The 144,179-nt window shown below is 40.6% G+C and overlaps 1 protein-coding gene across 1 annotated transcript; it reads right to left on the bottom strand.

Annotated features, from left to right (window-relative positions):
• Positions 1 to 50,466: 50,466 nt before the first annotated feature.
• On the bottom strand, positions 50,467 to 136,403 carry LOC124775032 (CTP synthase). Its single transcript, XM_047249803.1, has 14 exons — positions 136,166 to 136,403; positions 135,107 to 135,277; positions 126,346 to 126,431; positions 120,712 to 120,843; positions 120,419 to 120,583; positions 103,795 to 103,949; positions 93,064 to 93,196; positions 91,121 to 91,209; positions 82,968 to 83,105; positions 74,373 to 74,533; positions 68,322 to 68,429; positions 60,265 to 60,474; positions 57,560 to 57,634; positions 50,467 to 50,519 (listed from the first exon to the last, which is right to left on the bottom strand). Exons 1-14 carry the CDS (start codon positions 136,329 to 136,331, stop codon positions 50,482 to 50,484), a joined length of 1,827 nt encoding a protein of 608 aa, XP_047105759.1. The 5' UTR covers positions 136,332 to 136,403; the 3' UTR covers positions 50,467 to 50,481.
• Positions 136,404 to 144,179: the final 7,776 nt, after the last annotated feature.

Raw genomic sequence — 144,179 nt, 5'->3', positions numbered from 1 at the left:
AAAATATCTTTGAGTGTACGGCTGTTGGTAAAGTTTATTGACATTGAAAAATTCCGATGCTTGGTGTGGGTGACCACTTAAATACCCGGTTACTAATTTTGACCTGCCTTTGATACTTGTCTTCACCCAAATTACACAGCATTTGATCGGTATTGAGGGTTTTTATGCGGCAGTTAATACTAATGTTGCTACTAATGCTGCTACTGGTGTCCAATATTAATTGTACTTAGAATTTAAGATTTCGATGCCGCTTATTTTTAGTTTAAGCCAGTTTGTTATCCAAGATGTATTTTTGCATAATAACAAAGAGTAAATTTCAGTATAGTTCTACAGTTAACAAGTATTGGTTTTACATCTTGCTTTGCCGATCTCCATAACAAACACAGGTGGCCCGTACAGAATTTTGTTGTGTGTACCCATATGCTCGTAGAATCCAAGTGAGGTTTCTCGTAACTAAAAAAAGGAAAGAAAGAAAAAAGAGAGAAGGAAGGTACCCATCACGTACATTGCTACCCATTGCTGCTCCTTGGGTGCAGTGAGACCTATTCAGCAAAAAAATGTGCCAACGATACGGGTTAATACTCAGAAGCAATAACCACAAACTACAACGCCCACAAAATGGCTGGAGCAAAATTCGAAAAAGCGAAATCGGTCGGGATGTTTTTTTGCCGTTTCTGTGAGCACGTAAATCCAGCGTTGACGCAAGCAGCCGTAACTATGTTTGTAAACATCCCCGCCCCATTGGCCCTTTCGTTCAAGAGCCAACAAAATATTTACGACAAGTATTTGGAGAAAGGCTGAAATCTATTGAATTCCGGGAAACCCAGCGGACGAGACCGCTGCGGCTGCGTGTGCTGATCGAACCCGAAATAGCCCAGACTAACGTATGCTCCTTTCTCTACCGTGCAGCCTGCGGCACCCTGGCAACATTGCACCTCTCTGAAACTGTTGCTGTGGAGTAGGTAAGTCACCAGAATTTCTACGATGCCAGAGTTACACTATCCTGTGAGGTAGATGTCACCGCTCCTTGTTTCATGGAATGCGCACGATGAACTATTATATTTGGTAGTAAAAATTGTAAACGATACAGGGACGGCCTCATTTGTCTAAGCGATTTAGTGGAACCATGTTAAATCCAAATTTGGGAGGCCGGTCGGAGATCTGAAGAACCGTACTCGCGAATGTAATTATAGTCTGTTGCCCACTGCGCCACCTCACTCAGTTAGTACAGCTCAGGGTCCGGGTTTGAGTCCTAACTTAGGACTGGTTGTGATGTTTCTTCATCTGTGTTGCGTAGGTATGGGAAACAAAATGAAAATATGGGCCGCGCGGGATTAGACCAGCGGTCTGAGGCGCTGCAGTGATGGGCTGTGCGGCTGGTCCCGGCGGAGGTTCGAGTCCTCCCTCGGGCATGGGTGTGTGTGTTTCTCCTCAGGATAATTTAGGTTAAGTAGCGTGTAAGCTTAGGGACTGATGACCTTAGCAGTTAAGTCCCATAAGATTTCACACACATTTGAACGTTTTTGAAAATATGGAAAAAACAATCGTATATACAAAAGTAATGGATGAGTGGATGGCAACACTGTGCTGATGCCTGCTGAATATGGAGAAATGTAGCCAATAAACGTGCTAAAAAAATTAGTGGGAGTTCCTCAGCGCTCATCATTTTAGCGCCAAATGACCTGACCAGCCTTTCTTTCTGTATTCTAATGTTTCTGGGCTCCCGACATGTTTGTCTCGGCTTCTTTCTCTACAGTGACACGTTGCATTAATAAGATATCTCTAAAACTCCCAGTTCCAGTGAAATTCGTCAAATCAAGCCTCTAGGAGCCCTATCGTGGCCCAAATAGTGGAATTCTCGCCAAACTTCTTCAGTTTCGTTGACGCAACTGAATTTTGGTCTCATTCTGCATTATGCTACCTAGCACTGAACGATGCAACATGCTTAACACAGTTATACATAAGTACTTACGAAGGTTTAGTAACTTAGAGACATCGGTCTGAAATTGAACTGCACGTTAAGTAACGACGATCAGCATTAACTGAATCACTTGGTATCCATATTTTATACACAGGTAATATGGAGAAAGCGTACACAAAGTCAGACGGCTGTAGAAAAGAGCTAATGTTACAACAAGATGGGCTACTACATTTCATCCCTTGGTCATTTCTGTCACGTATAGAATTACCAAAACATTCGCAATGAGCGAGTTATTCCATCTCAAAAATCCATTTCGAGATAATAAGATTCGATTACCATTTTTTCTGAAACATTTCTCCGCTTTCGACGGACACTCAATTAAATATTTCAAAGTTCGCCCTATCGTCATTTTCAGTCTCTGCTTATAGTAAGCAAACATCGCTCTTGGGATACGGTATGGCGCCTCCTTCATAATTCTCTTCCCGTGACAGGTAAAACCTAAAGCAGTCATCAATCCCAAGATTGTTTCGAACATCACGGTTCTGTACTAGGCATGGTCTTGTTGGAGGCGGTAAGCCGTTGCCTTCCTCCGACCTTTAAATTGACTTATCCATCCAGTTACGGGGGAACTAATAGTTAAGCCTAGATTCCAAATCACGGTGCAACTCGCCATTTTTCACATCAATAAACATTGATGTCAGTAAAATCAAGTGGAAAGAAGACAAGGATTTCTGGTCAGTGGAGTGTAGGGTAATATCAACAGCAGCAGAAAATGGTATAACAGGCGTAGAATTCGTTATGAATAGGAAGGTAGGGCAGAGAGTATGTTTATTTATTTATTTATTTATTTATTTATCTTACAGCTCGAAACATGTATTTAACATGCATGGGCAATGTTATAATAATTACATTCAGATTATTGATACACAATATAAATAGATTACATGCTACTAAGTAAAATATCATTGAATTATATTTAATATAGCATTCCTGAGGTCAAATCATGTCAGCACCATACTGTATGGGCACTTCAATACAAGCCATTTTTTTAACTCGTTTTTAAAAATTCTACCAGAAAGCTGTTTCAGGTTGTTTGGCAGAGAATTATAAAATATTGCTCCCTTAATGAATGGGGTATTTGTTGTTAGATTCAATCGTCTGCTCACCATATGAAAGTCTGATTTTTGTCTTGTATTGTAATCATGGATTTCCATATTCCTGTTTGTCACTTTTTTGTCTTTTTTCACTAGTAATATTGATTGAAACATATATACTGCATAGATAGTCATAATATTAAACTTAATAAACAGGTTTTTACATGAAGTTCTGGGTCTTACTTTTGCCATAGTTCTTATTACTCTTTTCTGCAATACAAATACCCTTTTTATATTGTATTGGCTACACCCACCCCACAATACAATTCCATAAGATAGATGGGGATACACCAACCCAAAATACGCTATTTTTATTGCTTCTATATCTAAATATTGAACTAATCTCCTTAGTAAATACAGACTAGATGTTATTTTACCACAGACATGATCTATTTGCTGATTCCATGAAAGCCTGTCATCTATATATATCCCCAGAAATTTACATTCTGAACAGGTATTTTCCTTAATGTCCTCATTTAGAAAAGTATTTTTATTTGAACTACTTGTCTTAAAATAAATTAAATTAGTTTTGTTAATATTGACCCTCAGGTTTTCTCTTTCAAAATGTGTTTGGGCTTTTTCAACAAAATTCTGTACCACTGAATTTAGGTCATCATTACTACGTGCCCAGCAAACCCCAGAGGTGTCATCAGCATACATAGTAATACGATGACTGGTGTCTAATACTTTTGGGAAATCATTCACGTAGCAAATAAACAAGAAGGGGCCCAAGATAGAGCCTTGTGGCACACCAAAATTTATGTTCCTTATCTTTGATCTTCTTTTTGCAATTACCTCTCCATTATCATACACAACTTCTGTGCATTGTTGTCTATCTTTAAGGTAAGATTCTATTAAGAGCAACAGTTTCCCACTGACACCATTATAAGCAAGTTTACTTAAAAGAGCGCCATGATGGACTCTGTCAAACGCTTTGGAAAGATCTAAAAACACTCCTGCTGTTTCGTATCCCTCATTTATTTTCTCCATCAGACAGTGTACAAACTGTACTGCTGCAGATATGGTGCTCCGACCACTTCTAAAGCCGTGTTGGAAATCTCCTATTAAGTTATTCATATTATAGTGCTCAATTAAGATTTCTAGCATTATTTTTTCAATTAATTTACCAAACACTGACGTTAAGGCAACTGGTCTGTAGTTCTGTGGTTGTTTTCTTTCCCCTTTTTTATATAAAGGTTTAACTAAAGCAAGTTTCAGTTTCTTCGGAAACACACCTTCTTCAAGTACACAATTTATTAGATGGACTAACGGTCTGGCTAACTCACCCTTGCATTTTTTCAGTAGAAAAGGAGAGAATTCATCCCATCCAGCTGATCTTTTATTTTTTAAGTTGTCAATTAGCTCTGTTACGTCCTTGATGGTTACTGTAGGTAGCATACAAGAGTCCCTTTCCTTTTCCTTATCATATTTAAACGGCCTCTCCTGTTTCATGCAAGTATCATTTTCAATAGCATCTATAAAGTAATCATTAAATATATTGCTAACTATATAAGGATCAGAAAAATTATCATTATGTATACTTAACTCTATATTATTAATTTTAGTTTTTGAATCAGTGTTCCTCATATCATTAACTACTGCCCAGCACGACTTTGAGACACAGTCAGAATTTCGGATCTGTTTACTAATATGTTCTACTTTCCTTCTCCTTACTTCCTTGCGATACTCATATTTATATTTTTTATAATCCTCTTTATATGAATCAAGACTGGTTTCTCTGTGTAGCTTATACATATACTCCATTCCTTCTTTGAGTCTTTTCGTTTTTTCATCAAGTTTTACATGTTTGACTATTGGAGGTTTATTTTTATTTACATTCATCTTCTTTGCCGGGATAGTAATATCAATATGTCTAGTTAAAATTTTTAAAAATACTTCCCATTTGCTGTCAACTCCCCTTTCTCTATAAACTGATTCCCAAGATTCTTGACCCAAAGTATTCTTTAGCAAGGTGATGTTGTATTCAGAAAATAATCTTCTATTCTCAAATTTTTTGTTTTGTTTAAGTTTATTAAGACAACCAATCACTAATAATTGTCCTAGATGATCAGATATGTGCCCGTTTACAGTCTGTGCCGAAACAACATTTTCATAATTGGTCATCACATGATCTATGGAACTGCTGCTTGACTCAGTTATTCTAGTGGGCACATGACCAAGTAGATCTTTAATATCATAGGATCTTATGCAGTCTTGTAAACCTTTGCATTCCTGGCTGTTGCTTAGTGTGTTTATATTAAAGTCTCCTAACATTACAATATTTACTGTATTGCCACCCTTGCTTAGCTTCCCCAATACACTATCCAGTGCTTCCAGGAAAACCTCGAGATTACCAGAAGGGGCTCGATATATACCTAGCACAATAAGTGGGACGGATACAATCATTAACTTAATTATCACTGCTTCAAAGTCTTTCTCGATACAATAATCCTTAACCCATGATACGTTTTCTACAGAACTTATTAGGTTACATTTCCTTACGTAAGTAGCAACACCCCCTCCTTTATGTTCTGTTCTACAAAAAAACGATGTAAGATTATACTCCTGTAACTTATAATACTGAATATTATGGTTAGCTTTTTGATGCTCTGTAACCATGATTACATGTGGAGCTAGATCTGTAACTAAGGCCTCAAATACATCGATTTTGTTACCTAAGCCCTCAACATTATAATGTAAAAATGATACATTGGTACAATCATGAGAGGATATATCCTTCTCAAGGTTAACATTATCACACAAATTGATAGTTTCTAAATTGGGAACACTGAGGGACTTTTTTATCCTAAAAAATCAACAGTCTTGACACTGCAGTGAGGAATTATTTCGGTTTGCTTGCTCTGCAGGCATATATAATTATCACTTCCGTCTTTCGTGTGTATGACATCTGAGGTACAAGGTATCACATTTGAATTATCGCATTTTGTTTCCTCAATAGCTCTGTTGATGTCAGTTGCTAGAGTATTCTTGCCCAGACGATTAAGATGTAGTCCATGTACAGAGAAGCTGCTTCTTTGATAACTGTTAAGGTCCAGCAGTCTCACATTTTTTAACTTGGAGCAGAAATGTTTTAATTTTTTATTTGTAGATCGGATTTCTCGGTTCACACACGACCAGTCAGGCAGATCAAATCTCGCCGGAATATTTGACAAGATCACATTTGTATGGGACAACATCATTAACATAACAATCAACTTTTTAATAAATGAACTGGCCTCGTTGCAATAAACGTCATTTGAACCTGCTATAATAACAACGACATCACTTTCTGTAAAATCGGTGCAGTCGTTGTTTACAGAGCTTGTTACATCAACAAACTTCGCCCCTGGTTTAATAACGGATGAAATGTGCACGTTTTCTGTGGTCGAGTTAGACATACAATCTGAAATATTGCGTGCATGACTATCTCCGTAAATTTTAACATTCTTTTTAGACTGAAATTGAGCTTGTTTAACCTTAGGACCACTTTTTGTAGTTTTGGTGACACTACTTGCATTTGCAGTTGCACTTTCACACGTGGTTTTCAATTCTTGTTGTTGTTTTGTTTTATGTATTTCACCCACATCGGACTGTTTTTCAACTATTAATCTAGAATTTTCTTCCTTTAAACATAGTATTTCAGTTTTTAATGCCTGAATGTCCTTTTGAAGTAATTTTATAATTTCATTTTTGGAGTCCACTATAGTTGCAAGATCGGCCGTTTCGTTACGTAAACAAGCGTTACACGTCCACGGAAAATCTTCACTGATGTATTTTAAGTTTATTTTCGCGCACCTTTCGTGTAACCAATAGTTGCACTTGACACACCAAATACCTTTCATAACTCGCTTTTCACATTCTTTACACGAACTGCTTATTTTTTGCCTTTTGGACGAGAGCACAGTGCCACTACACTTTTCTATCGGCGCCATCTTGTTACATTCTGTGTTACTGTGAGTAGTTCAGTGACAGGGTTGTTCTTATCAGAATCGATAGCAAACCAACACCGACAACGATAGTTCAGGTGTACATATCGACGTCACAAGCTGAAGATGAAGAGACAGAGAAAGTGTATGAGGATATCGAAAGGTTAATACAGTATGTAGAGGGGGATGAAAATCTATTAGTCACGTGGGACTGGAATGCAGTTGTTGAGAAAGGAGCAGAAGAAAAGGTTACAGGCGAATATGGGCTTGGGACGAGGAATAAGAGAGGAGAAAGACTACTTGAGTTCTGTAACAAGTTTCAGCTAGTAATAGTGAATACTCTGTTCAAGAATCACAAGAGGAGGAAGTATACTTGGAAAGGCCGAGTGATACGGGAAGGTTTCAGTTAGATTACATCATGGTCAGACAGAGATTCGGAAATCGGATACTGGATTGTAAAGCATACCCAGAAGCAGATATAGACTCAGATCACAATGTAGTAGTGATGAAGAGTAGGCTGGTTTAGGACATTGGTCAGGAAGAATCAATACACAAAGAAGTGGGATACGGAAGTACTAAGGAATGACGAGATACGGTTGGAGTTCTCTAAGGCTATAGACACAGCAATAAGAGATAGTTCAGCAGGCAGAACAGTTGAAGAGGAGTGGACATCTCTAAAAAGGGCCATCACAAAAGTTGGGAAAGGAAACATAGGTACAAAGAGGGTAGCTGCGAAGAAACCATGGGTAACCGAAGAAATACTTCAACTGCTCGATGAAAGGAAAAAGTACAAAATGTTCCGGGAAACTCAGGAATACATAAATACAAGTCGCTGAGGAATGAAATAAATAGGAACTGCAGGTAAGCTAAGACGAAATGGCTCAGAAAAAATGTGAAGACATCGAAAAAGAAATGATTGTCGGAAGGGCAGACTCAGATACAGGAAAGTCAAAACAACCTCCGATGACATTAAAAGCAAGGGTGATAACATTAAGAGTGCAACGGGTATTCCACTGCTAAATGCAGAGGAGAGAGCTGATAGGTGGAAAGAATACATTGAAAGCATCTATGAGGAGAAAGATTTGTCTGATGAGATAGAAGAAGAAACAGGAGTCCATTTAGAAGAGATTGGGGATCCAGTATTAGAAACAGAATTTAAAAGAGCTTTGAAGGACTTAAGATTAAATAAGGCAAAAGGGGTACACAACATTCCTTCAGAATTTCTACAATGACATTAAAAGCAAGGGTGATAACATTAAGAGTGCAACGGGTATTCCACTGCTAAATGCAGAGGAGAGAGCGGATAGGTGGAAAGAATACATTGAAAGCCTCTATGAGGAGAAAGATTTGTCTGATGAGATAGAAGAAGAAACAGGAGTCCATTTAGAAGAGATTGGGGATCCAGTATTAGAAACAGAATTTAAAAGAGCTTTGAAGGACTTAAGATCAAATAAGGCAAAATGGGTACACAACATTCCTTCAGAACTTCTAAATTCGTTGGGAGAAGTGGCAATAAAAGGACTATTCACGTTGGTGTGTAGAATGCATGAGTCTGGCGACATGCGATCTGATTTTCGGAAAACCATCATCCGCACAGTTCTGAAGACGGCAGAGCTGACAAGTGCGAGAGAATTATCGCACAATCAGCTTAACAGCTCATTCATCCAAGTTGCTTACAAGAACAATATACAGAAGAATGGAAAAGAAAATTGAGGATGCGGTAGATGATGATCGGTTTGGCTTTAGGAAAGGTAAAGAACGAGAGAGGCAATTCTGACGTTGCGGTTAATAATGGAAGCAAGACAAAAGAAAAATCAAGGCACGTTCATAGGATTTGTCGACCTGGAAGAAGCGTTTGACAATGTAAAATGGTGCAAGATGTCCGAAATTCTGAGAAAAGTAGGGGTAAGCTGTAGGGAGAGACGGGTCATATACAATATGTACAACAGCCAAGAGGGAATAATAAGAGTGGATGTCCAAGAACGAAGTGCTCATATTAAAAAGGGTGTAAGACAAGGCTGTAACCTTTCGCCCCTACTATTCAATCAGTACATCGGGGAAGTAATTATGGAAATAAAAGAAAGGTTCAGGGGTGGAATTAAAATTCAAGGTGAAAGGATATCAATGATACGATTCGTTATGACATTGTGAATGCGTGAAAGTGAAGAAGAATTACATGATCTGCTGAACGGAATGAACAGTCTAATGAGTAGAGAGTATGGACTGAGAGTAAATCGAAGAAAGACGAAGGTAATGAGAAGTAGTAGAGATGAGAACAGCGAGAAACTTAACATCAGGATTGATGGTCAAGAAGTAGATGAAGTTAAGGAATTCTGCTACCTAGACAGTAAAATAACCAATGACGGTCGGAGCAAGGAGGACATCAAAAGCAGACTACCATCTTGGCCAAGAGAAGTTTACTAATATCAAATATTGGCCTTAATTTGAGGAAGAAATTTCTGAGAATGTACGTCTGGAGTACAGCATTGTATGGTCGTGAAACATGGACTGTGGGAAAACCGGAACAGCAGAGAATAGAAGCTTTTGAGATGTGGAGCTACAGACGAATGTTGAAAATTAGATGGATTGATAACGTAAGGAATGAGGAGGTTCTGTGCAGAATCGGAGAGGAAAGGAATATGTGGAAAATACTGATAAGGAGAAGGGACAGGATGATAGAACATCTGTTAAGACATGAGTGAATAACTTTCACGTTAGTAGAGGGAGCTGTAGAGGGGAAGACAGAGATTGGAATACGTCCAGCGAATAACTGAGGACGTAGGTTGCAAGTGCTACTCTAAGATGAAAAGGTTAGCTCAGGAGAGGAATTCGTGGCGGGCCGCATCAAACTAGTCAGAAGACTGATCACCAAAAAAACGACAAGGATGAAAGAAGTGATGACTGACAGATAAAAATCGTAGGACTGACCGGGGATTTGTAGTCTTGCACTTTACCACTGGGCCACCGAGCTCATAACTGCAAAATTTCATATCATATAAAGAAACTGTATCAAACAGTCAAGTAAAGCACAGCAGGATGTCAGACTCAATGAGGTATGTATGAAGTTAGATGTACATTAATGTCCATAACTTTAAGTGACATAAAGCCGGATTATGGCGTCAGTGAGCGAACTGAACTACGTCTGGACAACATAGAACTACAACTATTGAACGAAATTTCTTACTGTGCCTGGAACTGACGACGTCAGTGGATGTTTTAGGGATGCCGGTCATTGCAGCGTTTTGCGTGAATTTAGCTCACAATATGCGTGGCGTAAGGAAGAATGACACTAGGAAACATTTGGCTGACATAACGTGTGGCCGGACGTTTAGCAAATTAGAGGCCGGGCTCAGTCAGTGTGAAATGGACCGCGATTCAATTAGCACCCGTATTGGCACTTTTAAACTGTGGAGGGGGTATCAGGGGAAAGAAGAATAATCAACGGAAAAAGTTCTCCCGTGTATTACAGCTTAGTTCTAGGATAATTATCTTGGCTGAAGTACCCGAAGACCAACACCGCACAGCACGTTGGTCAGTGACCTCGAGGCCTCTGTGTCAGCCCCTTCCCTTCAAACTGTGTACAGTCGGCTTCGAGAAGTAGCTACGGATGCTCCTCAATCTGCCAAATTATTTATTTATTTTGGCTTTCAGCAACTTAACTATTCAGTCACATCTGGGAAAAATTAGAAAATTTGTGGTAAGTTCTTATGGGACTAAATTGCCGAGGTCATCGGTCGCTAAGTTTACACACTAGTTAATCTAACTTAAACTAACATACGCTATGGACGACACACACACCCATGCCCGAGGGAGGACTCGAACCTCTGACGAGGGCAGCCGCGCGGACCCTGACATGACCGCCAAAACCGCGCGGCTACCCCGCGAGGCGTCATTTTTGGTATTACATTGAACAGATGACCAATTTTTATTCAAAAGCGAGGTTAAAATTATTTATACACAAACTAGAAACATCATCTGTAGTAACTACCGTTAATGAGCATTAAAAAAGGCGATCAATCCGAAAGTTGATCTGAATTCTACAGTACTTTAGTAGGCATGCTTCCATTATGGTGTACTATTGCCTTCCCCAGAGAGAAAGAAGCGATAAATGGTTGAAACTAATTTAGGATTAGCAACGGATCTGATATTTAATTCAGTCGCAATGCGTGCTAGCGCTAGCCACTCGTTACCACATTTTGAAACACTTGCATATTAAGAACCATTGAATATACCTTTTTTTTAACCGCTGCTTGCAGTGGAAGCACTATCATATTCAAAAGTCACCTTAGAGCAGGGCTTCCCAACGTGTGGTCCGCGGACCCCTTAGGGGTCCGCCGGCTCTTTCTAGGGGGCCCGCGGCCACATTTCACCAAATCGTGTAAAATAATGACTAAAATTATTGAATAAAAATGTTGCAATATCCTGTGGAAGTGGAATAACCAAGAAGCGTAAGTACAACGAAAGCTATTTAGAAAAGAGCTTTATGGAGACAAAGAAGGATAAAGCTTAGTGTGTAATTTGTGCGCGAATCCTTCCGAACAGTTCAATGGTTCCAGTTAAATTGCACCGTCATTTTGAAGGTACTCACCAGGAATTCCAGGCTAAAACATCGATTTTTTTCAAAAGGAAGAGTGCTGAACTAGCTGCTTCTCAGCATTGCATGAAAACTCATGCAAAAACAATTAATAAAAATTCATTAAAAGCTTCTTTCTTGGTTAGTAATCGAGTGGCAAAAACAGGCAAAGCTCATATCATTGCAGAAAATCTCATAAAGCCGTGTGTTCATGATATTGTTTCTTGCATGCTAGACGAATTGGGAACGTGGCACGTGCATTAAGAAGTTTTCAGTTCCCATGGGTTTCGCTCTGAAATTTAAAGTTACTGTGCTCTTGACTGACGAGGGGTCCGCCATGGATTTTCGACTGAAGAAGGGGTCCGCCAGCTGAAAAGATTGGGAAGCCCTGCCTTAGAGTATTCCTGATTATAGTTTATAAATGAAAGTCGCCTAACCATGGGAGAAGAATTGTGTTGACAAATACTCTTACACAAAAAATTTCTAACATTTATCAGAGAGACAACCTTCTGATGCTCGCTGCAAGACTATCACCAATCTCACGGCGAAGAAACTGTGGGGGCAGCTGCATTGGTGCACTTTTCGATTTTAGGGAGCTTTGATGGAAAGGTGAAGAGGGGAGAAAAAGGAATTTTTGATTCAGACTCTGGTCTGGAGAGGAAATTCATGTCTTGACTCTTGTTGTGAGTGGGTTGTTCTTGAGACACTCATCCTGAGCGCGACTTCGCACTGGCACTGGTCTTGACTGGAGAGCCTGTGGTGAAATTTTAGCTAAACAAACAGTCTGGACATGAATCATCTCGGACAACACGCTGTGCCGAGGACAACCTTGTTCGTATCACCGGCGAAGAGAGTTTCACATGCTGGAATGTGCCAAGGTTTCAGGGATCTATCAGAGAGTAATTGCCATCCATCTGACAGATCAGGCGACTTTGCATTTTTTGTGCCCACAATAACGAATTACAGGCACCACACATCGCTACTCTGCCAACGCTTCTGCCACGACTGTCACCTGAGACAACCCTACGCATCGAGAAAGGGGCATAGTATTGCTGCATCGGCTTGTTAGGGCAAACAAAATCAGTCTCGCCACTTGTACTAAGCTGCATGGACGTAGCTTCTGTGTAGAATAAACCCATGAAAGTTGATTCAGCATTAGATAGTTTCAGATTCCGTTATCCATCATTTCAGCTACGGTAAATATATCACACAGATAAACCTTAGTCTTTGCCAACCAAACGCCACCCACTGAAGTGCCGATTATTTGTTGCCTCTATTTGTGTTACCAACAGTTCATGATTTGTCATCTCGCTTAACTTGCGTTGTTTGTCTTATTTTCTGATTAATGAGCTCTTTCCATTGTTATAAAAGATTAAGCAAGTGTTGGTATACGTTAACCACCCATCATTACTTGAGCACAATTTTTCTCAGCATTCAGTTTTTATTTAAGATTCTGATAAAAGTAATAACCTGTAATGCAGACTATCAATAGAAACCACTGTCAGAGGGCAGAGTTAATTTAGCAGTTGCGTGGCCAGATAGACAAATGGAAGGGTTATAAGTTATAGCGACTGCTGTCAGGATGTGAACTTGCAGTCGCCTGTAGTCTTTCAAATCAAACCGCAAGACGAGCCCTGGAAGACAAATGAGCTTTCACTCCTCCACAGACTCAGACATCTCATTGAAAGCCTTCCCAGTAGAATTTAAGCTGTCACAAAGGCAAAGACTGAACACAAATCACGTTAACGTTTATTAATAGGTGTCCGAATACTTTTGATCAGATAGTGTACTTACCATTACTGATACCTACTTATTTTGCAGCTTTCACCCACAATTTTTGTTGAATATTACGAGAACGATCTCTACTGTCTTTCGTGTTTCACTAAGCTGGTTTTGCGCAAATTACGCAAATCAGTTTTTTTTACGATCTACACTCCTGGAAATGGAAAAAAGAACACATTGACACCGGTGTGTCAGACCCACCATACTTGCTCCGGACACTGCGAGAGGGCTGTTCAAGCAATGATCACACGCACGGCACACCGGACACACCAGGAACCGCGGTGTTGGCCGTCGAATGGCGCTAGCTGCGCAGCATTTGTGCACCGCCGCCGTCAGTGTCAGCCAGTTTGCCGTGGCATACGGAGCTCCATCGCAGTCTTTAACACTGGTAGCATGCCGCGACAGCGTGGACGTGAACCGTATGTGCAGTTGACGGACTTTGAGCGAGGGCGTATAGTGGGCATGCGGGAGGCCGGGTGGACGTACCGCCGTATTGCTCAACACGTGGGGCGTGAGGTCTCCACAGTACATCGATGTTGTCGCCAGTGGTCGGCGGAAGGTACACGTGCCCGTCGACCTGCGACCGGACCGCAGCGACGCACGGATGCACGCCAAGACCGTAGGATCCTACGCAGTGCCGTAGGGGACCGCACCGCCACTTCCCAGCAAATTAGGGACACTGTTGCTCCTGGGGTATCGGCGAGGACCATTCGCAACCGTCTCCATGAAGCTGGGCTACGGTCCCGCACACCGTCAGGCCGTCTTCCGCTCACGCCCCAACATCGTGCAGCCCGCCTCCAGTGGTGTCGCGACAGGCGTGAATGGAGGGACGAATGGAGACGTGTCGTCTTCAGCGATGAGAGTCGCTTCTGCCTTGGTGCCAATGATGGTCGTATGCGTGTTTGGCACCGTGCAGGTGAGCGCCACAATCAGGACTGCATACGACCGAGGCACACAGGGCCAACACCCGGCATCATGGTGTGGGGAGCGATCTCCTACACTGGCCATACACCACTGGTGATCGTCGAGGGGACACTGAATAGTGCACGGTACATCCAAACCGTCATCGAACCCATCGTTCCACCATTCCTAGACCGGCAAGGGAACTTGCTGTTCCAACAGGACAATGCACGTCCGCATTTATCCCGTGCCACCCAACGTGCTCTAGAAGGTGTAAGTCAACTACCCTGGCCAGCAAGATCTCCGGATCTGTCCCCCATTGAGCATGTTTGGGACTGGATGAAGCGTCGTCTCACGCGGTCTGCACGTCCAGCACGAACGCTGGTCCAACTGAGGCGCCAGGTGGAAATGGCATGGCAAGCCGTTTCACAGGACTACATCCAGCATCTCTGCGATCGTCTCCATGGGAGAATAGCAGCCTGCATTGCTGCGAAAGGTGGATATACACTGTACTAGTGCCGACATTGTGCATGCTCTGTTGCCTGTGTCTATGTGCCTGTGGTTCTGTCAGTGTGATCATGTGATGTATCTGACCCCAGGAATGTGTCAATAAAGTTTCCCCTTCCTGGGACAATGAATTCACGGTGTTCTTATTTCAATTTCCAGGAGTGTATATCCATATCAACTGCGATTGTGACAGCGTGTGTATTAGCAAAGAATGACTACAAGCAACTGATCCTGTTCCAGGGTGATGGGTTGTCAGTCGCCCAATGCTGCCCATAGTCGCGTCGAATAGTCCATTGTAACGGACGCTCTTCCACAATACTGCTAATAGTGGGATCGGCCTCACAACTACACTCGCAGTCACAAGTTCTTGCAGTTACGTGTAGTCGTTTGCAGTGGACAACCAGTTTCTGTGTCCTCGTCTGGGGCAGCACTACATTAGGAGCATTTTCTATTTACCAGTGGTACTCCGAGGTGGTGTCTATAAGAAATACATTCTGCAACAATCGATGCGATCTATCCGTGATGCATATGGACAGGAGTTTAATTTGTGGATCTCCACAGGCTAACATGATGAGCTAATGCCTGCAAAATAAGGAGGTCATGCGCTTAGAGTGGCCAGATCTTTCTCTGGTTTTAAGTCCAATTGAAAGGATGGAAGATTAAACATAGGACGAGAACAATCGTAACATCACCACTGACATTTGCTGATCTCTAAGGGCAGCTTTCCATCAGTCGGATGCATTATGGCAAATCCTGCTTTATAGCCTGATCTACAGTTTGCATCTTGTATTGCCATGCGAGAGTCTCACACATCAGGATGACATTCTGTATGGTAGCAGGGAAGTTAAGTGCCATCCACACTCCGGTATTAGCTTGCACCCATGTTATTACGTCAGGTGTCTCAATGTTGGCACAGTACCTTACGGTGCACACGACATCGCCGTGCCTCATGTTCTTGTTTCGTGGATCTCTCTGAACTTACCGGACACGACTCTGTTACAAAACAGTACTTCCACTATCGTTCTGTTTATTTCTGGAATCCAGTTTTCTCTCATATTTTGAGAAAATGAGAGAATAGTGCGGTCGAGTAGATAAAAACATTTACGTTGTTATGATCCCCTTCTGTTACTCTGGAAATGAAAATCATGGGAACTCAAGTCATCACTAATTTGCCTGCCTGGTTAGCTGTGCGGTCTAACGCACAGTTTTCCGGATTGGGAAGGAGCGCCTGGTCCCCAACACGAATCCGCCCAGTGGACTTGTGTCGAGGTCTGGTGAGCCAGCGCGTCTGTGGATGGATTTTATGCGGTTTTCCATATACCTCGGTGAACGCGGGTGGTTCCCCTTATTCCGCCTCAGCTACACTGTGTTGGCAATTGCTGCGCAAACAAGTTCTCCACATATACGTACACCACCATCACTCTACCACACAAACGTAGGGGTTACACTCATCTGGTGTGAGATGTTCCCTGGCGGGGGAGGGGGGGGGGGCGGGTGCCCACTGGGGGCAAAACCGCACAATAACCCTGAAAGAGTGGTTGGGTCTAGGGCGGCGGAGGGTTGAAGTGGACTGTGGTAATCATCATGGGTTGTGGACCACTGCGGCTGCAGCGGGGATGGAGTCGCTCCGTCGTTTCTAGGCCCCCGGTTAACATACATACATATATACATCACTACATTTAAACTATTTACATAGTTCCATAACGAGAGCAAATTAATGAACCTCCTTTGGGCACACTGAATGAATTTTCCTAATAGAAGTACAAAGTTTAAGCATCATCGTAATGAAAATACATTAATAAAATATGTTCCTGGAGGAAAATTATTTTCTATGGCTCAGGATTCCAATACTTAATCAGGAAGTTTAGATGTTTGAAAGCGCTGTGAGAGTGTGATGGATGCAAGAGGCAACTGTTGTTGCGCTGAGAGCTGTCAGTTCATACGAAACGGGCTAGCGGAGACTCCCCCGAACCCTACCCTCCAGTCAGCTAATACGGTATACTAAAATGCATTCTCTGTAATGTTCTTCAGAGAGGAGTAATCTAAATGATGGTGATTCTAATAACTGTTCGGTAATAGCACATAATCGAAGGCACTCTTTGGAGTTATCTGACTTACCATTGTCCGAAGGCCCGAGCTGAATTACCCGTACCAATCGTAGTTTACTTCCCTTCACATTCGATACGTGGGCCTGATGTTTTAGTCGATGCATTGTAATAGTCCTGCAAGCGCTAGGCACTCTAAGAAAGAACAATATAATTATTTTTTGTAAAAGTTTTCTATGCGGAAATATAATTGTGCTAATATGTAGTGCTTACTCGAGTTTATGATGGAAATGCAGTTTTGCTATCGAGGGACTGGTTGTTAAAGTCCCCCATATTGGAAGACTGATGAATTTGTAAAAAAGTCCGTACTGTGGACGTATCCTTCATGATTTCCAAGAGCGAAACTGGGGATTTGTGTTCGTATTATATAGAAATATAGATCAAATTCATTTGAGGTATGTGTTGTACATCATTTATGAATTATAACAATGATCATGAATCGTAGACTTACTTCAGGTTAGCAAGGATCAGAAACTGATGGATATGTGGTAGGAACTGTAGCCTCTAAATAGCACTGTTTGGGGAAAACTTCATTTATTCGATATTTTCGTTTTAATTACAACACAATTACAACAACAGCTACCATTCATCCTTCACTAAGAATACTACATAGGCGCCATATACCTTCCTTGCCAACAGCGAATGCTATGAAAGTGCTTTACAAAATTCGCAAACTCGCAATTAATAACTTATGTTGAAGCCTTTGTAGCAGCCTAACCGACAAAATCAGCCGATACAAGTAGGAACAGTTGAATATCCCAGAAAGCCATCATTTATCATTCAGAAGAAGCATCTTTCATTACGGTTCTTACTAGCCACAATTAAGAACAGAGTTTGGTGGACATTTAATTTCAAGTGCAGTGTAGGCTCCCTTAATAAAAACTCCTACACAATAGCTGTCACGACTGTTACTAAAGACAATTTGAATATTATGTTGAAATTATAGTAGTTTAGTGCAGAAGGAGTACAGACGTAGAATACTGCTAAAGATTTTAGTATTTCCATAATTGGCTCACTCTTTTTCTTTAAAGTATGGTTAAGTCTTAATTATTGGAGATCATCATTATGTATATTGTACTTACGAACGCTAGTGTTTTCAAATTATGATAGGTTCTTTATGACAGATTACATAAGGAAGTAAACACATTACCAGTGTTATCAGTTTCCCTAGTTAAATGGTTCAAATGGCTCTGAGCATTATGGAACTTGACATCTGAGGTCATCAGTCCCTTAGGCTTTAGAACTACTTAAACCTAACTAACCTAAGGACATCTCACACATCCATGCCTGAGGCAGGACTGGAACCTGCGACAGTAGCAGCAACGCGGTTCTGGACTGAAGCGGCCGGCTTCCCTAGTTACATAAACAATTACACTATGTGATAAGAGTATCCGAAAACATATTAGTGAACATTAATACCCTTTACGACGGCGTGAACTCTGTTAAGGACGCTTTCAGTGTGGTGTCTCAATGCCTGTAGAGGAATGACAACCCATTCTTTCTCAACAGTCGAAACCAGAGAATGTAGTTGGACGTTGAGGTCTGGAGCGAAGTCGACGTCCTAACTAATCTCAAAGGTGTTCCACTGCGTTCATGTTGGGACTCTGGGTAGGTCAGTCTATTTCAGAAAAGTTGTCCACAAACCTGGCCTCACAAATGCATCTTTATAACGGGGTACAGTGTCTTGCTAATACAAACAGCCATCGTCTGCGAATAGTTTGTCTATTGCAAGCAAAACACATTGCTGCAAAAGTATTCATATCCTTCTACATTTAACGTTTTTTGAAGCGCAATAAGGGGACCACATCCTAATCATGGAAAACAACCCTCATAACGCAACATCACCTCCATCACACATCACTGTTGGCACCACACATGATGGCCGGTACAATTCTCCAGGCATTCGCCAAACCCAAATCCTTCCATCGGACTGTCAAAGGATACAGCGTGACTTGTTGCTCCAACTCACTCGTTTCCAGTCATCCACTATCCAGTGGCGCCGCGCTTTAAACCACTTCAAGCGTTCTTAATACTGACTACAGAATGTGTGGCCTGTGAGGTACTGCTCGACATTTGGACCTCTTTCTTTTTTACTCCTGACGCACAGTCATTGTACTGCCGGTAACACTTTGGAAATCAAAAGCGATTCCTTTCGCTCATTTCGTGCGATTTCTCACAGCCACTCTCAACAATGCATAATAGTCCCCGTCCGTCAGTACATGAGGTTGCCTGGTCTTGGTTTAGATGTAGTCGTTCCTTCGCGTTTCCACCAACAGTTGACTTGGACAACGTCATAAGAGTTGAAATATTACTACTCAGGTGACATCCAGTGACGTTCGAAGTCACTAACCTCTGCTGACCGACTGCTTCTCTGCTGACAATCCAACACCCACCGCCCCCTTTTATACTGGCAACTCTGCTTCTCGTGACATCTGTTGGTCAATTCTGCATAACACAGAGGTGTCTGGACACTTTTGATCAGGTAGTGTATCTTAAAGTCTCTAGGCATTGTGCTTCAGATACATTATCTAACTTTTTTGGCATATGAATACTTAGTTTGTCAGAACAAAATTTCCCCGAAAGTTGTTCCATTGGATATTACTTAATCAAAACACGAAAAGAAGCGGCTCAAGTTACACAACGTGAATTCACTGCAGAACCCTGCCTGGTAAATGAAATACAATACAGCAATCCTTTCAAAGCCCCATTTGTGCACTACATATGAAACTGAGGCATCAAAGAAAACGTCAGTGTAGAGGCTGTGAGACATGAACACGGCCAAGTTACCAGCTGTTAATACTACGTGATTCTTTCCTGAAGCCATTTTGGTTGCTGGGTAGGAGGAAGGTGTGTCTCAGCCACTGTTTCAATCACGTTTTAACAATTCATTCCGGAGCAATGGTGATACAGGAACGTATGCTTCTAGATAAGCTCAAGTACTGTGGTATGAATGGGACAGTGCTCAAATGGTTTAAATCATACCTAACTGGAAGAGTGAAGAAAGTTGAAATAAGCAGTTCACACAATATGCAAAAGACTGGTGATTTCTCAAACTGGGGAACAATCAAGAATGGGATGCCGCAAGGTTCGGTCTTGGATCCTCTGCTGTTCTTAATATATGTTAATGACTTGCCATTCTATATTTACGAAGATGCAAAGCTGGTACTTTTTGCCGATGGTACAAGTATAGCAATCACACCCAACAGACAAGAATTAACTGGTGAAATTGTAAACGATGTTTTTCAGAAAATCATTAAGTGGTTTTCTGCAAATGGGCTCTCATTAAACTTTGACAAAACACAGTATATACAGTTCCACACAGTAAATGAAATGACACCATTAATAAATATATATTTCGATCAGAAATCGGTAGCTAAGGTAGAATATTCAAAATTTCTAGGTGTATGCATTGATGAGGGGTTGAACTGGAAAAAAACATACTGAGGATCTGCTGAAACGTTTGAGTTCAGCTACTTATGCTATTAAGGTCATTGCAAATTTTGGCTTTATACAAAGGATGATCTTCACTACTCAATGTTAAATCCAAATTTAGATCAGAAGGGGTAAATTATGCTGCCACAAAAGTCTTTGGTCACTTACCTAATAGCATCAAAAGTCTGACAGATAACCATATAGCATTTAAAAGGAAATTAAAAGAATTTCATAATGGCAACTCCTTCTACTCATTAGATGAATTTTTAGATATAGTAAGTGGGTAATTTCCTCAACCCCCACAAAAAAATTAAAAATATTAAGTGTCATGTAATATTTTGTGTAATGTAATATCTTGTATAGACACCTTTTATTAACCTGACACGTACCACATCATTACGAAGTGTCGTATTCATGATCTATGGAACAGGTACTAATCTAATCTAATCTATGCATTTGGCTATAGGAGCCAACTATACGGGGCTGCTTTCCCTAGCCACAATGGTTGTGAGATTCATGTCGTTGCAAGAATTTTCTTGGGCCACATTTTCTTGTGGGTGCATAGCATGGAATGCTTCCTATGACAAAAAGGCAATCGTAGAATAACAGACGTGTATCTCAGGGCCTTTCGATACATTTTTCTGCTGCGGCTGAGACTGAGACTGGCTTTTGTGGTTGCTTTGTGTCAGTATACTGTCTGTCTTCTTCTTGAGTAAACATAAATATAAAATTTTTAACTAATTATTGAATATAATAGTACAAACCAACGTATTTTGAGACTCGCCGTTTATTTCAGTAAATCTGTTACAAAAACTTGAGCGCGCCTCTCTTTGCGTCCACTAGACTTCACAACTCCAGGAGGAAACCAATAACATCTGCCTCTCACTCTTTTCCTTTATTTCAAGACGACTCAAATGAGACGGCAGAAGATATAAAATTTGCTCAGATGAGCGCTAATACATAATAAAGGATACTAGACGTGAAAAGCAAAAACGAAAAAGTTACATAAAACCACACGTCTAAACGAATAAAGTTAGGTCCAGGCGAGATGGGTCACATTACGCAGTGAAACCAAGGCAACCACGCGTGCTCTTGTGTTGGTGCAGTTGCCTATGCGGCAGGTGCCAAAGAACTACTTGGAGGCCCTAGTCAGTTTGTTCTCGAAGGAAAGTTTGTCAAAATGGTTAAATATGCATGGTGAGGAAAGTACTGGAAGATGTAATTATTCATACATATGAAACTTTCATTATTAATTAATCAAAAAAACTTGTTTTTCTACCAAATGAATACACAGTATTACATTATACAAAAACTAATGTATGCAGCCTGCCCAGCTAGCCTTGCGGTCTAATACGCTGCTTCCCGAACGGAGCCCTACGGATTAACGTCGAGGTCCAGTATGTCGGCCAGCCTGTGGATGGTTTTTAAGGAGGTTTTCCATCTACCTCGGCGAATGCGGACTGGTTTCCCTTATTCCCCCTCAGTTGCACTGTGTCGGCGATTGCTGCGGAAACATTGTCTCCAGGTAAGCGTACACAATAATTACTCTACCACACAGACGCATGGGTTTACACTCGTCTGGTCGTTCGGTATGATGAGGGGGGGAGGGGAGGGGGGGGGGGGGGAATTAGTAGTACATTGGGGGCTGTAACACACTTTATATATCAAATGGATAAGCAATTTAATTAAATTGATCAATTAATCCCCCCACCGTCGCCCACACCGCCCGCGACCACGTCCACCCCCGCCCCGGGATGTCAAGTGTTTTCCCAGCTGCACATGTGTCCCAGCCCCCTCATACCACCATCATCCCCTCCCCCCCCCCGCCCCCCCACCCGCCAACAACCTACCCTATTGGCGGATTTTTTTAATTTTGGCGGGATTTTCGAATTTTGGCAGTAATTCCTTTGTCCCAGGGCTGTGCTAAAACGTCACCCCACCCCACCCCCACACCCCCGCCTGGGAATTGGCGGGAAAAAGACTCAGCCTGTCCTGGATAAGTTTTGTTTGTATGTCTTTATTTAAACAGTATTTCAACAATTTGAGGCAGTGCGTCCATACGATGTGTTCACCATGGGGTCTGGAGTCCAACTGACCTAGTACACAGCATAGCCACCAGAGGGCGCCGTAATCCAAGATGATGGTCTGGAGGGGAAACTGGTGGGAAAAGGACTCAGCCTGTTCTGGGCTGCTGGAGAGAGGAAGGAGTGTACTTTATTTATTTTTGGAACATTTTATTTAGGGATGGATTTCACATAGTTTATTTATTATGCTAACACAAAATATTCACCCTGACGTGCTTGAGGTCGAAGTAAATATTCTACAGACCTGTAAACTACTCGTAAATAAAGTAGCACACTGATGTGCAGAAACGCAAACAACACGTAAATTACAAAAAAAAAAATAATGCAGTACTCACCATACAGACGTGAAAACTACTCGTAGATCACCGAAATAACGCATGTGTAACGCTATGCAAACATGTTCACAACACTTAAATACCCAAAATAATGCAGTGCAAAAACACTCAGTGCCCGTAAAAAACACAACGTATCAGCGACTCGGACCCTGATTCTACTAGGCAGAAAGCCCAAGTATACCCACCTAACGCAATTAAATCATCAGAGACACTTGGAATTGACGGGAAATTAAAAATGGCGGTGCCCTTCCCGGGACTCTAAACCTGAGTCTACTGGATGGAAAGCCCAAGTGCACTCCCTAACACATGGAAACCGTCAACTATATTTATTTTTGTCGGGAAAGTGATGCAAATGTCGATCCTAATTACGTAATCAATCACAAAGATCAGTCCTAATTACACAACAATATGCATAGCGCTGCACAAGGACGGCATAAAATCTCAATACAGCACAAAGACGACGATACCATACAACTGGTGTTATCCTGATGGGAAAAAATTCCGCAATACCACTCGAAACTGATGCTAATATCGATCGTAATTACATAATTAATCACAAATATCTGTCCTAATTACACAACTATATGCATAGCGCTACACAAGGATCGCAAAAAAGTGCAATACGCCGAGAAAACTGACGATACCATACAACTGATGTTATCCTGCTGGCAAAAAATTTGACAATACCACTCGAAGCTAGCGACAGAAACACTGAAACTCTACCCCACACTTACAAACTGGCGGGAAAAAGGCTGCAGGAAGGATGTATGTCATACGCTGGAAATATATTTCTTACATTGGAATCGGAAGTTACAGCGATCTTCCATCACAGCTGATGGAAAAAATGCGTCACAACTCTAATTACACTTCGAGATTATCGTGAAAAAACCAGCACTCGTATTGAATGGATCATAATGCAGCACATGTACTGGGGAAAATCGTCATCCTAAAAGACTGCAGAGGAGGCGGTAGTTGAACGTGCAGTCTTTTTTCCATTGAGGCAACATTCTACTGTATGTCTATTAAGATAATAGTGATACACGCGACTACTGTATTTGACGCTTTTAGGAAAACAGAGAACCATCTGCCTCTAAACTTACATGCATCTGTGTTAAAAGATACTAGAGAGTGGACGGGTGATGGATTGCGATGGATCTGTAATGAGGTACGATTTAATGGCAGACTGATGATGCATTCTAGAGAGGGAGGGAGATGTTGGCGCAGATCACTTGAGCATTTTTTTCCGCTGTTCTGTCAGGAGGCATCAGTCAGGTGACATAGCCTGCATTGGGCTCGTATACAACCACGTGTTCTGTAATTGACTTAGAGCACTGTATACTTGCGATCGTTAACAGCAAACCCCTCTGTCATCAGAGGACTTCTGTCTCATGTGTGATGAAACGTGACCATCCTGTTTCGACACATTCCACTAAACGAACGAAGATTTATGCGATGAGCTCTATTCCCTTGTCGTATCTTGGGTATAAAATCGATTCTTCAGTTTCATAACTAAGATGATCCAGAGTTAATGACAGATGTTTGTGAGACGCTGCAATCCCCATGTATACATCTGCTTGACAGATGTCCTGTTTACAGAGTTAGTGGCGGCATGACTTGTAATTTCACATGTCAGACGCCGGTGCTATGCGTTTACATGTTTCATTGTAACAGGTATTCTCCGTGAATAACGATCATTTTATATAGGACTGATGCGAGCATAGTATAATTTGTGAACCGTGATTGGATGTGAACAGTGGACGCTATACATCTCTGCAAAGCTACATTGTGCACATATCACACAGAATCGATAATTTAAGGAAGTGGACTTTTCATTTTACAGTTTCTTACCATAGTTTATCGCAGAGAGACCTGCAGGAAGGATGTATGTCATACGCTGGAAATATATTTCTTACATTGGAATCGGAAGTTACAGCGATCTAACATTGTAGCTTGCTTTAAGTGCGGAACCATGTAGCCTTAGGAGTGCGTGTGTTTATGTTCCCTCTTACCAATACCCTGCCTGTACTGATCCCAGAACTATAACAATACTTTCAAATTGATAACGTAGTTGATTTACGTAAAATGCTTTGAACTCCATTCGTTTGGAGCTCCATCATGCATAAAAACCATCCATTTCGTGTTCTTCTTAACTGTCTGCTATTAAATCACAGCACTTTCAAAACTACTACTATACACCGATAAGGGATGCTAACCTTCTCAACATGGGCGCATCTGGGGAAATCTTGTGCACTTGGATAGGCGAGGATTCGGCAAGCTCCATTCATTCACGAGAGACGGAATGTAGCGGTCTACTCCTGGTCAGCTGCATATTAAATCGGTAACGGTACTGCCAGCTTGCAGGGTGGGTTGATCAAAGAAAGTGCGAGAGGGACTTTCAGTCTCTAATTTTATCCTAAGATTGTGACATTGCTCTTTGACTCCCATCCGTATAGAGATAGATCGTAAATTAAGCACTATGCTCGAGGTGCCAGAAATATGTCGGGAGCGCTGTCTGCTATAGTTTGATGATGTATATGTTCGAGAATTAATAATGAATGGACGTACTGCACAGTCATCTAACTACATCTGCAATGATACACGCAAAATAGAGAAGGGAAGGTTTAGCGATTATATGGAAATTGGGTAACATGCTGTCCCATCACTGGTCTGTGTTGAAGTTACTGTAAAATTGCTAAAATTGTTCGCGCTATAACTGGGATTCTTATTATTATAGTACATCGATGGCGTCTTTTCCACCACATCCGTCCACTGGTATGCTGTTGGTTACCACATAGTGACTGACATCGCTTGTCTGAGATGGAGAAAGAGTTTTGATGGAGGAGAAACATCTTCTGGGGATGGCATGCACCGAAACACTGATCGTGTACATGATTGCAATGTGAGGAATTAGTCGAAACGGAATGCAGAGCCATCAGTTATTCTGTCACTGTCACAGATGAGTTTAAATGTGGAGGTCGTCAATCACCTTCTCCTCAACGCCGCCAAACTCTTCCAGTTTCCTTATGTTGTAACTGTATTTTATTTAAAGTCATCCAGTGTGTGTGTGGTGTGTTATGGTAGCAGCAGTAGCAACATAATTTATACTGATTGACGTCTAGTTTTCTGCGAGAAGGAATGGATCAGAATGTGTTAATGTCAGTTTAGACGCTGACAAAGACCTCGAAGTCATGGCAGATGAAACAAAATGTATGGCAGTGTACAAAGCTTGTTACAGCAGAAAAATCAATGTTTCAAACAACGACACGAGGTCACAGGGAGCGTCTATTGCCACTTATTGTATATTTCGTGGGATACGGTCATCCTCCTACAGTACAGGCGATGCAACTTTACACTGGTCTGTGCAATGGATCAATACCAGTATATTTAATAGGATCGTTACATGTGCTTGATGCCGGCACACAGATAGTTCCTAATTTCTCTCTGTTGGATGGTACAGAATAACGATGATAGAATGTTAGGGTAATAGACATGAATGGATCTTGGGGGATGCGGATCTGCTTCGATGTTGAGTCTTCCTAATTTTCCCAGCAAGAAACACCACCATAACTGTTCATACTGTCGTCCTGTTGCAGGAACAGGCTTCATTTGACGCTGACCTTACACATCGTACATGGGTGGTGGAGCTATGAGAACATGTTCCCACTTCCACCGAGTGGTCAAAACACGCTCCTATAGCATTAACCCAGCTCACTCTGTTTCTAAACAGGTTGCAGAATGTGGTGGACACTGCTATCTCCGACTTCTGGGTAAAATTACTAAAATTGATCTCGCTATCAATTGCAGTGTGTATTACAGTACATCGCTCCATATCAATGGCGTCTTTCCAATCCCGACGATCCACTGGGTACGTTGTTGATTGCCACATAATGATTGACTGACACCACTCCGTTGAGATGGAGGGAACCATGATGGAACACTGGATATCTACTGCTTGTCGCTGTGGAACATGGGATTAAATGTAGAGGTCATCACCTTAATACAGTTGTTTGGAAGCGTTCCTCGTTGCTACAGACTCGTCCGATTTACATATGCTGCGATACCCTACACATGTTATTATTTTTATTTTTTTTTCACCAATAAGATGATAGTACCTCTTTTTATTTGTGCTACCTCACGCTTGTTGTGAACAGCACCTTCCAGTGATGGTAAAACACAAGACCGGGGCTGGAGTTTCTGTCATATGGGATCCTTAGCAGACAAGTTCGAAAAGGTGACTCATTTCGAGACATGAAAGTGCCACGAATATTATTCACCAGTGACTGTAATCATTAAAAGATGTCTCTACAGGATCCAACGCAAGTAAGTGGTTGAATGGATAGACTTGATTCAAAATCGCTGACAGCACTTCTACCAGAAAGCGGTACACTATCAGTGGCTCGTGTGTGTACCTGTAGACTCAAGACTGCTTTTTATGCAGGGTAACGGTAACGTGGTCGCGACGTTTGTGTTTATAATAGCATGGTCCTTAGGCAGAATGTGTGTTGTGGGCTGTAGAATCTCTCTGTGGTCAGCTTCACATGTCATTTCTCAATTGTGTTCCTCGAAAAGAACATTGTGTTCCCTATACAGATTCCCATTTGACCTACCTGATGAGTGTAATCCGACTACAGAAAAAGAAACCACCATGCAAAGTGACTCTCATGATCAATTTAGTTTCGAAATAACGAGGACATTATGCGTGATCGGTAGTTTTCGCATCAGAATAGTAGGATGGTTTTTTTCCTGATTTTACGCAGGGTGGGTTTGTCTCTGCTCATCATTTGTGATCGGTGGCGGTACACTTTGCTGGACGTCACAAAATAATGATGTGTGAGAGCTGTCGAACGCAAGAAATTATACCGATTTTGCTCATAAACTAAATGAAAATGGACTTTGTCTATTTTCATGCAAAGAGGAGATTTATTATCATCGTGAATGTGATTTGTTTGCTTTTTTTAATAGTTGCTTTACTATGGGAGTCGAGTTGATGTTACATAGTCCAGTGCAGAACAACAGGTGACTTCCCTACGAGACCGTGGCTCTCCTCCAGTCCCTGCTGGAGTGTCCTCATGACATAAAACAAAAATGTTTTGCATTCCAGAACGAGGGCCCTACTGGAGGCGTAGATGACCTGTCTAGCCTGTGACAGCTCGTCGCCGCAGGTGCGCCTCTTAACCATTAGGGCGGCTGTGTCACTAAACTTTAGACGACCAAGATGCATTCCGGACTGCTGTTCTTTTATCTCCTATTGTTTAATTAACTATACCTGCTTTTGTGTTCGTGTAGGACCATCGTCTCGAGGTGGCAGTGGCCAACATATGTTGCGAGGCAGCTGGCGGAGTAACTCCCTCCCTCCGTCCATCCACCCTGTAGGTGGTTGGAGGGAGGGTGGGGAGAGGGCCTCTATTTTAGGCAGTTTGTAATTATACATCAAGGAGAATGTACGTTCAACTACCACCTCCTCTGTAGTCTTTTAGGATGACGATTTTCCCCAGTACATGTGCTGCATTATGATCTGTTCAATACGAGTGCTGGGTTTTTCATGACAATTTCGAAGTGTAATTAGAACTGTGACGCGTTGTTTCCATCAGCTGTGATAGCGTGTATTGGCTTTGGTTAGCTGGGCTGTAGGGTGATTTTTAATAGGTGTCTGTAGCGAACTCTGACGTCAGACAACGATAGATACTGTATGCTTGCAGGTAATACACTTTTTAAACTCCTCTCTGTCCAACACCAGCATGTAGTCAGTTGAACGTATTTCCCTCCCCCCCCCCTCCCCAGCCTTTTTCCCGCCAGCTTGTAGGTGTAGGGTAGAGTCTGAGAGTTTCTCTTGCTGGTTTCGAGTTGTATTACGAATCGTTTGCCAGCAGGATAACACCAGTTGAATGATATCGTCAGTTTATGCGCGGTATTGCAATTTTATGGCGTCCTTGTGCAGCACTATGCATATATTTGTGTAATTAGGCCCAATCTTTGTGATTAATTACATAGTTAGGATCGATATGTGCGTCAGTTTTGCCGGCTTGGGTGGCCAAGCGGTTCTAGGCGCTACAGTCTGGAGCTGAGCGACCGCTACGGTCGCAGGTTCGAATCCTGCCTAGGGCATGGATGTGTGTGATGTCCTTAGGTTAGTTAGGTTTAATTAGTTCTAAGTTCTAAGGGACTGATGACCTCAGAAGTTAAGTCCCATAGTGTTCAGAGCCATTTGAACCATTTTTTGCGTCAGTTTCGAGTGGTATTGAGAAACATTGTCCCAGCTGGATAACATCAGTTGTATGGTATCGTCAGTCTTTACGCTGTATTGCCATTTTATGCCATATTTGTACAGCGCTATGCATATAGTTGTGTAATTAGGACCAATCTTTGTGATTAATTACGCAATTAAGATCGATATTTGCGTCAGTTTTCCGACCAAAAAAAAATAAAGAACTCTAATCTAACCATCCTCTCCCGCATCTGGACAGTTTCCATGTGTTATGGGGTGCACTTGGATTTCCATCCAGAAAAATCAGGGTTCGAGTCCCGGAAAGGGCACCGCCATTTTTTATTTCCCGTCAGTTCCAAGTGCCTCTGGTGATTTAATTGCATTAGGTGGGTCACTTGGGCTTTCAGCCCATCAGATAGAATCAGGCTTCGAGTCGCTGATACGTTGCGTTTTTTACGTGCACTGAGTGTTTGTGTACTCCATTATTTTCGGGTGTTTAAGCGTTGTGAGCGAGTTTGCATAGCTTTACACATGCATTATTTCGTTGATATAAGAGTATTTTGCACGTCTGTATGGTGAGTACTGCATTATTTCGGTAATTTACGTGTTGTTTGCGTTTCTGCACATCAGTGTACTACTTTATTTACGAGTATTTTGCAGGTCTGTAGACTATTTACTGCGACCTCAAGCACGTCAGGGTGAGCGTTTTGTGTCAGCGTAATAAATAAACTATGTGAAATCCATCCCTAAATAAATTGTTCCAAAAATAAATAATGTACACTCCTTCCTTTCTCCAGCAGCCCAGAACAGGCTGAGTCCTTTTCCCGCCATTTTCACCTCCAGACCATCATCTTGGATTACGTCACGGGAGGGACGACAGTGCCCTCTGGTGGCTGTGCTGTGTACTAGGTCAGCTGGACTCCAGACCCCATGGTGAACAAACCGTATGGAGGCACTGCCTCAAATTGTTTAAATAAAGACTGTTTAAATAAAGACATACATCCATCCTATCCAGGACAGGCTGAGTCTTTTTCCCGCCAATTACCAGGCGGGGGTGTGGAGGTGGCGTGTGGTGGGACGTCAGCACAGCCCTAGGACAAAGAAATTTCCGCCAAAATTCGCAATTCCCGCCAAAATTCAAAATATCTGCCAATAGGGTAGGTTGTGGGCAGGGAGGCGTGGGCGAGGGAGGGAGGAGGGGGCAGGGCACATATGCTGCTGGGAAAATACGTTACGTCATCTGGTGGCCAGGGGTGGGCTTGGTCGGGGGTGGGGGTGGGGAGTTTAATTGATCAGTTTAATTAATTTGCGTATCAATTTGATATCAAAAATGTGCTGCAAACCCCACCTTACTTCTACTGTGGGGAGGGGGGGGGGGGGGGGAGGACTTCCGCTGGGGCCAAACCGCACAATAACCCTGGGTTCGGTAAGGGTCGGCGGTGGGGTCTGTGGACTGCTGTGGCCTGTTGTGGGGTTGTGAACAACCGAGGGCTAAGGCGGGACGAAGCCTCTCTGTCGTTTCTACGTCACTAGTTTAATACACACAATACAAAATACGCAATGTATGTAAGTAGCCTGTATCTTCTGTTACACATTCAGTCCACAGAATATGCTCAGAGTGTGTTTCTCATAGTTCATCTGTTGCGGAAAATGTATGCCATACCTTGCAATTGACTTTCATGCCTTAAATTTAGTCAGGCATTTTTCACTTGACTCTTACGTGTACTGTCGATGGTTTCTTCAACTGAAATATTACAAAACAATTTCAGACATTCTGTGTTAATAAGAAGTTTGTTTGAAATTGTACTGCACTTAATATTACGAAATGTGTAGTATGAAGTGGTTGGCACAAGTAATTTGCCAATAAAATACGCCTAGTCAGTTTCCTCCTCTTGATCATGTGATGTCACAAGAATAACATAAATGTATAAACTTCTAACGCTACGCCAGGAAAAATCACTTTTATGAGGCAACTGACTGATATGTCAATACTCTCAAATTTGGGGGTTTTGTTGCGAAAGTTTAATATATTTATTTACTTCTACTGCCGCTTCGGAATCTCCTTCTATCACCTTTTCTTAAACGTGGTCATTTCTATTTCTCTTATCGCGCAGATGTGGTTCTGTTACAGGTACTCGTCATGCAACTACCCGTTTCCATCTTTTCTTTACATGGCAGTGTTCTCAAAGTTGGAAGAGTGTACTGCACGATGTAGTACTTCACAACACTATCCATTTTTATTCTTCTTTTTCTCTTCCTGTTAATGCTTGTTATTGTCCCCAACATTTCCTTAGTCTTCCAACGATTCGTTTCCTTTTTGGTTTTTGTTTCTTTTTTGCCCCTGATCGTAAAGCCTATGGTCTCCAAAATTAGGTACAGAGAAAGGTAACGAAAATATTTTATGATACCTTTAAGATACTGATAATCTATCATCTTTTTGATGAATACTGTTAAAGGTCTCCTAAAATAATGATCAACTCATTTTCGTAGACTTATTAAGCGCCAAGATAAATGCATACATTTTATTTAAGCCCTATCTCTGATTCCAGAACATAAGTTCTCAATGAAATATGTTTAGTGTTTAAATATTTTATAAGTCTGAGAAGAAATTAAGGCTGTCACAGGACGAAAGATGGAATAAACGTTTGCGGGAGAGCCACCTGTTGTTCCACGTACAGTCTGCATGTACACTATCTGATCAAAATATCTAGACATAAGTATGTAATGTATAATTGACCAACATATATCACAAGAGACGGAGCAGCCAGTATAAAGGGAAGTGAGGAGAACTTTTTCAGTAGAGAAGCAGTAACAACACAGTAGGAACGTCAGCAGAGCTCAGTGACCTCAATGGATGTCACTTGAGTAACAAATCTATCAGCGACTGCCCAAGTCGCTGATGTGATTGTGAAGTAGTAACGCGGAGGAACTGTGTGATCAGAAGTATCCGGACACCTCCAGAAACATATTAGGTGCATTGTGCTGCCACCTACTGGCACCTACTCCATATCAGCGATCTCAGTAGTCATTAGAGATCGTGAGAGAGCAGAATGGGGCGCTCCGCATAACTCACGGACTTCGAACGTGGTCAGGTGATTGTCACTCGCGTCATTCGTCTGTGCACAAGATTTCCACACTCCTAAACATCCTTAAGTCCATTGTTTCCGATGTGATAGTGAAGTGGAAACGTGAAGGGACACGTACAGCACAAAAGCGCACAGGCCGACTTCGTCTGTTGACTGACAGAGACCGCCGACAGTTGAAGAGGGTCGTAATGTGTAATAGGCAGACATCTATCCAGACCATCACACAGGAATTCCAAACTACATCAGGATCCACTGCAAGAGCTATGACAGTAAGGTGAGAGGTGAGAAAACTTGAATTTCATGGTCGAGTGACTGCTCATAAGCCACATGTCACGCCAGTAAATGCCAAACGACGCCTCGCTTGGTGTAAGGAGCATATAACATTGGATGATTGAACAGTGGAAAAACGTCGTTTGGAGTGACGAATCACGGTACACAACGTGGCGATCCGATGACAGGGCGAGGGTATGGCGAATACCCGGTGATCGTCGTCTGCCAGCGTGTGTAGTGCCAACGGTAAAATTCGGAGGTGGTGGTGTAATGATGTGGTCTTGTTTTTCATGGAGAGGGCTTGCACCTTGTTGTTTTGCGTGGCACTATCACAGCACAGGCTTACATTGATGTTTTAAAAACCTTCTTGCTTCCCACTGTTGAAGAGCAATTCGGGGATAGCGATTGCAGCTTTAAACACGATCGAGAATCAGTTCATAGTGCACGGCCTGAGGTAGAGTGGTTACGCGACAATAACATCCCTGTAATGGACTGGCCTGCACAGAGTCCTAACCTGAGTCCTATAGAACACCTTTGGGATGCTTCGGAACGCTGACTTCGTGCCAGGCCTCACTGACCGACATCGGTACCTCTCCTCAGTGCAGCACTCCGTGAAGAATGGGCTGCCATTCCCCAAGAAACCTTCCAGCGCCTGATTGAACGTATGCCTGCGAGAGTGGAAGGTGTCATCAAGGATAAGGGCAGGCCAACACCGTGTTGAATTCCAGCATTACCGACAGAGGGCGCCACGAACTTGTAAGTCATTTTCAGCCAGGTGTGGCTCTGAGCACTATGGGACTCAATGTGGCTCTGAGCACTATGGGACTCAACTGCTGAGGTCATTAGTCCCCTAGAACTTAGAACTAGTTAAACCTAACTAACCTAAGGACATCACACACATCCATGCCCGAGGCAGGATTCGAACCTGCGACCGTAGCGGTCTCGCGATTCCAGACTGCAGCGCCAGAACCGCGCGGCCACTTCGACCGGCCAGCCAGGTGTCCGGATACTTTTGATCACATAGTGTTTACCTACACCTGGCAGATTTCATGCACTAACGAACAGGGACCTTAGAGATTTGCGAAGGGTGGTTCTAAAACGTCGCATGAAATCTGCGGATGGAATTACTCGTGACTTCCAAAGTGCTACCGGCAGTCCAGCTACCACCATTACAATGCCTAGAGAGTTGAAAAGAATGGATTCAATTGTCTAGCAGCTCCTCATAAATCAGACATTTCTCTAGTTAATGCTAAGCAATGAGGTTGATTGAGGTTGATTTTGGTGGAAGAGACCAAGCAGCGAGGTCGTCCATCTCATCGGATTCAGGAATAATGTGGAAGGAAGTCGGGCGCGCCCCTTCAAATGAACCATCCCAGAATTTGTCTGAAGCGATTTAGGGAAATCACGGAAAACCTAAATCAGGATGACCGGACACGAGATTGAACCGTCGTCCTCCCGAATGCGAGTCCAGTGTGCTAACCACTGCGTCACCTCGCTCGGTAATACTTAGCAATGTTTGAGGTGGTGTAAAGAGCAACGCCACTGACGATGGCTGGAAACGAGTGATTTGGGGTACTGAATCACGTTATACCCTGTAGAAATACGATGGAAGGGTTTGGATTTGGCATATGCCTAGAGAATGGTACCTTTCATCATGTGTAATATCAACATTGAAGTACGGTGGAGGTGGTTTCCTTTTGCGGTTATAGTGTGATCCAACTATTGGGCTTAAGAAAATGCTAAATTTAAAGGGATATCTACATCTAAGTGATAACTTCGCTATTCACAACAAAGTGCCTGGCAGAGGGTTCAATGAACCACCTTCAAGCTGTCTCTCTACCGTTCCATTCTCGAGCGGCGCGCTGGAAAAACGAGCACTTAAATTTTTCTGTGCGAGCCCAGAATTCTCTTATTTTATCGTGATGATAATTTCTCCCTATGTAGGTGGGTGCCAACAGAATGTTTTCGCAATCGGAGGAGAAAACTGGTGATTGAAATTTCATGCAAGATCCTGTCGCAACGAAAAACGCCATTGTTTTAATGAGTGTCACTACAATTCACTTATCATGTCTGTGGCACTGTCTCCCCTATTTAGCGATAATACAAAACGAACTGCCCTTCTTTTTACTTTCTCGACGACAGATGTCAGTCCCACCTGATGCGGATCCCACATCACACAGCAATACGCCAGAATAGGGCGGACAAACGTGGCGTAAGCAGTCTCTTTAGTAGACCTATTGCACCTTCTAAGTGTTCCTCCAATGAATCGCAGTCTTTGGTTTGCTCTACCCTCAATATTATCTATGTAATCGTTCCAGTTTAGTTTATTTGTAATTGTAATCCCTAAGTATTTAGTTGAATTTACAGCCTTCAGATTTGTGTGACTTATCGCATAATCTAAATTTAGCGGATTTCTTTTAGTACTCATATGAATAACTTCACACTTTTCCTCATTGAGGGTCAAGTGCCACTTTTCGCACCATATACACTACTGGCCATTAAAATTGCTACGCCACGAAGATGACGTACTACAGACGCGAAATTTAACCGACAGGAAGAAGATGCAAATGATTAGCTTCTCAGAGCATTCACCCAAGGTTGGCGCCGGTGGCGACACCTACAACGTGCTGACATGAGCAAAGTTTCCAACCGATTTCTCCTACACAAACAGCAGTTGACCGGCGTTGCCTGGTGAAACGTTGTTGTGATGCCTCGTGTAAGGTGGAGAAATGCGTACCATCACGTTTCCGACTTTGATAAAGGTCGTATTGTAGCCTATCGCGATTGCGGTTTATCGTATCGCGTCATTGCTGCTCGCTTTGGTCGAGGTCCAATGACTGTTAGCAGAATATGGAATCGGTGAGTTCAGGAGGGTAATATGGAATGCCGTGCTGGATCCCAACGGCCTCGTATCACTAGCAGTCGAGATGACAGGCATCTTATCCGCATGGCTGTAACGGATCGTGCAGCCACGTCTCGATCCCTCAGTCAACAGATGGGGACGTTTACAAGACAACAACCATCTGCACGAACAGTTCGACGACGTTTGCAGCAGCATGGACTATCAGCTCGGAGACCATGGCTGCGGTTACCCTTGACGCTGCATCACAGACAGGAGCGCCTGCGATGGTGTACTCAACGACGAACCTGGGTGCACGAAAAGGCAAAACGTCATTTTTTCGGATGAATCCAGGTTCTGGTTACAGCATCATGATGGTCGCATCCGTGTTTGGCGACATCGCGGCGAACGCACATTGGAAGCGTTATTCGTCATCGCCATATTGGCGTATCACCCGGCGTGATGGTATGGGGTGCCATTGGTTACACGTCTCGGTCACCTCTTGTTCGCATGACGGCACTTTGAACAGTGGACGCTACATTTCAGATGTGTTACGACCCGTGGCTCTACCCTTCATTCGATCCCTGCGAAACCCTACATTTCAGCAGGATAATGCACGACCGCATGTTGCAGGTCCTGTACTGGTCTTCCTGGATACAGAAAATGTTCGACTGCTGCCCTGGCCAGCACGCTCTCCAGATCTCTCGCCAACTGAAAACGTCTGGTCAATGGTGGCCGAGCAACTGGCTCGTCACAATACGCCAGTCACTACTCTTGATGAACTGTGGTATCGTGTTGAATTTGCGTGGGCAGCTGTACCTGTACACGCCATCCAAGCTCTGTCTGACTCAATGCCCAGGCGTATCAAGGCCATTATTACGGCCAGAGGTGGTTATTCTGGGTACTGATTACTCAGGATCTATGCACCCGAATTGAATAAAAATGTTATCACATCAGTTCTAGTATAATATATTTGTCGAATGAATACCCGTTTATTATCTGCATTTCTTCTTGGTGTAGCAATTTTCATAGCCAGTAGTGTAGATACCTTATCTAAATCATTTTGCAAATCGTTTTGGTCATCTGATGACTTTACAAGACGGTAAATGACAGCATCATCTGCAAACAATCTAAGATGACTACTCAGGTAGTCTGCTATGTCGTTAATATAGATCAGGAACAATAGAGGGCGTATAACACTTCCTTGGGGAACGCCGGAAATTACTTCCCAGGGAAGTTTATTAGTTTATATTAGAGTTTTGGCCACCTGGAAAAAACGACTTATGGCTCTGAGCACAGTTTTGTTCTCACTTCACGAGTCAGGGCTCTCTTCAGAGGAACTGTACACTTATCACTGGCGTCTCCATGTGGAGTTTCTGTGCGCTATTGCGAGGCATCTGTTGCCTGCTCACATTACTTCCCTGGACAGAAGGCCAGAAATGGAGCCGACATCAATCACTCTTTTAATCAGTCTAACGCTTTCTCCGTCTTTTTTAAACAAATTTCTTTCTTTCAAAATTTATTTAGTGGGTATGTTATCTCTGGTGCCTGACAAATTTGATTAAGTAATTAATTTTTCGAATTGTTTTAATTATTTAAAATTTCACATTATCTGAAGTTTCTTAAAGGCAGCCAAATTTTCGTAGGTCTGATGCCCATGTAAAAAATAGCATTTTCCTGCATGTTTGGTGTCTGACTGAAAATTTTCTATTTTTGTGTTGAATTTTAGTTCTGTTAGATCCTGGGTCGCAGTTGTGCTTCATACTGGAAGTAAGAGCACAACGCCTCAGACTTAGTAGGTGCATCCTCTCTGTACAAGTGGGCTCCTACATAGGCAACTTCATTGTGTCTGCCAATGTTTAGTTTTGCCAAAGATAAGTGACCCCTTGATGGAACAATTTACCCAGTACGGAACGCGGAATTTCCGAATATACAACTTGCTGATCCAGAGTTTTGGCCACCTGGAAAAAACGACTTATTGCTCTGAGCACAGTTTTGTTCTCACTTCACGAGTCAGGGCTCTCTTCAGAGGATCTGATTACCCTGCGCTACAGGAGACAGCTAGGACGGATTTTATAAGACCAGTATCAGATGGCAGTGGATACCAGTTCGTCATGGTAGTCGGTTGTGTCACGCTTTGTAAAAAGCATGTTCGAACATTTGAAGAAATTCTAGGTGACAGAAGAATTAGAAGAATAGTTACAACGACGAAAGAAGAGGGACAGTATAAAGCACACTTTGTGGTACACGCGTCGAAAAATTCCACAGGCAGATTCGTTGTCTGTTTTCCATTTGCGAAGATGCAGATCAATTAGGTGATTCTTTCTGCAATGCAGTAAAATACCTCTCTCAGACCGAACAGAGACAAGCGAGACAACTGAAACTTAAGAAACCTACACTGAGTTCATGACGGAATATGAAAACATTCGTGGGAATTGTGTGACAGAGTTACAAGAAATCACAGCAGCCACATTATGAAACTGGGTACCTACAATGGGAAACCTAGCTTACATGGCATCGCAAGTAGTGTCTCCTGCAGACCAGCAAAAAAAAAAAAAATGATCTGTTGTGGGATGGACCACTGTGGCTTAAGTAGGAATCACTTCAAGGTCGGTATTAGACACCTCTAACGTTTCTACAACTCAGTAGGTGCCAGAAAAAAGAGATACAGTCGTCTGTCATATCAGCGGAACAATTCTAGTTGATGAAGGTGTCGACTGACACTTAGTTCCTTCAGCATCACCACACCTCGGCGGAAGATCGGAAGCAGAAGTGAAGTTCCTCTTCAAGTACCACTTTAGGTGAATAATGCGAACCATATGTCCAACGTTCGAAGAGTTGACAACCCTGACTTGCCAAAATAATGTTCTGTCTTACTCTAGTTCTCACCCCATGTCATTTCCTGATTGGAACCGCAATCAGAAATATCCTTCAGACACACAGAGCTTGCTGTAGCAAGGGCTCCAGATATTTTGGTGGCACTGGTCATCTGACTACCAACATCATCTGCAGCACAGGTCAAGAATGGGCACTCTGGTGCACTGGTCGTGGTAAGAGAAGACAACCTGTCATCCTTATGCTGGAAGCTGGCAATCATTGAAGGAGTACACTATTTGCACACCACAGTGGATTTTTAAGTAACTAATCTGTAAAACACGTCCATTACTGGGGTTGCTCGTTTTACTCTGGAAACCCCATTTATTTATTTATTTATTGTCAGACACTGTGTCCCTTGTTATTTCGAATTTATCCCATATTTTTCTACCTTCTGTGATGGTAGTTAAAATAATTTATCTCACCTGATATGCCATGGTTTTTCCCTATAATCTCTGGTCCTGTTGTGAACAAGTATACTGGCAACAGCACTTATGCTAGTACTGTGCTCTGCTGGCCAACCCCAAAACAAGAAGAAGGAAGGACGACATTATGCTAAGTTGGAGAAGTGAGCATTTGGTCAAGAATTCCACATTTGAAGACCAGTTACCAATGCTAGGCGTGCCTCTTTGTCTACATTTCGATCTAAAATTTAAGCACTTTCAAGAAATGACTGACTCAGTTCAGTTGGATGTCATAGATGAAGATTGTTTGTGTGAAGAATTTTGTAAGCAAAGGATATATTGAAGTAATGATTATCCATGGAAGGCAATGCAAACAGAAGGTTTGTTGATGTTTTCTGTATGCTGAGAGCCAAAAATTTCAGGTTCCCAATTTGCTAAAAGTAGTTGGATATGTTAGACTTCCTGGTTAAAATGCTGAAGCAGAAAGAATTTTTTCTCTACTGAACAGTAAATGGACAGAGGTGTGCAACGAATGTACCACTGATCGCATGAAGGCGGAACTGAAGGTAGCAGTGAATTTCAATTTTAATTGTAAAGAATTCTTTACATTTGAAAAATTGAATGACTCTTTGCAAAAAGAAGTGAAGTATGTAAATAAATACAAGGAATAATATCAAATAAAACATGTATGCATATTTTAAATATATTCCTACTGTTTTTTGTAGAAAACGCATAGTGTTTATTTTGTAGACTTCCTCCTCTGTCTTTTATTTTCTCTGTAAAAAAGTCGGCAACCCTATCCTTTACTAAGTGGCGAACAGTATATTCATATTTTTTTTACCTAGAATATTTTCTTTTATTTGTTCTGCTTGTTCCTTGTGTCAGCAGACACAGTATATTTTGTCCTTTTTTTCCAATGCATTTACAGTTTATATGATTGTGATTTTCAGGCACACACTTACAAGCTCTGTTTTTGGACAGAATAGCTGGTTGAAAGATGCAATGACATGAGCATTTTACTTGTGTTGCCTGTTATACTGTATCAGTGCCTGTGTTACTTGAAAAGAATTAATATTTCTTCAGCAGCTAGTATGCTCGGCCACTACATTCAAGCAAGTCATTGGAGAGTGCTGCCCTTTTGGAGTTATTATTTTGTACTTGTGGAACAAAAGATAGCAAGCTGCCCATCAAAGAGTGCCTAATGGCACGCTCATCCCCGAGAGATAACAGCACTTCATAAAGCATTGACGGGTAAGCTTCTGGCACACGAATCTTGTGCGCTGAATGGCAAACATGCATATTTTGATTTATAAGTGTCATTCAGTCATTAATAATAAGTGTTTCACCAACATCAACACCTGTTGTCATTCATTACATCATTATGATGATATGGTGGTGCGAGCGCTGGACAGCAAGGGTCTACCAATGTCAAAATGTTATGAGACATGTCAAAATAATACAATTCACAGAATTTTGTAGCTTCAAGTAAGATTAAAAATAATAATCATTCATTACAGTCCCAAAGGATCTGAAATATTATGCAGTCCTGAATTTCTGGTCCTCCAATGATATACAGGGCCCAGTCACATTAATGTGACCATCACCTATGTTAAACATCAACTTACAATAACCACTCACAGACAGCACTCACAGGCACTATCAGTGAAGGATGTATAAAACTTGACAGGAGAACACGAAAAAAGTATCCCGATGACATCCCGCTGCTTGTCCTCTACCCTAACACCCAGGAATCCCACCGATCCCTCCAGCTTCATCTCAATCGGTTCCCCTCCTGGTGCAACTTTATTATTATTTATTTACACGTCAATTTACATAGGACCAGACTGAGGAGCAAATCTTTGAGGTCATGGAACGTGTCAGTACATGAAATTACATAATAAAAGTAATAGCAGATAAAGATAAATGTTTATGAAGCTGAAAAAAGTCCCTCCGTAAGTTTAAGTAAACGCAATCAACAATACAATAAGAATCAGCTTAATTTTTCAAGGAACTCCTCGACAGAATAGGAGGAGTGACCCATGAGGAAACTCTTCAGTTTCAATTTGAAAGTGCGTGGATTATTGCTAAGATTTTTGACTCCTCAAAATCAACTCTACTAATAATAATGACAGGCTGAACCACCAGCAACTTCCATATGCACGACTTTCACCTTATCATTTACAGCTTTCCTATCCAGTTAACTAACACACTAAAATACCTCAGACTAAAACCCAATTGCCAACTTTCATGGAACCCCATGTACTAACCATTCAACAGAAAGCTCACAATACTCTAAAATTACTAAAACAACTAACTGGCCAATCATGGAGGCTGCATCCTTTCACTGTTCTCCACACTTGATCCAACCCATCCTCTGCTGCACAAATATGACATGGACTTCTGCTCCTCCATTCTTCTATCATGCCCTACTGATCCTCAGATGCCATGCACTCTGCCTAGCCTTTTGGATCTGCTCACCATTCCCCAAATGCATCCACTACCAAGTTATAAAATTTCCCTCCCTAATCCTCCATTTTGAACACCTCTGAATATTCTACGTTACGTGAAAATTCAACACTACCCACCTTCTAGTTTCCCCCCTGCTCACTACTGGTACTCTGCTGCAACCATAACACAACATTTCCCCATTGTTACACCTCCACACTGTCCACATCCCCTCCCAGCAAAACTTTAATCACCTTCCCTTACACAACCATGAAATCTACCCTGATATATGGTATACCCATCCTGCCAAATCTGACAGAACCCACCCCACCTCCCCCAGTCAGGGCTTCCTTCCTTTCCTCTTCTCTCCACCTACGTCCTAAGGTTTGGCCCAGAACAGCATCACTCTTCACACTCCCAGATCCCTCCTCCAAACATCTGCCCACTCAAACACTCTCTTACACACTACCCCTCTCCCTGGCAGTCTACCCCCACTCATCACTTCACTCAGCTATGTCTCTATCTTAATAAGTCAACACACTGGCTTTTTACCTTTTTAACTTATGGAACAGTCCCTCTGTCTTTTACATTTTGTGAAACATTGATTTGCCACACCAAGTGTGTCATTTTAATTAATCAAAAAAAATCTGCTTTTTATAATTGAAATTAAGCAACTGATCACCTGTCTTTTTATTATGCCAAACACTTATTTTGTCAATTGCCGTGTCCAATTTTATAAGATATTTTAAAATTTTTACTCTCACATCGCTGAAGAACGATGACTTGTAACCGCCAACAGCCCGCACCCCGACCCATGTGGGCCGAGGGGAATAAAATGACAATACAGGGGAAAAAAAGACACAGAGACCAGTGCAGTCGTCGGCATAATGTGATTTATTCAATGTCCAGAGGGGTATGACCATTGGTTTTCAGGCCAAGGGTGGAAGCGTTCCCATGATGCCATGGTTAAAATACGAGGGTGGCTTGTACAGTTCTCATAACAGAATAGAAAAAAAGGTACTTACATCACTGAAACTTTATTTTATTTTTCAATGTAGTCTCCTTGTAGATTAATGCACTTGGTCCAACAATGTTCCAGTGCCTTGATCCCATCCCAAAAATGAGTTTCCTCCAGGCCTGCAAAATAGTTGTCAACTCCGGCTATCAATTCTGCATTTGAAGTGAATCCATCCACCAAAAAAAATTTTCAGTTTTGAGAAGAGATGGAAGTCTGACAGAGACATATCAGGTGAATAAGGAGTGTGTGTCAACAGTTCATACCATAGTTCACGTAATTTTGCCATGGCGATGGCACATGTGTGTGGGTGCGCATTGTTTTGATGGAAGATGACTTTTTTCCTTGGTAAATCTGGCCTTTTTTCACGTATCTTTTGTTGCAATTTGTCCAGGAGGTTAGCATAGTATTCTCCAGTAATTGTTTGCCCAGTGTGGAGATAATCTACAAACAGACTCCCCTTCGCATCCCACAACACTGATATCATGACCTTTCCCGCCAAAGGAATTGTCTTTGCATTCTTTGGTGGCGGAGAATCAGCATTTTTCCACTGCTTTGACTGTTGTTTTGTCTCTGGGGTATAGTAGTGCACCCACGTTTCATCTGTGGTCACAAACCGACACAAAAAAATCTTCTTTGTGTCTCCTAAAATAGGCAAACATTGTCCCAATATGTCCATTATCATGCAATTTTGACACAGCCTCACAAGTCATGGCACTCATCTTGCTGATAATTTTTTCATTTCTAATTCTTCAGTTAAAATGTGATATACCATTTCAGATGACATTTGGCAAGTGCGAGCAATTTCACGCACTTTCAATTGGCAATCCTCCATGACCATTTTGTGTGTTTTTGCAATGATTTCTGGAGTAGTGATACTTCTTGACCGACCACTGTGCGGATCATCGTGTAAGCTCTCCCGACCAAATTTAAATTCATTTGTCCATTTGGTAACAGTTGAATATGGAGGAGCAGAGTCCCCCACTGTAGTCTGGGATTCGGCATGAATGTCCTTTGCTTTCATACCTTTCCTTTGGGAGTACTTAATCACTGCTCGAATCTCGATTTCTTTCCATCTTCGCAGATCACTTTGTAAGAACAATAACAGAGCCATGTCACCGCCACAGCTCTCTTCCAAGAGCACTGACGTGACACATGTTTACAGGCAACAGTCCAATGAATACCACATAAACAACTCATTGTGCTAGTGCTGACCTCTCATGGTGCTTCCGAGAACTTTTCAAACCACCCTCGTACACCGTACATGAAAAATGACACTACACAAAACCAGCCCTGAGGCAACTGTGCTGCACCAAAAACAACAGATGACAGGGATAAACGATGGCTGCAGAGATGTTTAAGGGCAAATAGATGTGCACTGCTGAGCAACTGACCACCCACATGAAGCAACGGCTACAAACAGCATCTCCTCAACGACTATTCAACGAACATTGAAATGCATTTTTTATCAGCTTGTTTGGTAACACTTGTGATTCTGTTTGAATCTCCTCAGTTGTGTGAACTCTTCTGCCTTTTAACTAGGATTTCATTCTAGAGAATAAAGAAAAAGTCACTCAGTGCCAGGTTGCATGATATTGCAGATTAGGAACAACTGTCATTTTGTTTTCCACCAGGAACTCCTTGGCAACCAATGCAGTTTGCAACCTCGCACTCTCATGACGGAAGAACCAATTGCTCATGCGCCACTTTTGTCTGACAGAACCCTCCAACACATCCCATAAGACAGCCCACAATACTGCATATGTCCCAGATGGCTTGCCTATGAACTTCCTGCACCGTACCCCCAACAGCAGTGTCATTTTCAGGAGTAATGCCAGTTGGCTGCCTTCCTGAATGGTCATCATCTTCAAACAGTGTTCTGTTACCTTGCAAATGTTTAAAACAGCTGTACTTTTGACTGTGATCTAAGGCATCTTCCCCAAATGCCTGCTTCAGTATGACATGTGTTTCTGTATCGGTTTTTCAAAGTCTGAAATGGAAGTTTACGCACACACCCACCATACTCAGTTTTGCAAAACTTGCAACAGGCAACACTGGGGAAATGTACATAAAAACTAAAAGTAAGCACCTAGTACAAAGCTGCTTCAGGCACTACCTCACAAAAAATGTATGAAGTATCACCTGGCGGTGTTTCATCGTACTAACTACATTTCACCAGCTAAACATATATTACGGGAACTTTTGAGTATCATCTCATACCCCACATTTTTACATTATACTCTAATACACATTCAGATAGCTGTAGAATATAATTTTTTTAAGCACCAATGTACAGGTTTTCTGTTAAAACCAATGGTGAGAAAGAAAATACTGTGCTGTACAGTGAAAATGTGCAGTTTATTTTCCTTAGCGACAGTCAGTTTGGACAGTGATTAATAGGACATTTAAATGATCAGATAAATTGTATTAATGCAGAGTCTTGCAGCAGTAACATTGAATAAAAAGTTCTTGGGTTTCCATCTGTGTCAAGTGACTAAAATTACGAGCTTTCAGCCAAGCACTCCTTCGTTATTGTCAACTGGTATGACTGCCACTAGGCTGCTGGTACACCCCTTATATAAACTACCTGCCGGCTATCACATCACTGGTGTCTGCGACATCGCTGCATGTGGGCATATGTTGACTCATCATTTGATGTACACACTTCAACCACGTGACTGCTGGATTTCATACCATGCTGAGTTATTTAGGATGTTAAACGTGATTCTTACTTCAATGGCTTCTTTAATTACACAATCCGTGAACCACAATGAATATTTTATCCAGTGTCTGTTTTCTAAAGCATGGTCAGCTAAAGCAGATTTATCAGGGTAGTCTAGACCATAAAACCTCGCATGTTCCTTCCTATGTTGTTCCACAGTGCGTATTGATTGTCCAACGATGACTGGCTACACTTGCAAGGTATCTTACAGTCCCCAGGTGTTCTGATACCTGCTGGGTCCAGTAATTGACAGATCTTTGTCGGAAGCCTGAAGATCAATTTGATCTTGTGTCATTTCAGCAGGCAGCTTATTTTGCGCAGAACGGGGCCACAGAATAGCAAAAAAGTACTTTTTTATCCCTGCTCCCCATTGGTGATCTTATTGTGAATCTTGCTTGAAATCACTCCCATTTATTTGATTGATGTTGTGGCCATTGTTCCTGAAGACATCGCATAGGTGGCTCAGCTCATGGGGCAGATTATAAACGTCTGATATCATTCTTTCACAATGCACCAATGTTTGTAAAACAGTGCCCTTCTGTGCTGGGTGGCGATGACTGATGGCGTGCAATGATAGATCATTGTGGGTGGGTTCTGTATAGAAACTGATGCCAAGTCATCCATTTCATTTGTGGTGGACAAGGACGTCGAGGAAGAGCAATGCATGATCTTTTTCTACCTCCACTGTAAAATAGATGTTACTGTTAATGCCGCTGAGGTGTTCTTGAAGCCATTAAAATAAAAATCACCAATACCACCCCAAATGGAAACTGTGGCCTGCAGCTCAGCAAGGCATGGGATGCAGCGATTGTATAGTGGAACCAGGAGCATTGAACAATGAGTCAACGTATGCCCATATACTGCGATGCTCCGGGCACCAGTGATGACACAGCCGACAGGTAGTATATACAATCGCACCAAAAAGTATTGGCACACGTGCCTCTTTATCGTTGCTGGTTACAAACGCCGCACCTTTCGGTATACCGCACATGTACGTGCTACTCACATACCAGACATTACAATTCTGCCCACAGTGCCTACCATTAACAAAGAAATGCAGTGTTAAGGGCAAACATGTATCTCCTCTGCACACAACAAGTGTTGGCACAGAGTGTAGCTTCTCAGTATATTGATGGGTTTTCAGGTACCGGAACGCCATCTGCTGACGCAATAGACACTGCATGTTGTTGATGGCCTAGTCGCTAGTATGTTGCTGTGTTGCGCGTTAGTGGTCAGAATGGGGCCAAAGAAGAAGGAACATTCAGTGGCGTTGCGTGAGAGAGTGGTATCGCTCCATTTACAACGGAGAAGCTATTGACAAATAGGAGCAGAGGTGTCTGTTAGCTACACCTCGGCACGAGCCATCATTCATAAATATAGAGAGACTGGAACAACAGTGAATAAGTGTTGTCCTGGACGTCCAAAAGTGCTTACAACCCAAGAGCGTCGCCGTATCATCGCATTTGCTCGGAAGGAACCTGCTACAAGTGCAGCAACTATTGCTGAGGTTGCTCAGACAATGTTCAACAAGACAGTGTTCAAACTATACAAAATGTGTTGAATGAGGCTGACCTGCATGGAAGTTCTCCCAGGAAAAAGCCATACATATTGGAAATTAACTGGCAGAAATGCCTGCAGTTTGCCAAGGACTACATCAGCAAGCCGATGGATTTTTGGAACACTGTGATATTTAGCAATGAATCGAAGTTCAATTTGTTTGGATCTGATGCAAGAAATTAAGTTTGGTGCAAACCGAATACGCACCTCAACATCAAACACATGCATCCCACAGTCAAACACAGTGGGGGCGGTAGCATGGTCTGGGGCTGTATGGCAGCGTCCGGTGTTGGAAATCTAGCTGTAATCCACAGTACAATGGATCATAAAAGATACATCGATGTGTTGCAAGGTAATTTACATGCTAGTGCACAGACATTGGGTCTTACTGGGGTGTTTCATTTCCAGCTAGACAATGACCCAAAACATACCGCCATGAAAACCTGGGAGTGGTTACTGTACAATACCCCCAGAAGGGGTCTAACACCACCTCAGAGCCCAGATTTGAACCCCATTGAGAACCTGTGGGCTCATCTTGACATGCACGTCAGAAAAAGGAGTCCATCCAGTAAAAACAACCTGGAGAAAGTGCTCCTAGAGGAATAGTTGAAAATTACCCCTGATATCACCCGGAATTTAATACAAAGCATTCCTAGGTGTTTACGTACTGTTATAGATGCTAAAGGGATGCACAATAGCTATTAGGAGGTGAACATCAACGAAGAAAATGAACACGCTGTCCGATTCATACGCGTGTGCCGAGATTTTTTTGTATTCACAAGAGCGATGTTTATTTTCGTAACACTGTATGTTACTTTACGGACAGGTGATTTCGACATATTAGTAACCTATGTAATGTAAAGTGGCACGTGTCTGGGTTCTGTTCTGAAATATATGTTTCGTTTAACCTACAACCACTAAAATGTGCATAGCATGGCCATCTTTAATGACGGGGGAGTTGAGTTTGAGAGAGGCTAAGAGCCGGACGTGCCGCCCGTCTGGTGTAGTATTGGGTTTGGTAGCCACGTTCAGGGAGAAGTATGTACATAGCGATGTTTAAAATCGATCAAGTGGAGCACAATATAGTAGTTTAGGACAGCAGACAAGAGTGTATTTTGTAATCAGACTGTCGAGTGCCGTGATCACAACATCTGAATTTTATAGTGAAGTGTTATAGCATCAGTTATTAACAGCCACCCTTACGTAAGAGCCCCTCAACTGCATTTTAAGTGTTTAGTGAATATATTGAAGAAAAATAAACTACTTGTACAAATTACAGAGTCACTCAATATTTTAAATTTCACCATGATACCTTCCTGCATTGTTCTGTTATATTTTATTTCAGCTTAAAAACTGAGTTTACGACAGGTAAGAGTTGGCACCCTATGACGAAAAAAGTAACCAAACATTGAGACCAGCCACATCTCTGGGCCACTCAATTAAGCTGAGTGTAACAAATATAAATATTTTCATGTCATATCACGTGGGGGCTCGAGCCAAACTATTCAATTACAGTAGGTAGTGCTAGTGCCCAGTATCGTCATACAGAACATGATTTTCGAAAGTCGCGGCCCTGTTGAAGTAGCCGATTAACATGTTCCAGACTAAGATAACACTGAGTGACAAGTGGATTGCTCCAAAGTTGTTTTTTGGAGGAATCAGCAGTACTAGGATTGGATGTGATGACCCACGAAATCTGCTTTTTTAACTAGGCTGGTGGGGTAACTACATGCATTGAGGGCTGAGGTGAGAATGGTGGCATGTTACCATAAAGAGTCTGCATCTGAACAAATACGTCTGCCTCGGATGCCAAGGCTGTATGGAAGGGAATGTTTGACATGGAAAGGATGGCAACAGATAAAATGTAAATACTGTTGTTTGTTGGTAGGTTTAATGTGGGCGGAAGCGTGTAGCTGGCCTTCAGTGAGGATGAGATCAGCATCAAGTGGCATTGGATTCGGAATAGGACCATGTGAAATTTAATTGGGAGAAGTTATTCAGAGATTCCAGGAATTTTACTACATCAGCCTCACCCTGAGCCCATATGGTGAAGATGTTATCAATGTATCTAAACCAAACCCGGAGCTGAAGACTTACGTACCCCAGGAATGCCGCTCCAAGTGACCCATGAAAAGGTTGGCATACCCCTGATCTGTTTGTATGTCTGCCCCTCAAAGGTGAAATAGTTGTTGGTAAGTATAAAGTCGATTAAGGTGAGTAGGAAGGATGTCGTAGGTTTGAAATCAGGTGGGCACTGACTGCGAAAATGTTTAGCAGCAGACAATGTACGTGGGGGATGATGATATAGAGGGAGGTGGTTCAAAATGGCTCTGAGCACTATGGGACTTAACTTCTGAGGTCATCAGTCCCCTAGAACTTAGAACTACCTAAACCTAACTAACCTAAAGACACCACACACATCCATACCCAAGGCAGGATTCGAACCTGCGACCGTAGCAGTTGCACGGTTCCAGACTGTAGCACCTAGAACCGCTCAGCCACACCGGTCGGCAGAGGGAGGTGGCATCAATGGTGACAAACAAGGTGTGTGGTGGGAGTGGGACAGGCACAAATTTCAGATGGTCTAGGAAATGGTTGATATCTTTGATGTAGCACCGGAGTCTTCATACTACGGATTGCAGGTGTTGATCAACTAAGGCAGATATACGTTCAGTGGGTGCTTTGAAGCCAGCATCTATAGGATGGCCTGGATGATTGTGCTTGTGGATCTAAGGATCTAAAAAAGAAGGTAAAAGGTGGGGGTGCAAGGTCTGGGTGGGGTGAGAAGTTCTATGGATTTAGGTGTTAGTCCTTGAGAGGGGCCTGAGGTTTTAAGGAGGGACTGCAGGTCAGTTTGAATCACAGGGATGGGATCTTGATGGCAGATGCTGTAGGTAGAGGTATCAGACAGCTGGCATAGACTTTCACTATCATACTCCTTTCGGTCAGGTAGTATACTGATAGATCCTTTGTCTGCTGGAAAGATAATGATGGAGTCATCAGCTTTTAAGGATCATAGAGCCTGGAGTTCTGCAGAGGACAGGTTAGGGTCCTGTTGTCGGGACGTGAGGCAGGGTTGTGAAACAATGCTGGATGTGAGAAATTCTTGGAAGGCTTGAAAGGATGATTTTGAAGTAGTGGTGGTGGATCAAAGTTGGAGTCATGGTCTGAGCTGTTCAAGGCAGGGTTCAATGTCAGGTTTGCAGTTGGACAGGTTTTGGGGATTGGATTGCAAATTGATATTTCCAATGGATATTACATGTGAAGGAAAGTGGGTCCCTCACCAAAGCAGCATGATCAAACACAGGTTTAGGGCTGAAAGTGGGGCCCTTAGACAAAATGGATAATTCAGGAGGGGTGAGTGCCTGAGGTGAGAGGTTAATGACACTGTACTGTTGCGACTGGTTCTTGCAATTATGGGTTATTCTTGGTCTGGGAGGTAGTGGTTAAGCCTATGGGATGTTAAGAAGGTTGGCCAAGCTCGATTTGTAGGAGCGGAGCGGTGGTTGATGGTGTGGCTGTTTAGGGAGCTGTAGAGGGACAGGAAGGGAAACACCAGTGTGCACGAGGTTTAGGAGAAGGTGGGATAGCTTTTAGAGGTGAAGTCTGGCATGTTGTTGCAGTTTGAAGCTGGCTTCGTGGATGATATCATTCAAGGACATATGAGGGGCAAACAACTGCAGGATTTTGTATAAGGAGAGAAGTCTTGTAGAGTGGAACTTGGCTGATGGGGCATATAGATCACAGACTAGCGGGGTAAGTGCAAGAGAGTGCTGTATTTGAAACTGTAAAAGAGCCTGATGTACGGTAGGATTCCATCCAGAAACAGGGACTTTCAATGCTGGGCCTTTTGGAGTAACTCCAAGAGACAAGTAGGTTTCAAGAAACAGAATGTGGGACCTTAGATTTGATAGTGCAAAGGCATGTTTTCGAAAAGAATGGATGTAATATGAGATGGGATTCATCATGGCAAGAGAAGACAGTTTGGAGAGTTAGAAATCATGGGAGTGGCAAAATAAATAAATAAATAAATAAATAAATACAGGGCGGAAGAGATAGAAAAATGGAAGAAAAGCAAGGAAAAAACTCAGAAAAATTTGTACAAAAATTGTTAACAAGAGGTAATGAGTGGGCAATCTTTTTTTATTATTATTATTATTTTGAGCTTTTCCTCATTACAGAGGCTTATCTCCAACATAATAATTTACTTGGAAATTACAATACAAACAATAAACATCCTTAAACTACATTTTCAAAATATTCCTCCAGGTGTTTTGATCTTGTGTGTCCTCTTCTTCTGCGCCCATTCTCCTCATTGTGTGGTGTACATTTTGGAGCCAGGTGGTCATAGGTCATCCTCTTCTACATGATACAAAAAAATGACTGGAAAAGAAAAAAAGGAAAAAATCGATTATGAAAGTCTGGAAAACAGATGAAATTGTAAAAACTGGGTAAACAGAGAGCAAAAGTCATAAGAAAAAATGTAAACTACTTAGCTTGGCAATCAAAGTGACGTAACAGATGGTAATAAAAGGTGTAAAGTGCTGATTAATCTTCGTGATACAGGTAAATAAACAAATGGATTGCGACATAAGGTAGAAAACAGATGACAGTTTGAACAAGACCGACGACAACACACACTGACAAGAGGGTTACACAACAAGGAATGATGGCCACATGGGCTAATATAACGACGAAAGTAATCAATTATTGACAAAATTATTTAATTGGGTAGATAAAAAAATCTACACACCAAGCGGCGGCAGACTGCACCCATAACTGGCAAGCAAGGTTTTCAAATCTCACCCGATGCAGTACCCAACAGTCAGTCTTTCCTTCTCATCCTGTACGGTAAGTCATCCCTGAAACGCAGTTCTGGGTGACTTTCCTGAAATCTACCCCTTTTCCTTCACCCCTCTTCCTTCCCCTTCAACCCTTCTGCCCGAAGAAGGAGCCAATGGCTCCAAAAGCTTGTCAATTACAACCGTCTTTTCTGTGTGCGTTCTGCCGCCATCGCTTGGTGAGAAGATTTATCTATCCAATTAAATAAGAATATATCTAGAAACAAAGATGATGTGACTTACCAAACGAAAGCGCTGGCAGGCTGATAGACACACAAACACAAACATACACACAAAATTCAAGCTTTCGCAACCAACGGTTGCTTCATCAGGAAAGAGGGAAGGAGAGGGAAAGATGAAAGGATGTGGGTTTTAAGGGAGGGGGTAAGGAGTCATTCCAATCCCGGGAGCGGAAAGACTTACCTTAGGGGGAAGAAAGGACAGGTATACACTCGCGCAATCACACACATATCCATCCGCACATACACAGACACAAGCAAACATTTGTAAAGGCAAAGAGTTTGGGCAGAGATGTCAGTCGAGGTGGAAGTACAAAGGCAAAGATGTTGTTGAATGACAGGTGAGGAATGAGCGGCGGCAACTTGAAATTAGCGGAGGTTGAGGCCTGGCGGGTAACGAGAAGAGAGGATATACTGAAAGGCAAGTTCCCATCTCCCGAGTTCTGACAGGTTGGTGTTAGTGGGAAGTATCCAGATAACCCGGACGGTGTAACACTGTGTCAAGATGTGCTGGCCGTTCACCAAGGCATGTTTAGCCACAGGGTGATCTTCATTACCAACAAACACTGTCTGCCTGTGTCCATTCATGCTAATGGACAGTTTGTTGCTGGTCATTCCCACATAGAAAGCTTCACAGTGTAGGCAGGTCAGCTGGTAAATCACGTGGGTGCTTTCACATGTGGCTATGCTTTCTATGTGGGAATGACCAGCAACAAACTGTCCATTCGCATAAATCGACACAGGCAGACAGTGTTTGTTGGTAAATTTATATGTGAAATTATTCATGTAATTAATACACTTCGATATATTACGTGTTTTAAAATTTGTGGTTTATAAGACTCAAATTAAAGTCCGATTGTAGGTTAAAGCACAGAGTTCCATGCGATTTTAAGACGTTCCTGAAATTCCTGGAGATTTTTCCATGTAAAATGTAACTCCCTGAGAATTCCAGGTATTCTAGAAGAACGACCACCTTGGTAATGTATTAAAGCTTCTGTGAACTGTAACTGAAATAAATATATAAATATCTTTTTGGATCATTCGAAAAAATTGCTGCGACTATGTTGCAATTTGTGGCCACCAAGGTGAGATTTATTTTCAGTGTTTTACAGCAGGCTATCATAATCACATGCGTGTGCGGGTGTGCACGTGCACACACAAGAGTTCACCAGCGAATTCCTTAAGATACCCATCTTATTCAAGCACTGCCAGTTCCTCATTTAGATTTTAAAAAAATAACTGAATCTCAGTAATGAAAGGACGAACACAATAAAGTGGGACACAGACAAGAGGAAAAATGCTTCTACTGGAGCATAAACAAGACTTAAGACAGATGGCAGCTGCCTCATTCAACTTTTATCAACACTTAAAAATTTTCCCAAGAATTTTTGTCATGTGAACATATTCACATCCTTTTTAACATGCAACTCACATCTCAATCGCCAAGCTGCTACAACTGTAATCCACTAACACACCCACTAATTCCTCACTGCAAGTCTACTCCAACCCATCCACTCCCAGTTGCCCACTTTCATCCACTCATTCATTCAGCCTCACTCATAGTTATTGCCTCTTAACTGTCACTGTTTCATTACTAACAACCACAGTCTCCATTATGTACTACTACTACTACTACTACTACTACTACTACTACTACTACTACTGTCTCTTCTCACTGTCACTATCTCTCTCTTCCTCACTATTGATGTCGTAGACTGTCTCTCATTATCACCAGCTCTCACCCATTTTCACTTTCTCCTTCTCTTTATTCCTCTCCCACTGGCACTGTCCCCATTCTTTTCCTAGCACTGTTAAGCCAAAATTTTTGGGAAAAATTTTAAATGTGCTGAGGAAGGTAGACTGGGGCAGCTGATACCAGACTTTTCAGTCAAGAGTCTTTTAAAACAGGAGCATATTAGTCTTTTTTGTGCTCTGATAAGAGCATTTTTCTGCTGGTTCCCTTGTTTTCCTTGCTACAGCAGGGCATGTCACTCATATGAAACAAACTTTATGGGACAGTAAGATTCTGACAGTTTTTTTACAGAAAGTTGAAATAAAACAAAACTAATTTTATACCTCTCAACAGATTTTACACATACAAAAATTTTGCTTGTGTTACAGTAATACAACACGGGGGTCTCGGAACCCTTCCAATGATAAGGGAGACACTTTACAGCATATTTCTCCATGCTACATGACTTATAAACTTTGTTTTCACCTCAGATTGGATATTATGGGTGTCTTATGTGTACAAGTATGGTAACACAACCTCTTTACCTCAGAAATGGATAAAAACAGCTAGAAAATTTTCATAGTTTTTCAAGATCGGGATCTTAGGAACATACTCTAAAAATTTCAGCCATTTGCTGTGCCTAGCCATCTTGGAATTCGTAGCTCAGTTTTGGTGCCTGAAAGCTGTGCATTTCAGGTTTGAACTAAATGGTGCCTCCGTAAGCCCCTTAAGGCATGTCATATACCACATGTAATGCGAAGAAACCAATCGAATTGTACCATTTGCCTAAACAGGAGGAAGTGTGTAATATTCAAACTTTGACCTTGTACTGCATGACAGTTACAATAAAACAATCCCTCTGTTGGGTATACAAATGGTCCCCAGCCCACAGGTTACCAAAAACACTTGACTGTCTTTCTATCACCAATAGAACCTGGGGTAAAAGCCCAGAAAAATCCACTTTTTATGCACAGCATTTTGGAAAATATTAGGCAGCACACACTATCACATGCATACAGATTCAGAACAAATATACGGTGCAAATTCTGCCAGAATTGACTTCAATTTCACCTTACATCAGGAATGTTTATCAGCAACACCTTCCTTCTGAACAGCATGTTACAAAAACAGTGGCAACAGGAGCAAGGCTCTTTCACAACTGGACAAGAGGAAAAAATAATTCAGTTTATGAGACTGACATATACCCAATAAGATTTATAATAAAATTGTTTTATTTCAAGTTGCTTCTGTACATGGAATGGAAAGAATTGACCCACAAATGGAAAAGTAGTAACATTTCATGCACAAATGGCTATTTCATATTTTAACACAATAGTCCAGACATCTTAAATGTAGGAAGTATATTTTATTCAATACAGTCCTTTGTTTAATAATCACTCACACTAAAACATAGACACATTGTGGACATACAAGGATCTGGCTAAATTCTTTGGTAATGTATTTAAGTTTGTGCACTGGAACATGTACACATTTTGTCACAGATTAATTATTTTATCAGAATTTAATTTCACGCTCTCTCTTTTGCTGTTTTATCCACAGCAAAATATTTTGTGCTGAGGTACATCCATATGATTAAAGGAGTGGATTATTGTAATGCCAGTGACTTACAATCACAGAATTCACAATGTGTATGTTTTACTACATAATTCACGTTCACGTTCAGGAACGGTATCTGCAAACCAAAAGATGCAGAACTTTACTTTCTGACATGGAATTTTCTTATAATTTGTTTAAAAACACAGAAAATCTTGCTTTATGGATTAAATATAATCCAAATTTTTACTATTAATTGCACAAATAAGTAGGTACCATACACACAACCTACACAATGTGGTACAAAGACAATGAGTAAAAGCAAACTGCTGAAAATTATGGAAGGTCTATTTCGACCACAACGAGAATGTCTTCTGAAGAATGTCTTCTTAGATATTTAGGAGAAAAATTGAGACCTTATTCAAAAGAAACTTAACAGAAAAAAAACTGACCAAGTGTAATGAATGTATCAAACCAAATTTGCAGCGAAGGGGTGCAGTGTGGTTGTGCATCTGAGGGAAAAAAAGAAAAGTGGTGACTGCAAGAAATTACAAATGGAGGGTGATGAAAGAAGAAAACAGGGTCTTCATTGATGGCAAATCTACATTAAAACCAGTAACATCAAGTGGTATGATAATGCATAGTGCACATGAGGAAAAATTCCATCAAAATAAATTTGCAGCAATTTGGGCTCTCACTGAAGACGATGATTCATTCTATACTTCATGATACAGAGAATCAAATAGTTTCATGCCACTAAAATTTTTTACATGATATCCTAATTGGTACACAGAAGAATAATTTTATGTTGTATTTGTAACAATGATAATTGTAACAATGATCCATGATATCTACATACCACCTTCCATGCTAAAATTTGTGTTTACAAACCCTGTACTGTCTCAAAACAACTATAAAAAGTTATGAAAATTATGGCAAACAAATATACAAAGTTCAGACAAATGAAATTCTAGAAGACTATACAATACATATCTAGACACAGATAACATGGAATTCCAGTCGTCTAAGAATTTTTAGCAACACAGTGCACAGCTCCAACCCAATTACTTGCTTAAAATTGAGAGCAATGAGTAGCTGCATACTTATCCATGTCTTCTGCCACATAACTTTCATCATCTGTATTATCAGCTGGCCATTATTTTTCTCTTTCTACAGCTCATGTGACACACAACTTGACTCTCACAAGCAACTGTCATTTCTAATTATTATTATTATAAAGTAAATACAGGCATTGTACAAAATAAGATCACTAAAAGGAGGATTTCAGTATGAACTTTTGTGCATTTTTGTTACTTTACACAGACCACATAATTTTACATTCACATTAACACACACAACAGCTTGTTTCACAGCAGAAAATATACATTTACCACATCGCTTCCCTTCTACTCCAACTAAGTTATAATTTCTAACAAATATTTCATTATCATTTATTTAAAATAACATAAATGGCACATAGTCAAAACAGATAAAGGTATACATGAACTTTCCAAGTGGGCAAGAACAATTATTACAAAGAGATGAAAACCAAATAATGCAGGCAAAAAACAAAAAAATGTTGGGTATTAGTTCTGTTTCCCAACAAGAAGTTCAAGCTAATTCCCAGTTTGTGCTATACTTGCATATGATATCACTCCCGTTTGGTCCTATGTTTTGTGTACCTATGCAGCCTTCTTACACATATTTCATAAGATAATGTGTATGGTACTTCAAACAATTGCCCAGCTAGTAGAATATTACCTCTGACAAGTGGCACTAAATCTTGACAAAGCAATAATAAAATGAACACTAGTACGATGATGATGATGATGATGATACCAATGATGGTACCAATTTTAACACAGTCCACTTTTTTTACACAATCCAATCGAGCTACTGTCACAAATGATGATGACGATGAAATGATGACAACACAAACACCAAGTGCCCGGGTGGAGAAAATCCTCAACCCAGCTGGGAATCGAACCCAGGACCCCGTGATCCAGAGACGGCAATGCTAGCCACTAGACCACGATCTGCGGACAACACTAGTAGGAAAAGGATAGGTTGCTAATCATCGTAAAGATGACATGTTGAGTTGCAGACAGACATTCCGAAGCTGCTGGAGATAGCAGTTGTGTGTGTGTTGTGTGTTTGCTTGTGTGAATGTGTGCAAGTTTTCATTTCTGAAGAAGGCGTTGGCCAAAAGTTAAATGTGTTACAGTATTTTCATTTTGCATGTCTGCAACTCAATGTATCTTCTTTACAGTGAGTAGCAATCAATCATTTTTCTAATATTTTTGATATTTCAACCTGGAGTTTCCATTGTTTGATTTTGCTAATAAAATGAGAAATATTTCAGAATTAATGCTCCACTACTGCACCAAGACTATATTTTCAATTAAATACTTCATTTTATAAGAAACCTAAGTATGCATCAATGCAAAAGATAATAATGTCACTAAGACTTTCAATAAGCACAACTCCCACTGAAGAGTATCACTTACCATAAAAAGTGAGAAAATGTTGTTCCATAAAAAGCTGGAACGGTAAGAAGCGCAGAAAAGGAGTGCGTATGTTGGGGAGGGTCAGTAAGAGAATGATTTAATATTTGGGAAAACTATCCTGCAACTATATCACAGTGACATAAAAATTATTATGAATGATTGATAAATAATGTTGGTGAGAACTCTAACCACTGACCTTCAATTAACATTCTCACTGTCACCACCCTCCCTCTGCTACATTCAGAAGAGAACTTTGCTTCTGAGAATGCAAGAAATACAAAGAATTCCTTCAATTCACTAACTGATACAGTTACTGATGGGAACAGAATTTTTACAAATTCCTTACTGCTTACAATTTTTTTCAGTTTCCTTGTCCTAAGTACCTTCACTTTCAATATTACCTTTATCTGAAAAATATTTCAAAATATGAATTACGAAAAATAATACTGCTCTATGTTGAAATTACAGATCTTCAAGGAAATATTTCCTTTGTCTTAGACAGTACATTTCTAGACAAATAAAATATAAAAAACTAATTAATTTCACTAACTACTTGGTGGTACATTGTTTTCCACTGGACCATTAAGGACAAGGCTTTCTTCTAATAATATTTCAGTTTCCTCATCTGAAATAAAAGAAAAAGAGAACAACATAAGATGAAACAGCATATGCATTTGAAATTTGGGAAGAGTGGCCATAAAGATAAGTCACAAACACACACACACACACACACACACACACACACACACACACACACACACACCCTACACTAAAAGAATTTGTAGTAGAGGTAGAGCGGGAGGAGGGGGGGGGGGGAGGCAAAGATCATGAAACATTATTGAATAAGGCAAAAAAAAAAAGGGCAGTTTTACATACTGGCAGCCATTCAATCTTTAAACAAATGACCAATATTTGTCAAACAGGCTGAAATTCAAAGCATCAGTGCAGTTTTCTTTAGCTGACGCTACACAGTTCCTCACTAGATCTCAACTAGACATCTCGCGGACAAATCGAAAGTCATCCCCTCCTCCCCTCCCCCCCCCCCCCCCCCCCCCCACACACACACACACACACACACACACACACACAGAGAGAGGCAAGTGTATACTAAACTTATGAAATCAGAATTAATTCTAACTATTTGAGTAACCATTTTTTTTTTAAGATCCATAAATTCTTCCTCCATTACCTTTCTTATTCTCCACCTTCAGACTCTTCAGTTTTCAATTTACGAATCGCACCTTGTGAGAGAGGTCTCGCACTGTGCATTTATGTGGACAATATTTCTTTATTATTACAGAAATATGTGAGTGAGTGTGGTTTTAATGTCTTCAAGTAAGAATAATTTGAACCAAATATACAGGGTGTTACAAACAGGTACGGCCAAACTTTCAGGAAACATTCCTCACACACAAATAAAGAAAAGATGTTATGTGGACATGTGTCCTGAAACGCTTAATTTCCATGTTAGAGCTCATTTTAGTTTCGTCAGTATGTACTGTACTTCCTCGATTCACCGGCAGTTGGCCCAATTGAAGTAAGGTAATGTTGACTTCGGTGCTTGTGTTGACATGCGACTCGTTGCTCTACAGTACTAGCATCAGGCACATCAGTACGTAGCATGAACAGGTTAGTGTTCATCACGAACATGGTTTTGCAGTCAGTGCAATGTTTACAAATGCGGAGTTGGCAGATGCCCATTTGAAGTATGGATTATCACGGGGCAATAGCCGTGGCGTGGTACGTTTGTATCGAGACAAATTTACAGAACGAAGGTGTCCCGACAGGAAGACGTTCGAAGCAATTGATTGGAGTCTTAGGGAGCACAGAACATTCCAGCCTATGACTCGCGACTGGGGAAGACCTAGAACGATGAGGACACCGGCAATGGACGAGGCAATTCTTCGTGCAGTTGATGATAACCCTAATATCAGCGTCAGAGAAGTTGCTGCTGTACAAGGTAACATTGACTACGTCACTGTATGGAGAGTGCTACGGGAGAACCAGTTGTTTCCGTACCATGTACAGCGTGTGCAGGCACTATCAGCAGCTTACTGGCCTCCACGGGTACACTTCTGCGAATGGTTCATCCAACAATGTGTCAATCCTCATTTCAGTGCAAATGTTCTCTTTACGGATGAGGCTTCATTCCAACGTGATCAAATTGTAAATTTTCACAATCAACATGTGTGGGCTGACGAGAATCCGCACGCAATTGTGCAATCACGTCATCAACACAGATTTTCTGTGAATGTTTGGGCAGGCATTGTTGGTGATGTCTTGATTGGGCCCCATGTTCTTCCACCTACGCTCAATGGAGCACGTTATCATGATTTCATACGGGATACTCTACCTGTGCTGCTAGAACATGTGCCTTTACAAGTATGACACAACATGGGGTTCATGCACGATGGAGCTCCTGCACATTTCAGTCGAAGTGTTCGTACGCTTCTCAACAACAGATTCGGTGACCGATGGATTGGTAGAGGCAGACCAATTCCATGGCCTCCACACTCTCCTGACCTCAACCCTTTTGACTTTCATTTATGGGGGCATTTGAAAGCTCTTGTCTATGCAACCCCGGTACCAATTGTAGAGACTCTTCGTGCTCGTATTGTGCACGGCTGTGATACAATACGCCATTCTCCAGGGCTGCATCAGCGCATCAGGGATTCCATGCGACGGAGGGTGGATGCATGTATCCTCGCTAACGGAGGAGATTTTGAACATTTCCTGTAACAAAGTGTTTGAAGTCACGCTGGTACGTTCTGTTGCTGTGTGTTTCCATTCCATGATTAATGTGATTTGAAGAGAAGTAATAAAATGAGCTCTAACATGGAAAGCAAGCGTTTCCGGACACATGTCCACATAACACATTTTCTTTCGTTGTGTGTGAGGAATGTTTCCTGAAAGTTTGGCCGTACCTTTTTGTAACACCCTGTGTAACTTTTAAACAAAACTGTCCAACAGTTGCCTCTGCTGTAAAATGCTGAATATATCAGGACACTGAACTGGGAAAGTTGGCTAGGTACATATTTCTCCACGTATGTCCAATAACATGAGTACTTCGCAAAAAACTCTGGAAAACAGTGTCTATTCTAAATTTAATACTTTTACTGATACTGCTACTTCACTGATTCTACTTCTTTTCCTGCAGAGTTTAATTTATGTTTTATGATATTGTACATGTCTAAACATATAAGATAAGGTTTCAGAAAAAAGTGTAGATAAAGCAAATAGCCTGCCACGAATTACCTGATTCATCAGATAGCTGCTGCGGAGAGAGGCGACACCCACGAGCTAAGTAAGCTTGGAGGCGGCTGACGGATGCTAATATAAGACCGAGGAATGGTGGTGAAGGTGTAAGTGGCCGGGAGATATATTCAGGGTGATATTGTGTTGCAATGTAATATGGGTGCCCTTCCAACTCCAAAACTTCCATTCGAACTTTCTCCTCATCGTGACCTGTCCACAGAAATGAAAATTGCTAATCTGATGTATGCACCTGGTTAAGCATAATTAACAAAAAAGATAATTATCAGTTGTGAGGTGACAAAATCATCATAAACATCTGTAAAGTATCAGTTCATCATTATAGAACATATGCATGGTTAAACACTGCATTGAACTGTAGTAGACAGACACATATCAATAATTTAACTCACTCACTATAACGTACCTGTAAAGCCTTTTGCAAGGACATTAAATTTTAGTAGTACTTTCATCGTGACATTAGTTAAAACTGAGGGTTGGTCCCAACTTACATCTGGTTCTATCCTTTCACCAAAGTATGAAATGCACTCATTTAAAATGTAGTGCCTGGTGATTTGTAAGTCACAGGCATCCCGAGACTGGAAGTACCTCACTGGAACATGAAGCCATGAACCACTGGACTGTGACCTACTGGGAGGTGGGAAAGCTTGAAGAGAATGTATGTAAGTACACAACTGGATTGTTGGCTTCATTAACTGCAGCTTATTGTCTCTCACTGACAGCTGCTCTTCCTCCCATAGCTGCATGGTTCTCAGACTATGAGATGACAGCCTGAAGGCAAAAAGCATACTGTGTCACTGTGTTCCCTGCAGGCCTCCACAGCTGTTTTGTCTTGCTTGCTCATTTCCCCAAACCGCTACATGCCCTAATACCCTGAAGAATCATACATGCTTCCTTGGTTTTGAAGAAGGGACACTTTGCCCTGTATTTTATCACTTTCTTTGCTTGGTACATTTGCTATAATGTTTGTAGGGTACACAGGAACTCAGAGCAGATGAGAATGTTTCTGATTTGATGAGATGTCATCTGTCCCAGTGCCTTGAACAATGGTCAAGAAGAGTCAGTTTGTTTACAAACTGCATTTGTATTCAGTATTATTTTGTTGAATGTTTCTGACCAAGATAACTATTGACAAAAAAGCACACTAGACTCTCAAGAGTCCAGTTCGTAGAATTACCTTAATAAAAATATGAGATAAAATGATTTAACAGCCCACAAAATAATAAATTTTAAATGTAATAAACTGAAAAGCTCATGCAGACTGACATTCTATTTAAGACAAACAGAAATTACAGACATTGGCTGCGAGTGGATATAGACTGAAATCAATGAGGAAAGCTGAAAATTTGTGCCAAACCAGGATTCGAACCTGGGTCTCCTACTTATTAGGAACAGATTTGACCACTAAGCCATCTGGACACAGTGGTCATTGCAACTGCACAGACTACCCTAGCACGCCTCCAGTCAGACCCAAATTTCCAACTTATCCACACACTACTAACACAATGCCCCTTGCCCGTTATCCTCACTACTCACAGCATTTCGCCCATTCCCGTAAGAGTATGAGCCTGAAGTGCATCTGCATTAAAGGGATCACTGGTCTTCATGCGCATGCACACCCTCGTGCGTACACGCACTTAAATATCATGGACGTAAAATACGTGACAGTGGCGACACTTTCTTTTTTTATTCTTTTGTGTGTTCAAAATGTCAGGGTTTTAAAAACTTGAGAACAATTCCAAATACCGTATAAGCTAATAAGTGATGTTATTCAATTATATCTTTGTATCTGAAAATACTATTTTGAAACGAGTCATGAGTTAGAAGGAATGTACTAGAACAAGTTAACCTCCTTCAAGTATCCCGTACTTTCAGGAGCAATTACACAAGTGTTTTATTTTCACACAAGAAATTAAGAGCTCAAAGGTGGACATGAATCATCAGTTTCCATGTACAAAGCATTATACAATCTATAGAAATTGTATCACATGTAACACTACTGCCTTAGATATATGCATAATTAGTTTTTCAAGCAGAATACCAAATCTGACAGTGAAGCTTGTTTATAAGAACACAATGTGTGGACACTTAACAGGGTGTATACGTGGACAAGGAAAAATAAATTCCTGGATTTCCCGGTTAAAAATACACTTTCTCCCGGGGGAAAACATACGTTTTCCATGTTAAGTGACAGTATATTTTCCCTTATCAATCTTTTGAATGGTTATGGTTTTATACACGGGCGTAGAATTTCCCGGCACTTAAGGAAACGAAACACAGGGAAAAAGACATGTTTTGGAAATATCTTTGATGTGCAGCAACATGTACACTGTGTATTTTCGTATTACGAAGTATACATTGGAATTCCACCAAACACTGCATGTTACTTTCCGAATCATTGAAATCGAGATTGCGATGAGCGTTTGTAAGCCAGTCGTAGCTCATGTCACGTGATTTCACCAGCCGATGGCAGCGGATATTCAGAGCCTAGGACACGTGATGTAGTCAGCCAACAGCAACATCACTGTTAAGTAGCATGAACACACAAACAGGGAAAGTTAATAGTTTAAATTAATATACACAGTGTTGCTGCAATAAAAACAAAGCTTTCACATATAATATTGGTCTCCAAGGTCAATAAGCTGCAAGAGAAGCTAAGCTTTCGCATATAATGTTGATCTTTCTTGCGCGTGTTACACTTAAGATATATCACACAAATGTGCCAGTAAAATTTTTAATAATGACATAAATGTCTGATCTTCAGGGTTCGAAATTCTTCTAAATGACTCCGTCATCAAAGACTTGATTTTTAAATGAGAGTCAAACACTCTGCGATTTAATAAATTCACAGTACATTCTCGCAAATAGTTCAACTTATGTAAAAGGATATTTACTTTCAAAGTAACGCTTTTCAAACTACCATTCGCAATATTTTCCCGCAACCTGTTAGAAATAGGTTTGTTTCAGCACTTGTCAGAGTGTGCAGATAACAGGTGACACCGCGCTATCATGACAGAGGATACTCCAAGAGCATTGGAATTTTGTGAACCATTCTAAAATGTGCATACTTAAAGTGCACATTTGTATGTCCAGATTACCAATGAAGTAGACCTTGACCTGATATTAAGCTTTTCAGTGTGTTTTTCGGGATGTAAATTTTCTTGGAGCACCAGTACTGTATTATATCATGTTTGGTTTTTTATTATGGCAAAATGTCATATGTGCTAGAAGATGAAAACGTGCACTTGAAATGCAGCGAACAGTTGAAACTAGCCAGTACTGTGGAATTAAACATTTTGTTTCAAATACATTGACTGCCTCTGTGGAAAAAGTTTATAAAAGTCACATTTCTTTAGCAAACCGCCAAAAATAACTTCAGCCAAAAATAACTTCATTGTTCTGCAAGGCGATTAATGCTTGACTGTCAGAAAATTGGAAATAAAATAAAATCTGAAACTAATGACAAATTTCAGCCTTGCATAATTATGTGAATGCATTTTAATTCACTTGATAGCTCCCGGCCACAGATACCCATTGTTTTCATTTGACACGAGAGTAAACGAGGGGGAAACAGCAAAATCACTAAATGTAAACACGGGTCACGTGGAGACTACCCACTATAACTCAGACTGCTCCACAAATCAGCCCCAAATCTACGATATTTGCGAACGGAGTCAATACTAAAAAAAATGAATTTTCAAAAATATGTTCATCTTGTAGCGCATATCTTTCTGAAAAATCTGAAACATAAAACACATGTGTTCGAGGAAATGTTAAGACTTATTATTTGGTCTGAAGTGTGCCAAAGTGCAGTGCCACACCTCTTCATAAAGCATTCTTCTATCGCACGTCACTGCATTTCGCTCTGTGGAATTGAAACGTGTATATTTTGCAATGGATGCCATCAAACTATATTCACGACAGTGGAAATTGAAATGTCCTGTGGTGCCTCCCCTGCTCCCAGTCGGCCGGTTTGACAGCCTGCCCCTCTTTAAAAAAAATCTCGCAATTAATAGCGGATCGGAGTATTTGTAATCGGGAGAACAAGAACTCTTCAGAAAATTTGCACTCTTCATTGCCTATTAGCTAATAACTTGCTGTTTTGTGTGATATAAAATTAAATATAGGATACATAAAACCAATAAAGACAAGAGATAAGCAAGAAGTTACATATTTCTTCAATCCTTAGACCCCAGCATTTTTTTTTCCTCTCTAATCTTGCTACAGCTTTACATGGAGCACTTTCCTTTCTGCGAAAGAATCTATTACCTCATCAAAATTTGTCAAATGTTTTGCTACCAGAAAAATCGAAATGTCGTTATACTGAAAAAACTGTTGACACAAATAATACCCAAGACTGGTGTGGTTTCTCGATCTGATTACATATATTTTGTCATTGTCTGCTAGATAAAACAAAATAGGCCTTTCTAATATTGCAGCAATTTTGTAACACACACCAAATAAACGAGACTGTTTTGGCACAAATGGCCATTTTTATAACAAGACAGAATATAATTCATGAAGTACCAATATCAAATGCCTATTAGGCCTACAACAAGCAAAAAGCTTTACGTTGGGAAATAGTTTCACATTTCATTCATACACATAAGTTTCTCAAGCATGAGATTGAAAAGAAGTATTACAAAAATTTTATATAAATTTGGAATTGTCTTATTCTTCCACAATTTGTGTGATGCCCCTTTTCTTCTCCTTCCTCATTCTAACAAACAATCTTGTCATCAACAATTCTGTAGCTATTCCTGCCATTGTCAAAAATTGTTCGCCGATTAACTTCACTGACCCTGCCAGAATCACCTGTTTAGTTATCCTGCGATTATATTCCGGTTAGGCGCTATTATGTGTTCATAGAACACGTTTTCTGCGTTACTTCCAAAATAGAACTTAAGCGGCTTACTAGTATAGCGATCTGGCCATAAGTTTTCTGTCAAAATTTCATTTTCTTGGGTAAACCAAGAAGATAATACGTAATTTGTCTCACCTGTTATTCCTGTCAGTGGTTTATTTCCATTCTGATAGTCTGAATCTATAGATTTCGCTAGTAATTATAACAAAGCTCATCATTTGCAAACCCAATCAACACATAATCAGATAGCGATTGGCATTCATCTGTTTGGCTTTACTCCGCTCAGCTCGTATAGCCCCATCCCCTTTTGTCTGTGGAAAGTTTATTTCTAAATGTGACGAGTATTCTCCAGACAGACATCACGCATTCAAAAATCAACTTATGATTCATTCAGAAATCAACTTAAAATACGTTCAAAAATGTTCAAAAACCAACTGGGAAGCGTTTCAAAATCATATGAATAATCGATAGACAAATGTGCGCTGGATGCTAGGCGCTCTGTGAAACAAGTTCTTTACCTGAAGAATATGAATTTGAAGCCCCCTTTCCCTGGTAGCATCTAGCTGCTTGCTGCGACTGCTTGCACAGCCAACAGCCACATTCCTGTAGCCAGAAGCGGGAAAATCTACAACTCAAACTCGACTCAACTGCGCATGCGCACAAGCCCACTCTTAACTCTAAAATGAATCTAATGTAAACATTTAGGACTTCACACTCATCGGAGGCAATTTGTTGTTACGAACCATTGCACAGTCTTCCTAAAGCCTTTGACACACGCTTGCATGAGCACTGTGTGTCGTCGTTGTATATGGTGCATTTCCTTCGCAATTTAAGCTATTTTCGTTTTTTTCTCTTGTTTATGTTTTATTGTTGAAGTATTATTCTGCAGCAGTGGGATACAGTAACATCCCTTGTTTTCTTACCAGTAAAAATTACAAAAATTTAACTGAAAACTAAAACAATGAAAAATTCCCGGCATTCTAGAAAGTTCGAAGGTTTTTCCCAGATCACCCAGTTGTCCCGGGGCAAATACACCCTGACTAAAGAGCACCTGTTAATTGCATGTGAATTTTGAAGCAAGTGTCTTCACAAGCACAGGATACGCCAATATGAATACTTCAGAACGTAACCAAAATTAATATAATTACAGTGTTGCACGTAGCACGAAATGAATTTAAAAGCAAAACTGTTGCCAACCGATTTGAAAATAAATCTTAAGAAGTTTCTGCCTTATATAAAATCAATCTATTCCGTCACCTAAGTGATCGTATCAGCAACAAAATGGGAGACAAATAAAAGGTCGAAATACTAAATTTGACCTATCAAAATTGTTTCACTGTAGAAGACGATAATAAAATTGTTCCTTTCAATCATCGTATGAATGCGGAGATGGTAGGTACTGTGAAATGTAATTTCAGAACAAAAAATCAACTAAAACCACTTAATGGTGGAAAGGCTTTGGACCTCATGAAATTCCTGTGACATTCTACATAATATACAAAAAACTTGCTCCTCATCTAGTAGCAGTTCATCATAGGCTGCTGGAACAACATCGGGTATTAAGTGATTGGAGAGAAAAAGTGCAAGTCATACCTATTTTCAGAAAATGTTGTCAGACAGACGCACATAATTGCAGGATTATACTGCTGATGTCACTCTGTTGCAAAGTTATAGGACACATTTTAGTCACACACACATTACAACCTTTTTGGAGAAGGTAATTCACTATTTAAAATAATAATAATAATCAACTTTTATTCTGCAAACAGAAATTTCGAGAATCTACACATGCTCTGTTCATCCATGAGATGAATTATTACAGCACTATCTATCACAAAGCAAAAAAAGTGGTCCAACTAAAACATTCATATTTCTTCACGTACTACACGAATATGTAATAAAAAATGGGGGTTCCTATTTTTTTTATATATATATATATATATATATATAAAAAAAAACACAGTTGATATCCGTTTGACCTATGGCAGCGCCATATAGCGGGCCAACCATAGCGCCATCTGGTTTCCCCCTTCAAGCTAGACAAGTTTCGTTCTTCATAGTTTTTTCGTTTGATGCTTATTTCGTGAGATATTTGGTCCAGTCACTATCAATGGACCGCCCTGTATAAATTTAGTTGTTGATAAAAGTGACAACAGCCTGATTCATTGGAAGAATCCTAGAATAACTTAATTCATTCTTGCAAGACATTGCTTATAAACCACTTGTTCAACTGATTTCTGAGTATTCTCATCACATTTTATTAATACAAGGGAGAGAAGATATGACAAAGAACATGTTTCATCACCTGTTCACCTAGTAACATTGAGTGCTTTACTGAAATCTTTAACAAATTCTGGTGGCAGATGGTACAAGAGGGGTTTCTGCATCATGGAGATGTTTACAGTTAAAATTCTGAGACAGCATATTCCAATGGGCAACCCTCACACATACTCACTGTTAAACGACCACAATGAGAAATCAGATAAATTTGATGTCACACAGAGGATTACTAAAAGTCATTCTTTTCATGTACTATCTGTGATTGGAACAGGGGAGAGAGACACTATATGTTAGTACCACAAGTGTCCTTTGCCCCACACCATCAGATTGCCTGTGGGGTACAGATACAGATGTAGTGGGGACTGTCAATGTTTCTCTGTCATACATTTCCAGTTCCATAACTTCCTCTTTTGCATATTCATAATACAACAAGAATCACTTCATTTCAATGATACAAACTAGCAGCAAAAGCCACACAGTCCAAAGCATGCAACCCCAAAGCCCCAACCTAAGTGCAGAGCACACAAGCACTGGAAAATGAAACCAACAATGTTTCTATAATCACAGTGAAGTTATCCTACTGCAGTAATGCCAAGACTGCAAACAGCAACATGTAATGCAAGTGGTCTCTCAATGGTGCTCTTGAGATGCACTGAGCACCTGACACTTGGGCAATTATTAGTGCTGCTCACACGTGTCATCTTCCTATTTGATCATTTCTAAACAACAAATTGCTTAATACTACATTCACTCGGTAAAATAATGACAGTATCAGACTGACAACCTGAGATTCACTTGATATGTCCCTAAGAAGAACTTTAATCTGTTATTGTTTCACAATATGAGAGTATTTGAGAAATAATCAAAAACAACGTGAAATATTTTACTGACTCACCCACAAACTTCATTCCAGCAGACTCTAAGTCAGCAACATACTTAGGGTTTACTTCATATCGATGCCTGTGCCTTTCTTGAATGTGATCTTTCTTGCCATACAGTTGCCCTGCAATAACATTTGAAGTAAAAAGTAACAGTCTCATTTCTTTGAAATGCACAAAGTCAATTAATTCCATCTTGCAACTACTGCCTGATGAATACTGAAACTGTCACAAAAAGAATGAGTTTAAGGAAAAAGGTAAAGTACATAAGGAATTAAGTCAAACATCACGAAGGCTCATCAACACCTCTGAATGTGCTATTACGTTGTCATGTACATGTAATCACAATTCATTTCACATATTGAAATGTCACATTCAACTATCATGCAGCATATATCAAACTCTGGAATCTAAAGAAATGAATCACTTTGAGAAACAATAAGTAGTAGTTCACTATTCATTTGTAGACCCATAGACTTGTTTCCTGCTTAAAATGTGTGAGACAAAATGGGTTAGTGAAGAACTTCACTAAAAAACCTACTTACTCCTTTCTTTACACAATTGTTCTTGATGAGACTACGTATATAATATATGCTCCCTCCCTCCCTCTTTGCTGTTTATTTTAATCAATTTGATTTTCAAATACCACTTTAATATGATTTGCTAATAAACACACCCCATAACTTCATAACACTAATTTTGCTAAGTTCTCAATAAAGCTGTTACACACAAAAAAAGAAACAGTTAAACAGCAAACAAAGTTTGCATTATGACGTTTCAATGACTTTTATGCAAATGCATTACATAGACCTATTCTAAAAATAAAGATTTACAATTATCAATATTTACGTATCTCAGTTATCTGTATTACTATGCAGCTATCCCAGAAGAGGTTGCAAGTTGCCTGTCTAACAGCTTCTGTGAGCTACAAAAATTTGGTTCTCAAAATTTCACATAAGTACTGCCCAAATTTAAAAAAAATATAATGCTGTCATAATCTACTAGTGAAGAGTATTACAATTAGAAATTGTGTGTACCTTGAGACAATATAAGTGAGTGTACATAAATACCCTGACCTTATTCAGCCAGTATTTGAGAATGAGAGCACTCGGAGACTCCAAACAAACTTTGAACACGATTTCAAACCTTTTATAAACTCTCACACGCTTAATGCCAAATATTTGACATAGTAGCTCATTTGTAAAGTAATCACATGGTGATTGGAAGCAATACAAAATGTGAAATTTTTCAACTTTTAGTACAGCTGTCTCATTGTAAGACAAAATAAAGGGGCAGGCAAAATTTAAAATAATAGTTATCTTCATGACTAGAATACAAAAAGCACTGTGTTAAAAATATGGTATAGTGACTTGTGCACTACACTCACTACAAATGTGGCAGTTGTGTTGCGAGAGCAACAAACCACAAGTAAGTAAATAATGACCTGCGTGTAAATGGGTCAGGATGACACTATCCTGTTACAAGGGCAGGAGGAGGTAAGTCAGTGGCAATTTGTGTAATCAACTAGATCTTATTTCCAGCACTTCCAACCACTACTGATCCCCCCCAATGGAGTACAGATACTACTTAAGAAAGTAAAAAGACAACCTGCTCTCAAATGGCATTGTATCAAGCTGTGTTCCTTGGAGGCTTCTTTGTCTGCTATATTCCTATTTATGAAGATTAGCATACAATCAGCAGAGAGTATAAATTTTGCTTCTTGTAAAACAGACAAAGGTGCCCGATGTTCCTCAATAAGCATCCTGAACAGACTTACAGTCAACGAGAAAGCAAAAAGCCAATTAACTACCCTTTTCCTTCTGTTTTTCCCTGGACCACAAGTCCACAGCCACGATAAATGATTAAACAGCGGTCATTGCTGCTTATGCGTCTACCTTCATTAAAATATATTGAAATATATTTTGATTACAGTGCAGCAAAACCAATAGAGGACTTTGTTTAGTATTAAGGTGTACATATGATATACACAATTTCCTCTAGGAACAAGATAAGACCTATATGGGACACTGAAAAACATGAGACAGGGGAATGGGATATTTCTTAGTAAGTACATAATGAACTGACAAAATACCAAAACTTTAAGCTCTTAACTACTTTCTTCTGTCATAAGGACTTCATTTTTTTTTAACATTGCCTTAACAGATAATTTCTAAGAAAACCATTCCAAAAAAGTTATCACTGTTATCAACTCTTTTAAAAATAAATGTTCAATTGGTTACAATGCAAATAATCAAATTACATTCAGCTAAACTTTGATACAATATTCACACATAGAGCTTTGTTTTTACATACTGCCTTAATGTGTTTGAAATTCTGACTTCAAACTCTTGAAGGACTAGGAACGCAGGACTGTACTTTTAGAGCAGATACTGTCTAAACTTATACATTCAGGAAGTGATACGCTGAAAACAGACAATCCTGCCATCTGCTGTAATTTACCATTAACATTTTCCCCCTGATGACTCATTTAACAAGCACACCATCAGCCACCCCATTCTCCTTTCACACGGTAGTATCTATATTCATTACTTATTTTCATGTCTCATGCACTTTTGTGTAGCTCTGTCACATTTGGTAACTCATCCAGGAGCTTGGCATTCTGAATCAGGGTAGTGTTGACGAAACAGTCTAAATTAGCACTGTCCAACTGCTGAGTCATCTCACCCACTCAAGAGTTTCTTCAGTTCCATACTACACATTTTGGAGGTACAGAGATCAAGTCTTTTACACAGCATCACCATCTCTCTTTACAAAAAGAGCGACTTTCGTGTGAGTGATCCATGCTCTGTCGTTACTTGTCTTATTTGGGCAAGTGAGTGTTCAGTAGTAGTGGACCTTATCTTCTTTGGTGAACTTTAGAACTACTTAAAGCAGGCTGTTCCAACCGAGCTCCAGGGAGCCGGAGCGCTCCGGAGCGCTCACTGCGGCAGCTCAGAGCCCGCATGAAGGGGTAAAGCGAACTCACTGCCCCCTGGCCGCATACAGCCGCAACTGACGCAATGATCCTTGTTCAATGACAGCTATGACTAGACGCGGGAGCCCTGTACCTCTGTTGGAGGATACCTTTCTATTCATTGAGAGGGATGGTCGTCCGCAATGTCTTGTATGTCATAAAGTATTCAATTCTGCGAAGAGGTACAATATACAACGACATTATACACGTCTTCACGCTGCGCACTACGATCAGGTAGAAGGCGTTGCACGCAGAGAACTGGTAGCCAGGCTTAAGAACGACATAGCAGGAGATGTAATTTCAAAAACAGTTTCGTAATACGGAGGGTATCAAAACATGCAACATAGTTCGTGTTCTGTAATGCGTTTATAATTTTCAGGTGAATGAGAGCGGAGAAAACACTACTGAATCTGCACTTCGAGCAAGCTACAGGGTCGCTCACATCATTGCGACAAGTGGCAAGCCATTTTCGGTGGGACCACTCGTAAAATCGTGCATGGTAGCTGTTGCAGAATGTTTGTTTCCAATGGAGGTGCAGGCAATTGAAGGGGTTTGCCTGTCGAAGCAAACAGTGTCTCGTCGAATCCTGGACATAGAAGCGGATTTAGAGACACAGCTCAAGAAAAAGGCGGAGAGCTTTGTTGCATTTTCGCTAGCGCTTGACGAAAGCACCGACATATCGGACTGTGCTCAACTTGCAGTCTTTGTGCGTGGTGTCGACATGGACCTGCAAGTAACTGAAGAACTCTTGGATGTGGTACCACTCGATTACACCGCAACAAGACATGACATTTTTGAAGCTGTTTGTGAATCAGTGGACAATATGAATTTGCCGTGGGATAAGCTCCATTCTGTAGTGACAGACGGTGCACCACAAATGATCGGGCGTCACCAAGGTTTTGCTTCTCGTTTGAAAAATAAACTCAGGGACGAATTCTGGAAAGACATTTTGACTCTTCATTGTTTTATTCACCAAGAGGCACTGTGTGCTCAAACAGTAGAGCTAGGTGGCATAATGAAAGATGTCGTGAAATGTGTGAATTTTGTGCGGCGTCACGGTATGAATCATCGCCAATTCAAAGGATTCCTGAAAGATATGGAAGCAGAGTATGGGGATATACCTTACCACAGCACAGTTCGTTGACTGAGTCGGGGAAAAGTTCTTGATGTTTTCTTTGCCATTCGTGAGGAAATATCCCTTTTTCTCGAAATGAAAGGGGAAGAAATGTGTTGTCTGAAAGATGTAAAATGGATATCAGACCTGGCGTTCCTAGCTGATAAAACTATTCATCTGAATAATTCAAATGTCACTGCAGGGCAAAGGGCAGCTAATCGTTGACATGCACGACCAGATCAAAGCGTTCATGGAAAAGTTACGTTTATTTGAGAGGCACATGAGTAATGGACATTTAACGTTCTTCAGTCATCTTGCTTCTTTAGAAATACCTGAAGGTACTACTTTCGGCGATTACCAAGCAAAGTTAAAGCAGCTCATCGCGTTGTTTGAAACACGATTCCGAGACCTCACTAGTTTGGAAATGGAACTTAAGGTGTTCAGCACTCCTTTTTTAGTTTCCCCCGATGACTTGTCACCGTCACTTCAATTGGAGATAATTGATTTGCGAAATTCAACTTTGTTGAAAGAGAGGTACTACAACACGTTGGATTTGTCACGATGGTATCGTTCATTACAGCAAAAAACATTTCCCAAGCTTCACAACAATGCCGCTCAGATCATGTGCATGTTTGGATCTACGTATTGTTGTGAGCAGCTTTTCTCAGTAATGAAAAGAGTAAAAAGTAAGGAACGATCGTTTCTTCAGGATGCAACAATGAAGGCCATCCTCCGCATTAACTCTGCGAACACTTTGACGCCTGATATTTCCAATCTTGTAATGAAAATAAAATGTCAAGCTACAGAGACCCAATAAAGTTAGTATGTAATTTCTTGTAAAACAGTTGTTTCATATTTATTTCCTGAACATCATATTTCCTGGTGTAGCGTGTCACCACGTCTTAGCAGCTAAGAGTATGAGGTTGTCGATCTTGTAAGACGCAGCTGGCACATCAAAACGCTTGCCTTGCCGCCTGCCTCAGCCAACCGTGCCACGTGTCGGCGTGCCAGCCCACTTGACTGGTTACAGCGAGCGACACGGCTCCCTGGAGCAGGGAGCGCTCCGCAGCTCACAACGGAGCCGACGAGCTGGAACAGCCTGACTTAAAGGCTTCAGCACAAATTAGATAAACTCAAAACATTCCCAAAACAATGCGGAAAAACATTTAACTCAAGTCACACCCACGCTTCTCTGAGGAATCTCTGTGCAACTGGGGTGAGGTGTACATCCCAGAGGTTGCCCACCAATTATTCTTTCCACCTCTTAACAATATCTCATTACTGACTTGATAGTCTGAGTGACTTTTCAGATATGGTGTACGATTTTCAAATTTTCACAGGTTTTTTTATGTAATAATCCTATTCATTATGAAAATTGTCCCTTGCAAGTCCTCGTTCATGTTAAAATTACTTTCTCCCCTCCTTTTCCTTTTGAATGCACTTGGTGACTTTTGACCCAACTTTTCTCTATTGACCTTTCATACAGATTTATTAACTTTCTTATAATTTGTGAATTTTTTGGCTACAAAATGGGGCACGCCAAATACGTTGTTGCTTTTTCACCTTTCTTCGCGCATTTGCAAGCAATGGAATACAACGTAACATATGATGCATCATATGTATTCCTGACCTTTTCTTTTTTTCCATAAACTTTTTCATATTATTAAAGTCTGGGCGTATGACATTTAATTAAGATGTGTAGATACTTCGATACATATAACTAATAATTTGAAGATGTAACTACTATATTTGTATGTAGAACTCAACATAAAATAATAATTAACTACTAGTTCAGAGTAAAATTTGGAAACGATAGCTCTGTAGAAGTTCCTGTCACTTAAATTTAGAAACTGCACATGTTTCTTCCAAAAATTTTCATCAAGCAGAGAAAAGTAAGAACAGTAATGAAACCTCAGGAACTGGAAGGTAGTTTGCCTTGCATTAAGCCAGGGAAAATAGCTGCGAAAATCTTATACTCACTGATAACTGAATTGGTTTGTGCAAGGACAGTAATACGTTTCCCAAGCCTCATTGTTCCTCCCATTTGTCCAGTATTGTGTTCTGGCATATCAATCACAACAGGATGTGGAGTCTCTGGATCGATTTCGGTGGAATTAGCTTCCTGAAGTTGGAGATTGTGCCTAAGAGATGGTGAACAAATGTACATATCTTTTAGTATTATAACCATATGAGAGATGAATCTGCAGTTACATGAATTAATCAGGACATCCAGCACAGACGAGTTATTCGTCAGTGACAAGAACTGTATTCTGATAACCATTTAGGCATAAAGAAGAAAAATACAATTTTACAAATGATTCATTTAATACTTCACAAGAATAGGCTGGTTAGGATTCTAAAATAATTACTGCAATTTTGCTAAATCTAAACTTAGGAAGATAATAGTAATATGTAAGTGAAGCTGCAATTTGAATATTATGGAACAACAACTGGCCAATTTAAAATACATTTTAATAAAGAATATGTATAAAGGTAGCAGAATCTCACAATTTGCACACACTATTTTCTAAATTTCATTTTTGCTCTGTTTAACTTAAAATTTATAAAGCAAGTAATAATGATGATATAATAATAATAATAATAATAATAATCACGTAACCACTTAAAAATTTCGACATAAGCTGTTCTACACGCAATGTGGAGTAGCATTTAGAGTGGCTGGCCAGCTACCAGTCACCATTTAAAACCCCATAACCAAATATATTTATCATTTGTAGAAGGTTCTTGAAACTTGTTATTTTTGTAATGACTGCATATTCTGGAATGTTTTGTGTTTGTACAAGGATGATGAAAAAGGTTCCGTCTGAAGGCCAAACAGTCTAGAATCAGTACGCCAATCAGGCAAAATTGCCAGAAGCGTTGATGCAATCAACCCACCGACGTACCAGGTTGAAGATAACATCTGGTAAAACAATTGTGTTCTGCTGCATGAAGAAATCCAAAACTGCCTGTTGCATATCTTCATCCAACAGGAACTGACGACACTTCAGGCCTTTTTTAATAAACCGAAGGTACGATAACTGCATAGGGCTGGGGTTCAAATGTTTCCAACTTGATTTGGTGTAACTTCTGCATTACGACATTTGCAGCATGGGAACATCTCTTATCACAAAGCAGCAGCACCCCTTGTCACACCATTCCACAATGATGGTTTTCGACAAACAAGCTGCCCCATAGACATTCTTTATTATCTGATGGATAAAAAAGATGTCTATCCTTTGCCACACATTGGTGACATCCTTGACTGCTTGAAAGGCGCAAGATTTTTCTCTGCTATGGACATGCAGACAAGCTAGCAAATCAAGGGTGACAAGACTAACAGTAGAAAAGATTGCCTTCGTAGCACCTGATGGCCTGTTAAGAGTTCAAAGTCAAGCCATTTGGACTATGAAATGTCCCAATCACATTCAATTGTATGAAGAGGTCAGGGCTGTCAAAATTTATTAATGTAAGAACTATCTTGATTGTCAAACTCTAATGTAAGGAGATGCACAACACGTGTGGCATACAATTGGTGGAAAGTAGAGCAAACGAAACTGTCAACACACAGAGATGAAACTGGTGCATCTTAGCCATGGTCACAGCCAGGCTGATAACATATCTGTATGCAATTCCAGTAAATGCAACCACATGGTGGAAAAGGTTGCAAGACTGCCATGTCTGAGAATCATTTTCAGTGGACATTTCCAGAAATTACAAAGACCTTTGGTAGCATTAGGAGAAAATAACACTGCTAGAGAAACTCATTCAGAAGCCTCTGAAAAATCAGTGTATAGGCAATTAGTGCAATGGACCAAGTTACTCGCACTTGGAGTCCGTACCATGAAGCAATGATTACCAGGAAGCAACTAGTACAAAATGTAAGTCTTTGCAACTAATTACTATAAAGTGACATTTCAATGCTGATGCAGTAAGAACTATGAGAACTCTGTACATAGCTGAGGGAGGACAATTGTTTCCAATAGGCACCTAGCCAGTTATCTCGAGTTTTCTGCCTGTTGAAGAACAAGCTCCACAGTGTGCGTCTAGTAGCAGCAATGAGTAATAGTTGATATTCTTGTGTGTCAAAATATTGGAAGGTACAAAGACTGACTCACACTTGTCACCTATCGTGTACAATTGCGTGTGTCGCAACAACTAATAGCATTTTCTGTATTTCAGAACATACAGAGGAACAAGTGCCTGCACTTATCTCCTAGTGTAAATAGTAAATCTGACTGCGTGAGTTGCAACAACATTTAATTATTCTTTTCTTTGTATCAGAATAAAGACAGAAACAAGCACTATCTTACACTTGCCTCCTATTGTAGTTAGAGTATCTGATAGTGTATTGTCAGAAAAAGTTGCAAGCAGAGCACTTATCTACGATAGCAAAACGTAGAATTCAGGAGCCAGCAGTTGCTGGAAAGAACTAACATATAGTGTTACAGTGTAATTGTTGATGCGGAAAAATTCACATCCACTGTAAGACACACCTCGAAATTGGAAACCAGACTGTTGTTACGCTGAATCTTTCAATTGTTTATACCTTTATTCACTTCCACAAAGCCAACAGTTTCTCCTCTCCGTTCCTAAATCACCTGTGCTAAGACTTCAGCCTGCATTGTTGCCAATGTTCTGATTGTGCCATGCAGGCCACACCTTCACCCAAAGCTGGTGATAGAATCTGAGCTGGGATGTGACACTGATTCAACACCTTAAATGATAGAAGCGTCTTTGCAGACATTTGAAGAACATTTAAATTGCCTGACAACCATGTTTAAGTGTGTTCAAAGTGCAGGCTTCTGCCTCAATTCAAAAAATGCCTCTTTGTCAACCAAGAAATAAAAACCTTTGGGCACCTAGTTAATGGTGATGGAATACACCCTGATAAAAAGAAAATAAGGGCATCACACACACACTGACTCCTCAGCATATCTGTGATATGAGAAGTCTATTGTAGTGCAGATTCAGGATGGTCCCAGAAAGGTGACAGCTTCTGCCTCCAGAATACTCTCCAACGCCAAGATGAACTGTTCTACAATCGAGAAAGAGTGCCTCGCAGTTGTCCAAGGCCACCAACAAGTCTTGGTTGTATTCATTTGGCATACAGTTCATCATTATGATGGATTACGATTCTCTAGGCTAGCTCTCTAGCATCAAGGATCGGTCAGATCAACTTGCAAGAAGGGCACTGAGACTTAAGGAGTACAAAATCGCGATAGTACACAGAAGCGCATGTCACTGCAAGAAGCCAACTGCCTTTCGAGGAATGCTTTGTTGGAACACAGCAGCACGGATGAAATCTCATCGCTGCATTTAATGACACTGCTGCTTAACAGAGGGAAGATCGAGCACTGCTGCAAAACCATAGAAGCCTTGAAGAAGGGAGGAAGAAAGAAGCAAAGGAGAAACAGAACACAGCACATGAGAAATTATGATTCAGAGGGGCAGAAATGGTTGCTCACCATCCTAGCTCATCTATGGCCAGCTATCCTGCAATATTTCCATGGTGCTCCCACATCTGATCACTTGGGATTGGTGAAGGCTCTAGAAAGAATCAGAAGCAAGTATCACTGGCCACATGACCCACTGTAAGGAATGCCAGTGACAAAAGTGCCATGATTGCCTCCAGTACATTTGATACCAATTTCACCTGAAGCAATGCCATTCCAGCAGACTGGAACTGACTGCTTGGAAAAGTTTCCAAAATTGGCAAATCAGAATCTAGGACAATAATCTGTGCTGACTACTCCTGCTACATTGTCACCAAATCTGTGTAAACTGCTTAAGCTATGGAAATGGCAAGGTTTCATTGTCATTTCGAAGCAAGGAGCACCTTGTGTGATGATCTAATTGTAAAAAAGTTTTCCAGTTGACACTAGCATCAGCAGTAATCTTTGTGACATCTTACAGGACGTTAACTGCTTACCACCCACATCTAAATGGACTTGCACACAGTCCCTGGATGCCCAGGAGAAAAACAGATTGCTATAATGCCGAGCGGCAAGTGAAATACAGACAGACTTGATATGGATTTTTACACCCGTGCAGAAATTAGAAGTATCATGAAAGTTACTGAAACAACTACAGCAAGCCGTATTGTATCCTTGCTGTTCATGTCAGTCGCAGACGACCCACAGTGCCCAAGACACTGACCTTGTGTATTTGAATTGTGTGCGTGTGCGTGTTCGTGTTTGTTTTTGTTCTCCTATTTTGTCCGAAAGCTTATACAAATTAGTATTCTTTTTCACTGTGCCTGTCACTGACTCAACGTCTTCTCTACAAGGTGAGTAGGATGCTATGCTTTCTGTATTGTTCTTAAATTCATCCTCGTGTACTATTTCTTGAAAATTTTGGAGAAATCATCATCATAAAAAAAGAAAAAATACAACACATTTTTTGTAGCAGCTCTTCTGAAGTAGAAACGAATGAAACCTTCCACTAAAATAAATAAATAAATAAATGAAAGCATATGATTCAGTACAGACTCTCCTCATTCTGGTTGGAACTGAGTGAAGCACTGCTTTAGAAACTGTAAAAAGACTCCTCTGATGACAATCCAAGAGTACAAACCTCCATTCCACAACATTCCAGAGCTGTAAAAAAAGGTAAAGCTGTCGTCAAACTGAAGACTGGTCTGAACACTACAGTGCTTTAATGGGCAAGGTCCTCTCGGAGGTGGTACACCACTGCCTTACTCTTGACGTTTCATCTTGCTTACCCAGTCAGTCACTTGGGGAGCTACAGTTTAATGTGGACGCCGATGATGATTCTAGGTATTATTCACTTTGACGAATATCGTCAGAAGAGAAAGAAGTGATCAATGACAGATTAAAATTCAAGAAATGACTGAATATTGAACATATGAGCTTTGGATTTTTAGTCTGGCAATGGCATGAGCCAATGAAATGGTGTACAAGAGTCTAGAGTGATGGAGCCTGTTTGTCAAGTTACTTCCATACTTTTCTATGAATTCATAGGTGCAAATATGTTTAAACTATCTCAAATTTGTTACTCTCACATAAAGCTACCCACCATAAAATTCTTTATTTCTATTCTGTGAATCATGACAACTAAGCAACACATTTATCTTTCCATGAAGGGATTTACACACAGTCCTTAGCAGCACATCTACATTGTGCCTTTTCTACTGGATTTCATTGTTTGAGTTTGCTGCTGGGTAAAGGAGTGTTCATGAAGCAAACGTGTCTATAACTTCAAAAATAAATTTGTATTACTGGTTTTGCTGAACTAAACACAGCATATCAAATGCATAAAACAATCCAACAGTCTGTACCTCTGATTCTAAAGAAATATTTGCAGTTAAAACAGTGATCTCAGTGGAGAAATTAATTTTAGTTATATGAGCTATACACCAACTTATCTTTCCATTACATTTTCTAAAACGAAAATGGTGATTTCATCAATACTCTAAAAAGTAACTTTATTACTGTTCGTACCCAAAAGGTGCAGGGTGTCCATAATTAGAGTTCCAGTTTCAAAACACTGTAGAAAGAGAACCACAGCTCAGAACGACATCAAATATGAACATATTATTGACAGAGGGGGAAATGTCATGTAACAAAACAAATTTAATGAAAATTTGACCAACGGATGATGCCTCAGAATATGCACACCAACAGATGCCCAGTGCATGAGTGTTCCTCAGTTAGCATCCGAGGTGCCCAATGTGACTGTCTCCATGAAGGATCACATGAAGTTGATAGAATCCGTGCAGTATACAGTGGCCGATGCACTGTAAACAATTTTCATCCAAAGCACTTTGAGAGTTAATTCTTTTGCTCAGAACGGGAGGCTGATATAGTTTGCAGACTTTTGGCCAGTCTGAGACAACAGAATCGAGGTGCTCGCGCTGTAATATTTCTCAAATGATTTAGCAGAAACTATATGCATTACTTGCACCTTTATATGTCCGCTTCTTAATGATGTGCCCACCACTTCGGTCATAGTCATTATGATTTTGTATTTGGTGCATATTACAAAATATGTTGCTGTGTATGAAATTTAGCTAACATACTGAATTTTTCTTTAGATTTAGGTGGAGGTCTCTATCCCAAATCTCGAGAAAATTGGTCTTGTGTAGCACGCTCATTTGCGATCATGTGCAACAGCAATAAAGCCAGAATGAAATATCCATAACATTCCTCATATTTCATTAATGAAATGAGATACTGAAACACGATTTTGGCAAATGATAGCAAGAGAAGAGTATTTCATCATATGGTTATTATGCGGAGCGTCATTATCTACTCTGTTATTCCACCAACTACAAACTTTTTTGATGAAAGAATGTAGTTTTAAGAGCCATCAATAGCTTGGGAAATGAGAAATGCTGTGGGTTTTGAAACGTGAAGGAATTACACATTTATTTTTGTACCGAGGATGCACTTTTTCATCGGCTGTTGACTTTACTTGACCTCAGATCCTCACTTAATAAGCTTAATACATCACTGTTTCAGAATTCTCTTGCAATTGTGTTCTGATCAACAAATTAGTGAGGTGACACTGTGTAAACTCCACTGTGTTTTGGTGGATGTAGCAAATTCTAACATGCCAACAAGAGAAATCTAGGTTTTACTCAAAATTCATGACTCACGACACTTCTCTGAAAGTTATAAATGGTTATCAAGGCACGCAAAAATAAATAGCTACTGTTATTATATTTTCAGCGGAACTCATTTTAGATATGAGCCAAAGCAGAGGTGACTGTGGATCCGTTTGAATGGTCATCAAGAAAATATAGGTGTGTACAGGCTCCACTTAATATTTACAAAAAATGTGAATGTAGGCTTCAGTTTAAAATGGTACTTTCCCTCCAGTGCTCAGCATTTCCCGTAAACCACCTGCCTGCCATCTCACTGTTACCGCCCTCTGCACACATGCCCTGCCGATTTTGCATCTGCCGAGCACATTATTCAACACACACTCTAAAGCTATTTTAGAAGAGAAGTGACTGTGCACTAGTCGCCCAGTAGAAGTTCCAGACATCAAGTCTATGAAAAAAGGCATTCGTCTGATGTCTTATAGTCTGTAGAAAATAACAAAATTTGTAAAGACAGCTTCTTTTGAAGTGCAATGTGGCAGAGGGACTAAAGCAGTTGATCTGCCGTCTGTGGAAGATGTGGCCACAGCATTGCAAGCGGGCTTGAGTGGCAGTTTGGAAACGTGTAGTGCATGGGGAATTGCCTGAACATAGGGCATGCTGGTGAGCACTGTGCATGGAATGTCCTGCATTGCTATCCACACAAAATTAGCCACGTTCAGACGTTGCTTTCTGTTGACCGGGCAGCAAGAAAAACGTTCACTTTGGAATTTCTTGCTCACTTGGAAATGGACAATGACTGGCCATGGGATATTCTGTGGACAAACAAAGTCCATTTCCATCTCCAACAACATGTCAACATGCAGAATTGTAGAACATGGGCAATGCTTATCAACCGGTACCACTTCTTCTGCGAAGGTGACTGTGTGGTGCAAGTTGACGGCATTGATTTTCATAGGGATGTACTGTTTCAAATAGATCAGTTCTACGGGTCCTGTTACTTGTACCACAACCAGTTAACACTATGAGAGTCTTATGCACACCAACATCATTCCTACTCTTCAACAGTGCCAATGTCTGGGTAGGATCATTTATATGCAAGATGGCACTACTCCACACATTGCACAGCCAGTGAAGTGGCATTTCAGAAATGTTAGAATATCAGCCATCATTTCTCTACAGCCTAGTCATCCAGTTAACCTGATCTTAATCTGCGTAGCTTCTGGCTATGGGGTTGTCTGAAATGTGTGTTCATGCCACCACTTACGAACATAGCTGAACTGAAGATGCGCTCTGTGCAATGCATTCTGAATGTGATCCCCGAGACCCTCCGATCTGTTGTAGAACATGTTGTTTCTCGATTTCAACCTCTGGCAGAAAACGGTGGACAGCATGTTGAGAATGTCTTGCATCAGTCTCACAACAATCAGAAAGCTATGTCATTTTGCTTTTATGCAGTTTTTGGTAGCAGGACAATTAAAGACCTATGTCACTTTACTTTTTAAGCAGTTTTTGGCATCAGGACAATTAAAAACCAATTTTTCCCAACCAACGTGGTACAACCACATGGGATGGGCTTACCAAACCAACAGTGCCACAGCTGCCGGCTGCAGAAATTGTAGTATCAGGCGCACTGAAAAATACACACTAGCAACGTCATCTACTAGTAAATTTTTTTACTTAGTTTTGTTTTTGTTTCACCACATTTCCACCTACATCAATAACATGCTAGTAATTAAAATTTGACCTTATTGCGAGGATTGATTCTCTGTCTACGGTGTTTTGAAACTGGAACTTTAATTACAGACACCCCGTACTTTGAATATTGATAGGATACCAACCTAAACAGTAGACAAAAAGAAAAAGATACTAAATGCATACTAAAGGTCTTGGGTACTTCTCCACGAAATTGGAAGAAGTATATGTTCCATAACACAAAGAGAATACTTAAAAAGAGAATGCTAAACAGATAAATAAAGACTACAACAAAGAAAAAAAAAACATGGTACCTTGCAAATTCAATGACTGCTGCCTGCAGGCCCAAGCAGATGCCAAGGAAAGGTTTTGCACTTTCACGACACCACTTACACGCTGCAATCTTGCCTTCCATTCCACGTTTGCCAAAACCTCCAGGCACTATCACACCACTGAAAATGATACACAGATAGTTTTCAAACTTAAAATTTTAACATCATTACTGTAAATTGGAAGATACATGTCAGAAACAAAATGCACTGAGTTTACGTACCTGTCAATATGAGAGTGAACAGTTTTTTAATTCCGAAGATTGTAATGGCAAGTCCTTATATGCATATATGCAATGGAAGAAGCTAAGGTAAAACCTCACTCTATAACTGAGATGTGGAGTGACTGTCAGGCATATAAACAAGACTGAAAATGATGAGAGGTGGTTTCATGTGGAGTGGGCAACGAGGGGAAGGAGACAGGAATGAGGGGAAGGAGACAGGAAGGACAGGGGGAAGGTTGAAGTTAGGGATGGTTGACAGTGGAGAGTGAGGCAGCTCATGCACAGGAAAGGAATGCAGCACCAGTAAACTCCCTGTGACACAGGGGCAGAGAGGGGGGAGGGGGGGGGAGGGGGAGATTGCACACCACACACAATGATGAGGAGAGTGCTGAGGTAGAGGATGAGGGATACTGTCGGAAAGATGATTTAAGTGTAGAATGAATCAAGCAAGAACCTTGGCAACATGGATGGAGCTAGCTTACGGCCAAGAGGTTTGGAGGGCCAAAGGATGTGTTGTACAAGGCTGTAATCAGAGTGGGAAAGAGTGAATATCTATCAGATAAGCACAAAGACAAACAGACAGATCTTCAGGAGGAATTAAACAATTCACACACAGAAACTGTACCAAAACACTATTTATTACACTGCACCTTGTCCTTTTTTTACAACATAAATACAAATCCTTTAGCACTCTGGCTGTCTGTGTACTTGCAAATTATTCCATTATATGTTTGCACTCCAATCACAATAACCATTCAACAAGCTAGCCACTACTTGACTACTACTCCAAGATTACAACAAAGCAAAGATAATATACCATAATGCAAGGTTACCTCCTGCAGATAAAATCAGAATCAGAAACGAGTATTATAAATTAACTTATTTCACAAGCACTTTACACTAGCATGGTCACAGACAGCTCTAATTGCATAGTACTAACACGACCCTGTTCAGGGTTTATGATTTTGCTAATACTCTCTCATTTCCTTTGTTGTTTGATTTTGGTTCTTCTTCTTTTATGTTTTTATAATTTTGGCTTTTTCAGTTAAGATACCAAGATGGGCAGGTCACAGGACTCCCATGAGGTAGCCCATGCAGTCTTGACAAATAGCAGCTGTTGGCATGACACGAGTGTTGGAGGTTGCCGTTACCTCTCATTGTGCTTGACCTGAGAGCTGTTGGTAGCGGCATTCCCCACATGTGGAGAGACGTGCCCAGCTGACCCCACCTGTGGCTTCTGCAGTCAGTCAGGAGACCTGGCCCTTCACCTGCACAGTGTTGCCTTGTGGACTTGGCTGAGCTCGCTGCTGAGTGGAAGGGAGTGCCTCTGCAGTGCCCTCTGGATCTTCTGTTGGTTTTGATGTGTTGTCAACTTGAAGTGAAACAAACTGGGCCTAAGTGACCTCTCGTAACACAGTCATGCACACTTTTAAAGTCTTTATGAACACATCTGTATTCAGTATTCTAGCTGTTGCTACAACATAATGAGGCTCGCAGTCTGTCCTTTCTGCCAATCCATTAATCTCTGTAAAATATGTTCCTCTCTTTTTTCAAGGCATACATGATGTTTTAAAAACAGTTTTGAGTCCTCTGTCTCATTTGGTTTTCCTGTCTCATCCATGATTTCTCCTCCATTCTTCGCCGTACCCTTTCTCTGTGCACTTTCCTTTAATGGTATTTTGGTCAGTTTCCTCTTCTTTAATAAGGTTATCTTCCTCTTGAAGATGCTGTATCAAACTGCAGTATGTTGCATAATCTATTTGTGCCTGCTCCCCACAGTCTTCTTCTACCATACAGAAGTATATCTATTTCAAGCCACCGTATGGTGCTTGGTAGAGGGTACCTTGCACTACTATTAGTCATTTACTTTCTTATTCCATGTGGAACTGGAGCAAGGAAAAAACTACTCTATATGCCTCCACAGAAGCCCTAATTTCTCTTATGTTCACGGTCCTTACGCAAAATGTACACTAGCTGCAGTAGAAACATTCTGCACTCAGCTTCAAATGCTGGTTCTTTAAATTTTCTTTATACTGTATTCCGAAAAGAAGGTTGGTTTTCTCTCCATGGATTTCGATTTGAGTTCGTGAAGCATCTTCATAACAGTTGCATTATGAGCAAACCTACTGGTAACAAATCTAGCAGCCCGCCAGTGAAATGCTTTGATGTCTTCGTGTAATCTGACCTAGTGGGTGTCCTAAACACTTGAGCAATACTCAAGAATGGGTTGCACTAGTGTTCTACACTCAGTCTCCTTTACATAAGAAACATTCTTGAGTACTGTTCAAGTGTTTAAGACCTCCACTACGTCAGGCTATAGGAAGATGTCAAAGCGGTTCACCGCTGGATTTGTTACTGGTACGTTTGCCCATCATTTCTCCCAACCAAAGTTGACGATCTTCCCTACTACTGCCTTACCTGCTCTTTCCACTTCATATAGTTTTGTAACATTACACTACACATTTCACTGATGTGACAATATTAAGCAGCACACTACCAATGCTGCAACTGAACATCATACATATAAGAATGTTTTTCTTACTCATCTGCACAAACTTACATTTTTCTACACTTAAAGAAAGTTGCCGTTCTTCACAACAATTAGAAATAATGGCAGTTATCTAGAATCTTCCTACAGTCACTCAATTCCCACACACAACAGCACCGTCAGCCAAGAGTGGCAGATTGCTGCTCACCCTATCTGTCAGCTCATTTATGTATATAGAGAACAAGATCAGTCCTTATGTGCATAGAGAATAAGTGGTCTTATCATATTTCCTTGGAGCACTCTAGACAATCTCGTCTGATGAACACACGCCGCCGAGAACAGAACACTCGCCGCCGAGAACAACATACTAGGTTCTATTACTTAAGAAATTTTCGAGCCATTCACATATCTGGGAACCTATTCCACATGCTTGTACCTTCATTAACAGTCTGCAGTGGAGCACCATGTCAAACGCTTTCTAGATATCTAAAAACATGGAATCTGCCTGCTGCCCTTCATATAAATGCTTCCGTATTCTCTATCATTTTCTTTTTAGATGTAATCATCTGCTCCCTTTCACCCTTCCACGTCTTCATGGCATCCACGTCTTCATGGCATCTTCCCTATAGTTAACCTCCACTTGGTGTTCAGTCATTCCATCTGCTTCTAATATGCAATACATATAAACATGGTGCTACTAAACTCTCCATAATATACCTTTATCCTTGTATTTTAGCTACACTTGTATCCACTGGCTGTACATTGCTCTTTTCTTTTGGCCCTTTACTTTGCCTAGGTCAGTATTCACTCCGATTTTTTCGTTCGTACCTGTAGTTGCTTCAGTTTGGTCTTTTTTTCATAAGCCTGGGTCCATTTTCGGAGTTCCTACTTAATCATCAGCTTCTAAATCCTCTTGTCTGACTGTCTTTTCCCAATTCGTGAAATGATGGCCATAAAAAATGATCTACATTCTTTTTTAAATTTTCTCCATTGTTCTTCTATAGTTTGTTCCTCTTTTCTTACCTACGATCCTTTTCATTTTATAAATCTTTTCTTATCCATTGCCTTTCCTTCTCTTTCTTCTCTTTGTATTCCCATTCTTGCCAAAATTTTTGCCACCATTCTTCAAAACTGAGTTCACTGCACTTCTTGCTTGTTTCAGCTGCAATGAGTAGTTTCATAATAGTTCACCCTCAACAGTTTGAATAAACACCTAAAGTACAGTTCCAATACAGCTGAACAAAGTTCACTCTGGATTGTCACCTGTATTTTACAATCCAAAAATAATACAGTTTCAATCAAACGTTTTATTCCAATACTTAGTAGCAAAACTGCAATTTTGTTTCCTATGAACTTACTTCTTGTAGTCTTTAACTGCTGCTGCTGTTGTTGTTGTTTCCTCCTCTTTGATGCTAAAGGCTGCTCAATCACAATCTCATGTTTCTTCCATCGTTTAAATCATGTGAAAACAATTCATTTATTCAGTTCACCATTTGTTAAACACCGCCCCATTCCAGCTGTGTGGCCTGCAACACCTTCCCCTCCACATAATGGGGATCAACTCGCCTGTTGTAGGCACATGCCTCCAGCACTTTTATGATGCCAATTTTAACGGCTCTCTCAGTTTATCCTCCCAACTTTGTTCCTCACCGAGAATTGCCCGGTCATGGCAAGCACTTTTAAGGCTCTAATTGTTGAGGGAACAATAAACACCAGTATAATAAACACAAAGTCAGAAAAAATACCAATCATTAGAAGGAATTAAATAATTCTTCACGTGCAGCACTTGCATCAAAACACTATTTATAATAATATAACTTGCTCTTTATCACAATATAAATACAAACACTTCAACATTCTGACTATTCGTATACTTCCAGACCGTTTTATTGTATCTGGCACTCCAGCTGCAACAATCATTCGGCGTGCTAGCCACTATTTGACGCTGCTACTCAAAGATTGCACGAGGGAAAAGATGTCACCATAAGGCAACAATACCTTTTGGTTGCAAGTATATTTCCCATCTCTGTAATTCAGAACAGCTGATGTTTGTGGCAAGGATGCAAATGATATGAGTTGTGAAGCAGCCACTCAAGTGAAATATCTTGTGTTCACCGTGTGTTCAAACTGTGCTGAAGAGCATGATGCTTGCCCATCTAGTGATGGAGTTGGCCATTCACTGTGATGCTACAGTTCGGTAGTTAAGCCCACTCTCTTATTCCACACGTTTTCTGTCTCTCCCTCCCATCTTATTGTTGTGCGGGTTGTGTGGGGAGAGGGGGGGCGGGGGAGGGGGGCAGAAAGGAAGTATCTGGAAGCTTAGACACAGTTTTGGTCTTATTTATGTACCAATCAATCACTCAAAGCCTCAGCATTACAGTGAGTTCTTACCTTAGCTCCTTCCATTATTAATTTCCAACACTGGACTGAAAAAAAAATTTTCAAAGTTGGTTCTTTCAGAAACCTTGTTACGAAATTATGGATGGTTTAGTCTTCAATACTGTTTTTCATCATTATGAAATGTCAGCCTTTCTAAGCTCTATGAAATTCTAAATTTACCACTTTTTGACAGTAATACTGATGTATATTTGAATTTAATTAAAAATCTGTGCCAACCCAGCTCAGCAAAAATAGCATAGCACTTAAATTATTTTACTGACATGAAATATCAAATAAATTAAGCAGTCTTTTATGTAGTTTTTATAGTAGTTGGCATCTCCAAATACTTTCACAAACAGATAGATTATTTTTGTAAAGCTTCTTGGATACACTTCCAATCAGGCAACTGCAATAAATTCTGTTCTGTGGAAATATATGAAATAATTCAATTTTTAATGTATGTGCACTGAAAACATAGGTGGGCAAGCACACAGCCTACTTCCTACCATTCACATTTGGCAGCACTTCCTCTTGCCTTAGAGAAATCAGCGATAGAATTATTGGTAACAACAATGGGAACAATCAATACAAGACCCATTCATTAACACAGTTACTGTAATCTGATTAACATTACTTGGTAGTTGACATCTGTCACTTGCCACTACAATGTTGCCACATCAGCTGCTGCCTGGTTAAAGATGATATTCAAACACTGCGGGGTCAGTGCTAAAGTGCCGTTACATACAATATGGAATAATGTTTGAAGCCACTGTGATCAGCTATGAGGGTAAAGCTAGGTGCTCTGTTCACAGCTGATTTTTAGTGACACTTGAGGGAATTGAGGCAGGCGTATCTTGTAGCCCTGAATTTACACTTGTGTCCTAGCCTAACCACAACCTCCTGATGTGCAGTGCATCCAGGAATTGACAGTCAACAACCTGTTGCAGAACCACTATTCACACTAATTTCATTCACAGTGATTAAAGATGTTCTCTACCAGCAAACTCGAGCCACAAAAATGTCAGTTTCAGCACTAAGAGGGAACTGTAGTTTCTAGCTTTCATTAGTTATCCTCCACTCTCTACATGCGCTACCAACTGCTAAGCACCCTGATTGGCCTTTGTTACAAGTTACAGGCGACAAACATATTCCAAATGAAAAAAAGAATGATAGGAAGAAAAACCAGTTGCAATGACAATTAGGTACCTTCAAAATATTTGGCCACACACAATGGTGTGTGGAGCTGGTCTACTGTAGGCCGATCTCTGTAATGATGATAATTGAATATATGAACACCAAATCACATATTGTGCGGAAGGATCCAGCAGTTTGGCTAGGCTGTGTATGAAATGGTACAGCCATTGTGCCTATGTTGTTTCTGGCGTGGTTACCATGTCTGATGAAATAGGCCACCTGAAAGTGAACTGACAATTTGTTGTCACAGTCTGGCTATGTTGAACAGTTCGAGCATGACGATGAGCACTCTGATTGGAGTAAACCAGCTTCAATGTGTGAAGTGTCAACTAACAAGTAATTTTAATCAGACTATAGTTGCCTCACTATTTTTTATGCATATGTATGTACTTTTTACAGAATAAACATAAAAACTGAAAAATAAAATCAGACCTTTTTCTGGCCAACTAGCAAAGATCCATACAAACATTAAATAACAAGATTTGCTAAACTTATACTCCAACAGTCCAGTTACATTAGTGAAACCGTCACCTATGTTGGGCGTAAACATTCAACAACCACTCGCGGATGGTAGGTGGCAGCAGCAGCAGCATTGGAGAGTATATAAAGTGTGTCTGGGATGAGGTAGGAGGGAGAGGGAGGTGGGGGTGGGGTGAACACTGCAGTCATTGTCACAATGCAGAACTGGAGCAATTTATCTGATGTCCAGAAGGGCATGACCACTGGTTTTCAGGCCACGGTTGGAAATATTTCTGAAACAGCCAAGTTTGTAATCTGTTTGCATGCCGCTGTCATTAAAGTATACCGTGCATGGCAAAATGGCATTACCAAAAACTGTTACCAAGGCAACTATTGTGCATCACAGGCAATAGATGACGGGTGAACAATAGATGTGAAAATGTGTATGGACAAATAGACGTGCACCAGTTGAGCAACTGACCACCCATATTAACCAAGAGGCCACCAACAATGTCTTTTCAACAAACATCCAGCAACAGTTGCTGCATATTGGCCTCTGCAGCAGGCACCTGGTTCACGCACCCTTGCTGACTGCTGCTCATCAGCAAAAAGCCTAGAATTTGCATGTCAAAGCTGTAAATTGACATCCACTGATGGTTGGTAGGTGGCCTTTTCAGATTGATCACACTTTATGCCCCATCAGAGAGATGGCAGTTTGCATGTCTGGCATGAAACATCTGGAAGCAAACACTCTGCAACAATTGTCAGAAGGGTCCAGGTCAGAGGAGAGAGTGTTATGATCTGGGAAATGTTTTCGTGGCATTATATGAGTGATCTCATCATTCTCGAAGGCACAATGGATCAACACACGAATGAACCTATCTTTGGGGATCATGTCCACCTCCACATGCAGTTTGTGCTTCCTCAACACAATGGCATCTACCAGCACGACAATGCAAAATGTCACATATCTCACAGCGTATGCACGTGGTTTGAAGAGTACCAGCATGAGTTTACCATACTCCCCACATTTAAACCCAATTGGGAATCTGTGGGACCACCTCGAAAATGCCATTACGCCATCCTATGCTGAAAATTAAAGTGCACTTTTCCTTATGCCTGGGTGGTTACAAGGAAACACTTAACATGCTCCTGATAAAGGTAATCTGAGGTAAGTACGAAGTTCAGTATCCCCTGCCCCATCCTCCCAAATATTGTTTGGAATAATATATACTCTGTTTATTAGAACAATTATTCAATGTAAAACAATCTTTTAAAATTAAATAATACTGTTTCAATTAACAGACCACAAAAGGACCAATAAACGGCACATTCCAGTAATTATACTATATACTTAATGCTGTTCCGTACTGTTCTTTAAGGCAAGGACTTACTCGCTCTCACACAATTGGTGCCAAGATTCATGATACTTCGCTGGCTCACTGGCTTTAGTAGCTTCTTCTAAATTTGCTGCTTCAATGTACTGAAAAAGAAGTTGCAAAAATATGATTCTCATGCTTTAAAGAGAAATTAATGCAATTACAATTTTCTAATATTTTTATATTGTCATGTTTGATGCCAATAACTGATGATGATATGATGATGATGATGATGATGATTACAATGACGACAAATTTACGAAAGCACAGGTACAAGCATTCAACTTCATTTTCATTCATTTCCTTCCTTCAGTAGTTCATTAAAATGCATGAATGGTAAATGAAGGGTAATATTTATTTACAATGTTAATTAAGTCCAAAATTAACCAAAACACCACTTACAAAACTGGATTATGTTACACGCATTTAAGCTCTTGGCCATTATGAACAATATATGTAATGAGTCACATTTTCAAAAGTTTAATACGGCTTACAGCCAACAAAATCTTAGTGATATGATCCTCTATTGTACTCTTCTTTTTATCTACCGTTTCAGTAAAGCTCAGGTAGATGATAGTAAATTCTGATGTCATGTGACACAAACTCTTATGGGGCGGAGAAGTTTAATATTGTTTTTGAAAAATCATTATTTGGCATTATGGCACATCACCAAAAATACCATTTTCAGTCAAACGACAGACCATCCTCTGGCATCTGTAAGCCACAAAAAGACCATAATTATGCACAATGATCACAAACCTAAAACTACAATCATTACCCACAAAACATTCGTCACATGCATCCACTTATGACCGTTTGCATCTTCCTCAATGGTAATAAGTATATTATCCATATCAAAATTGTGCACAGCAGTAAAGTACTCTGTATCATGCAAATTGTTAACAGGATGTAGCATAAAGATGAGTCTCTTGTATCACAAAAAGTGTCAAGCCTATTCTGTAAGTACAGGTTATGCTATTGATGTTACAGATGCTCACTGTCCCGAATTACAGTCTTTTTCGTAGCATACAGATACCTGACAATGGGGTGGTTTGAATGAAATTTGTAGTTTCAAGAAAGTAACATATACAGATATATAGTCAAATTGTGATTATTCAAACACATGTAAAAGATGTACATCACCATCTCCTTAAAATAACAATGTTTGCCAGGAATTTGATGAAGCTTAGAAACTATTACACAAGAGTAACAACAGAATAACTATTGTGAAACTATATCCTCAATTAAATGCATTATGTAATGGAACTAAACTGTGTGTGTACTTTTTAACAGTACATAAATAGTATAAGAGAAATTTTTTTTTTTAATTTCTCCTTAGATATAGGCAATGTACTCGGCAATAATTCTCTGTCCTCAGGTCATTCTCTTTCCACAGCGGTTCATTTATTTCCTGTGCTAATTACTGATTGTTCTTAGTTAATTCTATGCTTTCTGCCAATTTTCTTGCTGCCACTGTCTTGTTCTAACTGGTTTCTTCAAACTCATCTATTACTAGCACATATATTTCATTTATCTTCTTGTTACACCACCCAACCCCCTTTTTTTTTTTTTCAGCCCAGCCTCAAAAATATTTTTGACCCCTCACTTCAGGATATTACAAAATAACAAGTCACCACTCTCCCGTAAGTGTAATTCGACTTTTTACTATAACTACATATTACATATTCTATACATGACTAAGCATTTAGCATTTGATTCCATAAATTTTCTAACAAGTTTCTTTGTTTCCCCAGTAAATTTAGCTTCCAAAGGGCAAAATCTTTAAGATAAATACGGTTTTAACTCATTTCTTTCTCAGCAGATTCATTTGCCCTTACAGACTAACTTCACTCAGGCAACTGTGGAATATTAATTTTTCTCCCATCGAATTCAAAATTTTAATGTTGCTTTCTCACACCAGTCTTACATACAAATTTCATTTTCAAAAATTTACTTACTTTCACTCTGAGATGATATCCAGCACAAACAGCTGCATGCTGTAGGGCCTTAGTTACTGATGCATAAGAGTCCTCCAACTTCGTGTATTTGCCAACAAGAGCAATTGTTACATCTTTACGGAGTGTGTCTACCCTGTAAGTTAATAAGATTTATTGTCTGATTATAAGTCTTTAAGAAGATTCTGTATCATCCTGGGATAAGATACCTATCAAAAGCTAAAGATTTTAGACACGAAATTTTCTGCCCACAAAATGTATTATTTTTTGTATATATCCTGATAAGGCTACCAACAGCTTTGATCTTTCAAGGTGTACTTTTATCATTCTAGTATTGATCACCTCCCTTGCAACTTAAATTAGTTACCATGAACTGAAAGTGTGTGTTAACAAGTATCAGTGTGGCTACTCAAACCAGAAAAAAAGAAAAATCCCTAAGAATTCCAGGTGTGGGGGAGGAAGATGGTGTCAGAAGATACTGACAAATTAATGGTGAGCAGGCGTGGGCGGTATACAGCAATATTGACTTTTCTTTCCTCTCAGTTGACTCATACTAGCCACAAGCAGTAGTTTAAACATTTAACATAAAACCCTGTGTTATCCTGTTTTTATTATTTTGACTCAAGTTTAAAATCCTTAGCATACTCGGGAAACTTAAGAATCAGTATCCCATTTATATCCATTTCATCACTGATAGTTACCTGTTCGACCACTAGATAATATCTGGTACGAGATTTGTGGTTTGGCTGTCGTGTTTTGGTTGAGGTGGTTCCCAACAGATATCATATTTACTGTGTGCAGCTTTGTAAACTACACAAAAAACACACACTTTCTGACTCTCTCCTGTATTGCTGTTTAGGCAGCGCTTTGTAAAGAGGATTACTATAATGATCCTGAGTTTGACACTGAAATTAGCAGCTCAGAAAATGAAGAAGAGTGTGATGTTACTTCATTAGAGAGAAAGTGATGACTGACTGTCAGATGAGTGACAAGTTATCACCAATGGCATGAGATAAATACATCCAGCTCCTTCAAGATTTATGTTCACAGGAAACTTGTGAAATGGATTATTAGACTTCAAGTTTCACGATATTTTAGTCAAGTACACTCGGGATTTTATTATTAGTGATTTTCAGAATTGTTGTAGCTCATTATTTTGAGCTTTAAAAGCAGTTTTATATGTTTATATGTTATGTTGTCGTTCATTATAGGATTTTCCAATAATAAAAAAGTATTATTTTGTGGAACACAATTTGAAGAGAGAGAAAAAGAGAGAGAGAGAGAGAGAGAGAGAGAGAGAGAGAGAGAGAGAGAGAGAGAGAGAGATGGTAATTAAGGGATTAACCAATGTACTTCAACCAATAACTTACACTGAAAATTATTCATATAATTAACACACTTTAAAATATTAAGTATTTTAAAGTTTGTGATTTATAAAACTCAACATAAAATTAAATTTCAATACTAGGTTAAAAATGCGCAATTCCCTGAGTTTTTTGAAATTCCTGAAGTTCCTTGTGATTTCCCTGATTTTTCCAGGTACAACTTAATTTCCAAGAATTCCACATTTTCCAGAAGAATTGAGACCCTAAGTATTCTCTTTTGGGAGACTAAGCAGACATGGCTCTGTGCTGTATCCAGAAGAGCTTTAATACAGTTTTATTTCTCCTCTTCTGTTAGTCAATACCTGGCACAAATTAAAGCAGACATAAGAGTAAGCAACAGGATGCTACAGATTTAATGCGATTTAGTGCCTCTGGACACCCTGTAAGCCTCAATGAAAATGTCATGTGTCCAAAAACATAATGTATTATTAATAAAGGCTGTACCGTAAATCATGGTAACACTGCTTTGTAGGCGACATGATACAGGTGAATATGAGACAAAGTGAAGCACTTATCAAGCAACTGAGGAGGTCAAAAGTTTATAACTTTTTTAAACATGAATCAGTTGATATTTTGAAAGCACAATAACTAACAGCAGACACATGTAGTGTCAATAAGATAAACTGTTTCGGAAGAAGGCCTTTTTTTTATCTGATAGCTTCAAAGTTTAGCCTCTCTGCGTCTCAACGATTTCTCTGCGTGTTGAGTTGTAATCTGTACTTCACTTTCATTTTGCATGAGTAGCACTTGAATCACAAGAAAAACTTTAACACTACTGGATGATTGAAAGCAAAGAGGGTTTAAGGAAGGCTGTTTCAACACCGATGCATAGGCCTGGGCACTGCGGGGCACCCATCAACTCACACGAAGGCAGTTGGCGGCTGGGTAGGCTAACCACCATGCAGCTCCAATGCATGTATTCTGTGTATATGCTAGCCACCTGGCTACCCCAGCTCACAACTTCCAGAGCAGACCAGTAACATCACGTGCACTGCAGCCCAGCCGCCTGACAGTCCACAGTAAGCTGTTTGCACACCTGTGCCCGGGAGCACCTGACCGAACACGTGTGTGCACACAAGCTGGAACAACCTACTTTTAATGCATATCCTATTTGAAATGTATACAAATGATGAGTATCCGACATCACGTAATCATGAGAAAATTGGCATCAAAGAAAGTGCTTTACCAATGCAAAGAATTTTAAAAGACACTGATCGTAAATACTTTAAAAGTAATAATGGAAGAAAATCTGTAATGGAACAAAGAACTTCTACCGTATCTTCCTTCGCCGTCGGCGTTGTCGTGGTTACCGTGAGACACCGTTATACCAAGAGGAAAGGCGCGTCGATCTTAGAGCATGAGATATGATGACCTTAAGCCATAGACAACACACAACGGTCACGGTAGCACCTGATTCCAGAATAGCTGCAGTAGTTAAGATCTACGAACTATCCCCTGTTGACCAGGTCCCCAAAACTTAACTCGTAACGAGTTCCCTTCAAAGCAAATTGTCATACGATCGTCTATAAAGGCTTCGTACAACGAGAGTACGTGTTACAGTTTATGGAATAATAACAGATACGACCAAACTGTCTTGTCTCTTCTGCTTTATTTAACATAACTTCGTTCACAGTTTCATTTCGCATTCACCACTCATTCACCGAAACCCTTTGATGAACAGTTTTGGTTGCATAACACCAACAGTCAATGATAATGATACAGCTTTTCTCCTTTTTATAAATTGAAGCCCGCTCTCGGTGATATAATAAAAAAAAAAAACCGGTCTCAATACCGCGTGCCTCGTGAGACGCGAATAGACTTATCCTGGAATTGACCGCCCTGTAGGTGTACTCAATTTAATGACCACACTTCACTGTCCGCTATTTCGCGTAACTGAATGTCCATTTGTTAGTCTGATTATACACTGTAGCTATTTAAAATTCGCCCCTATATTTTTCACAATGCACAATTACAGGTGTCAAACCCCAAGTGATAAAGGCTTGTATTCAACTTCAGTTCCCTCTAGGTTTTGTACATGAAGCTTTTCTGTGTGCTACACACTCTGCCCGCACTGAAGGGGTATCTGTTCTCTTCATTTTGTGTGATATATATATATATATGGTTATAATAGAGGGAAACATTCCACGTAGGAAATATATATCTAAAAACAAAGATGATGTGACTTACCAAATGAAAGTGCTGGCAGGTCGACATACACACAAAATTCAAGCTTTCGCAACAAACTGTTGCCTCATCAGGAAAGAGTGAAGGAGAGGGAAAGACGAAAGGATGTGGGTTTTAAGGGAGAGGGTAAGGAGTCATTCCAATCCCGGGAGCGGAAAGACTTACCTTAGGGGGAAAAAAAGGACGGGTATACACTCGCGCACACACACACACACACACACACACACACACACACACACACACATATCCATCCGCACATATACAGACACAAGCAGACATATTTAAAGACAAAGAGTTTGGGCAGAGATGTCAGTCGAGGCAGAAGTGTAGAGGCAAAGATGTTGTTGAATGACAGGTGAGGTATGAGTGGCGGCAACTTGAAATTAGCGGAGATTGAGGCCTGGTGGATAACGGGAAGAGAGGATATATTGAAGAGCAAGTTCCCATCTCCGGAGTTCGGATAGGTTGGTGTTAGTGGGAAGTATCCAGATAACCCAGGCGGTGTAACACTGTGCCAAGATGTGCTGGCCGTGCACCAAGGCATGTTTAGCCACAGGGTGATCCTCATTGCCAACAAACACTGTCTGCCTGTGTCCATTCATGCGAATGGACAGTTTGTCGCTGGTCATTCCCACATAGAATGCGTCAGTGTAGGCAGGTCAGTTGGTAGATCACGTGGGTGCTTTCACACGTGGCTCTGCCTTTGATCGTGTACACCTTCCGGGTTACAGGACTGGAGTAGGTGGTGGTGGGAGGGTGCATGGGACAGGTTTTACACCGGGGGCGGTTACAAGGGTAGGAGCCAGAGGGTAGGGAAGGTGGTTTGGGCTCCTACCCTTGTAACCGCCCAAACCACCTTCCCTACCCTCTGGCTCCTACCCTTGTAACCACCCCCGGTGTAAAACCTGTCCCATGCACCCTCCTACCACCACCTACTCCAGTCCTGTAACCCGGAAGGTGTACACGATCAAAGGCAGAGCCACGTGTGAAAGCACCCACGTGATCTACCAACTGACCTGCCTACACTGTGACGCATTCTATGTGGGAATGACCAGCAACAAACTGTCCATTCGCATGAATGGACACAGGCAGACAGTGTTTGTTGGTAATGAGGATCACCCTGTGGCTAAACATGCCTTGGTGCACGGCCAGCACATCTTGGCACAGTGTTACACCGTCCGGGTTATCTGGATACTTCCCACTAACACCAACCTATCCAAACTCCGGAGATGGGAACTTGCTCTTCAATATATCCTCTCTTCCCGTCATCCACCAGGCCTCAATCTCCGCTAATTTCAAGTTGCCGCCACTCATACCTCACCTGTCATTCAACAACATCTTTGCCTCTACACTTCTGTCTCGACTGACATCTCTGCCCAAACTCTTTGTCTTTAAATATGTCTGCTTGTGTCTGTATATGTGTGGATGGGTGTGTGTGTGTGTGTGTGTGTGTGTGTGTGTGTGTGTGCGCGCGCGCGCGCGAGCGAGAGAGAGAGAGAGAGAGAGAGAGAGAGAGAGAGAGAGAGAGAGAGTGTATACCCGTCCTTTTTTCCCCCTAAGGTAAGTCTTTCCGCTCCCGGGATTGGAATGACTCCTTACCCTCTCCCTTAAAACCCACATCCTTTCGTCTTTCCCTCTCCTTCCCTCTTTCCTGATGAGGCAACAGTTTGTTGCGAAAGCTTGAATTTTGTGTGTATGTTTGTGTTTGTGTGTCTGTCGACCTGCCAGCACTTTCATTTGGTAAGTCACATCATCTTTGTTTTTTTTATATATATATATATATATATATATATATATATATATAATTCAATCAGTTTTGTTCTGGTTGACCAAAGTTACATCGAGGTAATAAATGGTTGAAGCGCCTTTGTGTGTAATTTGTGAATCTTCCTCTGGAATCTGGATCTTGCTACAGGTGCAGTGGGCCTGCCTGAAAGTGTGCCACACACAGTTTGGAAGGCACATTTCCTCAATGTTACCTTTCAGTCCTGTGCACATCATTATGCTTTCCAAGCAACCGGGAACCTCAATAGAAACCTTAACTAGATTATTGTTCTTTAGATGGTGTGGGGTCATTCTGAAGAAGTGTCTTTCTTATGGCCAGTGCACACTTTTGCTTGTGCCAAAATGACAAGGCGCAGTTTTATCAGTGATGGAAATGCCAAATGTTATACCCCCCTTTTTTTCTACAATACATTTCAGAGAGTTCAGGTAGAGAATATTCAAAACAAAATACTTTGAATTTTCTTCCACTCATTAATCCAACATGGTTTTATTTTCAAATAACTTTCTGCAGAGAATTAGAAGTGTATGGCTGACTAAGTTACCCAAAGGTAAGTACTGGCATTATTCCCCTGGCTAAAGCTCTTTAAGAGCCCGTAAAACCGAGGGTGAGGGCTTATTATGAGCAAAATTGGTATTTTACATAATGCTGTATTTTCAGGACAATCTTAACAGTGCAATACAAGTTTAGATGTGAGCAGCACATCTGCGGAGGCTTCTTTCTTTCTAAAAAAATTTATTATTAAACTAATGTGTAACCCCAAGAGTGTGAGGAAGTTACAGAGCACAAATTCTCATCTTTTGCCTGCACACTATCAAAATGGAAGATAGTTTTGTTCACAGAAATGAGTACTATGCTCTCAGAGAGGTAAGAAACAGATGGAAAAAGTGTGATGCTAAGATACATGCTAACAGTATAATGACTGCAGAGTCATGCTTTATAAATTACTGTACTTCAAATTTTGTCATAAAAGGAAGAGTATTGTTTAATGAAAGGTTCTCAATTGTATTTACTGTGCATAAAAATGCTTTATGCTTTATTGCTAAACACTGCTTTGAAAAATTCTTTGCATGTGTACTTGCTCAAGTTTTCCTCTTTTCAAAACAATGTTATAAACATTGCTTTATGGAAATACATGTTAATGTGAGAAAAAGCTATTATGTGCCACTTAAAATGAAAATTTATAAATTTTTCATTCACGTTAATGTTTTTTTGTTGTTATACTAACTTTCTGATAATTACTATAGCTGTAAATAGGGTAAAACAGTCTTTTTACTTAGCTTATGCGTAAGCATTACAGCTCAGAACACAAAGTGTTAACAAAAAAATCATAAATTTGTAGGCACGTGGTTGAGACAGACTCAAATATCATGATGGAATTATGATATAAACTGAAGTACAAACTAAGGTGATAGTAGTTCATGGTTCTTAAAATTTCTTAAATCAAACATTTTATGTTGCAGTTTGTCAAAACATGATCTGCATAAATGGTACATGAAAACTTTTAGCCTTTATAGAAGGAATCTGTACCGTAAGAAGTTCGTAAAAATATACTTATTATGAGTGACATTTCAGTAATTTTGGGCACATTGTTCAAGAAGGAACAGCACTTGCGTATTACTATTTTACTTACAATACAATCTGAATCGCTAAAGAGACAAATTTTGTATCCTTTTTCAACAACATCTAAGGCAACCATCTAAGAAAGAAAGACCTTATTTCATAGCTTCACGACATTGCACCAAGTGTGCTGCATTTATTGTCAGTCGCAGTCTGTCTCTATAGCCAAGAAGCAACTGACAAAGCATTGTGAAGATGTTAAATGTGATTTTTCTTAAGCAGATGATTGATGATAAACTAATGAAAACCCGGGACTGATTCCTGGCTGAAAATGGAGGGAAAAAAGTACCATGAACATCTGTCCAGAAATATATCTTTGCCATGGTTGATGGCACTGACAAATGAAAGTTCCTCTGACCATGTGCCACGTGTACCTTTTGTGTTAGAGGCTGTGTGGTTGATGCACTGTACTGCAAGTAGAAGAATTGTCCGGTATTCACGTCAGGAACAAGACGTGATGATGATTGTGTACAGCCAAGCAGATGGAAATGGTTGAGAGGCAGCACGGCTATACCAAAACAAGTATCCTCACAGACACCAACCACAACACACACCATTTCAAGCCCTTTTTGGGTGTGGACATGGAGGTGGCGGACTGTGTGTACACCACATTTGGAAAACCAGATTTTACAGGATATTGATACAAATCCTAAAGCAAGCTCCAGGCAAGTGACCTGCCAACATTGTGAAAGCCAAAGTACAATTACATGTACTTTGTGCGCACTGCATCCCATGGAGGCCACTTTGAACATCTGTTGTGACACGGATGTGATGCAGCTCTGTACTGTGCTCTGGGGTGATTTGTTGTCATTTAACATACACTGTCAATTTCTGACATACACTGCTGGCCACCGTAAATGCAACACCAAGAAAGGCAAGAGGTAGCACAACAAAATTTATTTTGTAGATAACATGTTGACCAAGTATCAAATGATTATGTTTACAGACGTCTGTGACATGTGGTTCCTGCCAGAATCAGTAGCCAGAGTAGCCGCCATTGTTGGAGATCACCGCTGCCACACGTCTCGGCATTGAGTCAAAGAGACGTTGGATGTGTTCCTGGGGTACAGCAGCCCAAGCAGCTTCCACACGTTGCCAAAGATCATCTGGTGTGGCAGCTGGGGATATAATCTGGGTCACTCGTTGAGCAACCATGGACCACATGTTTTCTATCGGCGAAAGATCCGGAGAGCGAGCCGGCCAGGGAAGCAATTCAATCTGGTTATTGACGAAGAACCTTTGGACAATGCGTGCCACGTGTGGTCGCGCATTATCCTGTTGAAATATGGCTGTGGCCGAGCCCTGAAGGTAAGGAAGGACAACTGGCTCCAGCACCTCGGATATGTAGCGCCGGCTATTTAAAGTACCGGCAATGCGTACTAGAGGCGTGCGAGAGTAATATCCAATACCGCCCCATACCATAATACCCGGTGCAAGACCAGTGTGGCGGTGCATAATGCAACTGTCCAGCATCCTCTCTCCACGGTGTCTCCACACTCGAATCCGACCATCGTGGTGCTGCAGACAGAAGTGTGCCTCGTCAGTAAAGACAACGTCATTCCATTCTGCCGTCCACATCCGTCTGTCATCACACCATTGGCGACGGAGACGTCTGTAGTTCTGCGTCAATGGTAGATGAAGCAATGGACGTCTTGCGGACAGACCACTCTGCTGTAAACGGCGTCAAATGGTACGCGCAGACACTGGATGATGCGTTACAGACGCAATGTGCTGTACTATGGTTCGGGATGTCACTGAGCGATCCGTCACTGCCATGCGCACAATTTGCTTATCGGCACATGCAGTGGTGCACCGAGGTGAATGCGATCGACCACGTCGGTCCGTCGTACCCTCCTGCATCCAACGGTCACATATCCGCATTACAGTTGTTTGGTTTCGTCCAACACGACTAGCGATTTCTCTGTATGATAATCCACAATCTCGGTAAGCCACTATCCTTCCTCTGTCGAACTCGGATACTTGATCAAAAGATGTTCGCTGTTGTCTACGAGGCATAACTGATCGTCTTGTGAAACAACCACATGGTAAACACACGTGCCGAACGTACACTCGTCGAAATCGCCAAGCCTTAAATGGCGCTATGAGGTGGCGCCACAGGCGCGCGTGATGTGCGTCTGCGCTGAAATTCTAATCAGTTGCATATCTCATCGCTGCAAACTCATGGTGTAAATTTCACTTAATTCGGATGCTTCCTTCAGGGTGTTGCATTTACGGTGGCCAGCAGTGTATGATCATAGGAGCTTTTTTCCTCCATTTCCAGTCAAGAATCTGTCCCCACAATTTGTCTGTTTTATTCATGTTCACCCTGTACATATAGCTATTCTGTGGTGCTTGCTTTTGTAGCACCAATCATTGGAGTGAAGTGATATAACATGTGGGCGATTCAATTTGCATGTGATTTGATACCAACCAACAGTGCAAGCATTCCATACAACTCAGTTCAGCAACAGCAGTTAATAGGGAAGGATGGCATATCGCTAGGTCAAGAGGAAACTTTTCATTAAAAGACAGCTGGCAGAAAGGGTTGGGAGGCCTCAAACCCTGCAGTGTGGCACTTCAGTAGCTGAGTGACTGTACACATGCTCAGTAAGCAGATGTCTCATAGCAGTGTACAGGGCCATCAGTTAGCAGGACAGTAGCATAGGTTGGGCAAGATTAATTGAAGCCAATAAATTTCATTTGTTGCCACAGAAATTTGAAGTGTGGTGTTTTTGAGAGTCGTTTTCTCTTTTTGACTTTTAAATGTTATGTTGTTTTGCTTTGAAGGAGATTATCAGCAAGAGTTACTAGAAACTGGCTAGAAGTGGAATAGAGACTGTTTGCGATGTATACTTACAACCTAGGGGACTGATCTGGGAGTCTTTCTGAAAGCAGTTACATTTCTTAGTGATATCTAAGAAGTTACAATTTTTAACTTTTGTCCCTATGCCTAAGTGAGCCTGGTAAATCTTTCTTAGATTGATTTAGTAGTTTAACAGTGCAGGTGATTAACTCTGGTCCACCAACAAGAGTAATCTGCCAAGCAATATGACACACAATTTTTATTGTGCACTACATATCGCTAAGAGTGCACAGGTTCTGGCCATGGCCACGAATGGGACTTTGTGAGATACCACAGATGCTCCAAACATGAGACAAAATGAAGTTTATGTTTCACACAATTCTACACACTCTTTCAGGTGTTTATTCACGTTGTTGCGTGTTTTAATTGGCTTTAAGTAACCAGACTGGCATGCAGCTCAATGAATTAATTGAACCCATAAGCATAACTAACTGCTACACAAATTAACTGTTCCAAAAACTGAAATCCCAATGCACATTCTATTAAACCAAAATTGCAGCAGTTACATTTTGGCACCTTGCATGAAATTGACTCTACATACCTGAACAGATACGCTTGTTGTATGCAGCAGGCTCTAGGCTTGGCAACATGGAAGTGGTCTCCATCTCCCCTCCTCCTCATGATGCTCAACAAAGAGTGCAAAGTGTGTAAACAAAGTAACAGCTTTCAACCAATTTTCACTCTTGTTCTCGAAGGAAAGACAGTTAATCTAGCCTGCGTCATGTAGGGGCATACGTGCACGTGCACTTGCAGTTCATTCAAGGACAACTTCGAAAGATAGTACATTTCTTTCATTTGTTTGTGTTTATCGACAAGTCAATGCTTCTGCTTTTCGGTGAGTGGTCTTCTTTAATCCTACATTATTTACATGTTGTATTTATAAATGTATGGCACAATACCTTTCGGCAAGATTCTTCCACTTCTGCATAAAGCGTCGGGGCCTTGGTACTGGTATATTCAACTGAAGCCTGTCGCTGAAGAATTCTACAATGCCCTGTGATTCCATTAACAACGGTACACGATAGATGGAACTCAAATCATGGATGCATATAACCTAAAAGAAACAAGGAATAAAAATCAGTTTGATAGCAAATGGAAGTGTACTCACATTGACTTATGATGAATTTAACAATTTAAATGCATAGTTATAGCAGAATGTTGCCTGCCTGAGGCACCCTATGTGCAACTGCAGAGTATTCCACTGGCCCCATTGTTTTATGCAGTCATCCATTTCCACAGCACAATTGTTTTGCAGGTGTACTCTGGATGCAAGAGTTTATTACCCAGTCACTTTAGCAATTCGGAAATTTTGGCTGAGCAGTTCGCCAAATTGATCTAACATCATAGCCATTGACACAGTTAAAAGGGTTTAAGGAAACTTAATGGTCAAGATATGGCACAGAATATTTACTGCACATGTTCACAGATCGATCCACTAAAGAGTAGCAGAATGGCATCCCATATTTTCATGGAAGACTACTGTTTTGTAATAATTCTTGGGTAAAGCCAATGTTACATATCCTACTTTCCACAATTTTTAATTAATTTTACAGCATATTTTGTTTATTTTTCATTCTTCTGTCTGTAAAGAGATAGTTCACAGAAAATGTTATTAATTACTAAAAAAAATGAAGAGAACTATACCACAAGCAGCACTGTCAGAAAGTGAACCTCTTCCAACAAGGTCTTCGTTGAACACACCCAGGCCTCAGGGTCCCTGGTGTATATAATATACCCTGTGACTGTGGAAGTAATTATATAGGTCAGACGATTCCTACCGTTTCCGACCGCTGTGCAGAACACCAACGCTATATTAAAAATAAGGAACTGGAGAAATCGGCAATTGCGGAGCACAGTCTCACGAACAAACATAAAATTTTGTTCGAGGAAACAAAAATTCTGTCCCATGCCTCCACTTACTGGGATTCTGTTATTCAGGAGGCTGTTGAAATAAGAATGAGTCAAAACAACTTTAACCGCGATAGCGGATACCATCTGAGCTGTGCATGGAAACGAGCGCTTGATGCAGAGAAGCAGCAAAGACATCCCTTCCAAGGACTATGTTCCAACGGAAGCGGTGGTGCCACCGTCGCACACAGTGACATTGTCTGCGACAGCAGTACGTAATCGCCGACCAATCACAAGCCGACCAATCACAAGCCGACCAATCACAAGCCGACCAATCACAAGCCGACCAATCACAAGCCGACCAATCACAAGCCGACCAATCACAAGCCGACCAATCACAAGCCGACCAATCACAAGCCGACCAATCACAAGCCGACCAATCACAAGCCGACCAATCACAAGCCGACCAATCACAAGCCGACCAATCACAAGCCGACCAATCACAAGCCGACCAATCACAAGCCGACCAATCACAAGCCGACCAATCACAAGCCGACCAATCACAAGCCGACCAATCACAAGCCGACCAATCACAAGCCGACCAATCACAAGCCGACCAATCACAAGCCGACCAATCACAAGCCGACCAATCACAAGCCTTCCAAGGGCTATAAATAAGGCTGCCACAGCAGCAGTGAAGACAGTTAGCTCCTGTCGATGAAGATGGAGGTAATCGTCGAAAGCTCGAGATTTTATCCAGAACTGACGTGGCAAGAATATCGAGAATGTTGTACATACAAGGAGATGTGATGTAACCTTATGAAGTAAAATAAACATTGTTTGTTATGTTTTTTCATTAATGTGGACAAAAACGTCATCTGACACGAAAGAAAAAACAAATCACACAGTAGTGTGTGCAATGTGTTGTCATTCACTGCAAACAAGATGTCCATTGAATGAAAGAAAAAGGGTGAAGTGGAATTCAGACATTGCCCATGCACTGACTTCAAGAGTTGTATCATCAAAAACATATGCTTATTTGCGAAAGCGAAAAATACTTTTGTTGTGCAGGTCAACATTTAGGAATGGACAAAGGAATTCAAATGGAGATTGGATACTGTCAACATATCCGATGTTTACTGAAGGCTAAGTCGAAACATTTGTACTACCCAAGAGAGACCAACAGTTTTCAGAGGGCTCCTGCCACTAATAGACATTTCTGCCGGAATACTCCCCCTGCTAAAACCCATTACACTGCAATTTCAACTATATCTCACATTGTTAATAGTATCGCATGCTTATTATCTCGTACATCTATTATAGGATAGGTAACTAGTCATCAAACTGAGTAGGTACGGAGCAGTAGAAAAGAATGTGGTAATCAGTATATTCTACATGCCTATTTGCTGCTCACCACCAACTCAATTTGCTGAGTAATGATCTATCCTCAAATAGATGCACTTCTCCTTTGATTTTCCGTCATCTACAAACTGAAATGACATTCATTCAACTACATTAACATGTCTGAAAAGGAAATTTGCTGTTAAAAAAAAAAAGTCAATCCATTTCAAGTCAACCAAAGGTTTACAGCCCATATGGCTTCACACTCTTAATGCATAGCTCATTTGTTTCCCCAATTTAAACGAATGAAAACTGATCATTGTTTTGAAAGGGTCATGAAACAAAAACACCTAACTTCAAAATTATAGATGTTACGAGAAACTGAAACTCATGTCATTGAATAGAGCTCTATTTGAGCTTTAATTTGATACATGTGACAAGGGACATTGTAACATTTGTTAAGATTTTATTAAAACCCCAAAAACATATATTGGAAAATTTCAAAGCACCCTTTTCATTTTTTTCCCAAAAAAATTCATGGCAACAAATAGTGGTTCAAATTTAAAGGCAGAGAAAAATGAGTACTGGAGAAATGAAATTAAATACAGCACACTAAATTACATAAAAAAATTTAAAGACAATTTAATAACCTGTGAAATCAGTACAATCCTTCAAAAACCACACTGAGGTATTAGGCTTACTAAGATCTAAATAAATCTAAAAACACAGATGATGTGACTTACCGAACAAAAGTGCTGGCAGGTCGATAGACACACAAACAAACACAAACATACACACGAAATTCAAGCTTTCGCAACAAACTGTTGCCTCATCAGGAAAGAGGGAAGGAGAGGGAAAGACGGAAGGATGTGGGTTTTAAGAGAGAGGGTATGGAGTCATTCCAATCCCGGGAGCGGAAAGACTTACCTTAGGGGGAAAAAAGGACAGGTATACACTCGCTCGCACACACACACATATCCATCCGCACATACACAGACACAAGCAGACATTTGTAAAGGCAAAGAGTTTGGGTAGAGATGTCAGTCGAGGCGGAAGTACAGAGGCAAAGATGTTGTTGAAAGATAGGTGAGGTATGAGCGGCAGAAAATTGAAATTAGCGGAGGTTGAGGCCTGGCGGGTAACGAGAAGAGAGGATATACTGAAAGGCAAGTTCCCATCTCCGGAGTTCTGACAGGTTGGTGTTAGTGGGAAGTACCCAGATAACCCGGACGGTGTAACACTGTGCCAAGATGTGCTGGCCGTGCACAAAGGCATGTTTAGCCACAGGGTGACCCTCATTACCAACAAAAACTGTCTGCCTGTGTCCATTCATGCGAATGGACAGTTTGTTGCTGGTCATTCCCACATAGAAAGCTTCACAGTGTAGGCAGGAATCCCTGAACCATTACACCAACAACCTGAAAACAGCTTTCGCATCCCGCAACTACCCTCCCGACCTGGTACAGAAGCAAATAACCAGAGCCACTTCCTCTCTCCTCAAACCCAGAACCTCCCACAGAAGAACCACAAAAGTGCCCCACTTGTGACAGGATACTTCCCGGAACTGGATCAGACTCTGAATGTGGCTCTCCAGCAGGGATATGACATCCTCAAATCCTGCCCTGAAAAGAGATCCATCCTTCATGAAATCCTCCCCACTCCACCAAGAGTGTCTTTCCGCCATCCACCTAACCTTTGTAACCTCTTAGTTCATCCCTATGAAATACCCAAACCACCTTCCCTACCCTCTGGCTCCTATCCTTGTAACCGCCCCCGATGTAAAACCTGTCCCATGCACCCTCCCACCACCACCTACTCCAGTCCTGTAACCCGCAAGGTGTACACGATCAAAGGCAGAGCCACGTGTGAAAGCACCCACTTGATTTACCAACTGACCTGCCTACACTGTGAAGCTTTCAATGTGGGAATGACCAGCAACAAACTGTCCATTCGCATGAATGGACACAGGCAGACAGTTTTTGTTGGTTATGAGGGTCACCCTGTGGCTAAACATGTCTTGGTGCACGGCCAGCACATCTTGGCACAGTGTTACACCGTCCGAGTTATCTGGATACTTCCCACTAACACCACCCTGTCAGAACTCCGGAGATGGGAACTTGCCTTTCAGTATATCCTCTCTTCTCGTTACCTGCCAGGCCTCAACCTCCGGTAATTTCAATTTGCCGCCGCTCATACCTCACCTGTCTTTCAACAACATCTTTGCCTCTGTACTTCCGCCTCGACTGACATCTCTACCCAAACTCTTTGCCTTTACAAATGTCTGCTTGTGTCTGTGTGTGTGTGTGCGGGTGTGTGTGTGAGTGCGCGCGCGCGCGCGTGTATACCTGTCCTTTTTTCCCCCTAAGGTAAGTCTTTCCGCTCCCGGGATTGGAATGACTCCTTACCCTCTCCCTTAAAACCCACATCCTTTTGTCTTTCCCTCTCCTTCCCTCTTTCCTGATGAGGCAACAGTTTGTTGCGAACGCTTGAATTTCGTGTGTATGTTTGTGTGTCTATTGACCTGCCAGCACTTTCGTTCGGTAAGTCACATCATCTGTGTTTTTAGATATATTTTTCCCACGTGGAATGTTTCCCTCTATTATATTCATAAGACCTAAATAACATTTTTATTAATCCTACAGCACACCTGACACGACATTTAAATTGTAAAATTTACATGAAACAGACCATCTGCTTTCTTTATGTTAGAAGAGTTCTCAACTGTCTTTTTTGGCACAAAGGATAATAGTGAAAAAGCTGGCCAAACAATGCATTATTTACTTACATAATACCTATCAGAATAATTTAAAAAATAAAGCAACAAGCCCCTTGAATTCCATCCAAGCACAAAACCCAATAACTTCAAACTTATTAGACTAATGGCCAATTTCACCCACTTTGAGCACTGGTAATACTGGTTAAGGCAATTTTAAGTAGCAGAATTTCAATGCATGCACATCTTATGAATGTGTACGAATGATTTACTATTCAAGTAGTATGACTTAATTGCAACCTGATATTCAGGCACTCTGAATAAGAGAATGTAGTGTACAAGTTCCTTTGACTATTTCTGACTTACTTGATCAGGACGACAACTTTATTTCATTCTGCTAGTATTCCTCTGTTGTACATAATTCAAAACCTGTGCCAGGAATGGTTTCTTGAGTAAAACTTCTATAGATAAAAAGTTTTTGATGGTTTTTTTAACTACAGTCATCCAATACTGTTTAAAACAGTAAACTGCCATTTCGCTGTGTATTATTACATTTATATTCTGTATTATCTAGATTTCAGCTTTTATGTTATTATCAAGTACAATGCTAAAAGTTGTTAGACAATTATACAACTATAACGTCATATCTGTTATGGCTTTTATACTTCTACAGTTGCTCAAGTGTCATGGCTTTATTTTCAAATGCCTTTTGCAAATTTGTTTCAGGAGAAATTCTTTTGAGACTGTTCATAAGCCCTTCTTTACTATGTGCTGTGGTAAAAACAGTCCAGTCTTTATCAATATTGTTATGCCTTGTGAAGACGTGTTGAGAATGTTTTTACATTGTGCAGCACTGCCACCGGAAAAATAAAATATTTTTCTAATATTAGGCAATTTTTTTCCTTTGTTACTGGCAAGGAAACTGTGTGAACTGGCCCTCTTTGATTTTCTTCATACTTATAGAATTAGAATGCCTGTGCCTGCACATAAAGAAATGTGAAAATACCTCATTAAACTATAAAATTTTATCACACTCTCAATTTCTAGAAACAAAAAACATTTTATTTTCTATTTGGTGTTTCTCATTTTTGTGCCAAATTTTAATTAATCATACATACCTGCATTTTCATGCAATTAGTAATTTAAAATAATGAACTTTTTTATTCAGTGTGGTGTACCGCTTTAGGAAGTTTATGTCCCCTCGCAGACCAAATACTAAAAGCATGAAGAAAAAGGGCAGCTCATAGGGCATCCTTGTTTCATCAGCTTTGATAGAAAACACTGAATGCCACTGCATCATGCAGTAACCAGTCACAAATGAAGATATAAATCAGATGTTTGAGAGATCAGTACTATCCTCTTGATAGTAAACAACAAAAGATGCAGTGTGGGTTATGGTCCAGCATTAGGAATGAACTTCATCTTGAGGCATTAATATGTTATTTTCCGAAAAATCATAGGTTATGAGAATTTGTGCTGGTTTTGAACTGTTTTGTTTAGCTGGAAAACTGGGTTGCATCACTATACCAAATATGAACTAACAACAGAAACGAGTGTAATTATCTTCAAAATCAGCTTCAGTGATGTTAATATCACCCAGTACCAAAACCAACACACTTGAGAGGTTAACAGTCTTTTTCAAACTTGGCATACGCACTATTATCTGTAAACACTACACTGTAAAAACTGTCATCCAAGAGTAAATTTAAAGCCACCATTCTTTGCGATATGAAGTGCTAAGAAAAGTCAGTGAATTGCAGTACTGTATTTTAAAATAAATTTCCCCTCCATCTCACCCTCTTCCCACCTTAAAATTATATAAAATGTAAACAGAAATTTGAAAGAAATACATTTTATGATAATAAATAGAAGGGGGTTTGAGATTCTGGAAAACCAAAATTTGTAGAATTTTACAAGATTAAAGTATTTTTACAATAACGCTGTATTGCATACCACATTAACGCAAATGTGAAGTTCTATAAAATGACTATAGAGCCAACTCTATGGCTTCAATAATTTTGGAATTATACTCAAATTCATTCCTCAAAAGGTTTGGAAAATCTGAAGCTCTTATATTTTAAAGTCCATAAACAAAAAATACAGTCGAAAACTATTACAAATTGCAGTGTTTATAAACAGCATGGTAATAGGTATCCAGAAAAATCAAGATCCAGAATTTGACTAGATTAGGTTGATTAAATAAAGAATGACCCTGCGGCAGAAAAACCTCACATTTTAATGACTGATAAATTTTTTAATCAATCAATATTCAACTGATAATAAATTTACTCATAGGTTCACTTGATATTTGGAGGAAATAAAGACTTTTTCTGGGAGATTATGTAGTGGATGAATGTGGAGATGACATACATTAAGTTCAAGAAGAAATTTTGGAATTATAATGAAGAACATTTGAAATAAATAGTCTCAAATTTTATTCAGTTTCCAATTTAAAATCCTGTGAGTAGAAAATCCTTAAATGATTTAAACTGAATCTACAACCTTTGGTGCTTGAAGCAGACAGTGGGAGTAGGCACCCAACCACTTCACTTCACTTCATTCACTTCACTTCAGAGGCTAACAGTAGTGTTATTCCTTCAGAAATTACGCACAAAGAGTGCAGAAGTTTGAGGCTAAGGGCAAGATCCTCACACAGAGTGAAGTTTGATCACATGCCAGAAACTGATGTACTTTCTGGGAAATATGCTCTGTTTAGATGAGAACCGCACATCTCTAGACCCCCTCTCTCCCTCGCTCCCTCTCTTCCACACGGCCACACGCCCCCCCCCCCCCCCCCCACACACACACACACACACACACACACACACACAAAATTATTTTATTACAGATTCTATGATGAAAGAGGGGACAGAAAACTGATTTGCATGACCTTTTGGTGCCAGAATCCTATTGTACAATGCAATTTCCATTCAAATGTTGCAAGGTTTGACAGACTTCAGTCCCTTCTAATAAGTGTTCAAGTAAATGACATTTCACTAATCAAGAACAAATGTGAAACTGATCATGACCAACTGCAGAAGGTAAGAATATTCTTTGTAATGGTGTACGCGTATTTCAAGTGTGAATATACATTATTTCATGAATTAAAGACATGTGTAAATTACGTGGTTGTTTGCCATAAAAGACAAATAAGTATGGCATAAAACTGTTTCGTCGGAGTCAAAGGTCATGTATGGAATTTCACTTCTTACACAGGTGAGAGGAATGGCACAGTGACTGCTCAGAGATCTATCTATAAAGGGTTACACTGTTTGACTATAAAGCAGCAAAAACTGCTATTGCGAACACTGTAGGCAAATCTTAACTGGGATTACCTTACACAATAAAAGATACCGAACTTCAATAGAGTGTACTTTTGCTGTGCATAGATAATGTCTTACCACTGTTTGAAGAACAAGTGAACATACATATGACAGGTGCACAGCACGATAATGAGATTGTCACCTTTACTTGCAGGAGAAACAGTGAAATAAAGACCAGCCTGTTTGTGGTGAAATAAAAGCCTGCCTGTTTGTGGATCACAACAATATGATCAATAGTTGTCTCATGCAGTGCTGCAGTATCCAACCATGAAATGATGGAGGAAGTTTGCTCTTCATATAATGATAACAGTTTTGGCAAACTTTGTCATACTACATTGTAGTTAGTTTAATTTTTTTTCATGTTTCTGCTTGGGAATAAAGCACTATCTTTGCTTTTTACTAAAGATCTCTACTTCTTTTTGTTCCTGTAAAAGTTACATTCACCATCAGATACAGCTAAGGACTGGGACCATTGCAGGATCATGAAGGAGGAATTGGTTGCTGTTCATAAACAGATGGAAGCTGCACTGGCAGCTGTCAACTGAGTTTGTAGGGTCACTGAATTGTGCCTGTTGTGGAATGTCCGTTTTGTAAATGCTACTCCTGTTGCCAACATGGTTCACTAATATCACATTAGCACCTGAAGGTGGCTGATGAGACTTGCCCACATACGGAGCTGTTTCACAAGGAAGGTTTTATGAGACAAATTGACAAAAACTTGGCCCATACTTCTAGCAAAATTGATTTAGACATTGTCTTGCACCAATTATGAGACAGGGCTAACAGGTTTTGCTTCCGTCAATGTCTGGGCACCCACACAGGAGAAAGAATAGTCTGTTAGGTTTAAGCACTTGAGTGTTAGGAAATGGTGGAGAACGAAAATCTTGAAATATTAACTGTGAACTTGCTCCACAATTCATATGACTCTCATAATCAAATTAGACATGAAGAGTTGGTTTTGTGAGGCTACAGAATTTCTGCAAAATTAAATTGGAGACTATTCCTATAAGCATTAGAAGTGCGAAGTTTCCTGTGTCCTTGACATCACATAGATAATGAACTGGAGCATCAATTTAATATACAGGATATTCCGTATTAGTGCAAATACTTGTTTTGTATTGGGTCGTTTGAAGTACTCCTCGTGCCTTGTACAGTGGTTGGACTTTGCCAGCAGATACCTTTCATCATAGCAAGTGTGCTATGGAGCTCCCAATACCACACAGACTGCTTAATGGGTGCCTCCGAGTAGATATTAACAGTTGCCAATGAATAAGTTATACAATAATGGACATGTAAACAATTTTGTAAGAAATCCGCAGATCAATTCAGCGTGAGTGATATCTCAACTCATAAAGCATATCTGTACACGGTTATTCAATAAATGTTCACGGTTATAAGAACCATTTTGAAAGTTATTTCAAGAGTATTAATTGAAGAACAATCATTAAATATTGCATCAATATTTAAATCTCTATCAACATTTTCAGCTTTTTGCCAACCAGAACATTCTCATTTTAAGCCTACACATGAAGGTAGGGAAATTTTTTGGCAACATGTAGAATACATATAAATTAGATTTATCAGGTGTGCTTAAAGCAACATGCAGAAGAACCGTTAAGTCTATCAAGGTCAAAAATATATCTGACTGTAAATTAATATGGGCAAGAGTAAATGGACTTGGTGGACCTACATTAATAATTAGACGTTTCTAATTGCCACCAAGTTCACAGTGGTTATACAGTCATTTAAAGACAGTCAAACTCGAGAGCACAGAAATACCCCAAAAAATCTGTGGGGTGCAACGATCAATATTCATTGCTCCTATGTGCATGTCATTACACGGTGAGTACACAGCAGCCACAATTTCAAAAACAAATTATGTAACATTCATCAAAATGTTGTTTACAAAACTTAAATATGAACACTATTGTTTTCAAACCAGCTACAGAATGGCCAAGTAAAACATGACAATAGTAGTTCACAGCACTGAAGTGAATGCTATGTAACATGGCTCGATCTCTTTGATCATAAAGGATATTTTTCTGTTCCTTATGTCCAGCTAAGATATGAGTGATAACTTTTGTGGACAGGTCAATGTCAACGTCAGGTGGCTTGTGGAGTATGGATGTAGATGTAGAAATGTGCCTGAATTACTATATTGTGAAGAAAACAGTCTTACGTAAAGACACCTGTTAGGTGAGATATACATGGAGGGGAAGTCGTTAAGTTCATGAACAGGCAACTTAGACCAAAGCAAAACTTACCTATCCTATTTGTACAGTAATTTGCAAATATCCTAGTAATTTGAAGTGACAAATTTTGAACAGAATTTCAAAGAAATGAGACACACTAATTGGATTCTCACAGGTTTGTTACCAACACATCACCAGATGTGTTGAAGTAAACTGAGCAGAAGACACCTGAAATCAAACATCTGCACCAGTACTTCTGTTTTGTTACAGCGAGGCATACTTTCATTAGATAGGAGGTGACCAACAATATCACTTTTGGCATATGCAATATGGTATTTAATACTGACTCCCAGTTGTTCTTAGGCTAGATTTATGAATGGAGTAAAGAAAGTCTCGTTAAAAGATAAGCAATCTGTGTACATAAGCCTCCACAAAGGTCACAAATAGCAGGCATTGCTTCACCTGAAGAAGATAAGTTGGCAAATATCACTGCATAGAATATCTAAATATATTGTTTGCCGAAAATAGTGGTGCCAGCAATAACACAAACCTTCAAGTTACTTATGCCACAAATTTCCACACAATAATTCAAAATAAGGATCTTTAACAACCATGTTTTCATTTACTAAGCTTCATCAATGTTTATGAAACTCAGTTAAGTACTGTCATGAAAGTCATTCTCACGACTCATATGTTGTTGTTGTTGTTGTGGTCTTCAGTCCTGAGACTGGTTTGATGCAGCTCTCCATGCTACTCTATCCTGTGCAAGCTTTTTCATCTCCCAGTACCTACTGCAACCTACATCCTTCTGAATCTGCTTAGTGTATTCATCTCTTGGCCTCCCTCTACGATTTTTACCCTCCACGCTGCCCTCCAATACTAAATTGGTGATCCCTTGATGCCTCAGAACATGTCCTACCAACCGATCCCTTCTTCTGGTCAAGTTGTGCCACAAACTTCTCTCCTCCCCAATCCTATTCAGTACCTCCTCATTAGTTAGTGATCTACCCATGTAATCTTCAGCATTCTTCTGTAGCACCACATTTCGAAAGCTTCTATTCTCTTCTTGTCCAAACTATCTATCGTCCATGTTTCACTTCCATACATGGCTACACTCCATACGAATACTTTCAGAAATGACTTCCTGACACTTAAATCAATACTGGATGTTAACAAATTTCTCTTCTTCAGAAACGCTTTCCTGGCCATTGCCAGCCTACATTTTATATCCTCTCTACTTCGACCATCATCAGTTATTTTGCTCCCCAAATAGCAAAACTCCTTTACTACTTTAAGTGCCTCATTTCCTAATCTAATTCCCTCAGCATCACCCGACTTAATTAGACTACATTCCATTATCCTTGTTTTGCTTTTGTTGATGTTCATCTTATATCCTCCTTTCAAGACACTGTCCATTCCATTCAACTGCTCTTCCAAGTCCTTTGCTGTCTCTGACAGAATTACAATGTCGTCGGCGAACCTCAAAGTTTTTATTTCTTCTCCATGAGTTTTAATACCTACCCCGAATTTTTCTTTTGTTTCCTTTACTGCTTGCTCAATATACAGATTGAACAACATCGGGGAGAGGCTACAACCCTGTCTTACTCCCTTCCCAACCACTGCTTCCCTTTCATGTCCCTCGACTCTTATAACTGCCATCTGGTTTCTGTACAAATTGTAAATAGCCTTTCGCTCCCTGTATTTTACCCCTGCCACCTTTAGAATTTGAAAGAGAGTATTCCAGTCAACATTGTCAAAAGCTTTCTCTAAGTCTACAAATGCTAGAAACGTAGGTTTGCCTTTCCTTAATCTTTCTTCTAAGATAAGTCGTAAGGTCAGTATTGCCTCACGTGTTCCAGTGTTTCTACGGAATCCAAACTGATCTTCCCCGAGGTTGGCTTCTACTAGTTTTTCCATTCGTCTGTAAAGAATTTGTGTTAGTATTTTGCAGCTGTGACTTATTAAGCTGATAGTTCGGTAATTTTCACATCTGTCAACACCTGCTTTCTTTGGGATTGGAATTATTATATTCTTCTTGAAGTCTGAGGGTATTTCGCCTGTTTCATACATCTTGCTCACCAGATGGTAGAGTTTTGTCAGGACTGGCTCTCCCACGGCCGTCAGTAGTTCCAATGGAATATTGTCTACTCCAGGGGCCTTGTTTCGACTCAGGTCTTTCAGTGCTCTGTCAAACTCTTCACGCAGTATCGTATCTCCCATTTCATCTTCATCTACATCCTCCTCCATTTCCATAATATTGTCCTCAAGTACATCGCCCTTGTATAGACCCTCTATATACTCCTTCCACCTTTCTGCTTTCCCTTCTTTGCTTAGAACTGGGTTTCCATCTGAGCTCTTGATATTCATACAAGGGGTTCTCTTATCTCCAAAGGTCTCTCTAATTTTCCTGTAGGCGGTATCTATCTTACCCCTAGTGAGATAGGCCTCTACATCCTTACATTTGTCCTCTAGCCATCCCTGCTTAGCCATTTTGCACTTCCTGTCGATCTCATTTTTGAGACGTTTGTATTCCTTTTTGCCTGTTTCACTTACTGCATTTTTATATTTTCTCCTTTCATCAATTAAATTCAATATTTCTTCTGTTAACCAAGGATTTCTACTAGCCCTCGTCTTTTTACCTACTTGATCCTCTGCTGCCTTCATTACTTCATCCCTCAAAGCTACCCATTCTTCTTCTACTGTATTTATTTCCCCCATTCCTGTCAATTGCTCCCTTATGCTCTCCCTGAATCTCTGTACAACCTCTGGTTCTTTTAGTTTATCCAGGTCCCATCTCCTTAAATTCCCACCTTTTTGCAGTTTCTTCAGTTTTAATCTACAGGTCATAACCAATAGATTGTGGTCAGAGTCCACATCTGCCCCTGGAAATGTCTTACAATTTAAAACCTGGTTCCTAAATCTCTGTCTTACCATTATATAATCTATCTGATACCTTTTAGTATCTCCAGGGTTCTTCCATGTATACAACCTTCTTTCATGATTCTTAAACCAAGTGCTAGTTATGATTATGTTGTGCTCTGTGCAAAATTCGACCAGGCGGCTTCCTCTTTCATTTCTGTCCCCCAATCCATATTCACCTACTATGTTTCCTTCTCTCCCTTTTCCTACACTCGAATTCCAGTCACCCATGACTATTAAATTTTCGTCTCCCTTCACAATCTGAATAATTTCTTTTATTTCATCATACATTTCTTCAATTTCTTCGTCATCTGCAGAGCTAGTTGGCATATAAACTTGTACTACTGTAGTAGGCATGGGCTTCGTATCTATCTTGGCCACAATAATGCGTTCACTATGCTGTTTGTAGTAGCTTACCCGCATTCCTATTTTCCTATTCATTATTAAACCTACTCCTGCATTACCCCTATTTGATTTTGTGTTTATAACCCTGTAGTCACCTGACCAGAAGTCTTGTTCCTCCTGCCACCGAACTTCACTAATTCCCACTATATCTAACTTCAACCTATCCTTTTCCCTTTTTAAATTTTCTAACCTACCTGCCCGATTAAGGGATCTGACATTCCACGCTCCGATCCGTAGAACGCCAGTTTTCTTTCTCCTGATAACGACATCCTCCTGAGTAGTCCCCGCCCGGAGATCCGAATGGGGGACTATTTTACCTCCGGAATATTTTACCCAAGAGGACGCCATCATCATGTAATCATACAGTAAAGCTGCATGCCCTCGGGAAAAATTACGGCTGTAGTTTCCCCTTGCTTTCAGCCGTTCGCAGTACCAGCACAGCAAGGCCGTTTTGGTTATTGTTACAAGGCCAGATCAGTCAATCATCCAGACTGTCCCTTGCAACTACTGAAAAGGCTGCTGCCCCTCTTCAGGAACCACACGTTTGTCTGGCCTCTCAACAGATACCCCTCCGTTGTGGTTGCACCTACGGTACGGCTATCTGTATCGATGAGGCACGCAAGCCTCCCCACCAACGGCAAGGTCCATGGTTCATGGGGGGGACTCATATAATGTGCAAAAATTCTTGACGTCTTCTGTTAATGTTCCGATTCTGCATCACTAGTATCGATATAAACTCTCTCTTTCTCTTTCCTCCAGAGAGGGAGCAGCACATGTTAGAATATCAATGTAATGGCTAGTTAGGCTGCTAAAATGAAGTCCCTGACACTTCACGCATGTGGACCACATCGTATGGAGGAGATAATCTAGTGCCTATCCGAGTTTTGGAATCCGCAGATGTTGCCACGGTGATGGTGCTGGGTTGGGCCCCTACCACTCACCACCCCACGTCACATGTGGTGCCATGCTTTCTTAGTGGCTGCAAAGCATCACTTGTGTGTTCATTGTTTGTCACAGATTGTGAGTGACCAAGTCCATTCATGTTAACAGTGCGGTGCAAAGTGACAATTTCAAATGTACATGATATGACCTTTTCCTCTACTCTCAGAAAAGTAGGCAGGGGCATTACCTTAATGAGTCAATCTCATGAGCTTGTATATAATGTATGACACTATTTTGAGGAACAAAGGGATAGCAGCTGGCGGCTTATACCATTTTCAAAAGTCGTTTAACAAGTGCTGTTCTGAAAATTCTAACAACTGCTACAAAACAGGGTGAAATGTGCTGAAGACTCACAAGAGTCAACTACTGCTCTTCCAACTCCAGGGAATATCAGATAGTGTTGTGCTAAAATGACAGAACTGGATAATTTTCAAGAGGATGCAATTCAGCGGCATATACATGACTTAACGGATGGAAAGAATATCTAACCCAGAAGAAGGTGCTTCTCTCACTGCAAGTTATTTTCCAGTGAAAACCAGTCTTTCCATTATTCTGTTGCATGTTGGAACAATCTGTATGGTTGTAACAAAAGCTCTGTTGCTGTTTACATCAAATAATTCTGGTGACTATCACAAGGAAGTGATAGCATTGAAATTTAAATTATTGTTTGTACACTCTTTGCGTCCAAAGAGAGAAAAGAACTCCACTATAACATTGGATAATGCAACATGTTACTCTGTTCACTTGAAGAAAATCCCTACAAGCAGCAGCAGGAAGACTGGCATAGTGAACTGGCTAGAAAAGAACAGCATAGATACATTTGACAGGGAAATAAAAAAGGTAGAACTGCTGGATATCACAAAAGAGCACAAATAACGTAAGATCATTTACGACACTGATAAAATTTATAAGGGAAATGGTCATATAGTGCTGTGCCTTCCACCATATTATTGCCATTTTAATGCAATGGAGCGTGGGCTCAAACAGAAATAAAAGTTTTAAATTAAAAGATGTTGAATTATGAGTGCAGGATGCACTGAGCAGTATTACTCCCACAAAGCAGAAAAATATTGACAAATACACATGGCACACCTTGGAAGAGGCTTGGAAGCGAGAAGGTGAACTGGACAAGAGGGTGGAAGAGTTGTTAATAAGATCAGGGGATGACAGCTGTGAAGCCTACCTCTTCCTTAAAATGCAGGTAAGAAATGCTTCTATCCAATAAAATACTGAAACATCATAATCTTTATTTTATTTTGACTTTTATTTCCAAACATTTTCTCTTTAATTATGAAGAGAGAGTTTTCAAACCCCCAACATTATCAGCGTTTTCTAACACTTCAGTAGTACAGCATTGCAGCAGCCACAAAATTTTCAATTGTGACATTTGCAGATGGGTGACACAGCATAACAACAACGAATGTTGCAGTAGCATTGGCAAGGTAGCCACCAGCTGTCACAGACCACCTTTCAGCGGCTTGACTGTAGCAGGTAATTCAAAGAATTTTATTTTTCTAAGTTTGCTGAAAGGCACTTCACACACCTCTTCCCCCAAAAATGTGAATTTGATTAGCAACGGTCTGGAATGTGGAATGGTTATCAAGATGAGAGCAAGAATACTAAAGGTGGTCACTGAGGTAAGTGGGCTGCAATGAAGGTAGGTCAAGCATTAAAGGTAACCTTATCTTCCAACAACTGCTACTCGGTACTGGCTACCTCTTCATGATAGCAGACTTTTAAGAAGAATTCTAATGGTGAGAAAGAGACTTTCTATATATAACAGTACACACCACACAAAATACATGACAACTTTCAAAACAAAAAATGAAATGAAGAATACCTGTTCAGGTGCCACATGGCAGAAGTTTGATATCTTCTCTTTGACAGCCTGCCCTATGGGATTCTCACTGCGGCAGACAATCAGGTCAGGTGACAACCCAAGTCCTCTAAGTTCTCTGACACTTGACTGTGTTGGCTTTGTCTTCGGTTCTCCAGTTGAGCGGGGCTGATAGATTCATGACACATTTTAGTTATCTAAAGATATCTCTCATTGTACTCTTACAATATTTTATGACTTTATGAAAAAAAATGTCTAAATCATGCCATTGCACAAAGTGGGAATGCTATACTTACTTGAGGCACCAGGGACACATGTGCACAGCAGAAGTTCTCTTTTTTGACTCTGAATTGGAACTGGCGGAAAGCTTCAACAAACGGCATACCCTCAATATCACCAATTGTGCCACCAAGCTCAACAATACACACCTATAACATTACAAGAGGTGTGTCACACATACATCACAGTAACTGATATGGATATACCCACACACAAAATAGAAGTAATGTATGTATTGGAAGGTGACAATGGTGATGGGTTTATACCACAGTCGAATCAAAACAGGACTTGTAGACACTGGCACTCTAAACAAACAAACAGTACTCTCAGAGAAGGTGGAAGACACGTGGATAAACATGTACTCAACACTCCACCCGGACATATTAAATATTTTGTAGGTGTTATTGCCAAATTGTAACCACATCTAAGTCTACATCCGAAAGCACAGTCTTCAACAAAATACAACACTTAGCACTGAAAGTACATTTGTTACTAACACCAGTATACAGACAGAACAGAACTGAATTCCTGGACAGAGAGTGCTGCCATTTATACAAACATGGAAGATACCAACATACAAATATTACAAACACAAGAAATTTCAATAACCTTCCAAGAATGATTGATAGCAAATACCAATAATGGCTGGTGGTGAGATTTGAACTGGTCATCCATAGCATGCTAACCACTAAACCACAATGCATGCACCACAGCTCACTGCATTGCCCCCTATCCAAGACAGCAACCAGATGATTCGGAAGTTCCACTGGAGCCTACTACAGTACCTGGGCCCTGACCTTATCAAACATCCTCTGCATGGCTGCACTTGCAGATTCTCTCATTCTGATCAAGTTGTTACTTCCTTTTCACCATGATACAGATTGGAGGCGACATCTCCCGCTGAAGTTCTGTGATTGTCAAGCAGGTCTTCAGTTTCCTTGAACGGAAAGTCCCGACATTGATTTGTGCCTCTGACTGTAGTAAAGCTTCAGATGGAGGACATGGACATTGTCTCTGCACTTTTCTCTTCTTGATGAAAAGTAGAGGAGGACAGTGCATCCACACTGGAAACACACCAGTGTGTTGCCCTCTGTTCTTCAAATGTCTGTTGTTCTGTGGTGCATTACACATGGTAGAGGAGTTGGTTGTATCCACGTTGATCAGGTGCTGGGTTGTCATTTGACAACTGTAGTTTAACTCCAAGTTGGTCAAATCCATTCTTCGCGGCATGTTTGGTGTGGCAGATTGGTGCTAAATATCGATACACCTCTCCTTCAACATTCCCTATAAGTCCTGATGTATGGAATCAACATCTGTGGATGCCATTTCTTGCTTACTTTGACAGTTCCTTTCACTATCTGGCGTATCACAGGGGCAAGGTAATGGTGGTCTTCGACAAGTGCCATAGGGACCACATTCTGGAGTTGATCATACTAATTTCGTCCAATCCTTTTCTGCCACATTCTGCAACATCTTTCATCATGTAAGATGATTTCGTCGGCTTCTGTCATACTTGGATTCATAATGTTACATACAACCAAAACATTCTGAATGTTGGACAGTGCTGTTTTCCCATTGTTCTCAGAATGATTTGGAGGTTGCAGATGAACAACGCATGTCTTTCATCAAGTCCTCTTCTACTGAACAAAGACCAGTAAACTGAAATATTCCCTGCACAGAAACTCTCACATGGTTATTGTCTCGGCACCATGCACCCAGTAGAAACCAACAACACAAAATTTTAGAAAGAATATGTCAATCCCAACCATGGAAACAAAAATCAGCAGAGAAAATACAAACTGATATAAGCAAACAGTGCACTCCAAACTATTATTTGTGCACTTAAATTTACCATTTCTAAGCCCAAAGGGACTGTTTCAAGTTTGCATCAATTCTAAACAAAGGATGTTGCAGAAAAATGTACCTGCTGTTCATAGCATTCAATGAGAGAGTAGGCTTCAATACAATGGGTGAACAACAGGGAGTCTCATCTTCTGTACAAGGACAAACCACTTAAACTGAAACTTCCTGACAGACAGGGACTCGAATCTGGGACTCACCACTGAGCTGCCCAAACACAACTCAATCTGTCGTCACTACTTTCTCTCTGCCAGTACCTCATCTCCTGCCTTGCAGACTTCACATAGATCTCTTGCATAACTTGCAGGACCAACACTCCTGGAAAAAAGGATGTTGCAGAGACACAGCTTGCTCGTGCAAATGTTCAAATCCCGGCCTGGTAGAGTTTTAATCTGCCAGGAAGTTTCTCATCAGCACATACTCCATTCCAGAGTCAAAAATTCACTCTGGAAATTATTTATTGCATATACAACTGAAGGGTATTTGCTCACTTGTAAGATGACAAGCATACTGCACTCAGAAGTTTCCAGAGTAGTGTGATAGATACAGCATCAGAATCAAAATTATTGGCAGCCATGATACAAGAGTTCTGCATGAAATCTCATACTCGCTACAAAATGTCCTGAGTGCATCTAACTCTCACACGCACACACACACACACAGGCGCGCGCGCGCGAGCTCGAAACAGCACCAACATTGTGAATGGCCACAGTAGAGACTGATCAATACTTTCTTTCCAACAGAAGTAACTTTTTTGACCCTGGAGCATGCACTTCATTTTTTATCTGTACCAATAGTAGAAGGCTAAAGACAAAATCTTTGACAACTGGCTAAAGTATTAACCTTTTTCTGAAAACATACCTGCAAGAAACTCAAGAAATTTCTGTTAGAATAAGAAGTGCTCAGGCCACTCTTAGTGCTAAAGATTAACTGTTTTTTTGTGTAGACAAGCAATTGTTTTCTTCACAATGAGTTTGGAGAGAGAAATTTTGGACAGCACGAAGTAATGCTTCACATGGATGACACGTGATCTCATTGCTTATGAGCAGATGTATCCCACAGTAAGGCACGGGACAGTATTACATTTTTTTTTCACGCTACCAGGAGCTGCTGTCAAATGGTGAAGTAGTGGCTCACCTAAAGCTAGGCACACAATTGGTCAGAAACACCCCAGTTGCCAGCTTGGTCTCCTCATGCTAAACAATGTCAATGCTGAAGCCTGAAGACCTTGTTGACCCATAAACATGCACCCATAATCAAAATGGAACCACTTAAAAACCTTGTGGAGTGATGACAGTATTATTAAAAGGATATTACTACTTCCACGTAGCAGAGACGTTGAGTCACAGGCAGGCACAACAACACTACTTGACACACGCTTTCGGCCAGAAGGGATTCTTCCAAAATAAACGCCACACACACACACAAAAATGCAGCTCACACGCACAACCACTGTCACTCGCTGCCGCAGCCACACTGAGCCTGACCCTAGCAGCCACAGACTGTACGCGTACGCGAGCGCGCGTGTGCGTGTGTGTATTTCGGAAGGAGGCCTTCTGGTCAAAAGCTTACGTGTTTGGTAGTCTTTTAAAGATGCCTGTGTGACTCACATCTCTGCTTTATGGTAAGTAGCAATCTATCCTTTTCATAATATTGTCATTACTCCATTCTGGCTTTTCCATTGTAGAACAATGAGAAATACTATGTGATTGCTATGTCAATCAATTGATGCCATAATAATGGCAGTGACTGCTCATGTTCAAATTTCAAACTGTCACCTACTGAACTGCGCGGAAACACTTAAATGAATATAATAGAGAGAAACATTCCACGTGGGAAAAATATATCTAAAAACGAAGATGATGTGACTTACCAAACAAAAGTGCTGGCAGGTCGATACACGCACAAACAAACACAAACATACACACAAAATTCAAGCTTTCGCAACCAAGGGTTGCTACGTCAAGAAAGAGGGAAGGAGAGGGAAAGACGAAAGGATGTGGGTTTTAAGGGAGAGGGTAAGGAGTCATTCCAATCCCGGGAGCGGAAAGACTTACCTTAGGGGGAAAAAAAGGACAGGTATACACTTGCGCGCGCGCGCACACACACACACACACACACACACACACATCCATCCGCACATACACAGACACAAGCAGACATTTGTAAAGGCAAAGAGTTTGGGCAGAGATGTCAGTCGAGGTGGAAGTACAGAGGCAATGATAATGTTGAATGACAGGTAAGGTATGAGCGGCGGCAACTTGAAATTAGAAATTAGCGGAGGTTGAGGCCTGGTGGGTAACGAGAAGAGAGGATATACTGAAGGGCAAGTTCCCATCCACCAACCTGTCAGAACTCCGGAGATGGGAACTTGACCTTCAGTATATCCTCTCTTCTCGTTACCCACCAGGCCTCAACCTCCGCTAATTTCTAATTTCAAGTTGCCACCGCTCATACCTCACCTGTCATTCAACATCATCATTGCCTCTGTACTTCCGCCTCAACTGACATCTCTGCCCAAACTCTTTGCCTTTACAAATGTCTGCTTGTGTCTGTGTATGTGCGGATGGATACGTGTGTGTGTGTGTGTGTGTGTGTGTGTGTGTGTGTATATACCTGTCCTTTTTTCCCCCTAAGGTAAGTCTTTCCGCTCCCGGGATTGGAATGACTCCTTACCCTCTCCCTTAAAACCCACATCCTTTCGTCTTTCCCTCTCCTTCCCTCTTTCCTGACGAAGCAACCGTTGGTTGCGAAAGCTTGAATTTTGTGTGTATGTTTGTGTGTCTATCGACCTGCCAGCACTTTCGTTTGGTAAGTCACATCATCTTTGTTTTTAGAAACACTTAAATGGTTAGAGATATGTTGCCCGAGTCCAAAAAGATGTTGACAAAAGGCAATAAACAGTGGAAAAACTTCAAGTATCTCAGTTGCAGGAACTGCTTCACGAAGGACACACAATCACTCAAGAAAACCCCTATGGGAAATGTGACTCCAACATTGAAAATAAGTGCATTCATCAAACAATCAAGGTGACATAATGGGAAATGACATTGCACTGCAAGTGAGTATCACACACAACTAAACACAACATTCTGCACGTTGCTACGACATTACTGAATTTGTTTACACTTTGAGATGAAAATATCTACTTCAAAGTAGGACACGGTGATTTCAATGACAAGAAATCTCACTGCATTGGGAGATAACTTTCTGGAAACCACTGCGACTTTGAATGAAAATGCCCCTACAGAACAATTATAAAAATAAAAAGCATGGCAGGAACATATTAAATATTTTTAAAAATTAAAATTTATAATCAACACAGACAAAAATGAAAGAGGTAAGTAATAATGGTGGTTTTTGGTCCTGACAACACATCTCCCTTAACACCAATTCATCGCAAAAGAACAGACTATGACCAAGATAATTTACGTGGTTATCCAGAACTATGAAAAAGATGTAAAGTGTATGTTTACATAACAACAGATGGTAAGTTATGATGAGTTCATCTACATTGGAACATTTATTACGTAGGCTATTTTTTTAAGTATTTGAATACATCTGATGTATCTGCGCAGCCTACTGTGAATATGCACACCACTGAAAAAGAAATTGGGATGCTACTCACCTAATAGAAGTGTATCTGAATAGACATAGAAACAACAGTAAACAGTTTAAATTTTGAACAAGTCCATATGTGATCTAGCATTATAGGCTATAAATATTATATTATTTCTGGCATTTCCATGGATGTAAATTTCCATTTTCTAGTCTCTAAGAGTTTCACTTGCCTGTGGTACAGTTCCATCATCACTGACTGACTGGTGTGCAACTCTTTCAACCCATTCTTGAATTGCATCTGTGATGTGTGGCACAACTAGAAGAAAGGACATTAGTATTCAAACAGAGTTGCAAATGTAAATACACACTCCTCAGTTCATTAGCAGTTGATATGCAACACCTAGACTCACAAAAAGAGGGAAACAAGAAATTGTACACATGCACCATAAAGATTAAGTTTCAGTTTCAACAAGGCAATATAATACAATGTTCATTGTCCTGTAATTTACTGTCACTGCCACACGGAAAGCTTCAAAATTTTTATCAAACGCAGTGTCGCAAGGTAAAAACTATTTCTGAACTGGAAGAGAGTGCACCGTCACAGTAACTACATCTTGTCCCAACAGTAGTTGGTACACCTGACAAATTATAGACATTTCTCAATTACCACCAGCAGATGCCTGATGTCACATATCTACTGTCCCCAGGAAATTACAACCAGCTGCTAGTTTATGAGATGTTCTAGTTAATCAATTACTCTTAAAAGTCAGAACATAACACTAAGACGTCTCAGTGAGTCTACTGAGGAAACTTAATTTGTCTCTGCACGCAGCAAAATTCTGCAGAGAATCTCACTTCTTTCATCATCAGTCTCCTAATTCTCAACAGCCTTCTACAGCACACCATCTCAAATGCTCTGGTTTCCTTCTATATGAATTTTTAAAGACAGTAACAGAAGTGCAAACTGTGTTGAGACTTAGATCATGCTTCAACATTGCCCATTGCCACAAGAGGGCAGCTGAGTCATGGGTGGCTAAGACAGCAAGAGAAAAAGCTGCTATACTTTGCTATGGGCTATCCGCATTCTGGTTTTTTTTTTCACAGTACAGCACAAATGTTGGCAATGCTTGCACTTGTATGGCTGGTGGCAACCAATTGGTGATGCATTCGTAGATAAAATGACAAGCTGTTAGCTGGGAAATGAGAAAATACGAATTACTCACGTTATTTCTGCAAATATATTTTTGGTCAGATATTGACATTTACGATGTAAATAAAGATCAAAATACATGATTTTACTTGCAGTGATGGGCTCACACAGATTACTCATGTTGGGTAGATGGCCCTTCCTTCAGATTTTACTATTGCAGTACATTCCCATTGCTATTGTTGATATCTCTGGCAATTTGTATGGTGAAATATTATTAACAATTTATTCTGAAATTTGGAATGTTGTGTTGGCGACAGACAGCTATGAATTATTCTTGTTTTAAGGATGGCCCTTTATTAATTTTCTACTTTTGCTGCAACTCGGTATTTCTGTTATCAATTGCTATAGGCAATTTGGCATGTTTTAAATGTTGGAACAGTTATGGGATCTGTATAATTATGGAAACTTTTGTTTTGTGATAGTCTGATCAGAAGTAACTTGTAAACAATGGTGATTTTTTGTCCCAATAAGAGAGAAATTACACGCATTGTGTAGGCAGCGTTATCTTTACTTTCTGCTGTTACCACATCCTATTATTTCTATTATGGCATGTGGCTTAGTAATGTCTAGATTAAGGGGAAAGGCGACACTTGAGTTGCAAGAAGGCCAAGATAATGAATGTGAAAGCAAAGAACCTAGTTGCGAAGACACCCTGCTCTCTAGGGTAGCTCAAAGCCTTGGTTAGTTCAGAAGTTTGGTTGAGAGTTTGGGAAGCCAATGAATATGAAAGCGAAAAAGTTTGTGGTGACAAGACTGACTGGGAGCATAGCCCGAGGTCTATGAAAGAGATATTGGCAGTGATAAATAGGTTGTAGCACGCAAGTTTTAGTAACATCCTTCTTATATGCTGCACAGATTTTCCTGATTAGGCCATATCAAAAAGGAGTGGGGCTGTGTAATGGGTATTACATCACCCCAAGCCAAACAAAAATTTTACTGAAAATAAAATGTAATTGGTTAGATAAAAAAAATCTACTCACAAGTGGCACCAGGAGAGCACACATATAAAGGTATGGTATTTCAATGCTACAGGGACCTTGTCTTTATGGAACACAAAGGCAATGTAGTTAACTGATGTGTGTCACACGGTTTCATAGCCAGTTGCAGAAAGTGTCCTAAGTGTGGTGGAGATATGGGCCTTATTTCTTGTTCAAAAGGTACAGATGGGGTGCAGTGGAGCAGCAAAAAGAGCAATCACTGAGTTAGTTGCAGCATTCAAAATAATCTTGATTTGAGGGAAGCAAGTTAAGTACTGCAAAAATTCTACATCTAACTTGTCTCTGGGTGGGAAAGTGAAAAAATTTTTTCATTACCAACAAACTGCAGTCACCCGAGAAGTAGCAGATTGGAAAAGTTCCTACAGAAAAGTGTGTGCTGAAATGCATTACAAAGAATGTGAGAAACTTGGTTGCGATGGAGTCACTGTGGAAATCAATATGGCTATGTTCAGAAGAAGAAAATTTGGCAGTGGGAACAAAACAACAAGAATGTTGGTTTTTGGAGGAATCCAAAAAGAGCCAAAAACTGCTTTTTTTTTTCAAAGTTGTTATATAAAGAAGGTGCTGCACAGTATCATCAAACAGTACACTTTTTCAAGAACAACCATAATTTCTGACTGCTTTAGGCCATACAAATGTTTGAATGATGAAAGGTTCAAGTACTTTACAGTTAAGGGGGTAGGACATCAAACGTGCCAACTTGGAGCAGTAGAGGCACCATAGGACATTTTAATTTCCACTGTCTATACTTTCACTAATAAATTCATAAAACTGTCAGCATGACCAGGAAGGATTCAGGATTTACACTGATAGCAGTAGAAGTTCAAAAATATAACAAAATAAATTTTTTTAAATGTGAAATTTCATCATTTTTTCACTTACTATTGGCTGCATTTGTTTCTTTACATACACTTTCCTTCATAAGTAAAAGAGATTCTTTGATGAATTTCGTACAGCATACAAAACATACTTACAGGTATATGAAACTTTAGAATTTTCCAAATCTATTAAGAACTGTGGTAAAAATTGAGATAACTAACTATAAAATTTAAGTTTTTCCTAAACGTGAATTTTAAAATGTAACAGCTCATTCATTTTTTATAAATTAAATAAATCTAGATTTGTAAAAGTACGGACAGTGGAAATTAAAATGTTCTGTAGTGCCTCTCCTGCTCGAAGTCTGCCCGTTTCATGTCCTACCCCTCCTTAACCGTAAAGTGACATTTAAGGAACCTGAAACAGATGGACACAAATAGAACTGAACGCACCTGATCAGCCATAATGAGATCTCTTAATATGACAATACAGTCCAAAAAACTATTTGATAGTTATCTGTTTGAATATGTGTGGTGCACATTGTGAAAAGGAGGATTTAAAGCATTTCATAATGACCACAGCAACAGCGTACAAGCCATAGTGTGATTTTCATTCCAATAAAATCCTGGTGTCATTTTTATGTCTTCTGGAATTTATTAACTATTTCTACATCATTATTTTCTTGAAGATAGTCTCCTATGAAAATAAATAAAAGGGCATTTCTTTTTATGTCACCCATGTTTTGCTTCCTTTTATTTACAAAGCATCATTAGTGTCTTGTAATCCATAGTATCCCATAAATACAAAGAACCACAACCTGTGTACCACAAAAATAAAGTCTTATTTTGTTGCATAAACAGACCCCATCTGCAAGAATATACTGATGCTAACATTTGCGTTAAAATGTTTATTAGGTGTTTCTGTATGTCCATGTTTTTCTGATCCATTTCTGTTCCATCATACCAAGATATATTTTACACTGAAGGATGCTATGTTAAAATGCAATATTTGTTTCATCCACGACTGAAACCAAATCCTCATTCTTATTGGTTATACAAATCAGCTTTTCCGCCATTTTAAGGTGTATCACCAGTCGCAGCAGGCATTACCACCATACACTTCTAGGTAAGAGCACTGACAGTCCTTTGTAAAGTTTTACCAGAAATGCTTATGAAGCTGAAATACATATGCGCTTTAATGTACATGAACTTGTTTAGAATCACCTGCAAGATATACTTTGTGATCCTGCAGCACTTACACCACAAGATGAAACAGAGGCGCATCTGATGGGACCCCATCACAGATCCATCTTATATGAGCAGTGACAATCCACAACATTCCTGACTCAAACTGAAAGCTGTCTTGGAGCACAACTGTTCCCATGGCTACCCTAGCACCAGATCCACCACCTCCGCCCAAATCTGCTTGACTAACTACATTCTCTTCCATTTTAATGCAAAATCTACAGCAAATTCGTGAAAATTCCACAAGTAGATGCACAGCACCTTTCTACCATAATCTGGCTCAGTGACAAATAAATCAAGTGTTCTCTCCTGGAATCTCGTGCACTGGATTCCAACTGGAATCACAACTGTAGTGGTGATGAGTATGGAGCTGCTGTGGATGCATGGCAACATGATCCCATGAAGTTGCGAGATCTTGCGCAGTCTAAAGAGCAGGTCCAGTGGTGAGGGGCCTTCCAGACCAGCTGTTGGGAGTACAGTGTCTGCACTCCAGGTGAAGGAAAGGTGGGGCCTACCGGAGCAACTGACGTGTTCAGTGGATGTCATCCTGGCAAAGGCCTGAGATGGCACTGTATGATGAGTAGCGGTAGCGGTGGCGGCAGTGGCAGAAGTTTTAGTCCTAAACTTGGGTCTGAGGCAGCTGGTAGGCCATTAGGCTTGGGAGCAGCTGGTAGACTGCTGGGCTCGAGGGCAGCTGGTAGGCTGAATTTTTCATCAAGTGGCAGAGCAACGACCTAAGTACCCATCAACGGAGGTATACAGGCACAATATCACATGGACATGTAACCTCACAGATGTGAATAAGTGGCTGCAACTGCATCACTGTTTACAGCAATCTGCACACCATTTACTGGCATGGCTTGCACCTCCAATGTGCTGTGCTGTTTGCAGGACACTTAGCAGTAAACAGCTCAGAGACTCTTCCGCTGATAAACGATCTCCTGAGGTACAGTGAGGCCATACCTGGTCCACGAATCATTGCCACGAGTGTGGTGGCCAAACATGCAGGAGCCCAGTGCTGCATATACTATCATCTCCCTTTTTACAATAGCTCTCCATCCAATATCAAAAACTTCATACCCTTGCAACACATGGACGAAGAATCTGTTGTGGGAAGTATGGTTATCCAAATATGTGAGTAGTGCCACTAGAACTTTCTATCTAAATTATCTTAGATAGATGGGACTGCAAGAGCAAAAGCTGTTAAGACGTGTTTAAAAACTAACTGAGCAATAAGAAAAAAATCCCAGACTTACACGTGGAAGTTTTCTTCATTACAAATTCCTTCTAAATCACACTTACAACTTGTTTGATGTTACTTATGTATACCACCACCGCCGTGTCGCGACCACATGAACCAAGCATCTACAACCCAGACAGTTATCAGCTTATCTTAGAATATGCTGAAGAAGTTTAGGAAAAGGGGTATATTTCAAAACAGTCGCCTGGAACTATAAGTCAGGGGAGGCTTACCAGACAGTGTGAAATGGAATGACTGACTGTTGGGGACTCCATTGGACCCGATTTGAAAATCTGAGAGCTTAGAAGTGGAAGACAGGGTAATGTGCAAAACAGATATTACTGCAAACACATCATGCATGATAGACAGGTAATGAAAGATGTAGGAAACTAAAACAGAGTGAAGAAAGGAGTAGTTACTGTGAAGAAATGCTGAGACAAGAAATTAACATAAATTAAGGTCAGGTGGCTGGAGAGAACCAAGGACATGTAGTGCTAGTTCCCACCTGTAGGGTTCAGAGAAACTATTATCTGGGGGAAGAATCTAGATGGCGCATATGGTAAAACAGGCACCGAGGTCATTACTGTCATGTTGTAGAGCAAGTTCTGCAACAGAATTGTGCACGTTGCTAGTATACACCCTCTGCCTATGCCCATTCACCCTAAATGATAACTTGTCGGTAGTCATGCCAATGTAAAAGGCCAAACAGTGTTTGCATAACAGTTGGTATATGATGTGAAATTTCAAAGGTGGCTCTCCCTTTGATAGTCTATGTTTTGCCAGTTACAGGGCTGGTATAGGTGGTGGTAGGACAACGTGTAGGGCAAGTCCTGCAGCGGGGACACTCACACTGATGACATCTTTGCCATATGGACTAATGGTGATGCTGGTCTGTTAAATTCCTAGAATCTTTAAATACCTTCTCCCAATTAAATTTCACATGGTCCTATTGTGAGTCCCATGTCATTTTCCTTGATACTGACCTCGTCCTCACCTAAGGCCAGCTATACAATTCTGTCCACATTAAACCTACTAACACCAGTACTTACATTTTGACAGTTTCCATCCTTTCTATGCGAGATATTCCCTCCCATACAACCTTGGCATTCAAGGCAAACACATTTAGTAAGATACAGACTCCTTATAGCAATACACCAGCATTCTCACCTCAGCCTTCTCTGGACTTAATTACCCCACCAGCCTCTTTCAAACACAGGTTTCCCAGGCTATCACATCCAATCCTGGTATTGCTGATCCCTCCAAAAAAACAAATTTGGAGTACATCACTTGTCAGTTTGTATTATCCTGGTTTTAAATGTATTAATCAGCTACTTTGACAAGACCATGATTTCCTAAAATCATGCCCTGAAATGAGATCCATTCTGTCTGAGATTTTGCCCACCTCACCTAGAATAGCTCTGTCACCCTCCCAATCTCCACAAAATCTTTGTCAGATCCTATGCTCCTTCTGCACCATCTCCCTACCCTATGGGTCCTACCCCTATGACCATCGTCACTTCAAGACCTGCCCCATGCATCCCCCAACCACCACTTATGCCAGCCCCGTAACTGTTGCAGAGCATGCTCTACAACATGACAGTTGTGATCGCAGAGCCTGTTTCACTAGAAGCACCGTCTGGATTCTTCCTCCAGACACCAGTTTCTCCGAACTCCGCAGGTGGGCACCACTTCTTCACACGTACTACTCCTTTATTCCCTGTGTTTTATACATCTTTCCTTTTCTGATCTGTCTATTTTTCACTGCCTCCTCCCACCTCTGTTACATACAACGCACTTAGCTTGTTCACCCTTATTAACTTGCACACAATGTTTTTGCAGTAATATCTGTTGTGCATATTACCGTGTCTTCCACCTTTAAGGCCTCAGGTTTCCAATCTCAATCAGTGCAGTCCCCAACAATCAGTCTTTCCTTCTCATCCCACCCAGGAAGTCTCCCCTGACCTGCAATTCTGGGCGACTTTCCTAAAACCTACCCCTTCCCCTAAACCTCTCCAGTCCTTTCCCTTTAGCCCTCTTCCTTCCACTTCAGTCTTTCTCATAGAAGAAAGAGCCACTGACTCCGGGAGCTTACCTAAGTACTTTCTTTTATAAAAATACACCAAACAGACAAATAAATGGTAAAAAGTTGGAAGGACCAGAAGAATGGGTATAATAAAATTGAGATCCTATGAAAGTTAGCTATGGCTCATCAAGTGATTCTTATCAACTAGGCCTACTCAGGGATTCACAACTACTGAAGCACCAAGACAAAACAAACCTAATAACAATGTATGATATACTTTTCACACTTTTTCAAAATTCCTTCATCACAATAAATAAATATGAGCCACTAAGTAAACAGAATGCAGCTGTGACAGATGCAGATGGGCCAGGCTCTAACTTTCCCTCTTCATCGTGCTGTTCATTGTTTTTTTGACTTCTACAGATGTAGAAGTAGGCCTAAACACATTTTTAAGGTTTCAAAATTTTCAAATTTAAAGTACTTAACTAACTTGTCTAACAACAATATTTACTGTATGAATTCAGCTCTCAATAACATAAATTAAAAAGAGATACTTGTAAAAATGAATGGACAGTTTGATAACTAAAGTTGGAAAAAACTAGTGGCTTACAATGTTTCCAAAACAATTCAGACTCAGGGAGTTCAAGGCTCGAGGAAAAGTTTACGAACAGTATGTGTGATGAAGGGAAGAAAATAATTACACAAAGCCCTGGAGCAATACAGACAGGTAGGTACGGGATATGATTTAGAAGTACCAATAGACTAGATGTGTCAAAATCAGTACCTGTATTTAATTTTCTGATATATGACTTAGAATAAATTTTTCAGATTAGCAGAAGCATTCGATATCATATCATCATCTCCCAACCAAACTGTCACCTTTCCACCTACTAAGACATCTGGCTATGCTATAGGTAAGTACACCACTGCACCTAACATATTGTATTCACATTTGTTGGCTTCACTAACAACCAAACTGTCACCTTCCTGTCTTACTTAGAAACCAGGCTACACTACAGATCAGTCTGCCACGAAAAACTACATTCCAAAAACCTAAACAGATGCAAAAGAAATATTTCCAGTGTTCTATTCTCCTTCCGCTTGCACATATATGACAGCACACATTGCATTATAATTACATTTCGTGTTCAAAGTCAGCATCTAGTACACGGAACTTCACTTGACCCAGTTTTCCTTCCCTTTACTATCTCTTCACATACGGTTTCAATTTTCTGTTCTGTCATAATCAAAATGGAATACTTCTAACAATTGAAAATTTTTAATTTGTTTATTCAATCATGAAGTTTTACTTGTGAAATTTCCATATGCTAGTGAGAAATATATGAAAACAAATCAGAATATAAAAATACCCACATCACACATATCCGAGAACAAAAAGATTACATTACAGAACAAGATAAAGTACTAAATGTCATCTATAGTTTCACTATTTTAAATACCTTGTACAGTTTTCCCTAGATAATCTCCCCGCCGCTCCTTGTTAATCACATGCTGATATATTTTTCCTGTGGTAATGTTATTGTCTCTGTGAAGTGTAACATCCAGAAACCTCTCGTAGTTTCCCAAGTCTAGGTCAACTTCTCCACCGTCGTCCAAAACATAAACTTCACCTGAAGAGAAGAGAATCACAGTGTTGCAAAGCTGAAGCATTTCTAGCATACTAACCATATCTTTCTTGGTTTAGTAATAAATACTTAACATCTATTCCAAATTTATGATCTCACTGAATCACTCTGATAAACAGAATCATGGAACTAAATTTTACACCTGCACTTCATATGGAAGCCTGGCTAAGAAAAAGACACAATTTTAGGCAACAAACGCCAGTATCACAGTTGGATATTATCATATAAAGTATCTACCTTGACATCTACTTCAAATACAGGCAATTCCTAGTGATAAAATAAATATCCACTACAGACAACTAGAATCCCTCCCAATTAAAATTTTATATTCCAACTGAGGATTCTTCTTATAAGAAAAATGGACCTATATAACAAGTATGATAGTTACAATCTATGATGCTCGATTGGTAAGTCATTGTGAAAACTGGATATTAATCCGGGGGAAAGACTGTCAAGGACATCATGTAAAACTGCGAAAATGCAACACGAAATTTTATTTTACACGATTTCCTCAGCGATTTTCGCATACAAATTAGTCCTTCTTCCGGCGTTTGAAGGATGTGAACTTTCAATGATGAAATAATATTTTGACGGAAAGAAATTCTGCGGATGGCGTCGCTCAAGTTATATCACGAATCAGCTGCATTTGTGAAACGCAAATGTACTTAATCATAGTCGTCACAAACTATATTCCCATCGTCGTTAAAAAAAAACCACGTGGATTATGGCGCTTTGTCAATTTACTGTACGAGTAGCTTCCAAATATGATTTACTGATAACATATAACTAAAAATTCTGTTTTGCGGTTCAGGCTTTGTGTATGTTTCAATTGTTATTTTACGGAAAAGAAATACTACGTAAATTATTTCTTACCGTGTTCGTATGGAGAAAATGTACCCGCATCGATATTAATATATGGATCAATTTTAATCGAAGTAACTGGAATGTTGCAACATTTCAGAATTGTACCAAATGAACTAGCTATTACACCTTTGCCAACACCGCTAATTACACCACCAGTGACCAGAATGTACTTCATATTTAATTAAAAAATTCTACGACTTGTCCCTCCCGCCTCTGCTGTCCCTGGACCTGCGACAACCCGCACTAACACAACACAACTTTGCCACTGGCGAAGACCGCGCTACGATGTTTGACGTTGTTGTTACTTATGAGTGTCATTTGGCTGGACAAGGCTTGCAGTCTAGAGAGGAATAAAAGTAAATTTTCTCAGAACAGAAAGAACTACGAAAAAAATTAAAAACGAATAATGATTCCCACATGAGAGAAAAAATTAGTATTCCATATAAATAAATGTGTGGCGAAATCATTTGTGGGTTGAAGTGAGCTCCTTAAATGTAAACATCAGCCCAAAATAGTGATATATACGTCATTTGTAACCCAAAGATCACGTATCTCAAGCGAAAATTTCCTATTTTCATTATTTTCATCAACAGTCAATAACGAATTACGATGACTACGACAGTAGGGCTCTCTTGCATTTGGGAGGAGCAGGGTTCAAAATCCTCAACGTCCAGCCATCCAGATTTACCATTCCATTTCCCATAGGGTCCGGCAAATGGTCCCTTCCAAATCGCCACGGCTCATTTTTTGCTCCATACTTGCCCAAACCAAGCTTGCGTTCTGTCCTTAATGACATCGTTGGCAAAAAGTAATGTTTCGTCGTTGCAATGGATATGATTCCCTGTTCTTGTGTGAACCATTAGCATTTAATATTTACATTTTCGGGAACTTTAGTACCATTGTAAAAATGATCTTATACATAAACTGAAGTGATAGGTTTCAACTATATAGGGTCTTCACAAATGATTCATTGCGTTTTGGATACAAGTGTTTCACAAAGTATTAAATTCAAAATAGTAAATGACTCAGTGTATTAAAAAGTACACTTTCGAGTTCCTTACACATCGTTTCAAATGTTCATTGTGTTCTCGTGTTACACAGCAAATATGTATGCTGTAGTCAATTTCGGTCCATGTCACTGTCAGTGTTGGCCAGCACAGTCGCGATACGGTCCTGAAGTTCAGTCGGTATTGTCTGCCAAGATCGTACACAAACACTGTCTTTCACGTACCCCCAAAGAAAAAACTCACAAACCGTAATTTCAGGATAACTCAAGAGCCTAAAGAGTGACAAATCACCCCAAGTGCAACATCCAGTCCATCAGCTGGGAAATTCCACGTTCAAATAGCAGTACACTACTCTACACAAATGAAGCGCAGCTCTTATTGGAATATGAAGTTTTGGATATCAGCTATCAGTTTAGCAAACAACCAGTCTTGCAGCATGTGTAGGTACAGTGTACTTATCACAGTTTTTCCAGGAAAAAAGTAGTGACCATACATTTTGCTACGTGAAACAGCACAGAAGATATCCCACCTCTGGAGGACCTCTTTCAATCTCCACTGCAACATTGGGATTTGTTGTGCAGCATACGCAAACATTGTGACGCTGTATTCTGTACTGTCTTCAGAATGTGTGCTTCACAGTAATGATGGATTCAGTCTTCTCATATTGTAGCACACAAAATGCTTTCTGTTGATTAGTTGTTAGGTTGCAAACTGCTAATACCATGCCACCTGGCGAATCACAGTGAAATCTGCAGTGACATGAACAAAAGGAACTTTAAAATATGCTCTCTTCGTTGGATATTAGTACATATGGGTGAGCATTATGGATCTGAAGCTATTAGGCGTCAAAACTCGAAAAATCGTTTGTAAACACCTCACATAGCTTCAGTTCATTTCAGAATTACAGACCACTGAAAATGACAACGAGCCTTCTCGTACATTATGTTCTGTAGAGTATTCACAAATAATTGCAAGTTGGTTTAGAGTGCAAATTAAATGTTCAGAACACTCAGAAAACTCTACAGTGATGTGCAAACGAAGACCATCATCACAGTCTTCAAAAGACAAAGTCGTCTTGCTGCAGCCTCTCATCTATATCCTCATTTCTTGATAATTTTGATACTTCTTAACACAAGTAGATCTGCTGCTATTTTCTTTGTTGGTTTCCCCTTGGTTTTCTTTCCAAAAACTTTCCCTCAAAATATTTATTACAAATTTATTGTATCCAAATAAATGTCCAAAACCCTATGTTTCTGTTCTTTGCAAAGTTGCTGTGAGGTTTCTGTGTTCATTGATCTCTTTCCAAACATCTTCACTGAATTTTTATTTCTGCCAGTTGCCCATCGCTAAGACAAAAAACAAAGGTGGGGAACCTTCTTTTTTTGTCTTCCAGATACCTTATTACTAGCAATATGAAGAAGAAAACCAAACGGCTCACATTACCCAAGTCAAAATTCACCAAGCTCTACTTTCATCAGTCACAAAATAGATAATTAAATGGGAAGTTCTGGTACACAAGACAGAAACCAAACATCATCGTCAAAGTTCTGTTGCCAGAACGGTAGTGTGTGCATTGACTAGTGGTGAGAAATGAAGTTTATGGCCCTATCACTTTACATTTTGAAGTATTTTATTTGCAAGAACGTACAAACAAAACATTGTTGTACACTTGGGATAAATCAAACATGGTTGCACTGATTTCCCCATGTACCCATCATGAGTTGAGTTTTCCTTTGTTTCACTATATTACTGTGGACAAATGTTGGAATAGTTCTGACTCTAAGACAGCTTATAAGAATTATGTTTCTTTTTGTCATTAAAATATAATACCATACTGTGCCCAGTCTCCTCATCAAAGTAATCAATTGATAAATAAATCAACTACTGTTAATCATCATGGACCACTGTACAATCCCTATTTCTGTGTGAAATCTATCGTTCATTATATAATACAGATATATGCTGCTATTTACAATTGTTAAACAAAAAGACAAGATTGAATAGTCTACACACCTGCACATTTTATCTCTTGAAGAACCCCCCCCCCCCCCCCAGAATAAATATAAAACATTGATTTCATTTCAATCCTTGCCAATTGTACATCAACTTCGTTCCAAATGTTGCCTCTAGTGTTGTTAGATGCTCCCTCTACCTCTTCTTCCACACATCACTTTCAGACCAGCAAAGAAACATTTGTTTAGACAGCATGTGCGTATGTGACAGCAATGTCCACATATAATGACTGCAAAAATTATCACTTGTCCTCAGTAAGAGGGAAATAGGGCTACATGTGCAGCTTGCAATGTCGGCATATTTCTGATGACATTATGCAGTGTTGCAAATTACGTCCCCACTTCCTTCCACCCCACACCCCTCTGACATCATAATCCAAGAAGGCAAACTTGGCCACTTGTCCTGTCTAAAATGCTGAGAAATTCAAAAAATTGCAAGAAATGCAAACAATTTCATTTTAAAAGGGTGGGATTGTCAAAAATCCAAGATAGTGGACCTAGGCCACTTGCGCCAAATATAAAATGATAATATATTAAAAAATTCTACGTTTTCCCCCATCTCTCAGATGAAATAGTCCAAGATGCCCAATTGTGCTATATATAAAATCCACTGTGTGCTCGCCTGAGATTCACTTCCAAAATTTTCGAGCTCAATTCATTCATTTGCTGTACTGTATCACACCCCCTGAACTCGTACATCGTTCAACGTACTAAGTATGAAAGGGTGGAACAGCAACTGGGCCCATAAGAGCGTGTCTCCCCAGCAGCGTCATTTATACACAAACAAGTAGGAACTTATACATACGAATCGCAGCAGTCCCCTGCTGCCAGGTTTACACACATATGCATAGAGGTTCTGCATGTATATTACCAAACACTTGTATGTTATTTTCGACAGTGCTAGAGCCCTGCAAAGAGGAAATATCTTCGCAAAACGGTTCTGTAGGGGGTGTAAGCACATTTAAATACCTTCTGTTAAAGAGCATAACATCTTCGATACAAGTTATATTACCTATATTCGTAACAAGATTGTCTACATTCTTCAGTGACAATAACAAATCAAGGTGTCCTGCTGCACCTATCACACATACTTTTACACTCTTACAGATCCACAATGACGGCTCATGATCATCCCAATTCCGCTACTTTGTGTCCTAGATTTCTGTCGGATGGAGAGAGATAGTCCTTTGTGAGTACTGTACTTACATACGAGGTAGAAGAGCACTTTAGTTGGACAGCATAGTGTAGCACTTTACTCAAATGCAGCCAGTCATTTCCAAACACATATTCTACAAATCCAGTGCATTTGCTCTATTTTCTGTACATCTGTGTCTATGTGTGTGTCGCAGATGTCTCCCATGACCTACAGTAAGCCGGATTAGTGTTCAAATGTGGATCTGCCACGGATTATATCCAGAGCAATGTTGAACAACAACTTCTGTGATGACCAATTTGCTTACAAAATTACCAAGCAAGAATCTGCTGCTCTTGCAAATGATAGTCTGCTGGATACAGCCTTCTTCTTCACGTACAGGGTCAAAAACTTTACACACAGGTCAGTAGAGGCGAGTTAAGGGGAAAATATGTCCAGTGTCAGCACGCAAACGGTAAAATCTTCTAGGGTTCTTTAACAGGTGACGTTAGAAGGTTCTATTACAAGGCATACTCTGACGTTTTTTGCGTTTCATAAACGCCAGCGCTATGTCCCATTGCACTGGTAAAATGGGACAGCCATTGTGTACAAACGATATCCTCTTGAATTATAGCTTGTTGTTGCCGATGTGTTTTTTCCGACATGCGAGCAGATAACGTGGAAGGGTGTATTATTAACGTTATTTCAAGTATCTGAAATGTTTGTAATACCCGCGTGCATGACAGTTTATTTACATACAACGATTTGAACGCCAGGGACGTTCTCAAACTATGTAATTTTGTCTATCAATCTGAAAGAAATCGGTTATATAGAGGTTTCGTTAAACTTTGTCTTCTTTTTCTTTGGAGTTTAAATTCTCACTTTTTCTTCACTCTGATGAGGTTTCTGAAATAACGAGGACATTCTACAGTGGTTGGTAGTTTTCAAAGCAAAATAGTGGAAGTTCTTTCGATTTTACATAGGGTGGACACGTATAGGAGATGCGAGGTAAGTTAATACACTCCTGGAAATTGAAATAAGAACACCGTGAATTCATTGACCCAGGAAGGGGAAACTTCATTGACACATTCCTGGGGTCAGATACATCACATGATCACACTGACAGAACCACAGGCACATTGACACAGGCAACAGAGCATGCACAATGTCGGCACTAGTACAGTGTATATCCACCTTTCGCAGCAATGCAGGCTGCTATTCTCCCATGGAGACGATCGTAGAGATGCTGGATGTAGTCCTGTGGAACGGCTTGCCATGCCATTTCCACCTGGCGCCTCAGTTGGACCAGCGTTCGTGCTGGACGTGCAGACCGCGTGAGACGACGCTTCATCCAGTCCCAAACATGCTCAATGGGGGACAGATCCGGAGATCTTGCTGGCCAGGGTAGTTGACTTACACCTTCTAGAGCACGTTGGGTGGCACGGGATACATGCGGACGTGCATTGTCCTGTTGGAACAGCAAGTTCCCTTGCCGGTCTAGGAATGGTAGAACGATGGGTTCGATGACGGTTTGGATGTACCGTGCACTATTCAGTGTCCCCTCGACGATCACCAGTGGTGTACGGCCAGTGTAGGAGATCGCTCCCCACACCATGATACCGGGTGTTGGCCCTGTGTGCCTCGGTCGTATGCAGTCCTGATTGTGGCGCTCACCTGCACGGCGCCAAACACGCATACGACCATCATTGGCACCAAGGCAGAAGCGACTCTCATCGCTGAAGACGACACGTCTCCATTCGTCCCTCCATTCACGCCTGTCGCGACACCACTGGAGGCGGGCTGCACGATGTTGGGGCGTGAGCGGAAGACGGCCTAACGGTGTGCGGGACCGTAGCCCAGCTTCATGGAGACGGTTGCGAATGGTCCTCGCCGATACCCCAGGAGCAACAGTGTCCCTAATTTGCTGGGAAGTGGCGGTGCGGTCCCCTACGGCACTGCGTAGGATCCTACGGTCTTGGCGTGCATCCGTGCGTCGCAGCGGTCCGGTCCCAGGTCGACGGGCACGTGCACCTTCCGCCGACCACTGGCGACAACATCGATGTACTGTGGAGACCTCACGCCCCACGTGTTGAGCAATTCGGCGGTACGTCCACCCGGCCTCCCGCATGCCCACTATACGCCCTCGCTCAAAGTCCGTCAACTGCACACACGGTTCACGTCCACGCTGTCGCGGCATGCTACCAGTGTTAAAGACTGCGATGGAGCTCCGTATGCCACGGCAAACTGGCTGACACTGACGGCGGCGGTGCACAAATGCTGCGCAGCTAGCGCCATTCGACGGCCAACACCGCGGTTCCTGGTGTGTCCGCTGTGCCGTGCGTGTGATCATTGCTTGTACAGCCCTCTCGCAGTGTCCGGAGCAAGTATGGTGGGTCTGACACATCGGTGTCAATGTGTTCTTTTTTCCATTTCCAGGAGTGTACATATGTCAGATGTATCGCTATAGAGCTCCAACCTCCGCAGTTTGATCATCTCTAATTGGCAGCAGTGCTGTAGTATTTTTCACGTTGTTGGAGGTTACAAAATAACGGGAGGCATAGAGAGAGAGAGAGAGAGAGAGAGAGATGAAACGCATCCTACAGTCAAACGTAAAAATGATTGTATAGATGCCGTTCTGTATCGATAATGTAATGAAATGAGTGCACTGTTCTCGTACACAAAGAATGCTCTCAAACTATACCGATTTTGCTCATAAAACTAAAAGAAAACGGACTGCGCCTATTTTCGTGAAGACAATAATGTTTTATTATCGCTGCAATTGAGTTTTTAATAGATCCTCGCTTATAAGAGGTGTGTTGATATTTAATACAACTGTTACACTGAAATGTTTGTCTCAAAATGGCGAGCATCTTTGGGGGCGACTGCTGGCGGCGTGGAGCACATGTCTCTGTTAGGCGGTGGCAGCTGCGCTTTTAGACAAGCAACACTTGGTCGTCATTTGTCTCACTTTGTTTTGTAGCCCACTGGAGTCACGGCGTATTGTGTATGTGTAGCTTTTGTCTGCACTGATAGCACTAACCGCCCAAGCTACGTGCTTCGCCAGAGATTCTATCTCCAACTGTGGCCGGCCTTGGTGCCTGCTCACAGCTACAGCAGTCAGCAGTCTCTTCTCCCAACCAGCGGACGTCAGAAAAAGCGTTCTGGACACTTCTCTGGAATTTCGTTCTTGTTCCATAGACTAGAAAAAAAATTCATGGAACAAAGCATTCCATCTGAAGCTGATGGAACTCTTTATGTACCACTGACAATAGATTCTGGAACAGATTATAAAATCCACTTCTATTTCTGAAAGGTCTAGGGGATGGGAGAGATGGAGGATGGAGGGGTAGGAGAAGGCAGGTGGAGGTGGTTCTGGCGCTCTCAGTCTGCTAACACATGCCGAAGAGAACTCATGGTTATGGTGGTGAGGGAATTATTTCCGATAGCTGTGTGACGCTGCTACAACGCCTTTTCGTTCATTTTACTATGTGTGTTGCATTATGGCAAGTTGTTTTCAATTGAGGAAGGGCGGGTGATGGTTTTTCGCGCTAATTTCGATGTTTTTTTTTCTGAGAGCAGCGAAGCATTTACCATGATGTGTGATTGTGTGTATTTGAAGGATCAAGGCTGTTTGTTTTCGAGTGGTGTTTAGTTGTTGGTTTATATGTTTTTTTTAAATTGGTAATTCTTTCAGTTAGTGTTCTTCTACATTTACATCTACATCCATACTCCGCAAGCCACCTGACGGTGTGTGGCGGAGGGTACCTTGAGTACCTCTATCGGTTCTCCCTTCCATTCCAGTCTCGTATTGTTCGTGGAAAGGATTGTCGGTACGCCTCTGTGTGGGCTCTAATCTCTCTGATTTTATCCTC

This window comes from Schistocerca piceifrons, chromosome 2, assembly GCF_021461385.2.
Source record: "Schistocerca piceifrons isolate TAMUIC-IGC-003096 chromosome 2, iqSchPice1.1, whole genome shotgun sequence".
NCBI lineage: Eukaryota > Metazoa > Arthropoda > Insecta > Orthoptera > Acrididae > Schistocerca > Schistocerca piceifrons.
This window is presented reverse-complemented; position numbering and strand designations above follow the sequence as displayed.

What these genes read in the sequence shown, in the direction of transcription:
- LOC124775032 (XM_047249803.1), bottom strand. Translation starts at nt 136,331, where the DNA reads ATGAAGTACATTCTGGTCACTGGTGGTGTAATTAGCGGTGTTGGCAAA. An exon ending in GCCATGTGGCACCTGAACAG is followed by an intron (nt 103,950 to 120,418) that starts GTATTCTTCATT and finishes TGTTTCTTTTAG; the next exon opens with GTTATATGCATCCATGATTT. An exon ending in TGGAAGAATCTTGCCGAAAG is followed by an intron (nt 93,197 to 103,794) that starts GTATTGTGCCAT and finishes ATTAACTTACAG; the next exon opens with GGTAGACACACTCCGTAAAG.